Consider the following 144179-nt stretch of genomic DNA (forward strand, 5'->3'; position numbering starts at 1 on the left):
TTTCTTTTTTTTGAGTTGATAATTTGCCCTATTAATAAAACAGGGTCAAATTTAATAAACTATAATGTAAAGATGGGAACAAATTATAGTTTTCCTTATTGTTTTTACTTGAACGTGAATAACTCTTGAGCCTCCATTCTCATAGATGCTAGAAAGACAGTGACATTTGACAAGTAAAGATAATGGTCTTTTTCTCTTTAACGTAGTTCCTTCCAGATACATTGATTCAATTAATAAACTTCAAATTCCCTATCAGGGTCTTTCCTCCCACTCATCCTTCCCACAGTGTCATCTGAATGAAAAGAGAAGTTCATGAATTTCTGGGGAGCTGAGAAGCTCTCTCCTTCCTGGTCACTTTGTACCCTGCACAGGGACCTGCTGAAGTGTGTCAGGCTTGTGTGGCATCCTCCTGGTGCCTTCTGGGGGAATTCTGTCCTCCTGAACTCTGAGATGTCTTTGGGCTGACCCCAGACCTCCTCAGGCCATTGGTACCCTCAGCACTTTGATTTGAGAGTCTGTTGAGGGAAGCAGGGTAGTTAAACAAGCAGTGAGTACACAGCCTAAGAAATGCTATAATGCAGGAAGTACTCAGTGTCAGGAAGCACCATTTCTATGAAAATAAAAACTTTATTTCCAACTTTCAAACTTGCAAACCTAGTTCGCAGCCTAGAGCCTTTCTCCTTGCTGTTTTTTCTACCTGGAATGCCTCCCCGTGAGATGCTTCCTTAGTGAGTTCATTCATATCATCCCCGTCTTAGGCTTTCCCTGACCTCCCCAGGTCATGCAGTTACCACCTCCCCATCAGTCCCATTCACTGTCGTATTTCCAACTTTTATTTTCTTGATAGCATTTATATGTTATTATCAGAAATTATTTTGTTTGCTTAGATGGTTGCAGTGTGCCTCTCTCCAGTGGAACATGAACTGCCTGAAGGCAGAAACCTTGTCTTATTTGCCACTGGACCCTAGAGCTTAGAATTGTGTCTGGCACAGTGTTAGCTAAAAAAAATCTGTTGAATGAAGAACTATATTTGAAACTGAATGTGCCCCTCAAATAACTTATCCTCCTACTCCTTCTGATTCCAGATGATTTTTTTTCTCTAATTCCATTTTCAACCCCTGAAATAAAAAAGTTGAAATCATCTTTATGTCCTCCTTCTCTTTGTACCCCATATCCGATGAAACCCTCAAACCCCATCCTGTTGATTTTTCTTTACTGTGCTTTTTCATCTTCCTTCTTCCCTTCCCTAGTCAGGGGCCTCATCATTAATTTATTTTTCCATCTTTGGTCTTTCTTTTCCTAACAATCTGATGAGTGATGCCAGACTGATGTTTCTAAACACTTGTGTTCAAAATTTTTTTTTTTCTTTTTTTGAGATGGAGTTTCGCTCTTGTTGCCCAGGCTGGAGTGCAATGGCATGATCTCGGCTCACCACAACCTCTGCCTCCCAGGTTCAAGCAATTTTCCTGCCTCAGCCTCCCTAGTATCTGGGATTACAGGCATGTGCCACCACTCCCGGCTAATTTTGTATTTTTAGTAGAGATGGGGTTTCTCCACGTTGGTCAGGCTGGTCTCCAACTCCCGACCTCAGGTGATCATCCGCCCACCTTGGCCTCCGAGAGTGCTGGGATTACAGGCATCAGCCCCTGTGCCCGGTCTTGTTTTCAAATTTTATGCCCAAATAGCATCCAGTCCTTTTAGGAATTGGAAGCATGTGCAAAAATATCACTTGCTACAGCTGATGTAAAGATGCAGCATCAGGATTTGAATGTGATTAGCTATTAGGGTCACAAATCAACTGTGAGGCATTATGTACATATTTTGTGGTTGTAACAAGTATCCTTGAATTTCTTCCAGAAACCACCAATTTAAACTGGAACTAGTAGATGATGTGTCCCTGGTTACCTGGTGGTATTTAATTCTGATACAATGATTGCATGAGATCATATTAAATCTTTACAGAAGAAATTTTGAGGGTGAAACCTGGTTTCATTGTCTGTTGTACTGGAGACTCATTATATCGACTCTTTTTTTTTATACTTTAAGTTTTAGGGTACATGTGCACAATGTGCAGGTTAGTTACATATGTGTACATATGCCATGTTGGTGTGCTGCACCCAGTAACTCATCATTTAACATTAGGTATATCGCCAAATTCTATCCCTCCCCCTACCCCACAACAGGCTCCAGTGTGTGATGTTCCCCTTCCTGTGTCCATGTGTTCTCATTGTTCAATTCCCACCTATGAGTGAGAACATGCGGTGTTTGGTTTTTTGTCCTTGCAATAGTTTGCTGAGAATGATGGTTTCCAGCTTCATCCATGTCCCTGCAAAGGACATGAACTCATCATTTTTTATGGCTGCATAGTATTCCATGGTGTATATCTGCCACATTTTCTTAATCCAGTCTATCATTGTTGGACACTTGGGTTGGTTCCAAGTCTTTGCTATTGTGAATAGTGCCGCTATAAACATACGTGTGCATGTGTCTTTATAGCAACATGATTTATAATCCTTTGGGTATATACCCAGTAATGGGATGGCTGGGTCAAATGGTATTTCTAGTTATAGATCCCTGAGGAATCGCCACACTGACTTAAATTGCCAGTTTCAGTGAGTGAGATGGAAGTTTGATTTTCTAACTTAGGGAATGGTAAAAACGCCCAGCATCACTGGCTTGCTTTAAGTGTCCTTTTGACCACACAGTTTCCTTTTTGCTATGTATTTGCTCTCCAAACAACCTGTAATTTGGTCTTACTGCCCCTCACCCACTGTGAAGATCTGTCACGTGCACACAGATGCTACTGAGTTTTGATCTTGGCATATTTACTTTTACTTTCTTTCCTTTTCTTCTTCTTTTTTTTTTTTGAGACTCTCACTGTGTCGCCCAGGCTGGAGTGCAGTGGCACGATCTCAGCTCACTGCAAGCTCCGCCTCCAGGGTTCACGCCATTCTCCTGCCTCAGCCTCCCAAGTAGCTGGGACTACAGGTGCCCGCCACTATGCCCGGCTGATTTTTTGTATTTTTAGTAGAGTTGGGGTTTCACCGTGGTCTCGATCTCCTGACCTTGTGATCCGCCAGCCTCGGCCTCCCAAAAGTGCTGGGATTACAGACGTGAGCCACGGCGCCCGGCCTTTTTCTTTCTTTTCTTACTTTTCTTTCGTCCCTCCCTCCATCCCTCCATTCCTTTCTTCCCTCCCTCCCTCCCTCCGTTTCCTCCCTCCCTCCCTCCTTTCTTCCTCTCTCCCTCCCTCCTTTCTTCCTCTCTTTTCTTTCTCTTTCTCTCTTCTCTCTTCCTTCTCTTCTCCTTTTCCTTTCTTCTTTCTTCTTATTTCTTTTCTTTTCCTTCCCTTTCCCTTTCCCTTCCCTTTCCCTTTCTTTTCTTCAGAGTGTTGCTGTCGCCCAGACTGTGTCACGATCTTAGCTCACTGCAGCCTCCGCCTCCCAGGTTCAAGCGATTCTCCTACCTCAGCCTCCTGAGTAGCTGGGACTACAGGTGCACACCACCACACCTGGCTAATTTTTGTATTTTTGGTAGAGATGGCGTTTCACCGTGTTGGCCAGGCTGGTCTCAAACTCCTGGCCTCAAGAGATCTGCCTGCCTTGGCCCCCTAAAGTGCTGGAATTACAGGTGTGAGCCAACATGCCCAGCCCAGATTTTGGCATATTTTCTAAGAAAAATCAAGAAATTGATATTATCTTTTACAAATCTGGCTTTTGCAAAGTTGTCTGTGTGAAAGGATCTCCTGAATTAGTTCACAGTCAGGTAAAGAGATAAGTTTGAGATTTTGGATACTGAATCTGTCTTTGGTGCAGACGCTCCCCGAGACAGCCTGTGTGTGACTTTGGCGGCTCCTAATGACCTGTACTCCCTGGTGCTCATGTCCTGGCATCGTCACCTCCCTCACTGACTCTGAGCTTGGCCATGCGTCTAACCTTGGCCAACGGAACATCAGCCAATGTCTAACCTTGGCCAATGGAACATCAGCCATGCGTCCAACCTTGGCCAACGGAACAAGTGAAGGTGCGCTTGGCTGTTATACTTTGGGACTTGTCCTCTTGGATCGCTCCCTTCTAGAATCCAGCTTCTGTGCTGTGGGGAAGTCCATGTGAAGAAGAACTGAGAACCCTGGATGCAACCCCAGCTGAACTCCCAGTCAGCAGCCAGGGCCAGCTGTCAGCTGTGCAAACAAGGCCATCTGGAACTTTCTACCATCAAAGGGACCCAGTCTTGACAAAGACTTCTCCATTCTCAAAATATCATTGATGTTTATACCATAATTTCAATTATAGTATAACCAATAATGATAACAGGCATAATAGCAAACCTGAATACAGCATTTGCTATACCTCAAGCACACAGATAACTTGTTGATTGTGTGATTGAAACTCTGGTGGTAAAAATATTAAGTTGAATTTTTTTTTCTTGATCACTGACTTAAACCATACTTTATCAAATTTCCTTTACCCATCTTTTGACCAGTTCTTCACAGGAGTAATTCATTCAACACATTCTTATTGAATTCTCACTGTGTGTTAAACACGGTTTATACAGTAGTGAACAACACAAGCAAACATCCTTGCTTTCACTAAGTCTACATCCTGGTGGAAAATATAGATAATAAAGAGTGGATGAGTTAGCTTGGAATTAGTTATATACTGGAAATATTCTTCGTGGTGTTTTTTTTGTTGTTGTTGTTTGTTTTTTGAGATGGAGTCTCCCTCTGTCACCCAGGCTGGAATGCAGTGGTGCGATCTCTGCTCACTGCAAACCCTGCCTCCCAGGTTCAAGCGATTCTCCTGCCTCAGGCTCCCAAGCAGTTGGGATTACAGGCACCCGCCATCATGCCTGGCTAATTTATATATATATATATATACACACACACATACATATATATATGTATACACATACATATATACACATACATATATACATATATATATATATATATATATATATATAATTTTTTTTCAGTAGAGTCAGGTTTCACTATGTTGGCCAGGCTGATCTTGAACTCCTGACCTCAAGTGTTCCACCCACCTTGGCATCCCAAAGTGCTGGGGTTACAGGCATGAGTCACTGCACCTGGCCGGAAATATTCTTTGACTTAGAGAATGGTGAAAATACCCAGCATTATAGCTTGCTGTAAATGTCCTTTTGACAATGCAGAGCTTCCTTTTTTCTGATGCTTTCCCCATCAAACAATCGGTAATTTAGTCTCTTATTGAGCCTAACCCACCATGAGGACCGGCCACATGCACATAGATGGTGCAACCTAAATAAAGCAACGAGTTTACACTACGTGGCCTTTGTAGGCTAGCTGCAGCTCTCATCGTATCACCTTCAAGGTCGCGAAGAAAGCCCTCCTTGGGATGTGCTGGTCTGATGGCAGAGGGAAAACAGAGGTGATAAAGCCATAGGATGGCTTTGTAGCTTCCGCTTAGAGGGCAGCATGCATCATTTCCTTTTGCATTTCATTGGCCAAAGCAGGTCATATGAACACTCCTGATTGGACTGAGAAACAGTTAAAAGCATGGATGTATATTCCACCACAGTTAGCAAAACATGCCAGATGTAGATAAGGGTTAAGTAGAGGAAAAAAAAGAAAAGAAAAGAAGAAGGAAATGGAGACCTGGAGAGAAGTTCAATTTTAAATCGCATGGCCAGGGTGGACTTCTTTGGAAGGAGACATTTAAGCAATCTAAAGGAGGTAAAGGGAAGAACCTTGGAATATCTGAATGGAGAGTTTCAATAGATGGGTGTGGTGGTGGGCGCTTGTAATCCCAGCTACTCGGGAGGCAGAGCCATGAGAATCACTTGAACCCAGGAGACAGAGTTTGCAGTAAGCCAATATCTCACCACTGCCCACTAGCCTGGGTGACAGAACAAGACTCTGTCTCAAAAAAAAAAAAAAAGAAAAAAAACTGAAAAGTCTCAAGAAGAGGGAATGTAAGTGCAAAGGCCCTGAGGCAGCATGTGTGGTGAATTGAAGAACAGCAGAGAGGCCAGTTGTAGCTGGAACATATGAATATCTTTGTGGGGTAGTTACTGGAAATGGAATCAGAGAAGAAATGAGGGTGGGTGAAGATCATGTATCAGACAAGCACAGGAAGGTTTTGAACAGGGGAGTGACACAATCTGACTTGCGTGTAATATGATAATTCTGTCTGCTGTGTTATAAATAGACATAGCAGGGCAAGGTGGGAAGCCAGAATGTAAGTGGGGGAGGCTTTGTATAGTCATTCGGGTGATAGCTAAGGTGGCTGTAGCAGAATGGAAGCAGTGTGATGGTGAGAAGCACGTGGATTGTGGATATCCTTTGAAGGTAGAACTGAGAGCCTCTTTTGGTGGTTTGTGGGATGGAGAGAGAGATTAAAGATGATGCTAAGGTTTCCTAACTTTCCACTCACTTAACAGTTATTAAAATCAATTTAATCTAAAGCATCAGTTTCAAATTCAATGTCAACCTCAGCTTCCCCCATATCCCATCCTGCCTGGGTTAGTACCGGCCTGAATGGGGAATTTGGTTGCTTGGATTGAGGGTGAGGGAAGTGCTTGGGGCGGGTCCAGGAAACCACCTCTCACACTCATCGTTGATCTTTCAAGGTGCCGGGACAAGGAGGGAGGAGAGGGAAGGCGATGCACCCTTCTTTCTGGGACCAGAAAGTCTTGTAGTCCTCTCTTGTGGGGTGGCCTCTTCTTTTCTGGCTAACACTGAACCACCATTGGTGTTGTTTGTTCAGTGGGTTCCCAACCAAAATGCTGCTCTCTCAAGTGGGTACTCGGGCAGGTTCTCTTTTTTTTTTTTTTTTTTTTTTTTGAGACGAAGTCTCGCTCTGTCGCCCAGGCCGAACTGCAGTGGCGCTATCTCGGCTCACTGCAAGCTCCGCCTCCCGAGTTCACGCCATTTTCCTGCCTCAGCCTCCCGAGTAGCTGGGACTACAGGCGCCCGACACCGCGCTCGGCTAATTTTTTGTATTTTTGGTAGAGATGAGGTTTCACCATGTTAGCCAGGATGGTCTCGATCTTCTGACCTCGTGATCTGCCTGCCTCGGCCTCCCAAAGTGCTGGGATTACAGGCGTGAGCCACCGCGCCCGGCCCCGGGCAGGTTCTTTAGGATGTGCTGAGGGGCCTCCCTTCTGCACAGGTTTTCGGTAGGTGAAATACTAGATTCCTGGTTGGCTGCTGTCCCAGCTGGACCACCTGGAGATTAGCCAAGCATGGCTCCCTTCCCTGGGGCCCTAGAAAGTAGAAATGCAGGTTGCCCTACTGCCCTGCCATGCCTTCTCCAGTTCTCTTCCTTCCTGTTCAGCAGGGCATACCCCCTTATCTGCCGTCTAAGAAGGTCTCTTATTCTTACAAACACCCACTGTCTCAAAAAGTGTTTCTTCTGATACATCCCTCACTTAGTTTCAGGGAAGGGAGGCAACCCACTGGCTCCCAAACCCAGGATGCGGAAGGAGGTTGTGGTCTGTCACCACGAATATTACACTTGGACAAAGGTGACAACCCAAGAAAGGCCCTCTCTCCTCCCGCTCTTCCCTGTCCCATTTTCTTACACAAAGAAAGCGGGGTAGGACCCTGGGTCGTGAACTAAGTAGAGCTGAATCAGAAAAACCAATTAGGAATTTTTTTTTTTTTTTTTTTTTGAGATAGTCTAGCTCTGTCACCCAGGCTGGAGTGTGCAGTGGCACGATCTTGGCTCACTGCAATCTCCACCTCCCAGGTTCAAGTGATTCGATCTTGGCTCACTGCAATCTCCACCTCCCAGGTTCAAGTGATTCTCCTGCCTCAGCCTCCTGAGTGGCTGGGATTACAGGCATGCACCACCATGCCCAGCTAATTTTTATAGTTTTAGTAGAGATGGGGTTTTACTATATTGCCCAGGTTGGTCTCAAACTCCTGACCTCAAGCCATCTGCCCACCTTGGCCTCCAAAAGTGCTGGGATTCCAGGTGTAAGCCACTGCACCCTGTCCCAATTAGAATATTGCACATACAGGTGGCAGGGAACTCACTGCAGAAGGAAAAGTATAATCTCCTCTGTGCTTTGCCATGAAGACCATGGACTCTCTACTCATTGGTCTCTCCTTGCACTGGGCTCAATGACAAGAAGGTCCAGTGTGCTACTTACTAGTGTGGAACCTGGGGCCTTTACCTCTGGGTTTTACTGTCTCATCTGTGTGGTGAGGATGCAGCATGAGCTCTACCAGGCACTCTCAGCCTCCCTTTCTAGACAGCCCCCTCCTCCCTGCTGTTTGGAAATTCCCCCATCCCCAATTCCACCTCTTTGGGGCTGTCTGGTTTTGGCTCCTAACTACACTTGATCTTGCCTGTCCTGGTTATGATACTGTTTCTTCTTAAAAATATTCAACTAGGTGTTTGCATTTGGCCTTCTCCCTCTTCCTTTCCTGCCAATCCTCACCTCCCTTCCCTGGTGTCCTCCCGAGACATCTGGGTACCAGCTGGGCTCATGCTCACCTCCAGTCCTCCATGGAAGTCGGTCATGGGCCCCGCATCATCCTGCTCCACTGTGATCAAACCCCTCTGCAGCCAAACCAAAGTCTCAAGGTTTGGCTCGCTATTAGGAGAGAGAGACCCTTTCACCTAAAGCAGTCTTTCCTATCTCATTGCCAGAGGTTTTGACCCAATCTTGCGACCAACCCTGAGAATCTCATCAATGAAGATTCATTTCAGTCACCCAATATTGACATTTTTGGATGTATGGGAGCTGGAGTCAGTTGCATCATAGTATGTTACTTTCATTCCATGCCTTCTCCTATCCAGGGTTATTCCAGCTGTGACATTTACCCAGGACAGAAAAACTCATATCCCCAGAGTTCGATAGAAAAATCAGTTCCTGAAAATTTCTTTCTCCAGTGAATGAAGATTGTAATGGATAACAAATGGGTGTTAATATTACATAACCATTCAACACAACACTACTGTGTCCCAATTTTGTTTCATAAAGTGTTACTAGAACTACAGATGTAAAACGATCTGGTTGCTGCATCTGAAAGCCTCCAAACTTATTGCAGTGCTTGTTGACATTGTGAGACCACAGACCCATTTTTAGAAATATGCTGGAAACTATTGCCCTCTTTGCCCCATTCCCTAAAATGTTGGATTGTTGGAGAGCTTGAATGTTTTGGAACTTGTCCAAGGCTGCGTGGCTAGGACCTCTGTCTGTCAGGGATCCACTCTGACCTCAGAGTCGTCCACTATGCTAACTTCTTAGCCCTAGGCTCTTGCAAAGAAATGTTGTATATTTCAATTAGGATTTCAGGACTCTGCCAGCTAGGAAAAGATATTATCAACTTTCTTGAAATTGTAAAAATAAGTGGATTAAAAAGGTGTGACAGTATGTAAATAAGACTATATAGGAAATGCAGTAAATAAAAATAAACACTATTATGTTGTTTTGTTTTTTCCAGAGCAGTGCGATTTTTAATGGGACATATTTCTCTTGTTAAATGTTACCATGAGTATAGATGTATTTATAGACAAAATGTTTTAATTCCACAAGGCAGCTGGAAATCGCTCACATTTGCTTTTTGATTCAAAATATTTGTTTATAATTAGTCAGTTGATTTAATATGTAACATTAGTGTGAACAAGAAATGCAATTGACAGGGAGGAAAAAATTACTGTGTATATAAGTATATAACCAATGTGTTGATAGAATGAGTTGGTGTTCTTCAGTATAGATGTTGAGTATTAACTCTGGTTCAGAACATAGTGAAAAAATATTTGTACTTTTGGTTTTATAATGAGATCAAAATTCCTTCATAGCAGATCTTTTTCATGCTTAGGAAATTAAGTTATATAACCAGACATGATAAGTACTATGTTACATGTCAGTCAGCCATGTATGTATTTTTCTTCTGTTAAATTGATTCTGATTTTCCATAGATTGAGCTGGTGTAAATTTTGTGTGCAGTTGGAAGTGTCTCCTAGGTACACGTGGTAACATCATGTCTTCCCCTTTCCATCTGCTTCATGGGGAAGATACCGGCAGAGAGAACAAACATTTGTTGACCAGCTAATATGAGCTAGAATGATTTATGCTTAATATCTTATTTAGTATGTACAGCCATGTTCAATTCTTGTGAATGAATGAAGATGAATATTATTTTCAACTCCATTCTATTTATGGAAGTGTTCCGTGAATCGCCCAAATTCATACTAGGAAAGAAGTGGTGAGATGTGAGTCTCACCTCTGGTCTGGTCTTCATCGCTTCGTGTCTTGCAAAGTTGCCTGATAGTTGAAAGTATAGGTGATGTTGACTGTCCTCATGGCTTGGCACCACACCATGGTTCACAGGAACTCAGGGGACAGAGTACAGGGGCTGTCCAGGTGGCCTCGCGTCTTAGCACTGCCATGTTCTGATTGTGTGGTTATGGACATTAGTTCATTTTCTGCACTTCAGGTGCCCCACTTACAAAACAGGGACACTCTTGCTATAGGTTTGTGGAAAGGCCATGGAGCAAACCTAGTCACTGACTCAAAGGCACTGTAAGAAATGGTATCTATACTCATAACTTAAAGACTGAGAAAGTAATACTTGACAAACTGGGGGAGCTCATGCAGATGTTTATTACAATGTGACTTTTTTTATTGCCTTTTTTGTTTTTATGTTTCGTGTTTTTCTATTTCTTTGACTGTCTCATCCTCATCAATTTATGCTTCCTGCCCATCAGGCATCTCTTTATCACAATCTGATCTCAGTGATTGTGTAAGGGGACACTTTTAAGAGTTGTCTTCCTGAAACCACCTCTTGACCCCACAATTCTTTTAAATGTGCATATATTTTTTTTTTTTGAGACAGGGTCGTGCTCTGTTGCCCAGGCTGGAGTGCAGTGGTGTAATTGTGGCTCACTGCAGCCATGATTACCCTAAATCCATGCCCTCACTTTTCCTTGCTAAATGGCCACTGAGGTCCCCACTTCACGTGTTCACTAATCAGAAACAGGCACCTCAGTGGCAGTTCAGTGGAAACCCTGATAAGGAATAAATTCAGTGAATGATGTGCAACTTTCTACACTGAAAACTAGAAAGCATTGCTAAGGGACAAAGCAGTAAATAAATGGAGTAATATACCACACTCAGAGATTGGAAGACTCAATATCACAGAGTCAGTTCTGTCCAAATTGAGATTTAAATTCAATGAAATCCTAATTCGAATCTCATTAGAGTTTTTTTTTTTGGTAGATTTGATGATATGATTCTTTAATTTATATAGACAGTGAAAGGGACTGAAAGTAGCCAAGATAATCTTGAAGTAGAAAAACAAATTTGGAGGAAATAATGTGTCAGATTTCAAGATTTTGTATAGCTGCAGTAATTAAATGTGGGGTGTGTACAAGGAGAGATAAACCAGTGGAACAAAATGGTTCAGGAACAGACTCGCAAACACACCTGAGTTTTAACAAAGGCTCCAGTATAATGAAATAGAAGGCTAGTCTTGTTGATGAATATTGTTGATCAGTATTTATTTGAAAATAATGAGCCTTAGACTTGGCTTATTTCATACACAGAAATTTAATTTAAAATGAATAAGAGAGCTAATGTGAAAAGTAAAAGCATAAGCTTCTAAAAATTAGGATAATTTGTGACTTTGCAGTAGTCAAAGATTTCTTTAAAAAGATACATAAAAATACTATTCATAAAAAGATACATAAAAATACTATTCATATGATAAATAGGACCTTATTGAGAATTTGTTCATTAAAATATGACATTAAGAGAGTAAAAAGGCAACACAGAGACCAGAAAAATATATCTCCATTATATATATATGAAACAAAGGGCTTATATTCAGAATATATAAAGAACTCCTACTAATCAAAAAGAAAAAGGCCACCAAATGTAAAAATGGGCAAAATACTCGAATTAGTATTTCACAAAAAAAAGAGATCCATAATGATCTGTAAGCATTGAAATGGCACTTAATTATCCAGCAAGGAAATGCAAATTAAAACTACAATGAGATTTTTTTTTTTTTTTTTTTTGAGACAGAGTCTCACTCTGTTGCCCAGGCTGGAGGCTCACTGCAAGCTCCGCCTCCCGAGTTCATGCCATTCTCCTGCCTCAGCCTCCCAAGTAGTTGGGACTACAGGCGACAGGGTTTCATCGTGTTAGCCAGGATGGTCTCGATCTCCTGACCTCGTGATCCGCCCACCTTGGCTTCCCACAGTGCTGGGATTACAGGCGTGAGCCACCACGCCTGGCCACTACAATGAGATATTACCATACCTTCAGCCAAATCGGCTAAAATTAAAAGGAGTAACAGTACAAAGTGTTGCTGACAATGTGGAAAAACAGGAACTCTCATATTGCTGATGGGAGCATAACTTGATGCAATCTTTTTGGCAAATTTATTTAGCCATATCAGCTGAAGTTGAATACATCTATAGCTCCCTTAGGACTCAACAATTTCACCCCTGAGTTTGTAATCAACAGAAATGAATGCTACATTCACCAAAAGTCATATATTACAAATGTTCAGGGCTATTTTCTTCATAATAATCCCAAACTGGAAATGATAAATATCCATCAACATATCCCAAATAGTACTACAAATTCATACAATGAATAACTACATATTAATAAGAAATAATGCATCTGATGCATGCAAAATGTTGGCGAATTTCACAGATACAATTTTAAGCCAAAAAAAAAAAGAAAAAGAAAAAAACCTCATACAAAAGACTATGTGTGTTATTCTAATTATATGGAAGGCAGGAACAGGCAACATTGACCTATGACGATGGCAATCAGAATAGTGTTACTTTTTCAGGTGGTATTGACGAGGAAAGGGAAGGAAATATTCCCTATATATCGGCAGTGGTTATGTAATATGTAATTGTCCATTGTATGAATTCATATTCCTAGGTATGGGGGTTTTTTGATGCTACTAAAAATGGTTAAATTTTTTTTCTCATTGCGTGTTTCATGTCTATAAAAATAGTTTTTGTATATTGACTTTATATCCAGCAACTGGCTGAATCTACTTATGAATTCAAAGCATTCGTGTATGTATATCTATGAATCATGTTTTCTATGAATGATGACACATTAGCATTTTTCTTTCCAATCGTTTGATATTTTATTTCTTTTAATTGCCTTATTGCACTGGCCAGAACTTCCACAGGACAATGCTGTACAGAAGAGGTGAATGGACATAGTTGTCATAATCCTGAACTTGGGGGAGAAAGCACTTAATATTTCACCATTAAGAATGTGTTTTTTTCTAAACACACCTTATCATATTAAAAAAGCTCCCTTCTAGTCTAAGTTTACTGAGATTTTAAAAAATCGTAAGTTTTATTTATTTATTTTTATTTTTAATTTTATTATTATACTCTGTTTTAGGGTACATGTGCACAATGTGCAGGTTAGTTACATATGTATACATGTGCCATGCTGGTGTGCTGCACCCATTAACTCGTCATTTAGCATTAGGTATATCTCCTCATGCTATCCCTTCCCCCTCCCCCCACCCCACAACAGTCCCCAGAGTGTGATGTTCCCCTTCCTGTGTCCATGTGTTCTCATTGTTCAATTCCCACCTATGAGTGAGAATATGCAGTGTTTGGTTTTTTGTTCTTGTGATAGTTTACTGAGAATGATGATTTCCAATTTCATCCATGTCCCTACAAAGGACATGAACTCATCATTTTTTATGGCTGCATAGTATTCCCTGGTGTATATGTGCCACATTTTCTTAATCCAGTCTATCATTGTTGGACATTTGGGTTGGTTCTAAGTCTTTGCTATTGTGAATAGTGCCACAATAAACATACGTATGCATGTGTCTTTATAGCAGCATGATTTATGGTCCTTTGGGTATTTTAGATCAATATCCTTGATGAACATTGATGCATAAATCCTCAATAAAATACTGGCAAACCGAATCCAGCAGCACATCAAAAAGCTTATCCACCATGATCAAGTGGGCTTCATCCTTGGGATGCAAGGCTGGTTCAATATACGCAAATCAATAAATGTAATCCAGCATATAAACAGAACCAAAGACAAAAACCCACATGATTATCTCAATAGATGCAGAAAAGGCCTTTGACAAAATTCAACAACCCTTCATGCTAAAAACTCTCAATAAATTAGGTATTGATGGGATGTATCTCAAAATAATCAGAGCTATCTATGACAAACCCACAGCCAATATCATACTGAATGGGCAAAAACGGGAAGCATTCCCTTTGAAAACTGGCACAAGACAGGGATGCCCTCTCTCACCACTCCTATTCAACATAGTGTTGGAAGTTCTGGCCAGGGCAATTAGGCAGGAGAAGGAAATAAAGGGTATTCAATTAGGAAAAGAGGAAGTCAAATTGTCCCTGTTTGCAGACGACATGATTGTATATCTAGAAAACCCCATTGTCTCAGCCCAAAATCTCCTTAAGCTGATAAGCAACTTCAGCAAAGTCTCAGGACACAAAATCAATGTACAAAAATCACAAGCATTCTTATACACCAATAACAGACAAACAGAGAGCCAAATCATGAGTGAACTCCCATTCACAATTGCTTTAAAGAGAATAAAATACCTAGGAATCCAACTTACAAGGGATGTGAAGGACCTCTTCAAGGAGAACTACAAACCACTGCTCAATGAAATAAAAGAGGATACAAAAAAATGGAAGAACATTCCATGCTCATGGGTAGGAAGAATCAGTATGGTGAAAATGGCCATACTGCCCAAGGTAATTAATAGATTCAATGCCATCCCCATCAAGCTACAAATGATTTTCTTCACAGAATTGGAAAAAACTGCTTTAAAGTTCATATGGAACCAAAAAAGAGCCCGCATCGCCAAGTCAATCCTAAGCCAAAAGAACAAAGCTGGAGGCATCACGCTACCTGACTTCAAACTATACTACAAGGCTACAGTAACCAAAACAGCATGGTACTGGTACCAAAACAGAGATATAGATCAATGGAACAGAACAGAGCCCTCAGAAATAACGCTGCATATCTACAACTATCTGATCTTTGACAAACCTCAGAAAAATAAGCAATGGGGAAAGGATTCCCTATTTAATAAATGGTGCTGGGAAAACTGGCTAGCCATATGTAGAAAGCTGAAACTGGATCCCTTCCTTACACCTTATACAAAAATTAATTTAAGATGGAGTAAAGACTTAAACATTAGACCTAAAACCGTAAAAACCCTAGAAGAAAACCTAGGCATTACCATTCAGGACATAGGCATGGGCAAGGACTTCATGTCTAAAACACCAAAAGCAATGGCAGCAAAAGCCAAAATTGACAAATGGGATCTAATTAAACTAAAGAGCTTCTGCACAGCAAAAGAAACTACCATCAGAGTGAACAGGCAACCTACAAAATGGGAGAAAATTTTTGCAACCTACTCATCTGATAAAGGGCTAATATCCAGAATCTACAATGAACTCAAACAAATTTATAAGAAAAAAACAAACAACCCCATCAAAAAGTGGGTGAAGGACATGAGCCGACACTTCCCAAAAGAAGACATTTATGCAGCCAAAAAACACATGAAAAAATGCTCTCCATCACTGGCCATCAGAGAAATGAAAATCAAAACCACAATGAGATACCATCTCACACGAGTTAGAATGGCAATCATTAAAAAGTCAGGAAACAACAGGTGCTGGAGAGGATGTGGAGAAATAGGAATACTTTTACACTGTTGGTGGGACTGTAAAGTAGTTCAACCATTGCAGAAGTCAGTGTGGCGATTCCTCAGGGATCTAGAACTAGAAATACCATTTGACCCAGCCATCCCATTACTGGGTAAAAATCATAAGTTTTAAATTATATATCAAATGCTTTTTCTGCCTTGTTGAATCATGACTTTTCTCCTTCTGTTAATGTGAAAAATGCTTATTCTTAATATTAAACCAACTTATTGCTCTGCCAAAATCCCCACTTAGTCACGATGTATTATATACACACACATACATGTATACATACTTTATTGATGTTTCTTATTTGTATAGGATTTTTGTTCCCATTATCATGGGAAATACTTGTCTATAATTTTTCTTTCTTTTAATGTCTTTAAAGTATGATATCAGGGTCACTCTGGATTCATAACAGGAATTATGAAGTTATTCCTTCTATTTCCTGGAAGCATTTAAAATTGCTATTATTTTTTCTTTAAGTGTTTGAAAGCATTTGCTAGTGAAGCCATCCAGGCCAGGGAGTTTTCTTTAAGGAAAGTTTTTGAATTATTGATTAAATTTCTTTAAGACATACAGAATTTCTTGTGTCAGTTCTGCTTCTGCTGTTGTGTTTTTCAAATTGTCTGATCTAAATTTTTAAGTTTAATTTAGCATAAAATAGCTCACAATCTCCTCCAATTATTTTAATATCCAGATAATGTTGTCCCGTTTTGTTCCTGATGCTAATGCTCTCATTTTTTCTTGATCAATCTTGTTAGATGTATCAATTTTATTGATTTTTTCCAGAGGCTTAAATTTTGGATTTGCTGAGTTTTTTCCATTATATATCTATTTTCTATTTCATTGGTTTCCCCATTTATCTTTTATTCTCACAATTAAGTGGTTTTTAATATATTCAGAGTTGTACAACCCTCACTGTAATCTAATTTTAGAACATTGCATCACCCCAAAAAGAAATTCCATACACATTAGCAGTCACTCCTCAATCCTGTTAACCTACTCTGTCCGCCCTCCAGCTCCTGGTGCCTGAAATCCACTATGTTTGCCTATTCTGGACAGTCACATGAATGGAATCAGGCATACAGCCTTTGTGACTGGCTTCTTCCATGTAGCATAATGTTTTCAAGGGTCTTCTACGTTGTAGTCTGTGTCAGTAATTCATCCTTTTAAAATGCCAAATAAGGTTCCATTGTATATATATACGGATGCTCTTTGACTTACTATGGGGTCATGTCCTGATAAATCCATCATTAGTCAAAAATATCGTAAGTCAAAAATGCATTTAATACCCTGATAAACCCATTGTAAGAGTTGAAAAATTGCTAAGTTGAATAATTGTAAGTCAGAGACCATCTATACTATATTTGTTTATCCATCTATTAGCTGATCAACAGGTTGTTTCCACTTTGTGGTTATTATGAAATAATACAGGTATGAACATTCACAAAAAGTTTCATGTGAATATGTTTTCATCATTTCTTTTGGTGATATACCTGGGAGTTGGGATTAGTGAGGCATGTGCCATCTCTGTATTTTTTTGAGCAGCTACAATACTCTTATCTGACGTGTCTTCACCATTTTACATCCTCACCAGCAATGTATGAGGGTTCCAATTTCTCCCCATCTTCACCAACACTTGCTTTTGTAGATCTTTTTTATTTTAGCCATCCTAATGACTATGATGTGATATCTTATGGTTTTCACTGGTATTTTTCTAAGGATCAATTGGTGTTTCTCTAAGGACCAATCTTCTTTGGGGGAAATGTCTCTTCAAATCATTTGTCCATTTAAAAGTTTTTTTTGTTGTTGTTATCAGTTTTTTATATATACTGTATTCAAATTCCTTAATATAATTTGCAAATATTTTCCCCACTCTATGGGTTGTCATGTCAGTTTGAGGGTGTCCTTTGACACACACAAGTTTTTAATTTTAAGTCCAATTTATATTTGTTGTCGTTTGTGTTTTGTATCTTATCTAAGAAACCATTGCCTAACCCAAGATCATGATCAACTCCTTTGTTTTCTTCTAGGGATTTTATAGTTTCAGCTTTTATAATTAGATATATAATCAATCATTTTAAGTTACTTTTTGCAAATGGTGTGAGGTAGGGGTCCAAATTCATTCTTTTGTATATGGATATTCTTTTAGGATTTACTTCCTCTTATTTTGGGTTTGTTATTGAGATAAAAGCTTAGGTTCCCAATTTTCAAATGTTTTACTTTTCTAATATATCATATTTAATGCTATATATTTCCTTCATTTTTGCTATGTCATATTTTCATTAACACTCAGTAGAAAGTATGTTCTAATTCCCATTGCAATTTCTCTTTGACCCTTTGGTAATTCATTAGTGTGTCACTTAATTTCCAATCTTTTGAGATTTTCTAGACTTACTTTATTGCCAGCATATAATCTAGTTTGGTAAGCAGCCCAAGTGCATGTGGAAAGGAAATGTTCCCATGGCTATTTAAATATAGTGTTCTACAGCAATGATATCAAGCTAAGGTCCAGTCACACTTGCCACATGAGTAGAGACAGCTTCAGAAAATTCTAGCCCCTGGCTGCTGACTGAAGCAGAGAAGCCATGCATCCCCACCTTGCCCCGTTTAGATTCCTGAGCAAAGAATTTGTACATTTAATCAAATGGTTGTTTTATGCTATGAAGTTTTGGGATGATTTGTTGTGTAACAATGGTAAGAGGACCATTCTATTTCATAGGCTTGATGTTTATGAGACAATCTACGATTTTGTGTAATCCTTTTGGAATTTGGGATTATTAAACCAGAGTTTTGAGAAACTAATTCTAGCATTATATATTTTATACAGATTTGGAAGTAGCCTAGACCAAAATATTGACATTTGAAAGCTGTAAGTTTAATAAGTAGTATCATACTCCTGAACAGAATGTCACCAAAAGTTATACACAAAATCTCATGCCTTTCCCTATGCTTAATTATTTTGTAATTGTGTGTGTGTACAAAAGAAAACAAAACCCAAACAGAAATTCACACAGGAACTATACTATTGAAGGTAATGTTCAGTTCTGAAATGTGTAAGAGGATACTACATAATTATCTGCTTTACACGTGGAGGAAAAAAAGTATTAATGGCTATGTGATTTTAAATTGCTGGGCCACAAACCTATCAGAATACAGCAAATCTCTCTCTCAAGTAAACGGGCTTCTGCATCTTTGCTCACTGGTCTAGAAAGCTGCCATGTGGGTTCTCATGCTTCTGGCTGGCTGAGTTAGCAGAGCTCTTAGGTTAGCATAAGGCCTGGTCTCTTATTCGAGGTCCTGTATGACTTAGCCATTTGTAGTACTCTGTGCTCTCAGGGTTATTGGGTAGAAACATTTAGAAGTACGTATTTGTTTATTTTGAGCCACCAATGTAAAAAATGCAAGGGTACAGTTAAAGAAAAAGGTGTTTATTTAGGCCATCAACTAGGATCATAATAAATAACGTAATATACTAATGTAATAACAGATGTTCTCATGCATTTATCGTGTTTATAAATATAGAAGAAAGCTGGCTTACAGGGCTGTTGGGACAAATTTGGAAAAGTGTATTTGGCAATTACACAGTAAAAGTTAACAGTGTTGACTATCAGATTCTCTTTTCTGTCAGTTTTTAGAATACATCCCCTATACATCTGTGAATAAATGGTAATGGTCTCTTAGAGTTTCTACTTTTTGTGAACATGCCAGAGTTAAGTAAATTGTCAAAGGATCCAGGTTGACAATGTGTTATTTGTCAGTATTTCTAATGAAAAACAGATCTTAGAAAAATGAACTCTTCTGCATTTCATTGTAGAGGCTGATATATTACAAGCCGGAATCATTCAAACAATAAAAAAAGTGCCTCAATGAAATAAAACCCAAAAGTAGTTTATAAATAGTAACTGTGATACTTAATATACAAATGCTGTAGTATTGCGTTTGTAATTTGGTAAGTAAATGACCAAGTATCTGAATGCAAAAGTGATGAACTTTGATGAAAGCTTAATTTTGCTAGTAAATTTCACACAAAGGGGTAAAATAGGATAATCTTTAACATAAAGCTTTAGGACAAATAATTTAAACATATCATAAACACTGAAAATGTGTTTTTAATTGTTATTTACAGTTAATCAATGATACCAGTGTTTAGCTTAATCCAGCCAATTGCCAGTCTTGACTCCTTCTTTCAACATCTGTTATTAAGATCTTCCTTATAAATACTTAGGTAAATTAATTTAGTGAAGGAGAGCGATCTGTGGTCCAGAGTAACTCAATGTATGGCCATTTGGTTTGCAGACAGCGTTTAATAGGAGTGTCATCTGTCTGTAGCATGGGATCTTCAAAACCCATCACAACTGCAGTCCCTTCTACGTACATGACCTGTTGAACAAAATAAAGCCACCAAGGTCAATCAACAGTCTTAGCAAATTCTTATGTGGAATGAAAACAATTTTTAGAGGCTAGCAAATAAGGTATTACATAGTTTCAGATGAAACTTGACATGTAATTTTATTTTGCTAGAAATGAGAAGGAATATCTGCTTACTGATTAATGTGAAAGTAAATTTGTAAACGATATTTAATTGCTAGCTGGCCAGGTGATTTTTAAAAAATTCAAGATCATGTGAATCCTAAAACACATAGATTGTTTCTAAGAAAAAAAATATTCTTCAACGGATCTATACCATCGGAAAGAAATGCTTAATTATCATATTTACATATAATTTATACAGGTCCTACTGCTTTAATACTGAGGTTCTCAGATGCTCATGCTGCCTAATGAAACGGAGAGCTATAAAAGGAATATAGCTATTATGTTCTGAGGAACATGTGTCTCCTTCTAATTTAAGTATTGAATTTCTAGAGCTGAAACCAATTTGAATGTTTGTCAACAAAATTTGCTATTATGGTATTAAATATTCCTGAAATGCAATTCATGAGTGCATTCTGTACAGCATGAAAAATCATGGAGAAAAAAATTAAAAAGGATGTCAGGACAGAAAGAAAAGTAAAAGAGAGGTGGAAAGATCAAACTAACCAGATACTGTATATGCAGTGGCAGTGATCACAGAAATATATACTGGCAGGTGAATAGCAAGAAAAATTTTATTCTGATTAATTTACAATGAAACATACTTAAAAAGTATTTTGGACATATCAACAAAAACCCTAACTCATTACCAAGGGCTCACTGTGGACATTAAGGCACTCCTTGGTGGTTAATTTCTTTTTTGTACCAAGAGAAATTCTGATGCTGTATAATTTAAAAGAAACAGATATAGATGACTGTCTTCTTCCAAAGTGTATAAAATTATTTTTACACATTCACTGGCTGATACACATGAGTGTAATTATGTTCTTCCAAAATAAAAGCCATAAGCTATTTAAGGAGCCAAAAGAAACAACTTTATTATCCTTAAATGGTAGTTGCCTCTAAAACACATTAAATATAGGAACAGAATATATTACTAGATCAGATAATCTTGTGTCATGAATCTACTCATTCCTAAGAAAGTGCTAAAGATACATTGTAATGTGAAATACATTTTTTGGCATCTTTATTTTAGTTAATATATTAGTTTCCAGTGTTGATGAAATAAATTGACATTGAAACTACAACTCGGGCTTTTCAGTCCCCAAAGCAAAACTGCCTTCTCTGAAAAGTTATACACAAAGAATATAATTCAAGTTATTAAGTTAAATACAATCGGCCCTATTTTTCACAAAGAACTTCATGTACTCATGTCATTAGAGCAGAAGTGCTTGGGCAAGGTGCCATGACCCACCTCCATGGCCTCAATCAGGCTCGGATGCCTGGCGGCTCAGACTCCATCTCACTTTGCCAGCATTCTCCTTTTGTCTGTTTCCTTTCTAACAGGACCTTGCTATGCAGCTTATAATTTTAGCTCCTGATTAACTTCAAAACATATTTCTGTGACTTAATGACATCCATACTTTGCTTTATAGCTGCTGTATATTACTGTCATTTTAACAGTTCATCCTATTTGTTTTCTAATCTTTTTGTTGGTGTGTCAGAAGCTTGTCACAAGCATGATTTGAAAACTTATACTACATACAGGTAGAGTGGCCAAGCAGACCAAGGACAGGACTGGGAATCAGGAACTCAGTTCCAATCCCTGCTCTGCCAATGACTTGCTGTGTGACCCTGGGTGAGTCACTTAATCTCCCCGTCTCAGATGCCTCATCTGTAAAATATGGATAATATTTGACCTATCTTGCAGGGATTGTGTAGGTGAATAATTAGTGATTATAAAGTACCTCCTATTACAAAGCTGTGCAAACATCAAACTCTAGATGAAGCACTCATTCGCACATTAGAAAACAACATCCAAGTTTGCATATATATATACATGCAAAGAATATACATTGTCAAGAAAATTTGGATGCTGTATATATATATCTTTGGACCTGACAAAAACATCTAATTTATATTTTGTTATAAAGATAGCAGTAAATTTTAGTCTTTTAGATTTGGTCTAATTAAAATTATGTACTTAATTTACACTGTTTTCTGTAACCTTCCACAATTTAGATACATGAAGTCAGCATGGGCAGATCAAATTAAAAAGGAATGTTAGACCTTATTCCTTTAATATTAGCTATAACTAGTACATATATATTATATATATATACTATAGTATGTACTGTAACTGATACTTGAATAAATGCAAAGATAATAGACACACAAAAAGGGGAAATCAATGCAGCCGAACTCTAGCTTTACGCCAGGTTGAGTACACCTGGCAGTGAATCACCTATGTGCTTTGTCAATGGTTAGCAAAGGAAAGCTGCAAAGCATCATGGGTAGGAGCATGGTCTCTGAGCTGGACTAAGTTTCACTCCCAGCTCTGTCATTTCCTGGCTGCTTGACCTGTAAAATGGAGATATACAGACAACACTTACTTCATAAGGTGCTGTGAAACTTAAGCAAAGTACTTAATACAATTTCGGGTAAATGCTCAATATATGCTGACTATGAAGGTTATTTATTTAAAAATATTTTTTCCAGTAAAAAATCTCACTGTTACCTCTTTCTTCCTTTAAATGGATAAGTAACAACTTTCACTGGACTAACTACGATGTTGATTTAGAAACACGCTACACTGCCAAGGGTAACGATCTGTATGGGGGTGTATTTAGTCATGGTGAAACTACTGCTCTGAAGTCCAATGTCAATTTCCAATGCAGACTAACATATACTGGTCAAATCCAAAGATGGCTGATTCTAAAATGTGTCCTCATAGTAAAGAGACTCCTGGAATAATCTTAGGTAGCAATTGTACGGGAATCGAATGTTGTTATATACTCACATAATTATTTCATCAACCCAGTTGAACACCGACGACTACGTGAATTATCATACCTTTTCATTATAATTTGACTGCTTCAATCCATTGTAGTGGTAGACAGTAAAAGATTCTGGACCACTGGAGCCCTATTATAAATAAAGGACTATTAAAACTTCAAATTATATTTATATCAGGCAATTTCTAATCAACTGAAAGTAAAATGCATGTTTCTCAAATCCTTATCCTTTGACTGGGGACTCATTTGACAAAAGAAGGAACTTAGGTTTATGGAGTTGTAACTACCAGAAAGCCCTGAAGTTGAAAGTGTTGCCTCTGAAGAAGATGCTGGAAAGTAGGGAAGGTTGATTTCCATTATAAGCTCTTCAGAACTAACTTATTTTTTTTAATTATGCGCATGTATCACTATAACTTTTTTCAAAAGACAAGCTTCTAAAACATTTCCTAAAGTATATCTCCTTTTCTATGTAAATAATTTGTTCCTCTCAATGAACTGAGAAAAGCAGTAGCATCACTTTTACTCAGACTAAATACACTTCCAGTATGTACCAATACTTCCAATTTGGCCCACGATGTTTAATTAGTGGTTTCTTTTCCAAAAAATATCCAATATTTGAATATTGTCAACCATTAATTAGTGAAAAGAGCACTGTGAGAAATGAAAACATACTTATAATGCTTAAGGCGATTTCAGTAATATTCAATAAAGAAAGGATATCCTATATATCACTAACAGAGTAAGCTTGTAGAAAAATGGGTCATGTTATTCCCACTATCTTAACCTTGCTTTTCAATTAGCTAAAGATCACGTTCAACCCTCTTAACCTGGCGTTCAAGGCCATTACAGGCCTGGCTCCCAGTGATTTCCCTCAGGGCCCCTGGCTGAGTCTGCCTGGATAGATCCCCCTTGTCTTCCTGGCCATATCCGATGGATACAAGCAGGCACATGGCCCTCCTTAGAATTTTTTCCAACTGGAATTAAGGGAAGACAGCTGCTGGCAACTGGAGCTTCAGCTCCTACAGGAAGATAGGCTGTGAGAATGTAGCCACTTTAGAGACAGGGGATGGGAGGTGGAGACCTCCCAGTGCTGTTCAAGGACTCCAGGAGCACTTCCCCGGTGCTTGCTTCTTCAATTCACCTGAGCTACTCCTTCCCCTTCATGTATTTTCCCCCTCACTTATGCCAATTTAGGCTGAGGTTCTGTGACCTGCAATCATGAGTCTTAAAATCATACAGGGCTTAATCTACCTTTTTAGTCTTATCTCCAACTACTCACATTTCTGAATTCTGTTTTGGACAAGCATGACTCATTTCATCATGAAAAGATCTTTTGTTGGCCTTTTGCACATTCATGATTTTCTTTTTTTACTCTTCTCTAAAATGCCCTCCTCTCCTTCCTTTTTCCAGACCTGGTTTAAATCTTACTTTTTCTGTAAAGTTTTTCCTGGACACACTAGTTAGTTTTTTACTACACTGGAACTTAACCTTTATCATAACAATTGTCTAAATAATTTGAGAAGGAATCATATAGTACTACTTTGTATCATCTCTTCTATTATTTTGAAAGACTGTTTAATTTTTCATGTCTTACATTCCCAACTAAAGCCTAAAATTGTTTTGTATCCCACTCAAAATGCCTTACAGAAAATAGAAAAATCAATTTGATCGTTTCCTTAATTACAGGAGTCATTGCAATTAGTTACATAATTTGACTCTTGGCTATCAGAGTTAAATTATGTGAACTTAAATAACCATTTTCCTGTAACTGAATATAATTTATATTCCCTATTTCCAGTAATTAACTGGCATAAAATACAGAAATACCAACAAAAGGTAGTGTAGCCCACTGGTAAAGTGCATAGACTCTGTGGTTAGACAGACTATATTGGATTTCTGAATCAGCTACTAAAATACCTAGTGTATGACCTTAAACAATTGTCTTAAGTTCTCTAATCTTCAATTTCCTCATTGTCAAAAGATTCCTGAATCAGCTACTAAGATACCTAGTGTAGACCTTAAACAATCGTCTTAAGTTCTCTAATCCTCAATTTCCTCATTGTCAAAATGGGGAAAATAATAGTATGGTGTTTGGAAGGCACACAGTGCCTGATGGAGAGTATGTGCTTGGGAAAGGGGAGCTGCTTCTGCTATTCTTATTTAAACGAATGGTCTTGAAAAGCTTATAAATATTACCACTTTTTTCTTCCTGCATCAGCCTCTACATCATAGCAAATAAGTGTTCTTCCACAGGACCTACTTGAAGCATTGTAAAGATTACCGAAGTTAAATATTTTCCTGGCTGTCCTTGTCACTCCAGTTTTGCAACTTCATTTATTTGTGGCTGATTAAATGTTTACTGGGCCTCGTGAGGTGGCTCATACCTGTAATCCCAGCACTTTGGAAGGCCAGGACGGGTGGAACACCTGAGGTCAGGAGTTTGAGACCAGCCTGACCAACAAGGTGAAACCCCATCTCTACTAAAGATACAAAAATTAGCCAGGCCACCATGTGTAGTCCCAGCTACACAGGAGGCTGAGGCAGGAGAATTGCTTGGACCAGGGAGGTGGAGGTTACAGTGAGCTGAGATCGTGCCACTGCACTCCAGCCTGGGTAAAGGAGCGAAACTCCATCTTAAATAAATAAATAGTTTACGGAATGATCACTATATTCATCTGTTAGGGACAAGGCAGTATGTGACTAATTGCCAAAAGGAGTGTTGAGTCACTATGCATTTTGTGGCTACAGGGGAAAGGGGACATCAGTGGTATGTAGGGCATGATCGGAAAAGATCTATGACACAGAGGGCGTCTGAGCTGCTATAGGATGGGAACAGATGGGAATAGGTGGGACTGTGACAGGTCTTCCTCTAAAGCAGCTGTTCTCTAACTTGGGCCTCCAGATCACTTGCAGGGCTTGTTAGACCACATTGCTGCACCCACCCTTAAAGTCTCTGCTTCAGGGAGAAACCTGAGAATTTGCATTTCTAACAAGCTCTTGGAGATCATACTGAGAACTCACTGCTCTAAAGGTAACCAAGAGCAGGATCACATGCTCGTGGGAGGGAAACAGCATGAACTATACAGACAATGAGACAAACCAGGCCCAGGTGGAGAGTGTCTTCAGAATAGCAGGCAACAAGTAAACAGTGAGAGAGGAACACAGAGGCAACAAACAGTACAACCAAATGGAAATGTCTGTTACAGGCGAAAGAGAAGGGACTAGAACCCTCTTTTTACCTAAAAAATTACTACAAGTAACTGTCTCACTTTACATTTCTCACTTTTCAAAATCTTCCCCAAATTAAATTAAAAACAGGAATATTCTTTTTATTATAACTAAGAATCAACATTTCTATCAAAAGTTCCGATAGCAGCCTTGAAATATAATTAAAATTAATACTGTCTCAAAGTTTAAGATGGTATAATGTATTATTAATCCAGATATCTAGAACATCAGATTCCAATAAAAAAAAATCTAGCAGTCAGAATGTGAACAAAGAGGATATCACACTGAAGGGTCTAATGTCGGACAATAAAATCTAATTTTTCATGAAGGCTTTAAGACCAAAGTTTTAAAAAGTCCAGTAGTCTACATTGTCTACATTGTGATATCCTGTTACTTTTTGAATCTTACCTCTTTCTTAACAATTTTATCTTGAGTTTAACAATCTTTTTTAACAATTACATCCTGAATTTTAGTAATTATATTTTGAAATTTTCCCTCTTGCTTTTAAATTTTTTCTATTTGTCAATATGTCTCTCTAATAATAGCGGTAAAATAGAAATTGGAATGTCTATTGCAACAATGAACTTCAGTGCAAACTATACTGATATCTGATAAAATGACCATGATATCTGTTATCTAGTTAAGTAATTTGATTTAGTGGGAAAATGCTTCACTTAGAGAACAAAGACAGAAAGATGGGTATTGGATATAGAACTGGCTTGCCAATGATGCAGATACAACTCAAAAACATTCAGGTTGGCCCAGATGCCTCTGCTATTCCAGGTAACTGAGCTCCTATCAAAGCCCAGTGGAAGACATGTCCCAATGGGAAACGGCCCAGACCCACTTAGGTTTTAATTCTCCAGGAGCTTAGCTTCACTAGCTAGGGGCTTCTACTACCCACAGGCACCTTGACCTCTTCTCACAGTATTTAACAGCTTCCTGAGAGAAGAAAAGTGGGGGTGGGAGTGGAGAAAGAGAATCTTTCTCTTTTTACTCCTCAAACTTCCGAACTGTTCTCTCCGTATCATTATGTATATAGACTGGTGTCTGCGTCATCTTCTGCTGCCCTCCCCATCAAGGCACTGCGTTACCGTATTCGAACACACATTCCCTCTGGGAAGGTTTCCATGTAACGGTGTTTTCTCAGTCTCATATCTGCGCATTAGGACATTGTACAGAAAGAGAAAATGCTGCAAACAATCACAGGTAATCATCCCAACAGAATAACAATAAATATATTTCCTCAACTATGTTACCTGATCAGGAAAAAATTCTTGAAGAAATGGGCCCAATAATATGATTCCTAATCCTTCTGGATCTAATTTATTCTTCATGAGATTTATACTACGGGGAGAAAGAAGAAAAACAGTGGATACCAGAGGAAAAAAAAAGCTGCTTTTCTTTCATGATTAAATTACTGGTACTACAACACATTCAGCTGCCAAAAATACTAAGAGCTGTTCTTTTTAGAACCTTAATGACAAATACACAGGAATGACATCTAATTTGCCAAAACTTGGTTATTTTTAAACTAGAGTAATCTGTTACTATTTAAAATTTAAATTGTGACGACTTTGGAATATTGTTCCTTATTAGGTAAAGTAATTTAAAAACCAAGGTTTATAAACTCAAGCTTGTAACTTCCCAAAGGCAAATTCTCTTTGCTTCATAGGTATGCCTGAATTTAACAAATGAGGCATTTAACTAACAAAATGTTTATTTTAAGCCCAAGGAGAAAAAGAAACAGGGTCAAAAGGCAGTGGTACATCAGATAATAGAAAACATCTCCTAAAAAGCTTACTTTTAAAAACTAATTGAGATAGCAGCTTAAAATTCATAGACAATGTAATTTGAAGGTTAAAGAGCTACATTAATTCTCAAAGAGCTAATGCGTCATGAATGACAGTGACTGATATATACTGTATTGGTCCAGCAGCAGCCTAAAGTGCATACCAGCCCTTACAATGCAGGTGTACCAAGGCTGGTGACAGGTGGTGTTATGTGTGACTAGAAAGAAGGCAGAAGAAGGCAGACTGCAGTTTAATGGGTTTAAAAATGAAAATAGTCTTCAGAAAAGTTTTATTTTCCTTGCTATCTCAAACTATAAAGGCCAAGTTAAATCTACCTTACTACACAACATGCAAAGTGTTGTGTTTGGGGATTTCAGGTGGTTCTAGTCAACCACCTTCCTCAGGGGCAACTTCTCTCCTTTCAGTTTGCCTCTTCGGTCTGGGTCAGTTACCAGGTGTGCCTTTCACAAAAGGAGTTAAAGCTATTCTTGTGAGGGTAAGCTATGTTTTAAGGTTTATGAAAGCTGCATCTGCGCTGACATAGCCATCTCTCCCGGAAACACCTGGGTCAGGCTGCCTCACAGACCTCCTACCTGACATGCAGTATTGGCCCTGTGAGATACTTTTGTGGGCCTGTGGCTATCATTCTTGTATAGTATACTGTACAAAGGATATGGCATTTTAATGAGTCTGAGTAAGGCCGGGAAGTTATGATGAAACAAATGAAGGCAGGGTCATTTGTGTTTAATTCATTTAATCCTTAGGATGGCCCAGTTATTTCATGGGCCATTCTGTATTACAGTTGTAAATAGGCCAAAGTAGAGTGAATACTTCAGTCCAATCTTTCAACTACTTCAAGAAAAACAACCTGATTGAATCAATTGTACTAACTTCATGATTCAAGGTACGTTTTCCATCTGATAAAACAAGGAAAATTAGGTAGATGATATATAGCTATGGAAGAATTTGGAAAAAAAAAAACTTTCTTCTTTCTCTTCCTTGTCTTAGGCTGGTCAGTAACAAAAATTACTTGAGTTAATTCTCTTTTGTAAATTAGAGCAGTGTAAACAACATGGTCTCTACTTGGAAATAAAGTTAGAAGAAGTATAGTAATTACTATCATACCATTTGTTGGACTAGTTCAACACTCTGAATTTCTCTTTAAATTGAAAACAATTATTCATTTATTAATATTTCTAACTATTGAGAATGGATGAAATCACAGCTCTAAGTAGTAAGATTGAGATACATTAATTCAGATGTGGCTAGTTTATGTGTATTGCATACTTTCAAAGAAAGTATGACTGAACTCATCTAAAAACGGAACAAGACCAAATTCTAAAAACGGTGTCTACCAATGTTTCCTGTTGCTTTTGCTGAACTCTTTCATTATGTTTGATAAGCTCAAGTTTTTGCATTCTTAGAAAAACTTGCAGAAGGAAAAACTATGCTGAAAAAAGGAGTATAGGTCCTATCTTAACTTTTATTCCCATATTTGATCAATACATGTATCCACTTAAGAGTTATTTTTTCATGGATAATAACTAAAGATCTTAATCTACAGAGGAAGTTGTAGATGTAACAATGCATAAAACATAACAGTGAGAATGAAGACAATGACAGGATCCTAAGAAAATACTGAAAAACGATATGCCATAATATATTGCAGCCATCCCTAAAAGTTTCAGGTCAGTTAATTTAATCATTTAGAAATGTTAGATATCTTTGATCATCTTTATTTAAGAGGGAAAGTCAGAGGCCTGCTGGTTATTTAAGCAGGGCAACTAGCACCATCTACACAGAACCGTCATTACTTTACTGAAGATACTAAAGTCACATAAAATTTTAAGACGTGGGGAAGTGTTTGCAGAGAAAAAACTTTTTAAAGTTTATAGAAAGACACTTTTAGCATTTTTTAAAAAGCAGGACAGTAATTGCTGGGTGGGAAAGGAAACTCAATTTAAGTATGTCAAGTCTGCTATAATATTGGATTAGTTCGATTTCTTTCTAAATCTTTGCTTTACATAGATTGCTATGCTTCATATATGCAGATATAGATTTTTAAAAAGGCAAAAAATGTACAATATGTCTTAAACTTAATCGAATCTTTTTGAGTTGGCTAAATAACACTTCCTATTTAGCTTACTATTCAGGATCTGAAACAAGGTCCAATGCTTTCATCACATCTTCCAGAAGTGAATCGGGTATGAATCCATTATCTAGGGGGGAAAAAATCAGAAACAACTTGAAATAAGAATTTACTTCAAGAAATGCTATTAATGCTGATCAGGTTCCAGGAAAAAAAATCGCATAAAAAATACAAAGAGTTAACATACTATTCCTTAAGTTTATTTTAGGCATAGTGCCTATTGTTATTAGAGACTCTCTTCTATTTGTTTTCTTGGAAACATCGGCAAATACTTAAAAATATTTTTTAACTTGAGAACTCCGACGAAAGCTTAAAGTCAAATTACTTGATCTTTAAACAGTGTTACAGCGTTAAGTGGGTAAAATATTTTTCTACTTAAAATCTTAGGTTTATCTTTCAATAAACAAAGTAAACCTTTACATTCCCATTTAACAATTCAATTAAAGTAATTCTTTACCAACAAATTCCCTTTGTCACAATGTTATTTAGTTTCTTGAAGGAATGTTAGTGATCCACTGATACTTAGACAACTGACAGATTAACAGCAAAGGTATTCTAAAACAGACTTGGTGATTTAAATGAAAGCTGTAGGTTTAAAAAAAAAAAAAAAAAACAGCCCTGAAATGAAGAGTCAAACTAATGCTGATGATGACTACTTTATGGAAAATGGTCCAAACTCTGATGATGCAACAGACCATGACACACACAAAGTCCTTGTGGGGTAGTTTGAAATGAGAGTGGTTTTAAACAAAAGTTGTTTATTCCTTAAATGTACAGTGCCCAATTTCCTCTATCCATTTACTCGTTCCTGAAGATTGTCTCAGCTTTAAATCAGCTTCCAATGTCCTTCAGGGATTAGATGATTAAAAAAAAAAAATCTTGCCATGGAGAACAAGATGTCCAAAAGCCCTGCTCCTATAATCAAACTACAGAATAAAGTGTGCAGTTGCTCCTTCAGGGTGTGGAATTGTACACTATCTCTATCAGAAAGGAATGAAGTTATGATTGTAGAAAGGTCTTTTCTATTCTTAAACCTCTTTTCTATTCTTAAACCTCATAAGGAGCTGTTTACCCATTTGAAGACAGATTGGCCTTGACTAAAAGGTTATGAGTCATCTAGAATAATTAAAAATGTGCAATTTTTTAAGTGAAGGGTTAGAGTAATTCCAGTTTGTTAAGTTACCAATAATTTGAAGTACTGAGAATAAAGATGACCTTAGTTGAAGGCACTTGTGACAACATTCAAGCTCTGTGGGCTTAGCTTTGATGAGTCTGATCACTGATTTTGCTTAAGTTAAGTCATAGCTAAAGGCTCAGCGTCTCCGAATGTGAAACAGGCTGTATGTGGCCACCAACAGACAGGAACAATTAGGTTTCTGTGTTTATAGGCTATATCCATTTGATATTACAGGTGGAGTCTCCCTCATCCAAAATGCCTGGGTCTAGAAATGTTTTAGATTTCAAATTTTTTCTGGTTTATGAATATTTGCAAATATATAATGGCTGAACATCCCTGATCTGGTCCAAAATCTGAAATGCTCCACGGTGTCATATTGGCACTCAAAATTTTGGAGGATCAACCTTTCGGGTGAGGGATGCTCAGTCTGTACAACGTTTTTCAGGAGCACTGACAGCATGTACTTTGTCATGGCTGGCAGCCTTTCCGCAGAAACCATAACCTGCAACTCAGTTCCCACCCCAAGCAAGAGCTAATTGGCAAATGACAACAAAAACAACAATGTGACCTACTTAACAACATGCTTATATATGATTAACCTCAAGCTTAAACATTTTTAAGGTAGCTATGAGATTTACAACTCATAAGCACAGATATTCTGAAGTGTAACCATAACTGTACCCAGTCAGTAACTCTACATTTTGTACATTTAGTATTTTAAAACTAAAGATGTAATAGAATTTTCTCAATAATTCAAAACTTTTAATATACTCAAGATTAGAAGAGATTTCAAAATTATTTTCCTTTGTAGAAGACTTACTTTGACATGTTAACCATACCTACAAAAAATTCCTTAGAAAAAGGCCAGAATCATTAAGTGTAAAAACAGATGAAACCTAGGTCATCTGACATTTCACCAACTGACTCCCTAGAGAATAAGGAAACAGAGGCACAAAGATGAAAAGACAACCTCAAAGTCAACAGCAAAGGAAATCTCAGAGAATACCATTTGATTAGTCAAGCAGATCTATGAAGAACTAAAAGAAAAAAATAGAACTTGCATACACTGGTAAATTAACTACATAGATATCAACACAAAAGAATGGGGACTATGAGGCAGGGCAAGCAAAAGAGGGCAGAGCAGCCAGGATGGGAAACGGCTAGCACGTACATACTGTAATGCTGTTGGATTGTGGCTGAAAGGAGGAAAAAAGCTGTTGGTTTAAAATTTTAAAAGATTTTTACCAGCTGAATATCCAGATTGCTAAAAGTGTCAAGTCCTTAGAGATTGTGGGGAGGAATAATTCAATGCAAAGGAGCGCTGATGAAGGACAGTGAAAGTGAGGCATGTAATTTCCTGGATAAGATAACTATTTCATAACTGGGAGGAAACCTGAGTTGGGCTTTCAAAGGAAATATAAAACAATCAGGATTTCTGTCCTGAAAGATTAAGAAAAAAACAGGAGAGCCTAGCAGGTCTCAATTTTAACAGAGATACTAGCTAAACTGGACACTGCAGGAAGAGAAGCCAAATGTTGGATACTCAAAACTAACAGAGAAGCTGGAAAAAGGTTTCTCAGAGTTGTGCAACAAACAGTTTATAAGGAAACTGTGAAGCCCACTGTACTTGAGACTAACATTTTCCATACACTGTGGGAGAGGGAGACTACAGTTTCTTGGGAATTAAAAAAAAAATAGAATTTAATAAAGCCTTAGTATTTATTAAATTGTAGGTCTATATTCCTACTGAAAAAGCAAGTGACCTTTTCCCCAAGGCCAAGTCACACACCAGAGCTGAGCTTTTCCAGACCTCTTTGGCATTACTTCTGGCTCCCCAGTGGGCAATGAGTTCTGGAGGGCAGGGAGTCCAGATCCCCAGGGCCTAGCACAGTGGTTGACTCATAGCTGCTCGTTAACATTTGTTACTTTTAATGATACAAGCTCATAAATAAGTAGCTCATTTATAGCTTGTACTGCAAATTCACTTTTATTATGGGATGGAAAAGGTACAAAATATGGTGGCACTACACAGAAAACTGTTAGCTGGGGGTGCCTGACAGAAACAGTGCTAACAGTGACAGGAGGCCACAGCAAGGGCACAGGGAGGAGCATTTATTTAAAAGGAACAGAAAAGACAAGGCAATTCTAGAGGATGTCTAGGGAGTGGTGTATATTAAGCTCTACCTACAATAGTCCAATTATTCTTAAAGATTAAAAAAATGCAGTACACTGAAATCAGACAAAATATGGCTGTCAACATATTTTAGCAACTTAACAAAACAAAACAGCTTCAGATTTAAAAGAAATGGTGTTGCTTCCTGACATATAATTGTACAAGGAGGAGGGGATAAAGGAGAAAGAAGAAAACAAAATTCATTATGTATAATGTGAAAACCTGTGATTAGCAGTTCAGACATTACCTATGTAGACCTTGATGTCTTTGGAGGTTATGGAATAAGCTCTGTGCCACACATTTTTTTTTAAAAAACAACACCATGGTTAATGTATTGAGTACTGACTAATCATATAAAGTTACTCTTAAGTCCATTTTACAGATGAAAAACTGAGGTAGGAACTCGTCCAACATCACACAGCTAGTGAGACGTAATGGATGGAGCCATTTTCCTGGTATCCAGAGGCACTAGAGAATTGTTGTTGTCCAGTATCTTTGATCATATTAATATATCTTTATCAATCATTTTACAAAAATTCCTACAAAACATGTACCTGAATACGAAGCACATATCCAAACATTTTCTTCCACAAAAAAGACACACAAAAATAAACACTGTGGACTTTCTCCAAAGCTCATGTGGAACATTTTGAATAGGCCTGATAACTGCTTCTCTTTAAGCTGAATAAGTGTGCTAGTCTCCCCTTTCTGAATCTGAGATTAAACTGAGCCAATTATCTAGAGGTGATACATCAAGGTCCCACAGAAAGTACAATTTTGTTACTATTCAAATGAGAAATTAACAGTTAAAAACTATATTTTTGACCTTGTTTTATAAGTATGCTTGATATCAAAATAAGTACTGGGCTCCTAAGATCCTCAAGATTCTGAAATGGGCAGAAATTGCTCAACTAGAAGCGAGAATATCAAATCCTTACTCCATTAAATTAACAGTTCAAAGTAAACTTAAATTTAGAAAGGTTAAAAAGTACCTTTTTATGACTTTAGCCTTTCAAGAAAGATACCGGTAGTAGAGAGAAGGGGAAAGATTGCTGAAACACTTAAAATCCAGTCTTGGTTCTCACATTTAGGTATGTGGCTCTGGAGAAGTGACTCAAACCATCACAAGGTTGTTCTCCAAAGAACAAAAACAAGGATGATGATCCCTGCCTATCTCCTAGGTTTGTGGCAAGGTTTTAATGAGGTCATGGAGGTAAAGTGCTTCAGAAATCGTAACATTCCACGCAAATGCCACACATCATTCTTAGATAGATCCCCAATTTCATACCAGGTTTATGCTCCAAACTATCAGTACTAAATCACTTGTTTATGCTATGGAAGATGTGGTCTCATAGAGGCAATGCTATAAATGGTGATTGGCCTGTACACGCCTATTTAATTAGGAATATACCCACAGCACAGTGTTAACAGCGTGACTGCAAATCCACCTACCTGTCAGATAGCTGGGTTTATCAACCAGGGGTGGGAGCTAAAAGTGAGATAAAGATATAAAAATACTCCTGGGTACCTTCAGTGTCCTTCTAGGTCAGTTATTCTACAAGCATTCTGAGGACGGTGACACAGGATAACTGTCCCTATACCAGCCTCTGCTAAATGGAAACTGTATGTAAATGCTTGTAAGAACTTTCTGCCTACTAAGTGTTCTGAGAAAGCATGATTTGCTTACATCCTGAAACAAAAGCATATCATCTGGGGAAAGAAAATTAGATTAGCAGATTAGTTTGTAAGTGAAAAGAAAAAAAACTGAAAAATTAATCTACTTTTAATCCTTCTTAGAGCTGACTATACACATAGCTAAACCACGAACAGTGTGATATTTAGATGAAAAGTGGATTTTATCTTCTTCCTAAGTCATATATAGAGGCATACTTTCTAAGCTATCTGAATAAATTTTGCTTGCTTTAATAATTCAGTTTATAGTCATGATAAGCTGTCACATGTAACTCTGTAGATTAAAACCATTTAGTAATTTTCTTTGTCTAAAAGAAATACAACAAATTTTCATATGCATCTCTCACAACTCAATTCTGAAAAATTGCACTGATTATAAATTATGTTTTAGTATTGGTAATATGAGAAATTCTCATTTTCCTTGGTACATTGTAAAAGAAAATAAATAGTACAAGCCTGCTACCTCATTAGTGATTACTAAAAGCAAACAAAGCTACTACTTATGACAACTGTCTCCTACTTTAACAACCTTAATTTCAGTATCTTTGCAGCATTGATGAAATTTTTTCAGCCTTACAATCAGCCTTCTAAAGTTTAGGGTTCCTATGTCTGCTCTGAAGGCATTTTTTCATGCCTTTATTCTTTAATAGTTATTATCTCCTAAGATTTTCTGATCCTTTCCTTTTATGTTTCTTTTTTCAAGAAAGTCATTCACTCCCAGTTTCAACTGTGGTTCCAAAATCTTCACTAGTAAAACAAAACAAAACACAACACAACACAACACATAACGATTACATGAAAGCCATGTGTTTGGTTTTGGAATGTTCATAGTTATACTGGGTTAAGAATATGACTATTACCTTGGACAACTGCTTGTACCACTGGACAAGGTGCTTTCCACATTATTCATTTAATATTCATAATGCCTCTAAGAACTAGTTACAGTTGTTCTAAGACTGATACCTAAGAAAACAGTAGACCTAAAAGTAACTAGCCTAAAGTTATCTGCTAGTAAGTGGTAAGAGAAGATATATTCTTAGAATTTGCATGACATGGATTTTCAGAGAGGAAAAGAGCAGATTACTAAGTGTACAAAGTTTCAAGACAGAAGAAAGTAAAGATAACTGAATCCATTCAGATATCTACAAGGACTTCACTGATACAGCAACTTCCATTTCTACACGGTACTTCGTAAGGGAACTCTGAAGTATGACAACTTAGTTTTGAAGTTATACTTGAAAGGTCAGTGAGTTAGCTATAATAAAGTCTTAACCGTTACCTAAATATGTAAACACAAAAGTGATCAAAACAACCTCAGTGACAATGACTCAGTAGACATTTTAATGATATATATGTGAACTTCTAAAAACTATACTTTGTTAGGTAGAATAGCTAAGCATAGGCTCCAAAGTGAATGATTCAGATCATCTTCCTCTGCTTCTTTATCCTGGGAGGTCAATTATACAGAAATATCCTGGAAGATCTGTTTATTTAATATTCGTTTGGATAAGTAAAGAAGAAAATGATTTACTTTTCAAACAGTTTGTTCAAAAGGTGGTATTTTTCCCTGTTTGGGGTCAAGATTAATCAGAGGGGTCAACTATACCTTCAGTACTCCAAGAAACACAGAAACCCAACTCAACAAGGACTTGTGTGCTATTTCATTTGTTCCCATTTTCACTACTTTCCTTTTAAAATGTTCAAGAAACACAACTTACGTTTCATTAAATAATCTAATATATCTTTTGAATAAAATCAGGTCGCTATCAATGTATTTCAAACATATGAAGACATAAAACACAGAGATGATGTTAAAATCTTTTACCTTCTGGGTCGTAGGTTTGAAAAACTCTTCTGGCTTGTTCTGAAGGAGCTTCAGGGGCAACTAAAGCCATATCCTGAAAAGATAAGAAGCATGTTGTCAACCAGCTACAGTATTATGACGTTAAAAAGAAAACAGATACTAGGGTAGGCAGACATAATGACATTGGAGTCAGAAGACTTTGAGTTACATTTGTATCATAGATGTGTAACGAGATAGGTCATAAACTCTCCAGGCCATTTATTTTACGTCTGAAAAGTGGCAATAAAAGCTTAACCACAGAAAAGTGTTGTGAACAATACATGTGGAGTTTTATATAAATACCTAAAACACTGGGGAAAAACATCTAATACAGGTAGTTACTATAAAAATGTAGCATGAAACAAAAAACAAAACAAACACAAAAACAAAACCCAAACCATTTTTTCCACATTTTTTTGTTCAGGAAAGAAGAAATAAAATGTACTCCAGTTTTCAAATATTCGAAAATAAAATCCAGAGATTTATTATAGCAAATAATGATACAATGAGATAGCAATGCATTAAAAATTTTAATTTAGTAACCTAGTCAAAGCTCAATCAACTTCTACATGTCCAGAATTTTAATTTTTCTGAACTCAAAGGAAACACCCTAGAGGACAGAAATTTCTTTCCCCCATAAAACAAATTCTCTACCATGACTAATTTATCACAGAAAACATTTATCAGGATTCTAAGCACAAAAATTGTGTTCTCTTTGATTCTTTACATTTACCCCACATATCTAAGCCATTATGAAATTCTACTTGACACACATGAATCTAAAATGTAGGCTCCTGTTGTTTACCTCTGGTTAGCTTTTACCTATAATTGTCTTTGCCTATAATGGTGTTTACTCAGACAAACGTCATCAGAGGGTAAGTTTTTAAGTATCCCTTCCTACTACCTTGAATCCTTTTTATGGGGTACAAATGTTAACATCTAAACTGCTGTTCCCCTGTGAACACAATTTTTGCAAGAAATGTACTTCTTAACTATTGTTCTAATATCTCATCTTTACTCTGTTCACAGGTGAAGAAACTAAGAATCAGAGGAGTTTTAACTCAGCCATGAGGACTCGATTCCTGAAAACCTTATTTATAAAAAACAGGAATGGGAACTAAAACAAGGCAACCTGTGCAAGTCCTTACAAGTTTTTCATGTATTACAGTAAAAGGTAAAGCAACTTAAAAACCACTTGACATTTTTTAACATTTGTAAAATTTTGTAATGCACAGTTGTCTCTCATTTACCATCCCTTGCTAGAAACTTCTTAGGCTCACCCTTCACTGCATTTCCAACATTATTTTGCTGATAATGTATATGCCCAAGTGACATGTTTTCATTTGGCTTAACTTTCAATGCCTTTTTGATTTTATGATCTAATCCTTTATTGCTGGACCCTTGAATTGTATCTAGTCTTCTGCTATTACAAAAAATGCTGAATCAAATAAACCTGAACATGTAACATCATAAACGTGCAGTTATATTTGCACAGCAGGTCACCAGAGTGGGATGGCTGGGTCAAAGGTTTATTTAACCTGAACAGTATTTCTTAAAACCCTCTTTCCTTTTTCTGATACATTACCAATACAGCCTTAGCTCTATAATTAACTCTTATGCCAAAGCTAGGACTGCAGTGTTGGCGCTCAGATTTAGGGAGCAATTGCTGACATGTGGGTTATTATTATTCCTCAGTTCCCTTTATCACTCCCAAACCTTAGTTGCAGATTTCTACATTTATTCTAGTATAAGCTTTAGCTCCCTTAACTATTTCTAACACATTTTTCTTTTTCAATTGTCTCCGTTAGACTGTTGAAATTTATAGATGAACACCATAACCTTTGAAATTCTGGCTGAGAAGGTACATGGTTACAGATTCAAATTTTATGCAGAGGGGGAACTTACAGGGGCACAAAATCAGGATACAGTTATTCTTTCTATTCACCATCTGTTCCATTCTCAACCTTTTTTGCGGTCACCAATGAATGAGGAAAAGTTCTGAAATGAGTTTTAAGATACTGCTGGTAATTTCTAAGTATTATTTAAAACTATGATCTAAACAGAAGAAAAGGGAGTATCAGGTTACTTTTTTCTGGGTTAAATCTTTTTGGGGGAAAGGTAGTAGAAATGTAACTGAAGTGTTACTTCAATATTGCTACAAAGTAAAGTTTGGGAAATTATCGCTGTTTACATAGTAGAGGGAAGCAAGTAGAATTCCAGATTTTAGCCATAGAAGGTTTAGATCAGATTCTCTGGCATTAAGGAGCTGACAGTTCAGGAGTGTAAAAAGAATTTAAAGTAAACTACCTGATGCCTTGTCTCTAAGTACCAAGTGTTTTTGTTTTTTTTTTTTTAAATACTCTGCTACTGGTTGGGCACGGTGGGTCACGCCTGTAATCCCAGGACTTTGGGAGACCAAGGTGGGCAGATAACGAGGTCAGGAGTTAGTTAGAGACCAGACTGGCCAACATGGTGAAACCCCGTCTCTACTACAAATACAAAAAATAGCTGGGTGTGGTGGCGGGCTCCTGTTATCCCAGCTACTTGGGAGGCTGAGGCAGGAAAATCATTTGAACCTGTGAGGCGGAGGTTGCAGTGAACCAAGATCATGCCATTGCACTCCAGCCTGGGCAACAGGGCAAGACTCCGTCTCAAAAACAAACAAACAAACAAACAACAAACCACTACGCCAACGCAGAAAGAAATTAAAGTAAACCTTAATGAAAAGTATACCACACATCTCTTTCTTGCCTCTGGTTCTGAACAGGCTATACAAGCTCACCTGCTATAGAAAGAGCATTTGGAACTTAGGCAAAAATCTCGGTGGACTCTAGTTAACATGTGTTCATTTAGAGCAGGGTTTGGCAAGCATTTTTCTGTAATGGGCCATAGAGTAAATTTTTATAGTAAATTTTTATGTTTTGCAGGGCACATGGTCTTAGCAGCAAAACACATGGCCATGGCTATGTTCCAATAAAACTTTACTGAAGCAGGTGGTGACTTTATTTGGCCTGAGGGCCATTTGCTGACCTATGATTTAGATAATATATTACATATTTTTCCCCCAAATGCTCTAACATTTATTTATTTTTTTTAGACGGAGTCTTGCTCTGTTGCCCAGGCTGGAGTGCAGTGGTGTGATCTTGCCTCACTGCAACCTCCACCTCCCAGGTTCAAGCAAATCTCTGCCCCAGCCTCCCGAGTAGCTGGGATTACAGGCATCCACCACCACGCCCGGCTAATTTTTGTATTTTTAGTAGAGACCGGGTTTCACTATCTTGGCCAGGCTGGTCTTGAACTCCTGACCTCATGATCCACCCACCTCGGGTTCCTAAAGTGCTGGGATTACAGGCTTGAGCCACTGCAACCAGCCTTTAACATTTATTAAACATGCCAACTTTTTGATATATGGGGGGAGTAAAGACATCTTAATCACTTTTACAGATTTTACAAAGAATATATTTTGGCTATTAGCAGAAATAGAAAAGAGGGCACAGAATTCTAGCTAGAAGGAACGGAATCAGGAAAGGCAGGGAGATGTGACTTCATAGCACACAGGGAAACTGAAAAAGGTGAACAGGACTGAGAACTGTGACAGAAAAGGAGGACTTAGGAAGGGAAATGAGCTTTGACAGAAGAATGAATTTGATTTTCGAACTTTTAGAGTTTGGAGGTAATGGTTAAACATCCAAGTAGAATACATGGAGTTATCTTAATACTTGGCACACTACGAACACTCACTGTTAGCTAACTGCGAGCTTCTCGTGAGCTATTAGAAATAGAATATTAGTGTTAGACTGAGGTTACGGCTGGGGAACTTGCAAGGGAAAATATTGAAAACTTATGAAAGCAGATTCCTTCAAAGAACTAAGAAGCGAGTACAGTTGATCCTCAAACAACATGGATATGAACTGCATGGGTCCACTTATATATGAATTTTTTCTCAATAAATATATTGGAAATTTTTCTTGGAAATTTGCGACAATTTGAAAAACTCGCAAACTGTGCAGCCTAGAGATATTTTCAAAAGTTAAGAAAAAATTATGCCATGCATGCATAAAATATATGTAGATACTAGTCTATTTTTTTTACTACCATGAAATGCCACAAATCTATTATAAAAAGTTAAAATGTATCAAAACAGGGGCATACAGACTGTACCTGGCACCACTCACAGTCAAGAGATGTAAATGAACGTAAAGATGCAGTATCAGATCACAACAGCATAAAATTAACTTTAGTGCATACTGTACTACTGGAATAATTTCATCACCATCTCCTGATGCTATTGTGGTGAGCTTGTGTTGTATCTGCTCAGAGCACAAGTATGGTGCTAATCATCTCCGCATGTGCAGCCCATCACTCCAGTGAGTTCCACATCACAGTAAAAAGTGATCTTAAGCAGTTCTCACATACTTTTCATCATGTTTAGTGCAATACTGTAAATCTTGAAAAAAACCATGGAACCCATATGAAGTGCCACTAGTGATGCTGGAAGTTCTCCCAAGAAACCAAAGTCAGGAAGTAAGAAAAAGTGGAATTGCTTGATATGCACCATGGATTGAGGTCTGCTGCTGTGGTTGCTCACTATGTCAAGATAAATGAATCCAGCATAAATATCGTAAAGAAAGAAAAGGAAATTCCTGAAGCCATTGCTGCAGCCATACAAACCTTCCACTTTTTGCAAAATACCTCCTTGTACAAAAAATGCAACTTGTATGTAAGTGCAGGGTTGCTATAGGAAAGGCACACCTTTAGATTCTAATATGATTTAAGAAAAAGTGCAGTCATTATACAAGTTAAAGCAAAACAAAAGTGAAGGAGCTAAAGGTGGAGAACTTAATGCCAGCAAAGGATGGTTTGATAATTTTAGAAACTGGTTTGGCTTTAAAAATATCAAGGTAACAGGAGAAGCAGCTTCTGCTAACAAAGAGGCAGCAGTTAAGTTCTCAGAAACCATTAAGAAAATCTTTGAGAAGAAAGAATATCTGCCTGAACAGGTTTTTAATGTGGACAAAGGTGTCCTATTCTGGCATGGGGGGGAAATGCCATAAAGGACATTTATAAGTAAGGAAGAGAAGGAAGCACTAGGATTTAAGACAGAAAGGAAAAGGCTACTGTTTTATGCACATGCAGTCAGGGTGATGACCAGGACTGCCCTTATTTATAAAACTGCTAAACCCAAGCCTTGAAGGGAAAAAGATAACACCAGCTGCCGATCTTTTGGCTGTATAAGAAAGAAGGCCTGGAAGAGAATGCTTTCTCTGGATCAGTTCTATCAATGCTGTGTACCTGAAGTTACCTAGTACCCTGCCAGTAAGAGACCACCTTTTAAAGTTCTTTTGATATTGGACAATGTCCCTGGCCACCCAGAATCCCATGAGCTCACCACCAAAGGCACCAAAATAGTTAACTGCCCTCAAACACAACATCACTAATACAGCCTCTAGATTAGGAGGTCATAAGGACCCTTGAGGCTCATTACACACAGTAGTCTGCAGAAAAGATATGGTTATTGCTATTAAAGAGAACCGCAACAGCAAGAACAACATGGAAGTCTGGTAGGATTACAGTACTGAAGAGGCCATCACTGTTACAGAAAAAGCTAATCCATCTGGCCCAAAACATATTCCTGCTAGAGAACACTGTGTCCAGATATTGTGCATGAGTTCATAGGATTTACAGAGCCAATCAGAGTAAAGGGTTTCAAGATAAAGATCTTGGAGAAATTCAAGAGCTAACAGATACCACATCAGAAGAAATAACAGAAGATGGCTTGATAGAGATGAGTGCTTCTGAACCAGTGCTGGACAATGAGGAAGATGACGTAGAAGAAGCAGGGCCAGAATACAAACTGACATTCATTATAATTTTAACATATTCTTTTCTCCGGCTTATGAGATTACAGTATATAATACATATAAAATACAAAATCTGTGTTAATCTACTGTTGGTTACGGTAAGGCTTCCAGCCAACAACTGGCTACTAGTAGTTAAATTTTTGAGGGAGTCAAAAGTTGTATGTGGATTTTTGACTATGCAGGGGGTTAGCACCCCAACTCCCATGTTGCTTAAGGGTCAATTATGTTTTCAAAAATGAACTGCATTAGTCTGTTTTCACACTGCTATAAAGATACTACCTGAGGTGGGGTAATTTATAAATAAAAGGTTTAACTGACTCATATATCTACATAGCTGGGGAGGCTTCAGGAAACTTATGATCATGCCAGACAGCGAAGGAGAAGCAAGCACCTTCTTCACAAGGCAGCAGGGGAGACAGCATGCAGGGGAAGCATCAGACATATATCAAACAACCAGATCTCCTGAGAACTCACTATCAGAAGAACAGCATGGGGGAAACAGCCCCCATGACTCAATCGCCTCCCACCAGGTCCCTCCTTACTATGCGAGATGAGATCTGGGTAGGGACAAAGCCAAATCATATCAGGAATTAAGGCAACTTATTGGTTGAAGTTAAGTGTAAAACAAGTAACTCAAAACCCTGTATGTGGGGAAATGATAACAAACCCATTTGTTAGCTATTTAAACAGAAACTCTTTCTTTCCTCCCAACATACAACCCAGTGATACTGGTTAGGCTCCAAATAACAAAACCACCAACTATAACTGTCATTACTAATAAACTATGTCTTGAACAATTAAAAAAAAAATCATGTTTTGCTCTTTTGGTCTCAGTCATATACTACTAACAGCTAATTTGGTCAACTCTTTAGGCAATAACTCTTAATCACACCACTTAAAAAAGATGTGTTTACACTAGAGGATGAAAAAAGAGAATGAAAAGAGAAGAAACCCAAGAGATTATTGTAAATTCAAATGGAAACATTCCAGAAGTTTTCTTCCACAAATCAAAACCAGTACATAGTCTTCTAAAGTGATTACTGGCTTGCTTATTTTGACTGTTTACAATGCTTTTTGGATCACCGTAGAAAATGATCTTTTATTTAAACCTTGTTTAAATTTATGTAATGTTTAAATGTTCAGAGATGTAATCAGAAAGTTACAAAACCACCTTCTATTCCCATTAAAGTGTTTCATGTTGCAGTTCTTTTAACTCTGTAATTTTAATTCAAATTAATTATAAACACTAATTTTTGCCAATTTATTTAACTTAAACACTTGTAAACAGGGTTCCTAGTATAAAGATCTGTAGACTAATCCATGTAGCAAACTTAATATTAATATTCAATATACTGCATATTTGCATAGCAAGTTTGAAGAGCAAGTATAGAATTACATTCAATTGAGAGTGTTTTACAATCAAGACAAAACACTTTAGAGGTATAACTGCCGTATTTTTCTTATTGTACATAAAATGGTTTAGTTAGAAGGAATGTAATGACTTTATAAATGTGAAGAGGAGGATTCTACCCTCAGATTTTCCATTTCCAAAATTTAATATAGCAACAGCTTTTAGGTTCCATATGTAGTATATTTTCTCTATCTAACTATACATAAAACTATAATTTCTTAAACATTTGGCAGGCTTAATAGATGGTAGAGAAAAACCCAGTCTGTGCACTTAAGGTCGCAGTCTAATAGAACAGAGAAAAACATGCTACTCTATCTTTACTTCCAAGAATCTTATTAAATTTATCCTAAGAAAATTATCTTCCAAGATGAAGTTCTAACAAATATACACTAATCCTACACTCCCCCACCACACACACAAAAAACCCCATGAATGATAATTAAGTAAAGGGATTCCAAGGTCAGCAAATACACTTGCATTTTCTTTTCTTCATCCCTAGTTGTAATACTTAGGAGAAAATTTCAACATGTACTGCATTTGGAACTCTTTTAGGTACCCTCAGTAGGAAGAGATCCTACACATAAGACTCAACGATTACATACTGTTTTAGTTAGCAATTTAAGCTCTGATTTACCATCAAAATTATTTTTATTGTAAAAGCAGTTCTTTACATTAGTCTGATATAATCACATGATTTTATCAGAGGAATTTATATTCAACCAATTTACTGGTCAACAGGGATTGCAAAACAATATAGCTTTTAAAATTATCTAGCCTCACTCAGCTTAAATGCAGAGGGTTGGCGGGGGGGCGGGGGATGGAGGTAGGTGGACCAAGCTGTTAATGGGATTATCTAATAGCCTACAATCATGAAACAGATATCTCCTTTTCACGTAGCTCTGTATTATCAGTGTAACTATTCACTACTCACCATAAACCTTTTAAAATGTTGTAACATTAGCCATCCTTCTAAACACCTACTGAAATATAAGGCCTGTGTACAGTGGGTTGGCTGGGGATAAGTAATTCATTACTGAAAAGGTCTTTAAAGTTTATCTCATTAAGCCTTTCATCATTATGAAGAGCAATCTGCTGTCACGATTCATCAAAGAACCTCCAAGAGCATCGTCATCTAACTTCAAGAATGATTGCACATATATAAATGACATTTTAGCTTGCAGACAACATATTATAGTGTTTAAAGTCCCTCCAATAAATAAATAAAAGGTAAATGCTGTATAATTTACCTTTAAGCAAAATTTTACTTTATAATGTTTCACCTTTAGTCTTTGCTTACTATCTGTATTTATGAACAAATAATTTGGGAAATAGATTTTAAGTCAATTAAATCATCTCAAAACACAGAACGTCATTAGTGCCAGCAAGATTAACAGAATTCAGTTAATCCCAATACCTGAAAGCAGGAAGGATGGTGGTCTTTTCTCTTATTCTTCCATTATTTTCCAAATAACGTGTAAAGCCCAGGTCACCTCCACAGTAGCCCACTGCTGTGAGGCACCAATCTGTGTAGTATGGGCAGAGAAATCAGGGTAGGAAACACAGCAGACAGCCCTCTGAGGTTCTTCCTCTAGAAACACAGACTCTAAATGCACAAGTGGAAATAACGCAGTGGGAGAAGAAGTTTCCATCAGATGTAATCTACTCTTGTGCCATAATTATTAAAATCATTAATGAGTGAGCTGCTGACTCTCCAAATTATCGTAATCGACCAACTAACTTTAACAAATCCGTCAAGCTTTTCTTGAAGTTAGGCGATGTTCTTGGAGGTTCTTTGATTATTCATGACAGCAGATTGCTCTTCATAATGATGAAAGGCTTAATGAATAAACTTTAAAGACCTTTTCAGTAATGAATTACTTATCCCCAGCCAACTCACTGTACACAGGCCTTATAATTCAGTAGGTGTTTAGAAGGATAGTTAATGTTACATTTTAAAAGGTTTCTGGTGAACAGAGAATAGTTATACTGGTAATACAGATAGAGGTACCTGAAAAAATAAAGTTCCTCTTTATTTCAAAGTTAGGACTCTTTGTATCACTGGAATTAAACTGTTCAATCACCTAGTGATACAAGGTAATCGATGGTGGTAGATAATATTATTGTTCCCAATTAGTTGCCGCTTCCTCCTTCTAAGAGGATTATTTGTCACTGTCTGTTGCTAAGTGACCTGAAGTACTTTTCTCTGAAATGGGCCTACTTCCTTGCCTCATTGACATCAGATTCAGCCAGAGAAATACAACTGGGAGTGACATTATGCTAGCTCCTAGCAGAAACTTTAAGTGCCACTCTCTGGTTTGGCCAGAAGTCTTGTTCTTTTCCCTCTCTTATGAGAACTGCACATTCCAGGCAGAGGCTACTCCTTCAGCCCAGATCTTAAAATAAAAGAAACACGTGGAGCACACCTGCAGCCGACATGTAAGTTATGAGGGCGGTAAGCTTTGGGCTGGGTGTGTTGGGGAGAGAGGTATGGTGGCAGTGGTGTGCTCCAGTACAGCCAAAAAGAGGGTACATTGTTTTTAGAGATGTTAAAACATTCTCAACTTCCTTTTTGCCATCACCACATGCAGGCAAATCTGAACAATGTCAGTAGTCACACACTCCTCCTACCCACAGGATGGGCTGTTCTCATCGCCCCCTTCTTGAGTACCACTGTGTACAGGACTGAAATGTCAGGGTTGTTGGTTACTGCAGCAAGCTGGCAAAGGGGATTAAAACCTAATATTCTGGCTGGGGCTGTATGTTGCTTGTGCCACATGTACTCTATTTGATCTTCCTATTGAGAGCAGCTACATTTTCCTCTTGTGTCTTCCCTCATGCTATCCAGTAACTCTGACCTTAACAATGTAAGCTGCACATGGAGGAATCTCCACATACGCAGACTTCATGTTTCCTATGAAAATTAATGCTTAAGAAGATTACTGAAACTGTGTCCACTCAATACCAATAATTTAATCTTGGGAGGCTTGGATTAGTATGAACAAAAAGTGAGGGCCCCCAACCAATCCTACCTCGTTTTCTACAATTTTAAACAAGGTTTGCATGATTACAAATTAGTCACAGTACTCATATTTATAATTTAAAATTTTATCACAGCTGTGCAGAGAAGCTTTGACTGTTGATTCAGAAGGCTGCTCTACTTCCATGAATTTGCTTTACATTCATGCCACAGATATTCCTGTTTAGCTTTCCATATCAAGACAGACTTTCATATAGTAAGGATGATTTGTAAATAAATCTGATTATTCAAGCTGGTCCTACAGCTGATCGTCAACCTTTGCTTTCATCTTAATATCCTAGCACAACTAGTATGGTTTAGCTATCATCTACCAATTACTATTCCCCAAACACAGTATTAACTTTCCCATTATAACACTACATCTATACAGCTTTCACTTCACATCAGTCTCAAAGTTACCATGTCCTTTCATTCAAGTGTAATCTTTTCTACACCTACTTCTTCCCTCTTCCAGGGCCTACTCTACTCTAGCAGAATGAGTTGTTTTCTTAAGGGAGGGAAGTAGTTAAATGCATAGCTCAGAAGTCAGAAGACTGGAGTTTAAATCCTGCCTTGGTACTCACTAGTATCTAACTTTGGAGATGTCATTTTTCTCATTGGCCCCAGACTGTAACATGCAGATGAAAACGGCACGCAGCTCACAGGGTTGGTTTGAGGATTAAATGAGGAATGCTCCTGAGATGATTAATTAGCATACTGCCTAACATACAGACAACATTCAGTAAACATTCACAGTAAACTATTACCATGTATTATTAATCCTTACGTTCCAACAGTACTTACCACAATACTGAATGTGTGTGACAGTAGGTAGTGTGGGAAATCAGTTAGTGCCACAAGAAGGAAGGAAGTTGGAAGAAAGAACAGGAGCAACAAGAGAGTAGGAGAATCAGCGGACACAATACGAATGGTGGAAGGTTGGACCAGGAATGCTGAGCAAGATTTTGATAAGCGTATTCTGGGCAGAGGATAACATAAGCAAAGCGTGTGCAAACACACACAATAATCCCCCAAATTAAACTTAGTAAGACTTAGTGGCGGTCATCTATTAACCATACAAGACCTTTTTTTGTACTCTGCTATCAACTCTACTGGCTATGATTTTTTTCTATCAATTCTGAACAGATAGCTAGGGGTGTGGGCTTAATGATACTGACTCTTAATTAAAACTCATAGGCTTCATTCCTAACAGAATACTTCTAGGCCCTTCCATCAGTATTTTATCTTTAGACAATTATTTGGATACTATTGTAAGAGAAAAAGAAAAATTCAGTGGAAAAGAGAGACTTCTTCCAGGAAGGCTAGCATCACTGATGACTGAGAAGTAATAACTAAAAGAAAAAGAAAATTCAGGGAAATCACAAAAACCAGAATATACAAATGCAGCTGCATAAGGCAAAGAGTACATAAGGGTAACTGATGTTCACTTGGCTTAAGGAGGCAAGAACATTTATATTTTGAAAGATTTCTGGTCAAAATAATTAAAAATAAAAAGCTTTAGTATTATGGTGGTACAAGTCATTGGCATAATCCTAGATGGCTGATGGGGGACAGCCCCAAATTGTGCTAAGCAGGTAGGAAAGAGTTTGTGATTAAAAATTTACATGCTTGTAATAATTCAAATCATTGAGAATAATTAAGATGTCCAGATGTCTACCCAGACTTTCCAAGTAGTTCAGATAAGAGATTAACTTCAGGATCCTTTAAGTTGTTATTTTAAGGTGTTAAAAGTCACAGAAGTTATGATTAAACTACAAGAACAAATAATTAGCATTTTCCCTATTTCCTTTCTGTATTAGATGAGGCATGAAATCTCAATATATGCACAAACTCCAGAATTTACTTAAGATAAAAGGATGAGGTAACTAAACTGCAATAAAACACAAAATGCCAACGGTGAATTTTCTTGGAAGAGTAAACGTATAAAGCATCACTTTACAGCTTTTCCTTAACACCGTTTTATTACATGCAGAGAAATGTCGATGTAGAACTGTCCAGTTTTTAAATACCTAAGAGAGAAAGGCTCTAACAGTTCACCACAGTGTTTTTCCTGTTACACCAAGGAGTAATAAAAGCAGCTTGTGCTGTAGAAATAATTCTCCCTACATTCCCAGTAACAGATCCCACTGGAAGAACAATGTCAGCTCACACAGCAACAGTTAAATAATTTTTTCCTCCTTAGCATTAAATTCAGTTTCTTTATATGAACAGTTCTGTCATGGATATTCACGTGTTCATGCCTGACAAGAAAACTGCTTTTATCAAAGGAAAGGTCAAAGGTGAGGTTCCGCACACACATAGAGCCCCTTTATAACCATAAAAGAGAACAAAAAAGTGATGTAAAACTCATCTCCCCAACTTCAATGAAGAGTTTAAATGGAGTACCAAGCAAATTAGCCACTGATCTTCTGAAGATGAAACTAGATGCTATAGGCAGGGTCCAACTATTTTTATATTGGATCAACAGCTGTCACTCCACATTGAGATTCAAATGCACAATAAAAACAAAAAAGGCATTTATTATGTCTTCCATTTTATACATCTTAAATTCTAGTAATATTTAAAGTAGATTTTCAGATTTAAAGTGCCCATTTTGAATTTGCATTGAAAATTAATTTCCTAATTAGTTCCCAATTCAAGGGAAATTAAGAAAGTGACCCAAATAAATTATTCTTAAAACCCAAGTATAAAAATAAAAGATGAAGAATCAATGAGGAAAACGATGGTTAGGGAGAAAATAGAGGACAAATGCCCTAATGTTTGAACACTTAAATAATTATGTATTATTATGAAAGACCTGACTCCTAACATATTTGACATATTACAAAACAAATGTTACACAGCCTTCATCTAATAAGAGCTAGTTTTTTCTTCTGAAATTAAGGAAAAACAATTCAAAAAGTTTAAGTTCTGTATTCCTTAAGCATCTACTTTTCAAAATACATTTCTTTTTACCTGTGCAGTAGGTTCACATGTTTTCAAGTAACCTCACTGAAAGTGCCATGATACGATTTCTGAAGACCCATGCCCACAGGGCACATTCTGTCTCCATGTACAGACCTTTGTTCTGCCACAGCTCAGATGACCTGCTTGGAAAGTTCTCCATCGTACTTAATAGGAATTAAGTTTCCCTCTTTGAAGAGGTCCATTTACGTACTGCATTTCACCTCACCCGTATCCTCTTATTAGAAGTTCTGTGGGAACCCTGCTGCTTGATGACTCTGCAGTTCCTATAAGGTTCCTGAAGTTAGATTCTGTGATATTCTCCCTCAGTAGTAACTACAAAAATCTCATTTACATAGGGTGGCTTAGATGCATTTCTCACAACCAGACTCCTTAGGATACTATGTCAAGGAGTACAATAACAGTTTTGTTGTTTGACAGAGACAGAGGGTTAGTAAGAAAAGATGCCTCTTTCTATATCAGACAGAAAATATGATTTATAAAACATGGCGGTTTAAATTTAAAACCTTAAAATTATATTTCTTCATGAAAGAAATGTTATAAATGATCAACCTGAACATTTTTACAACCTGTTCATAAAATTATTTATTTTTAATGATGATTTTCAAGTAAAACTGACTTGTGAAAAATCTCTTTTAATCCTACAAAATGTGTTGGATGATTATAGGTCAGGAAGAGGGCACCAGTACAATTAAAAAGGTAAATTCTGGGTCACTGGATATATCAAATATAAAGTGATAAGTTCATTAAGTAAATACTTTGGCACTGAAAATTAAAATCATGAACCTATACTAGTGCCCTTTAAAAAAATTATATTTAATTACTTTAAGTCCTAAAAGTAAATTGTTCACTTCAAAAACAAAAACAGATAGTTAAGAGGTTATTTCACTGGACAGAAGCAATTTTCTTAACCATCCTCAAATCATGAAAGTAAATTTTGAACATGTTACAGCATATAGGTAGTTTCACAAAGCTTATTTGTAAATACTCATGACAGCTGTTTCTATTTAATAATATGGGCGGTTTGAATTGGTCAGGTAGGATAGCAAAAGCTAGTTTTTCTATTTGCCCTCCATGTAAGATAGAGATCTATTGAATTCTGATGATCCAAGACTATTCAGCAATCTTAAGCGCACCTCCCGACCCCCAACTTATCAAGTAATAACATGGTTATCTCACAATTTTTTTAAGATGGATCTACAGTGTGTTCTATAATGTATTTGTTCAACAAAAAGTCACTGAGCACCTACACTATGCCTGGCACTGCTCTAGGACCTGGCAAACAGTAGGTGACAAAACACAAAAATCCTGCCATCACAGAGCTTACTACAGAGAGAGACAGATAATATAGAAAACAAGTAAATACACAGGATGAATCTAGTACCCAGAATATATTAAAAAACTCTTATAACTCAATAACAAAAAGACAAACAACCCAATTAAAAAACAGGCGAAGGACCTGAACAGACGTTTATCCAAAGAACGTCTAGAAGTGGACAACAATCACATAAAAAGATGCTCATTAGTCATTAGGGAAATGCAAATCAAAATTACAATTACCACTTAACACCCACTAGGATGATTATAATAATAATTTTAATGATCCAGTATTGGCAAAGATGTGGAAAAATTCGGTTTTCAAACTCTGCCAATTATTTTGATAATGCAAATGAACACGGGCCACAAGCTTCGACTTCTAAAGGAAAGTAGGTTAGGAATAAGGGTAGAGAAGAAAAGAAAAAACAACTCAATGAGAAAATCAAGTCAAATTTAAATAAACATAATTCACAATAAAACCAAAGTTGAAATGTCAAAGATTTTTTTTTCTGAGAAAGAAAAATGCTATAATTTTAAAACTTAGCCAATATACTACACTACTTTCATCATATTTAATTGCTGAGACCTTAGTTCATCCTGTATATAAATATACCAAAATATATTTTTTGAAAAATTTACTTACAAAATTTAGAAAAAGGAGCCAAAGCCATCAACCACTTGACATCACAATATTTTCAGTGCTAGTCATGAGACTATGCATAGATTAATATTTCTGAAAATTTTGGAAGTGATATTCACTTCTAACACAACACAAACACAAATTATTCCAAAACTGCAATGTATTTAAAGCAGTGGTATATGTATTTGAATGTCACTGATTAACAATACTTTTAAATCATGAAAAATGAATAGAACTCAAAACTGCTACTATTTAAGAAAATGTCAATTTGTGCTTCATCTTACCTATAATATAGTTAACATTACTCATAATTTTTGCCCAAAGCCATTAATTTGCTTCAGGAAAAAAAATAACGTGCACTTTCTCCTTATTACTAGGGTCTAATACACGAAGCTTTCATTCCTACAAAAATTTAATTACATGTGTATAGAACATATAAAACTAGTACTTATAACCTAAAACTTCAGAATAAAACTTTCTAATTAGATGCTTAATTCAGTTTTCCATGTACATTTGCAATAATGCTTAATTTTTCATTTTTTAAATTTTTTTATTATTTTTATTTTTTTTGAGATGGAGTCTTGCTCCTTCGCCCAGGTTGGAGTGAAGTGGCACAATCTCAGCTCACTGCAACCTCCGTCCCCTGGGTTCAAGTGACCGTCCTGCCTCAGCCTCCTGAGTAGCTGGGATTACAGGTGCCCACCACCACGCCCAGCTAATTTTTGTATTCTTAGTAGAGATGGCTTTTGCCATGTTGGCCAGGCTGGTCTTGAACTCCTGACCTCACGTGATTCACCTGCCTCGGCCTCCCAAAGTGTTAGGATTACAGGCATGAGCCCCTGCGCCTGGCCAATTCTTGATTAATTCTATAAATTTCAATGTTCTGTAATTTCTGGGAAATAGTGCTAATTATCCCTTCTCAATTAGTCATGTGTTAAATATTACTCACAACATCTTTTGCTTTATTAATTCACTTAACACATTATCTTTTTACCCCATACAGAAGGTTAAATTCAATACAGCTTCTGATATTTTACTCTATCTTAGCTATCACATTTCTACCTTCCTACCCATGCAGTATTAGAAAAGTTTTTAATTCCTCTATGGACTGGTTCCTTTGGCATAAAGAATAGATGTGGGTCAAAGGATTCTGACAGCTCTCACTAGTGCTAAATTTAAATTTAAAAACTAAGCAGTTTCTACGTGGTGCATCAGTCTACATAATAGATTGTCTCCCATCACTGCTCTTTGGAGGGAAATACAAGAAGAAAGTGATGTCACAGAAGCTACAGCACAGCTCTCCACATGCCTGAGAGGTACCTCTTATTTCCCCAATCCCACTTATTAAGTGATGTGCATATAGTGAACAAATTGCTTTAATAACAAGCAGTTACATTCAACAACAGCAAAGCTGCTAAGTACACATTTTCTAAAGCTCTAAGATCTAATCATTAGCCACACCTATCTTATTAGACATTTCTACCCCTCCGTTGCCAATCCAATCCATCACCCAGTCCTGTCATTCTACCTCAGGAGTAAATCTCTGAAATCCATGCACTTTATTCCTCTCTACCTCACTACTCTGGACCAAATTGTACTCTTTGCTTACCTGAAATAGAACTAGAGAAGTCTTTTTTTACCTATTCCCTGGGTTATCCTTCAATATATCCATTCTCCACAATTAGTCAGAGTTATCTTTTACAAATGTGAATTTAATCCTGTTCCCTTCCTTCCTACCTCCCCCAAAACTACTCCCAACTACCAATTTTTAACAAGTCTAGTTGTCCTAACTCTTAGTATCAAAGAGTAACATGGCCTGCTATTCTTCCAGCCTCATCTTACACCTTGTCCCCCTAATTCTCAGTGCTCCCTCCAGCCCTTGTCTTTCAGTTTGTTCTCACCCCAGTTCATCTGTCTGTCTGTCCTTCTTTCTTCAGGCATGAATTTGCTCTATTTGTCATGTAGAGAATGCTCTTTCCCCTCTCTTCCTCTGGTTTAATCTGATACCTCAGGTTCTCATTTTAGGCATCAATTTTTTAAGTAAACATCCCAATTTTCCAAAACTACAATAAATTCTTACAGCATTATGGACCTGTGCTTTGTCAGCACTCATCACACTTGTAAATTTATGTGATTATTTATATATCCTTGAGTAACTCAAGGAGAATGTCCGCCTCCATTAAGAACAGACCCGTATCTATTTTTGTTCACCACTGTATTCACAACATCTGGCATAATGCCAGGCACATACTGTAATCCAGTAAAAAGCTCATAAATGAGTATATGAATGAATGAAGACACCTGCAACTATTTCCACCTTCACCGCATAAGGCACACAAAGAATTCCACTGTTCTTCACAGGCATTTCACAACGCCAAATTACAGACTGCCTTAAAAATTATGCAAATAAAATATACTTTTTTAATTAATTCTAACCAGAACAAAGAAGTCAGCACATGAAATACACCAACAAACATATCAGTTTTATAAAAAAAGACATAAATATTTACAAGGAACTGCTGGGGAAAAATTAAAACAATGTTGTTTCAGGCCACTGAATGTATAATAAAGCAAACTCACCAAAACTCAAAAAAAAAAAAAGAAAAGAAAGAAAAAAGAAAAACCCACAGCCAAAACTGCTTGCTCAAATGCAGAAATGTTAAAGAAGGAATGGCCGAATAATGGTTCTTGTTATAATTTTAAGAAGAGTGAAATTTCCAGTATTTTTTATGTGGTGAAGACTATATGAACATCAGTTTATATTTAACAAATCTAAAACAGGACTCAATAAATGTGATCAAGTATTATTGTTCTTATTTACCATTTAGGTGAACTTCCAGCTTTGTTTTACTTTTATTTCAAGGGGAAAAAACAACTCTTCACTGGTAACTCCTCTTAAAGGTAACATCTCAAACAATCCAAATTCGACTACTCTAAGAAAGTATCTATAGATACTACACAATGAAGCATCACAATGAGTCGTGTAAAATATTCTTAGGGGATATAAATGTCATTGGAACCCAAATGTGGGAAATTTGTACAAAAGTTTTATTCATTCAACTAATAATTCCCCCCACCCCTAGTGTGCCAGACTATATACCAGATCCTGAGACTACACAGGTAAGTCTCAAAACAGTAACAATTAGTATAAAATTCAAGAGTTCTACACCCACATGGCAGGAGTTTTTGTGTTTTTCTCTTAACTCCATGTCTCTAATTCAACACGTTATTGCACACGACAGGGATCTATGAATAAAAAGGTGGGCCAGAGACAGCCCCTGCCCTAGACAAAGTTCACTGGCTGCCATGGGACATGCAGAAAACAGTATGGGAATTAGAAACTGTGTGCTGTTTGACACATGCAACAGCACAATGGGCGAGTGCTACAGGAACCACAAAAGTATCAGGACAGGTAGGAAGAGTGTACGTCATAAAAAGAAGGGCCTATTTCACTCTTGGGAACTCCCTCAACATCACTAACTTTTTCAGATAATGTCCTCAGACTCACAGCTCATTCAACACTGTTCCTTGTATTATGCCTTCTGTGAAATCTCTCCTACTGTTCTGACAACAAAATCATTTCTTAAATATCAATTATAAAATTTAAGATTTAAAATATTGTCATCTTTTATATTCAACACTTTTAGTTTCATATAATTAGTTTTCCTTAAAGAATAAGGTTGCAGACAAACATGATTAAAAATTGGTTTGAAAATACATTTTTGTGTGTAAGTCACAATTAATTTTCTTTTATGGTAATTTATAAAATGAAATCCTCACTCGGGAATTAGTAATTGTCAGTTTTTGTAGTTCACACTGTGCTTTTTAACTTCCTCTCTCTACTTCAGGAAGGAAATAAATAGCAAAAGCTTTCAAACTAAATGCAATGTATCAGTAACTCTATACTTTTAGCATTTAATTTTAAAGCTTTCCGTGCTTGAGAAAAGGCAATTAATGTATCTTGCTCTATAACCCCTACCTGGACTTTTGCTGACACAATAAAAGTAAATACAGTAATACATAATTACATTCCCGAAACTTAGCATTGTCAATTCAGACTAGAGTATAATTTATACCACTTGTACTTTCTACAGAAACAAATAATAAACTTACATTGACTATATATGCTCAAAAAGCTCAAGGAGTAATCAGGAAAGCACATCACAATGAAGAAACCTCAAAAATACAATTCTGTATCTTCCTACGAACATTCAGCAACCTATCAAGTTACCTATGATCCCAGAGATGTTTAATGTATGTTTCTTGAATACTAAAAATGATGATGATGATGATGATGACGATGACCACAGCTAAAATTTACTCAGCATTTAACTTGTACTAGGCACTGCTAAATACTTTGTATTTAAGCCTGACAACAATTCTAAAAGCTAGGTACTATTATGAATCCCTATTTTAAAGACACAGGAAAGGGGGCTGAGAGATGTTAAGAAGTGGCAAGGCTGGGATTAAAACCAAAGTCGTCCGAGGCCAAAGCTCTTAACGACTCAATTGTGGAAAAACATGATATACAGATTATAGTTGAGATTTAGAAACAGCTTTAAGAATTTTGAAATAGAAATATTCAGATATGGCGGGGCACAGTGGCTCACGCCTGTAATCCCAACACTTTGGGAGGCCGAGGTGGGCAGATCACTTGAGGTCAGGAGTTTGAGACCAGCCTGGCCAACATGGCGAAACTGTCTCTACTAAAAACACAATTAGCTGGGTGTGGTGGCATGCATCTGTAGTCCCAGCTACTCGGGAGGCTGAAGTGGGAGAATCGCTTGAACCCAGGAGACGTAGGCTGCAGTGAGCCGAGATTGTGACATTACACTCTAGCCTGGGCAACACAGTGAGACTCCATCGCAAAAAAAAAGCAAAAGAAGAAAAATAAAAAAGACAAGAAAAGAAATATTCAGATATATTTCAGCTATTTCAATATTGTAATCAGGTATATATTAAAATTGTGGGAAGTATTCCATCTTAAAAGAGCATTTGACTTTAATACCATTGAATTATTAATAGATTTTAAAATTTTTTCAAAGGAGATGCTGTAATTAAAACATTTTAGATCATGTATCATCTAAGTTAAATAAATATTTTATCCTACTTATGAAAAAAGCAATCTAAAACTTTAAAATTCAATTGTTTTCTCCATAACACAAGTGATTTCTGAAAAAAATCAAAAGCTAAAGCTCTAAAGAAAGAAGAAGAAATTATAACTAAATCATGACAGATTTTGATTAAAAGATTCCAGATTTAGAGCACGAAAACAGTATGTTCTTCAGTATTAGTTTTTGAGATTTTTGAACAATTCATTTGTTGTGGGAATAGACTGAAGTTTGCACAAAGATCCAAACCAAATATGAACTTATAATACTTGTTTGCCTGATGTCATAACTTAAAAAAAAATCCTGCTATAAGCATACCTTGGCAAAAAATACGGTGAGGTGAGTCTCACTGCCAACAATCCAAATAGGGAATTTTGGAGATTTCAAGTAAGAACCAACCTAGAACAAATGTAGCAAAATAAAACAAATAAACAAATTAAAAATTTATACTGCCTCTTATTTGCCCATAAACATCTGAAGCATAAAGTGTCCAATTTGTATTTAATTGAAATAATGTATTGTGCCCGAGCACTTCACCCATAGAGATCAAATGCTGAATGTAAAAATGAGTGTTAGAAGACTGTCAGTACTGAGCTTATATTGTGCTTTGACATTAAAACAACAACAATATAGATTTAACACAGCTGGAGATAACTATTTAGCCCTAAGAGTCATTCTCAGGTTTTGCTAAAGTTCCTAGATAAAATGACCACTTCCTAGAATTTCAGCATGAAACCTCAAACCCTAAAACTATAAACTTGATGATAATAACTTTATAAGGAAAATAATTATAGTTTATCAAATGAGTAGATTTATGAATAATCAAAGGGAAAGAACATCTTTGCTCCCAAATAATCAAGAAAAATTACAATTTAAACCATTTAAGTATCTAAGTGTCCTGTTATTTGACTCTTCATGATAGAAGGTAAGTTCAAAGTTTCACAATATGAACAGTCTCTTTAAAATGTATAAAAAGCCGTATTTGTACTCTGCTCTCAAGGTTACATAATCTGTGAACATTACTATACCAAAAACTTGAGAACACGATTGTGTGTGTGTGACTGAGAAAAAAAAAAGTTTAATACTAAACAAACAGAATAGACTTATGAAACCCAACACGTTCACACCACTCAATTCCACTCTCATATGAAGACAGAAACTTTAACTTAAAAATGACGAATCTTACCAATACAATTTGCTGCATTTTCCTTTGTCTTACAGACTGCCTATAATTGGGGAATTCCAAGTAGCTGTTTGTGGCAGTCAGGCCAAAAATTCTGTCCTAATCAGCCAGCAGCCCCTGCTTCAACCACCACCCTGGCCCTGTGGAATTTATTCTTATCACTAGGAGGGAAGTGGAAAATAGGTACTCTCTTGTATCCATGGACAGAGAAACTAGTATTTTTGTCCTATGATGGGAGGGATGAGTTAGATGTGCTAATGTGGCAATGTTGAGCCAGTAAAGTAGGAAGGATGGTTTGGGAACAGCAGAGAAGAATAAAAGAAAAGGAACAAAGAAAGAGGGAAAGATAAAATCACAGTTCCAGAGTGGACGAGGATTTTAGAGGTGAGCTGTGCAAGTCCTTCAATTTATGCATAAGGAACCAGAGAAATACACAGGATCTGTGCCTGGTCTCATCTCAAGCAACTAAATAGTACAGAGCTAGAATTAGGACTTAAGTTTTCTGACTTCTATCTACTCTGATGGATTTCCATCACATCACATGGTGCCTCGTGTGGTGAAGAGATTAGATATAAACCTTTCTTTCAGAAAAAGTGTGTATTTAAATTAAGTAAAAAAAAAAAAAAAACAAAGGATAAGATCAAAGAATAAATGAATGCTAAACTCATGAAATGTTTTATAATAGTAAAAATATATTGAATGCCTAAATAAGTGTCATCACTTTAAACAACAGTTCGACACTTCCTCAGAAAGTTAAAAATAGAATTACTGTATGACCAGTAATTTCACTCCTGGGTATATACCAAAGAGAAATAAAAACATGTTCACAAAAAATTTGTACATCAATGTTTACAGCAGCCCTAGTCATAACAGCTAAAGTAGAAACAACCCAACTGATGAACAGATAAAATTGGTTTAACATACAAAAGAATATTATTTGGTCATAAAAAGGAATGAAATACTAACACATGTAAAAAACAGAGATGAACAATGAAAACACCATGCTAAGTGAAAGGAGCCAGAAACGAAAGGCTATATACTACATGATTCCATTGGTATGAAATGTACAAAAGAGGTAAATCCACAGAGGCAGAAACAGAGTAGTGGTTTCCAGGGGCTGAGTGGGAGGAGCATGCGACTGCTAATGGGTTTAGAGCTCCTTTTGTGGGTAAGGAAAACATTTTGGAATTAGATTGGGGTAATGGTTGCATTGCATCGTGAATATATTAAAAAGCCCTGAATTGTATGCTTTAAAATGGTGAATCTCCTGGTATGTGAGTTATAAATCTATCTTTTTTAAAAAAGTAGAGTCAAAAGTAGCCATAGCCACCTTATTCTTTGTTGGGTTTGTACGTGTGTGTTGAAAGGGAGAGTGCAGGAGGGAGAAAGAGATTATTTCATCACCTTAATTGTATTAATGCATGTATAATCAAAATGATATTGCAAAATGTTCATTTCATCTTTAAAGGGAAATCTGCTACACTTATCAAAGCACGGGGAAATGTTCAGACTTACAAAATTAACACAAGCTCAATGACTTCCTTAATGCCATTCCTCCAAGCATCTGATAGAAAGTAAATGTAAAATATACACAGAATTTGAGAAGTTAGAGAGAGATGAACACTGTAGCGTAATATAGTTTTTCAAAAAATGCTGTCTTGACTCACTTTTGAGGCCCTGGCTAGAGGTCAGTCATTCCCTCGCAAAAGATAGCTAATTAAGTTCTTACTCCAGCCACTACCATTATAGGTCTCCCACACTCCAGGGATCACCCTAATCACCCTGGAGTCAGGTACCAGACAGACTACCAGGGATAACCCAAGAGCCCCCCAGAGTTATGCAAATTAGCCAATCCACAGGGGAGCTCAGGCAATCTAGCTGACCCCATCCTACTTCAGGTACATAAGCTGCTCCTATGGCTCCAGCTTGCTGTACCCCAGTCCCCAGATGCAATCCTGCATGTGGCCCTGCCTGGCTTCCCTCCCTCATTTGCAGTTGGAAGGAACAGAGTTTTGCCTTTCACCTATCCAAGTGTTAGTGTGTTTTGTTGTGCCATTAGCAGAAGCCTTAAATCTCATTTAAAACCATAGTTAACTGCTAAAACACTACAGCAATACGTAAACAGAAGAATATACAGCAGCGATTGACTTCCCACTAAGATCTTGAGGGGAAAAACGTTCTTCTGTTCTACCTAAAAATTAAAGCAAAGTAAAGCCTACATCTAGAAAACCGTACAATTCTGGTGAATATGTCCATTCATTCATTCAACAAATATTTCTGAGCACCTGGCACTTAATATGTACCTAGCAATGTCCCAGTTTCCAGCGTCTATATTCCATTAGGGAAGACAATAGAAAAGCAAACTCAAGATTTCAAAAGATAAGTAAACAAAAAGTGTCATTAATTATTCCTATTAAATATTGTGGAAAAGAATAACTGAGGGAGTGGTCAAGAAAAAAGTCTCTGAGGTACGATCTGCAGTCCAGCCTGAAGGGGACAGTGAGCCATCCATCTCAAGAGCTGGACAACTCCAGGCAGAAAGGACAGCAAGCACTGGAGAGGGCTCGGCATGTCTGGGAAAGTGAGAGGACCAGTGTGGCTGGAGCACAGCAGTAGAGAAAGCAACGCAACTGCAAAGACCATCAGGGTCTTAAGGGATACACAGGAAATATTTCCAAATATAAAATCTCCACCCCCTAGCCTCATACAAGACGCAGGCATGCGTGCACATCCCACCTGCCCCACCCCCGCCTCCATGCTTAACTTTCTTTAGGATCTACGAATGTGTGTGTATATGTGATAGGGGGAAGAGGACACACTTTGATTCTCTAGTTGCCAGGCTGTTTCAGAATAGCTTTAGTTTATACAATTAAAGTCACCGAAGATAAAAGTCACTGAAAATACTGTTTAACCATATGATCACTACTAAAGGAGTAAGGGCAGGACAAATCCAATTTGATTATCATATGCATATCACCCAGTGTTCAAGTGAAACATGAAAAAGGAACGCTGTCTGACAAAAAAGAAAGAGGATCAACCATGATTATTGTTATTACATATAATTATCACCATCTGAACCCCTGCTATGGAACCCTGTTCTAAAATAGAAAAGGAAGGTCAGCTGCCTTAGGCTCATGCCTGTAATCCCAGCACTTAGGGATGGAAGCCAAGGTAGGAGAATAACTTGAGGTCAAGAGTTTGAGACCAGCCTGGGCAACATAGCAAGACCCTGTCTCTATTTAAAAATTTTTTTTTAATGAAAAAGAAAACTAGATCTACTTCTTTCTCCCAAATCATGACATCTTACGAAGTGCAAGTCAATAATGGTTTAAATTCCATTTAAAACTATTTACAATACCCATTTCAGGTTGTTTCAGGTTGCGTAGGAGGAGAATGAAATAAACAGCAGTAAATGAGAGTTCCATGGCAGTTCCTAACCCTAGTGCATGTGTCAAAGAGTTTAATGTTGTAAAATGCTTGAAATTTTTTTCAGTGTGAAATCATTTTTCAGATGGAATAGATAAAAGTCAGAATTTCAGGCATCTGGCAATTCTTTCTCTTTGCCTAATAAAGTATTACCAGTTGTTTTAGTGAAGCATATTCTTCGTTAGGTAATAAAGAAACAGTGCTTTCTTCATCCTCATTTTGCCAAAAATAAATTCATATTCAATAATAGATGTCTGTGGCTTTTTTGAATTATTTTGTACTGGGTTCTGCCCCTCCTCCTACAAAAAATAACAACAGACCTAGCATAGGAAACTCAGCATAATCAGCCGGCTTAACCACACTTAATAACCCTGCTGGTTTAGGGTGGGGGATAGGAAGGAAGAAGAGAGCGGTACTGAACAATAGTGCTGTGCTCAAATGTGCTGTCAGAGGAACAAAACAGTATCCACAATAGTGGACATCTAAACAAAAAACATTCAAAGTACCTTAAAAATCAATTTACCTTACAGTATCTTAAAGCTTCCATTAGTGTTAAAAATCCTACAGCTGCTTGTTCATGTATACCAAGAAGTTCTGCAAAAAACAACAACAACAACAAAAAACGAAAACTTAGCATTGTAGTAGTGTGTATAAATTTGAAACGTACTTATATGTATATATATTTATACTACACCAAAACTTTTAACTTTTACCCAAAACTATACTTTAAAACTTAGCATGTATTTATTAGGAGATAATGTCAACTAATCATTACAGTACTGCTCATTATGAAATACCATTAGATCAGGTTTGTGGTGGGTAAATGTGATGCTTTAGATGTATATTAAATGTATTTATAAAACTTGATATTCAATGTTAACTTTTTAAATGAGAGAATTTACTCCCTGAAATCCATGCCATTGTTGACAAAAATACAAGAAGAAAAAGAGACTCAATACCTATGTAAAAGGGCTAACTTGAATTGACTTTGATTTTGAAAAACAAATGGATATGCTAATCACTGGTAAAATTTATCATTAGGTAGCAGTGACTCCACTTGCCTAATACTTAAAACATGGACATTTAATGCCATCCCTCTTTCCTATAAACACAGGCTGTGTGCTTCAGACTGGGAAAATAAAGATGAATAGAAAATGATCTCCGCCTTAGAAAGGATACGACTTTACCAAAGACGACAGATGAAAAAAACATATGTGGTCTCTCTGTACACACACACACGGAGTGGTATGAGAGTATCTGCCTACAGTGTTAGGGAAGGCTTATAAAATTAATAACAGGGAGTTGAATCTTGAAGCTTATTACAGTTCTCCAGGCCAAAAAGAGGATGACAAGAAAATTCAAAGCAGAAGAAACAACAAACAGGTATGAAAAATCGATGCATTTAAGGAATGAAGAATTTGGCAAAGTTTCCTTAAATGTTTCTGGCCTGGGGGGACATGATAAATAGTGATTAACACAAAGAATTAAGAAGTAAGTTCTGGACTCGTGTGAAGAGGTAACATGAGTTTGGTTTTAGCTAAGCTGGGATTGAGGTACCTTTACGTGCTCTAGCTAGAGAGGGATAAATAGCCGGAAGTAAGGCTCAGGAATACAGGAGAGAAACGTCAGGGCTGGAGATAAAGATTTGGGAATCATCAGCATAGAGATGAGAGTTAAAGTTATGGATGTGGGTAAGTCAGAACAGACACAACGCAGGGAATAAAAATGTGATGATAATAAAGTCTTTTCATAAACGATACCCTTCAGCTAACATACATTAATATAATAATATATTTGGGTCCATAATATATCTAAAAAGCATCTCTTTCTGGGTAAAAATTATGTTCACTGTAAACATAACGCATATATAATTTTGCATCCTTTTTACCATCTGGTCATGTTCTGTCCATTTTTTCCATTAGGATATATTTTCTTAACAATGAATGTAGTAAGAATATTAACTCTTTCATTTTTGTGGCCAACATTTTACTATGTAGCCTTAATTACAACATCTAGATGGTTTAAGGCAAGAGCTGACAGTTTAACTTTCTGGATTGGTAAATCCAAAATTAATAGAAGGTGCATATACATACAGTTTATACTTTGTCACTAGCTTCTTACAGGCACAGATCAGGTAGAGCAATGGTTCTTCAACTGTGGTTTAGGATTCCTCAGGGACCACAAGACCCTCTTAGAGACTACGTGAGATCAACGTGATTTTCATAATATGATGTTAATTACCTTTTTACACTTACTCTCTCATAAGAACAGAGTTTTACAGAGGTTGATCTGTTATATTGTATCAGACTAAATTTATAAGCATATATGAAGATCCGGCTGTCTACTAATAAGCCAAGCATTAAAGGGATTTGCAAAAATTTAAAACAACATCACTCTGCTTAATTTTTGTTAAGTTTATCAAAAATGTTATTTATGTTAATATTAATGAGTATATTTTGTTTTTTTCTAAATTATGTTTTATTTCTACAAATTTAGGACGTAAATGTGAAATTTCTTTAAACACATATACTACATAATGATCAAGCCAGAGTATGAAGAGTGTCCATTGCTCAAGTACAGTGCAATTTTCTTAAGCATAGTGATCTTACTCTGCTATCAAATACTGAATTTACTCCATCTCACAGTATGTTTGTACTCTAACCCACTCCCCTCATGCTTCCCCCACCGCCTGCCACTGACCCTTCCCAGTCTCTGTTATCTATCATTCCACTCTCTACCTCCATGTGATCAAATTTGTTTAGATCTCACATATAAGTAAGAGCGTGTGATTTTGTCTTTTTGTTCCTGGCTTATTTCACTTAAGATTATGACCTCCAGTTCTATTCACGTATACTGCAAATAACAGGATTTCATTCTTTGTTATTGTTTATAGAATTCCAGTTTCTTTATCCATTGACCTGTTGATGGACACTTACGTTGATTCCCTATCTTTGCTATTGTGAATGGTGCTGCAATTAGCATGCACATGCAGGTATCCCTTTGATATACTGATTTCATTGTCTTTGGGTAGATACTGAGTAGTGGGATTGCTGGATCTGGTAATCCTATTTTTAGTTTTTTGAGAAATCTCCATACTGTTTTCCATAGTGGCTGTACAAGTTTATATTCCCACCAATAGCATATAGGAGTTCTCTTTTCTCTATCTTCGCCACACTTTTGTTGTTTTTTTAACAGCCATTCTGACTGGGGTAAGATGACATCTCATTGTGGTTTTGATTTGTAGTTGTCTCATGATCAGTGATGTTGAACATTTTTTCATATACCTGTTATTTTAAAGTGAATTAATACGTATTTAAAAATTTCTCAATCTTTAACATGAAAAACACTGATTATTTGCTTTGGGATCATCCGTAAGAGTGTAAAGGGCATGAGATTAAAAGGTTTTAGAATCTTCAGGTTAAAGCAAAACAAGGGAGAGGAGAAGAACAGCCCAAATAGGTATAAATGGATACTTCATATCTTCGCAAACTTTTCTCTCCCTTTCCTTCTTAAATGTAAGCAACACTAAATGTTTTCATGTAAAAAGAATACATACATTGGGAAACAGTTTCACAATTTAATTTCTAAAATCAGTTACCACCACCTAGTGTTACAATTAGATACTACATCATCTATTTCCCTGGACTTTTAAACAAATGTCTAATAATAATATCATGTTACTAAATACAGCAAACTAGTTGTTCATAATTCTTGGGTAATGAACTATTTAGATTTGATCAGTAAACACATGCTTAGACGTCTAGTCTGGATGGTAATATTTTAAAAATGTATTATGCCTGTTTTCTTAAACAGAATATATACTTAACATTTTTACCTTCTTACGATAGTTTCAAGAACATCACACTAGGAAAATTTACTTTTATGCCAAGTTGTAATACAGTGAGGATTTAATATTCTCACATGTTACGATTTATAGAATTTATTTGTATGAGACTTTCTCAATAAGCCTTGAAAGTGTCTATTTTCAAGTATCCCTAATCTGAAAATCTGAAATCCAAAATGCTCCAAGATCTGAAGCATTCTGAGAGCCAACATGACTCTCAAAGGAAATGTTCATTACAGCATTTTGGATTTCAGATTTTCAGATCAGGGATGCTAAACTGGTGAGGAAAAATGCAAATATTTCCAAATCTGAAAAAAATCAGAAATCTTAAATGCTTCTGGTCCCAAGCATGTACTCTACATTTGCAAAAAATTCAAATTACTTTGTGATTATATTCTTGTTTTCTTTGCCAGAATTAATTTACTATCTTTTATTATCAGAGACGGTGTTTTGCCATCTTGCCCAGGTTGGTTTCAAACTCCTGGCCTTAAGTGATCCTCCTGCTTTGGCCTCCCAAACTGCTGAGATTAAAGGCACAAGCCAATACGCCCAGCCTAACTGATTATCTTATAAAAGAGAATGAAACAAACCATCAAAACTCATTCAGTTTCTGACTGCATTTTTAGGAGTTCCACATATTAAGTGGAATATAACCAGACAAGGACCAGAGAAACATGACTATTTTTTGGCCTAACTATAATATCCGTTTCTGTTTATTTTTTAATTGACAAATTAAAGTTGTATATATTTACGGTGTACAACATGTTTTGAAATATGTATACACTGTAGAATGGCTAAAGTGAGCTAATTAACATATGCATTATTCTGTGTATGAGTCCATCATCTTTCAATTAGCTATGCATTTGACTGGCTGTAATACTGATTTCTTTTTATAAAAACAAAACAAAAACCCACAAAAAACCAAGAAACTTCTGGGTTTCTGAATTACAAGAGTTGACTCTTCTATCCCTATGCCATAAAGAAAATTATAAAATAAAAATAATCATCAAATAAGCATACAAAAATAAATAAACAAAATGGACAAAAATAATGTACAAATACTGAAGAATTCCTTTAAGATAAAAAGAGACCATGACAAAATTAATCTACAGAAAATCAAAATCAAAGAAAACTTTGGCTCAACACACATGGAATAGTACGAAATGAAGATGGATGGCAGGGAGAGAGGAGACAGACCACAAAAGGATCTGAGAACCTTAGAAGGAGTTTGGATTTTATTTTAAGTGCATAGGGAAGCCAGCCATCGAATGGTTTTAAGGGAGAGAGAAACATGATCTCACTGAGTTTGAAAAATATCACACTAGCCACTGTGAAAGAGTGGGCAAGAATGCATTTAATTTGATTAGTTCTACTGCAGCTTATTTCTGTTCTATTGGAGAAGCAAAAGATGGTTTCAAAAGCTGGGGTAGAATGAAGTATATGGATTCAGGACCATATAATCTATATAAAACACTCAATATTTTTTACTAAAGAATGTACAAAACAATCTAGTTGGGAGGATAATATGTAAAGATATAATTTCCTCAAAATAACCTACAAATATAATGTAATCAATTCAAATCTTCAAAGATTTCTTAAAACTGGAACTTGAAGAGCTGGGAGGAAAGTTCAACTGGAATAGATAATGTAGAAAAGACTATGACAATTTTGTAAAAGTATAACATCAGGAAACATGCTAATGAATATCAAAGTATATTATAAAACTATGTAATTGTGAAGTTTTGCATAAGAAGTCACAAATAGATCGGTGGAATAGAATAAAAACATGTAAATATGGAAAAATGCATTCAACAAAAAACGTATTTCCTATCTGTGGAGAACTGACTGGAATTAGGACATTAGATAATTCCTCGAGAAAAAGTCAAAAGGCAGATCCCAAACTCATACCATTCATAAATACATAATCCAGATAGACTAAAGAGCCAAACATTAAAAAACAAAAAGCCCACAAAAGCATTTTTGGAAAATACTAGAGAATATTATCTTGGGGTGGAGCCAGGCATGATGGTGCACGTCTGTAGTCTCAGCTACTTGAGAGACTGAGGCAAGAGGACCACTGGAGCCCATTTCGAGGCTGCAGTGAGCTATGACTGCACCACTGCACTATGGCCTGGGTGACAGAGCGAGACCCCGTCTCTAAAAAATGAAAATAAAAAATCTGGGGGTGGGAGACACATAAAATTGATATAATGGGAGTAAAAAAAAAAAAAGCCCAAATAGAAGCCATCTAAAAAAAAGACCAAATGATTTAACCTCATAAATATGAAAGCCAGCCAGGCGCGGTAGCTCACGCCTGTAATCTCAGCACTTTGGAAGGCCGAGGTCGACGGATCACCTGAGGTCGGGAGTTCGAGACCAGCCTGGCTAACATGGTAAAATCCCGTCTCTACTAAAGATACAAAATTAGCTGGGCATGGTGGCGTATACCTATAATCCCAGCTACTCGGGAGGCTGAGGCAGGAGAATTGCTTGAACCCGGGTTAGGCAGAGGTTGCAGTGAGCCAGGATCATGCCACTGCACTCCAGCCTGGGTGACAGAGTGAGACTCCGTCTCAATAAATAAATAAATAAATAAATAAATAAATAAAAGCCTTGGATATAAGAAAATATATCATTAACAAAGTTAACAAGAAAGAGAAGGCTGGGTGACAATATTTGCAACAAAGGTCAAACAGAGAAAGAACTAAGAGAATTTATAAAGAGCTCCTAGAAACTGAACAAAAGAAAATAACTCCTCCTCCCCAAAAGCCAAAAAGATGGGAAGAGGTAATTCACAGAAGAAGAATACTCAAAACTTACAAACACATGAAGAGATGATCAAGCTCAGGCTCAATGAGCACCAGAGAAATGTGAATTAAAACAGGCTATCACTTGTCAACAAACTGACAAAATGTTAAAGATGGACAATTCTAAGTGTCAGGCAGGATGCAGAAAAATACGAACTCTCCTACACACTTGAAAGAATAAGTTTATACTTTTACCAGTTGATAAAGCAAATTTTAGAAGGACATTTGGCATTATCTATCAAAATTTAACAGATGTTCCTCAAGAAGTTAAACCTTATGAGTTACTGTATGACCCAGGATTTCAACTCCTTGGTCTATGGCAAAGAAACACTAAAATATACATCTCATAAAAACTTGTACATGTTCCTCAAAGCATTAATCATAATGGCCAAGTGGAAACACTCCACATGTTGGCGAACAAATGAATGTGGTACATTTGTGCAACGGTATGTTATTCATCAATAAAGAGGAGTGAAGTACTGGTACATGCTAAAACATGGTCACCTTGAAAATATTATACTAAGTGAAATCAATCAGTCACCAAAGACCAGATAGCGTATGATTCTATTTCTATGAAACACCTCGAACAGGCAAATCTATAGAGCAGAAAGTAGATGAGCGGATGCCAGGGCTGGCGTGGAAGGAAGTATAAGGAGGACAGGCTTTCTTTTTAAGATGGTAAAATTTTTAAAAATTGATTGTGGTGATGGCTAAACAACTCTGAGAAAATATTTAAAATACTGAATTGTCCATTTTAAATGGGTGACATGCATACGTATCTCAATAAAGCTGTAAGTAAAAAAAAAAATTAAAAGATGCCTAAAATTTTAATACACTTTCTACTTTTAGAAATCTAACCTGTAGGTATACTTAAATATGTAAGGAAAGACGTATATACAAAACATGTTTACTACAGCAGTTTCTTATAGCTAAAAATGGAAACAATCTAACTGTTTACCATAAGGAAACTCAAGGCAAAAAACAGACTAGGAAAAAAATACATTTACTAACATGAGATACACATTCATTCAGCATTTACTGGACTTATTTCCTGCTCTGACAACATAGTAGGAGGCAGGCAATATAGAAAGAAAAATTACAATTAAATAGTTACTCGTTGAAAATCCTTAGGCAAGCTGCTTTACCTCTCTAGGCTTCAGTTTCCTTCTTCGTAACATATGGAGTAATACTTTCCTTGAAGGGTTGTTGTAAAGATTAAGATCCTATTTCCAAAATGCCTACACTGGCCCACAGAAAAAATTCAGTTTCCCTCAAAAGCCTAGGCACCTCGTTTACAGAAGCAAGAACATGTACACAAAGAACTATGATGCGAGGTGTAACAGAATGAAGCCGACTGAGGTAAAGCACCATAGATGATCAGAGGGAGGAGAAAACTTTTCCTGCTGTCGGGGTTAAGTGGAGAGACATTAAATGGGAGTTAACATTTTAATGGGGCCAGATGGAATGAGCAGGATGACATTTTGGGGAAAGTACCATTGTTTTTAACGACCGGGAGGCAGAGCCGTCTGAATAGAACAGTGGTTCTTAACCCTGACTACACAGTATCACTTGCTTAAAAATATATGAATGCCCAGATTCCAGCTGACAACAATTCCATTACAACCTCTAGGTGGTGTGGCCTTGGCATATGATTTTAAATTTCTCCTAGTTAATCGTGATGTGCAGCCAAGTTTGAGAACCAGTGGATTAAGGCACTGGATTTGTGAAGGAGACTAGTAAAAGATTATAAACATGGGGTTAAGTACGAACACAGAGGCTCTTGAATGCTAAGAAGCTGAAACTTTAGTTGGCAAGCATTAGCAAGAGAGTCATTGAAGGCACTGAGCAGAGAAATAACCTAACAGGACGTGTAAAATAAAATCATTAACTTGTCAGTTTGCAGAATATACTGGAGTGGAATGACAGACAGAAAGCTATAGCATGATAGTCTAGACAGGTGAGAGTAATGAGACCACAACAGACTTGGCAAAGGAAGAAAAAAGAGAGCAGCTAGCATTTCTGTGCTTGTGCTAGGCAGCATATATGAATATGTGTATTTTTAACCTCAATGCACAGGTAAGAAAACCGAGGCTCAGATAATTTAGCAGTTTGCCCACCGTCAAACAGCAGAGGCATAAACTAACTGGTGCCATCGCCACACCCGAGGCCTCTGCTTGTTCCACCATGGCACAGTGTCCTGCGGTACCACTTGGCCTCTGTGAGACAAAGTTCGAGAATGGAGAATCTCGAAGACTCAGCAACTCATTAGATACATGACAGTAAGGTACAAATAACTAGCAGGTTTTCAAATAAAGCTTGTTGAATAAATTAACATCAGAAAACATTATGGCAAGCTGCATAACCAATCTTTGCCCTCAAGTGTTTCAATTTTCTATAAAGGGCAGTTACAACTACTGATGATTTTAAATTTCTCCCACTTAATTGTGATGTGCACACAAGTTTGAGAACCAGTTGTTGGTAAGAGTGCTCATTATGCAGCAGTGGCAAACATGTATTGAACAGTGCTCAAGGACTTGATGAATATCTCTTTTTTGCCATTTTCTCACCTCATTCTAACTATCCTGTGATAATCATTCCCGTTGGAGGATGAGAAAGAGGCACTGAGTGAAGCATCTTAATTCCACAGTTTAATAAATGGTGCAACTGAGATTCCAACCACAGTAGTCTAATTCCACAAAGCTAACATACTTAATGATACACTGCCTCTTACACTACGTGTTAGTCTTGAGTGCTATAACACATATGTAAGATGGCACGGGAGTTCATCTTCTTTAAATTCCACAGTACACCTGAGAGGCAGATATCTGCCCCATTCATAGAGAAGAAGCTGTGATTGAGATTTTAATCCAAAGATTTCTGTCCGCGGTACAGAGTTAGTAAATGAGCCATGCAGTGTGCCACCTTCAGGGAGAATGAGGGGTAGGAAAAAGGCTACGATTTTCACAGGTAGTGAGGTCTTTGCTTTAGAAGAACAAATGACACAGATTTCAGATCATAGAGAGTAAATATTTTAGCGATGCGGGCAAGGAAATTCTGCTGGTGAAAGGATGGAGAGAAAGAGGTTTGTTGCCTGGTCGTTACACATCACGATTTTTGTTTTAGGCAGTAGAAGCCACCTAAATTTTGTGTAGACCAGGGAAGAGAATCACATTTAATAGCAGAGACCGTAAATGGAATCAACAGTAACTCTGGAAAGATATATAGTTCTTCTAAAACAGGAAAAAAGAATATGCTGAAAAAAGACAACTTGAGATTCTAAAGTCAGCTGAGAGTGAGTGGGCAGAGGTAAAGTTAGAGACAGATAAAGAGGAGAAGGGATTTGAATTCACTGCCTCAAGCAGTGGTAGATAAAGGAGTTATGAGGAGTAGAAAAAAGGGTTACAATGTGCAGTCAGCAGTAAGAGTTTAAATGAGTTTAAGTAGGATTAATTTAGAGTACGCCCAACCAATGAAACTTGTTATGAGGTTTCTTTTCTAGCAATAATCAGCCTGGCAGTGGGAGGGAAAATGTGTACTATGTGTTATCCAGGAAAAACCAAGAAGGTTCAGTGAAATATAAATGGGGTATTTTTCTCATTTTTAAGTTTGATGACTGAACATTCGCTTCAAACAAACATTCCAAAATGCAAGAAATATACCCAATTTTCTTTTCCAAGTTAGCTATTTCAAAGTTATTGCTTAGTTTTGGCTTTTAAACTATACAGAAAAAAGGTCCACAGCAAGATGACAGCCTTGAAAAGCACTATTTCAAGGAACAAAAACGACATATGTGTACATCTCAAGAACCGAAACTGATAATTGACTAATATATTCTGTAAAGGAAGTAACGACTTCATGGCAAGAGCTGCCTAAGGAGCCTCCTTTTCTTTTTTTTTTTTTTTGAGATGGAGTCTCGCTCTATTGCTCAGGCTGGAGTGCAGTGGCATGATCTCAGCTCACTGCAACCTCCGCCTCCCGGGTTCAAGCAATTCTCCTGCCTCAGCTTCCTGAGTAGCTGGGACTACAGGCATGCATCACCACATCTGGTTAATTTTTGTATTTCTAGTAGAGACGGGGTTTCACTGTGTTGGCCAGGCTGGTCTCGAACTCCTTACCTCAGGTGATCCATCCGCCTCGGCCTCCCAAAGTGCTGGGACTACAGGCATGAGCCACCGTGCCCGGACATGGAGCCTCCTATTCTTGAAACCTCATTCTGACTGTTAGGCCTGCCAATGAAAGTTATCTCATCTCAGTCTACGAGAGGTTGGGTGAGGAAGATCCTAGGGAGGCAGAAGAGTATTCTGGTTTGGGGACTAGGATAAGCTATCGAGAATCCGGAGAACGCGTAGAAGGATGAACCACACTGATGAGTACCAAGTGTGAGAGAGAGTGATGCGCTAAAGACAGTGTGGGAAGGGTCAGGCCAGAGCACACAGTAAGAAGTATCAAGGACAGAGGGCCAAGTGAGATGAGGCACCTCAACCCAAGTTCAGCAAGAACCTATTGCTTCCCTAATCATATGAGATAAGATACCTGGGGGTCCAGAAACAACTGGAAGAAGAAGAAAGACGGGAGTGTACAGAAGCCATCACAGGTGACAGAGAAACAGAGAGACCAAAAAACCCTGTATATTACCCAAGAGACACTGAAATGAGATTTTTTTTTCATTGACAGGATTAAATGCTTTCAGCTATGAATCAGATTAAGGGTTGAAGAATAGGATGAGCTCAATTAAAGAGAGCTGAGCAAGATAATTTGTAGTTTTTTGTTCACGAATTTCACTGTTTAAACTCTGACCTTTACTAGAAATCAGCAAAACTTGGCTCTCATTCTAACCTCACCACTAAGTAAATAATTTTGCATATGAATTAAATAAGAAGTGAACTTAGTTCTTAAATTTTTTAAACAGTAAAACGGGTTGTACTGTGGTGCTTTTTAATTCTGAAGTTTTAATTTTACTGGTTTTTTCCTTAATATTATACCCTTTCATGTTTCTGTTAATTAACTACACATTTCTGAATTTGAGAAAAATTCAAATGGAAGATCATGAATCACTTCAATGGGAGCAAAAAGTGGTAACTATTATTTTCTCAATTATATTTGCTCTGTTTGACTGTGAGCTCTGGGAACCCTGGAGCTTCGTGTCCTATACTACATACTTCAGAGAGGCACACTGTGGTTACTTAATGTAAGTTAAATGAATAAATAAATGAATTCAGACTGACCCAGTAATAAAGTGAAGGGAATTTTATTCAGTTATGTATCAGCTCTCCTTAACGGAATGGATTGGCCAAAATGGGATCCATTTCAATGTGCCTGACAACATATGAAGCCACAGGAAAGAAATAATTGAGACCAGAAACGGAAGTGGTAGTGGAAGAGTTGGTAATTTAAAAGTCTCAGTATTAAATTTGCTCAAGTGTTTTAAAGTACGCACATTAAAAGTAATATAGGCAAAAACCCAAAGTAAGTATTTCACACCACCAGGCTTTGTAATGCTCCATTTTAAGCAAAGAGTGCAGTAATATCTCTGAATAAATATGCACTGTGTTTATACATATTAAGAGTCATAAATCCCAGTTTTATACCACAGAAAATGAAAGGCCTGAGAAGTAACTTGACTAAAGTCATACATTTGGGATTTGAACCCAAGATCGCCTGGCTCCAAGATTAATGGTCTTAACATTATGGTGCCTTGAAAACTGTAAAGGATTCTTCTATTAGAAAACACTTAACCTCTAGGTAATGTAGAGCCATTAAATAGACGAATAATAATCAGCTGTATTCCAATGAAATATTATTCATCAAAGAGAGCAACATAACAAGGAATATACTTACTCATTCCTGAGCACTCTCTATCACCATCCCATACATTAGAAACAGCATGTCCCGTCAGCAGGAGATTAATTAAACTTTGGCTATTAATAAATATTAAAAAGCAATTAAATATGAATATAGTTGCCAAATCAAATAATTCCTACAGCAAAGTATAAAGTAATGACTTTTCACATTAAATTATGTAAGAATTTACAAAGTTAGAGAAAACCTTACATTTTCCATTTTATATATTCGGCCTTGCTAAATGTATCACCAAATATATCAGCACAGTGGTATTTATTGTTCTACATATTCACATACATTTAACAACTTTATCTAAGATATATTTAAATGGATAAAAAATGACAGACTAATAAGTTACTTAATATGTACAATCTTTAAAAATGAATATATAATTATTAATATTTTGTCTTTGATGAAAGATACATGAACTTTCATCTTTCAGGCAGAAAGGTCTAAAAAGAAGGACTCACGTATTAGAGTAGGTTAACTATCACTGTTTCACTGAGTTTTGGTAAAAATAGCCATAAAAAGCTTGAGGAGGGTGGTCCGAGAGGAAAATGGGGAATGTTTTTCTCCCAAGCAGAGAAGCACTTACAAAGATATACTTATTTCTAAGTCAAAATGAATAAATTTTCTCATTTAAAAAAATCACAAATGGATTTGTTAAAATACCTCCCCACTGTTATCTTAAAACAAAACATTTGCCCCAATAAATGCATACATAAAATGAAATTAACATTTCATACATCAAGCAAACAACGCATAATACAAAGAAGTGCTCAAATCCATACATGTTGTACTGTCAACACTACTGACAAACAAAATTACTTGACTCAGTCATGTTTTATCTGAAGTCAAGTTTCTAAAAACTGGAGTTCACATGAGGAGACAAGAGATTTTAGTTAATTACCTGCCATGTCCATATACAGGATCTATCAAGGGTTCACTTGCATCTTCAATTTCGTTTTTTATGTTTTCAATGCCCTAAAGAAACAGAATTCATTGACTTATTTTAAAAAACTAAAATGAAAATTATGACTGTTTAAAAACTGACTAGTTTACACTATAAACTAATACAATTATTTAAGTAACTTTTCTACCACAAGTAACTCAGATTTGAAATGGGGGTGCATTTGAGATAACTTTAAAAAATAGTTCCTCAAATATCTTTTATTTTCTTTCATGGGCTCTATATAAACAACACTCATGGGTGAAATATGTACTGTTGGTTAAAAGGGCAAGGAGAGAGAATTAACTTTTAATAGGAGAAAGGAGAAATTATTTAATAGTTAAATGAATTATTTAAAAGTTAAATGAATATGAGCCTGTTAAGGCAACTGATTTTTTTTAGATCATGTAAAAACTTATTGCAGTAAATACATACACACATGAATATCGATAGAGATATAACATTAAATAATTTGCGTTTTAATTATTTAACTGGTACATAAAATGGAAGGTCTACTTCTGATTGTACTTTCTCACAAATGTGGGTCATTCAAATGTATACTGACAAAATGCAAATTAGGAGGGCAGGAAGTGCCTTCTTTTCTTAAAAACCAATTTCCTGATACTTTTTAAACCTTCAGAAGGGCACTCAACTCCCAAAAGTTCTAGATACTGGATAAGTACAAGAAGACCTACTTATTGTAACCTCATCAATTCCAGAAGGACAAAGATAAACTGCTATTCATTGTTCTATTCACTTAACTTTAGCCATTGTTTCTATCATATTAGAGGTCATTTCTGAGAATTAAATAGATGATTAATTAACAACCAAGATTTTTAAAGAATGACTAAATCCCGCAGGGGGAAACAAAGAAGTATGAGCTCTTGCATATGCCATCCTCCTAAACAATACAAATCAGGCTATGACAATGTCAAGATGAATACTATCAACAAGTGACACAATCACTACTGAGGAAGGGGATACCATTTTAAAGACCAGGTCAAGGAAGGACAACTTGCATGATAATTTATTGGCTGTAAAGAAGAAGAAACAGAGGAGGTATCAAACGTTTTGAGCATAAGAAAGTTGGAGAATACTGAAAAGTCAAGAAGAGCTTATAAGAAACCAGTCATCTTAGATACCACCATCACAGCTACTCCGAACATCTACACAACTAAGCACTTTGGGTTCTCTTATTTATTTACATTTAATATTCCAAATAGGTATTTATTTACATTTCTAAATATACTCCTTTTGTTTTCCATTCCATGACCTGTCCTAGTTTAGGCTGCTCTTATTTCAATACCCAATTTTCTAGTTTTCCTGACTCTAGTCTTATATTACAAACACCAACTCCATCCATCACAACTCGTATCCCAATTTAAGATATCTTTTATCAACAAAAAGATCTTGTCACTCCCTTGTTCAAACTTTTTACTGTGTTCCAATTCTGAGCAGATGAAACCTACTCTTTGTACAGTGTACATAGAAAGGTCTTCATATTCTAAGTCTTTTCTTACATATGTGCCCAGTCTCATCTTCCACAGTTGCCTCTCTGGTGTCTTATGCTACAGTAAGGCTCAACTACTTAGAGCTCCCCAAACCTGCATTATACCCTCAATCCCTTACACTTTTATACTTGCAGTGCCCACTGCTGGAAAAAATTTCCTCCAGCTTTCCCATATAGAAGACTTGCCCTCATGCATCAAGGTCCTATCTCTGTCAGATGGTCCCTACTAGAAACAGTATGCCCTTGATTCCATCTAATAGGTTCAGACAGAAGACCAAACGCCAAAACACACTGCCATAATGGAATTATTAATGTGCCATTTTTTTACAATGCTAAATAGATACCATTAAAAATGCATCCCATATTATTAATACAGACATAGTCCCTAGCATAGAGTCAATCAACGCTCAAAAAACATTTGTCAAATAAAAGAAGTTTGATTTCAGACATGATAGATCTAATAGCATAGTCAACTGAGACTAACACGTTACTAGAGCTATGAGACTGGCATTTGGGGAAAAAGAGTAGGACTAGAAGGGGACATATTGGAACTATTAAATAGCTATATAAAGGTAACCTGAGCAAATGAAATATCCATAAAAGGCATACTGGATCCAGGGAAGAAAATTCCTGGACTATAAAAATTTAGAGGAGGAGAGAAAAGAGCAGGAGGTAACAGATAAAGAAGGAAACAAAGCTATCAAAGAAAACAAAACAAAATAAGAATCGTGAGACATTATAGAAAGAAAACTCACACAGTGATTTTTCAAAAAAAAAATCAAGAAATGGAATCAAGGTCAAAAACAGCTTCCAGAAGGGGTTAAGGGGTCAAGTGCTACACGGAAGGATCAAAGGAAACACAATTTGGAAGAAAGGACAGCATTTCACAACCAGAACATTATTGATAATCTCTGTAGTCCAAAAGAGCAGAGGTGAAACTGCTTAAGCAACGAGTGAGTGCTGAGGAAACAGAAATTAACTCATTTTCAACGTAAAAGATTTTTATTCTAAGAATTTAAAAACACGATCAGGAATAAAATTACTCATCACTGCAGGTAAAACAGCACTGAACAACGTTAATCAAAGGCAGAAAAATCATCTTCTTGAACACACCTTTGTCAGTAATACAGAATACAGAAAAAGCAATACTCCAAATTTATTTCCCCATATTGAATACTGGTCCAAGACAGCATCTTTTAATTCTGGTAAACTTCTGAACAATCTTTTTCTGGGGGGAAAAAAAGAATTAAGTATTGGTATCATGATGAGATTAACTACATTCATAAAAGGGAAAATTTTTAAATTTTCTTATACATTAAAACATATACATACAAACAGGAAAGTTTTGGGACATTTCTAAATTTTTCAGTACAAATTTAGCCACTAAAACCAAAAGCTATTTCTGACAACTATCACTATATATGATATTTATCATTAAGAAAGAACACCTACTTGGCAGGGAACCTCCATCTCTTAGGTGAACTGTCTGGCATCAGTAAATTCTTCAATAATATACAGTTATTTAAAGAATAGAGTGGCCTTCTTGTAAGAGGGGGTAAACACAAAGAAAACTTCACTTTTTAAATCCTAGAAATTACTTAACAAATATCTTAATGCCAAAGATAACTTACACATTTGCGGCTTCTTTTAAAAGAAATTAATGTTACATTTTAAACCAAATGCCACCCATAATTCTATCAACAGCCATCTTTACCTTTTACTTTGTAATAAAAAGTTTAAATGCTCTAACAAAAATATCGGCATTCTTAATGAAAGGTATAGAAAACAGATACTGGCAAATAAATAATTCTAATATTTATCCTACTAGAAATCTTCATATTTGTTTAGGACACAGAAACATGAAGCTAAAATGATTTTTTTTCATTGTAATGATGAAAAAGCTTTTTAATGTTTTTAAAAAGCGTATCTGGATAGTTAATTAAGGACTCATAGTTTATACATTTACAAACTATTTTAATTTAAAGGCAAATTAATCCTGAAGCAATGGATTTAAAATTTATGTTTAAGTAGCGCATTTCTATGTAAAACTAAGAACCTTTCCACAGTATGAACAGACTTAAAGTGGCAATGTGTCCACAGAGTAAGTATTTTAAATGTTCCAATGTTACTTACTGAATTAATGCATGAAATCGCTCAAAGCCAAGCTCTTCGACAGCCAAGGCAGCTATACATAAAAGACACTTTTCAGCACTACACATGGCAAATAAATGACACAAGATACACACAGCAGGCTGTAAATACTTTCAAGCAATCAAAACTTTCCCTATTTCCTTACTCCTTTAAAATTCTCAGTTTATTTTCAACTTTATTATAACATGAATTTATATTTCAACATCTTTATTATGAATATAACTAAAATCGATATAATACTGAGAATATAGAAGGGTGATTAAATAACATTTCAATTCAGCTATGCTACGGCAGTTATAAAGTATGAAAAATTACTGATAATCAGTGCCTCACATATCATAATGTGTCCTGCACTTTTAAATAATCTTTCAGATTATATAAATCCAAGTAATATCATCAGAGCTAACCTTCCTTTTTATAATATAAAATCTTTAGGTTTAAGGCTTAATTATTAAACAAACATGTATAAAAAGGCATAACACTTTCAAACTACACAGGTTCAATGACAGCTTTAAGTTTGTTTCCTCATTTATTTGTATAACTGTTAAAAAGTTTTCAGTAACTTATTTAGATTATGTTTATTAATCAAAGGAAATAGAAGAAAGCATTTTAATCAGAGGTAATGTTTATTGAGCACTTTACTAAGTGCCAGGCCCTTTTCTAAATGCCCTACATGTCTTACCTCATTTAATCCTCATATAAACCCTCTTAGCTCCATTTTACAGAAGAGGGACCTGAGGCACACAGAAAAATCCTCTCAAGAGTACATAGGATTAAACAGCAGAGATGAGACTTGAGCCTAGATAGTCTTGGCTCCAGGGAGTTATTTATCACAATGAATAACTTCACATATATTTTATAAAGCAAATCTTACTACTATCAAATATAAATTCTCACTGGTGAGTTAAGAAAATTGATTCATTATGAAGTCAAAATTTTAGATTTTTATTTACAATTTAAAATGTCACATCATGCTAGCTTTCCAAAGCCTAGTTGTGAGTGTTTCATATTTCGTTTTAAAATCTTTAGCAGTCCAAATGTATTAAGTTATTTCTTGGTTTATGTGGGAAACAAACTGAAATTGAACCTGAGTATTCACTACTGCGAACAACTGTGCATTACCAACAAGCCAAAACTATACACACCACATAAGCCAATGAAATTAATGTTTGTAGAGAAAGTAATATTAACAAGAGGGGAAAACACTTTACATTAAAACTTTCAGAAAATGAAAATTCTACCTAATCTTTTCCAAATTATACTGCTTGTTCTGCAACATTAGATTATCTAAATAGTTTTACTGGGTATATTACAAGAGTAGACATAAAGATAATAATTTAGAGAAAAGAGGCAAGCAAAATAAAAAGCTTAGCAGGCAGGGATGGTGAAAAAATATAAAACACAAGAAAAAGAACAAAGCTGGGAATAAAGGAAAGAACAGGTAAAATAGATTGTTACATGGAATAAAAATTGTAATATAAATACAGTTCATTTGTCACTAAGGTAAATTCTCAAATTTTCAGTTAACAAAGTATTTCAAATGTATACATTATTAAAAAAATTTAAAATATGGTTTACTTCATGGCAACTTCTAAAATGAGATACAAAGTAAACTGGAAAAATTACTAAAATGTTTTCTGGAGGGTAATTCAATATAATATGCCCATCTAAATTAGTTACTGAAGTACCAAAGGGAATGCATTGTAAGGCCCTTTAACCTATAGCAACGTGACCTATCACTACAGAACTGCATAGCATATTTCATAGTATGCACTCAGTATACTATTAAGATACTAATGGAAAATGTTATATAAAAAGATCTTACTATTTTCTCACATCAATAAAGACTGGCTTTAAGCACAAAATCTTTAAAATACCTTTTCAAAAGATCAACAATTCCTCTTGCAAAATTTTAATATCCTAAATGAACCTATTAAGTGTGCTAACACCCACACAGTAAAACCTGGAGAATACGTTAAAACCAATCTTAGTGACACTTTGGACTAGCATCCTTGTGACTGTTTTCCACTTGTTGTCTTCAAATGTCATTATAAACTCTAAAATATGTTAAGTTCTTTTTGAAAGGCCATGTTTCAAAGGCTTCAAAAGGAAGCATCATTCAGCTGTTTAAATGTTCAAAATTATTCCTTGCAAATGTACTACTATTAGAATTTGCCAGGCTTAAGGCATTTTAACTGCAGAGGTAGGAGAAAAAAGACACTGACAACACAGAAGTATTTTAGTCCAGGGAGGCAACAGCACCTTATAGATAATACTATATGGAAAGCAAAATGTGTATCCCATACAATTGAAATGTACTTTCAGGTACGTAATCTCTTTGCAAAAACTTTCCACAAAGATGATAGTTAATGTGATGCTCTGTGGGTAGAATAAGTCACTTATTTAACATAAGCACTTGGGACTACCAATTATCAAAAACCATCAACTAGCAACATTATTCCTGAAAAGCAAATCAGAAAAGCAACTCTTAACTAGCTTCCGTACCACTAGCTGTCTCCATTTCACACTGGCAGCTTTCGGGTCAATTACATAACAATTTTCAAAAGTTAAAAACCACAGAATATATAATTTTTATGAATAATGAGAATAGCTATTATTTAACGTAAACAGCTATTATTTAACTTATCTTCAATCAAGGTATGAAAAACTTAAGGTGTAATTAAAATTGCCTTAAAATAATCTATATGTATAAAAATATCCAAATAATTCAGAAGGAAAAGAAACAGCTTGCAATGAGGAGAAATGTCCCCATCTTTGCTCTGGGAAGCAAGTAAAGATAACTTTATGAAATCTTCTGATGTCCAAAAAAATCTGTTTTTGCAATACCAAAGCAAAACATTAAGGCATCTGAAACTGAAGCGTATCATTATTTCTAAATAAGAGTTCTAAAGCTCAAAAGAGATTATTATCAAGCAGAAGTTAACCAGAACATTTTTAAAAGTTTAAGAGATGCATTTTTTTTTGCAAAAATGTAGTATCTTCTAAGTAGTTAAAATAAATGAAATGGAAATAAAAAATAGTGAGGCTCAGTAATTAAGCTTAAGCTGGAAAAGAATACATGTTATGAAAATTTAAAGTAATTTTTTCTTCAAAATATTCAATAGATTCATTAAAACAAAGGAACAAGAAAAAAACTTCAGGAAATAAAAATATATCTTACAAGAATGTTCCACTTGGCAACTAGACTCTGCAGGACTCCCAGAAATACTAGCAGTTTCCTCAGTTGTCTTTCCTCTTAACCATGAAACCAAGCAGTATGATCCAGAGTGGTCACAACAAGCACTTTCTAAAATATCACACAAGGTATGACAAAGGAGTTCCTTCTGCTCTTCCTCTAAAAATAACCAAAGCATAAGTTATAATGGTTTCCTCTGGAAAAAAAAATTCTGTCATGAATAACAATAGTAAGAATGGGTTAATGATGAAAATCAAGCATTTTAAAAACGGGGGAAAAATCTCTAAATAGATTTTAAATTATGTCTTAGAAAAACAATGTGTTTGTGGATTAAAATATCACCACTTTAAATAAAGCCATCCAAATAACACCACCAAGTAGAAAAAGAATACTGAAAAATGCAGAATTAAACATTATGAAAGATCATAATGTGACACTGATCATCACTTTCTTAAAACTTTAGCAACTGCAGCATTTAAGCCAAGAGGTTTCCTCTACTGAAGAACTGAGCACAATGTAAAGGCCTGTTGAAACCTCTATTTTTTTCCCCTCACATCTGAATTAGTCTAACGTCTATGATCACCCCGTCCCAAAGGGATAAGAATAATGAGATGAGAGACCGTCAGCACATATGTTACCAAAGTCCATTACATCAGCAGAAGCCGGTGGTTAGAATACAGATTTGAGCATTAGAATTTTATAGAAAATGGCGCAAATGCTCAGACCATCTCTTTATGAACCTTAGCCACACTCTTTTCAAGCAGTATTACTCTCAAGAAGTAGTATTACTTTCTGAAACTTTCAAAAATTTTATGATACAAGGAGGTTTCTGTCTCTCCTAATGGATTAACAGTTCTTTAACTGCAGGAACTATGCTGTTCACTTTCTAATCACCACAGTATTTATGACACTTATGACAATGCTTTACAAATGTTTTATCAAAGTGAATATAGTGAATATAGTATAAGAAATAGTATAAATTTTATTAAAAGTTCATTTCAAAAATAGTATCTCAAATAGTTTCTTCTCTACTAAAATTTGTTTTGTATTTCACCTATTAATTTAAAACTTATGGAAGTGATCCCTTAACTCTTAAATTCAAAATCATTAGTAGATTCTATAGTCATGGTTTGGAATGTAAGCTGTTACATCCTTAGATACAAAACTGGGATTGTAATGTGTCCTAACTTCTTCCAGAATTTACTGTGAGGTTCACAGGAAATTGTGTAAGTGAAGGAAAGATCTTTGTAAACTGTCACGTGGAATGCAAATTCTTGTTATTATAAGGTGGCACCATATATCTCTCTGGGTACAGAAGCTCATGTTACAGAAGCTATGACAGCTTCATTTGCAATTTCATCCAAAATTATTTGCAGTATTTGCATTGTGTAAGGCATTATACTAAAACATGCAGGAATATAATGATAATTCTGAGGTCTTGCCCACAGCTAAATAAGACTACAAAAAAAAAAAAAAAAAAAGACTGTTCTTTATTGCATGCTGCCACCTAACAGTTCTAGGAAATGCACCGTGTTTTACCAAGAGGCCAAACGTTTTTCCCTTAGTTATACCATCATGTCTTATAACCCCTGGTTAGAAAGCCAAATTTGGAAATATGGAGTCACTGTTCATGAAACTTTCTAAAACATTTTAAAAGGAAACCTCAGGAAAAAAAATTCCCACTGATACTTGACTTTCTCAGATAATTTTAGATCATCTCTATTAAAACAGAGGAGGAAGCAAAAGTTTTAAAAGACAGCTATCATACCTGAACAATCCCGCCAAGAAGACTTCTCCGAAGAAAACAGGAGCTTCTTCAAAAGAAATGCCTTTACACAATTAAAGCAATAATTAGTGAAATGCATTATAACCATACATCATATCATTCTTCAATTTTAAAGTGGGAAAAAATAATGTGTACTCCCTTTCAAATCTTTTGACTAGTTCTGTAAAGATGTCAAATGGGTTCCCCTCACATTTGACAGGAACTGTGCAGAGTTATTTATTCAGAGTATACTGCTATAAACTTGATTCTAGATTCATAAAATTCTTCTTCTTCCACAATACATATTTTCTGACAAGTAGAAGAACTAACTCACATAACAGAATAACTGAAAAGCACACAAACTTACTGCTCTATTCACAAAGTGAAAGCCCTGCAGAACAGGAACAAGTCTACATTTCATTTAGATTCCTTCAGGTAAAAGAAATCTAAATATAAAAGTGGTTCTGTTCCCTTAGTCTTCATCTGTGACACAAGATTAACACTATTAGAGTCATCACTTTATTATCAGGAGCTCAAGTTTAACTCAAAAAGGTACAAGATTCAGAAGAAAAGACAAACGGATTTCTAAACTTCCCCTGAAGCGAGTCAACGATGTTACATTGGTTATTTGATAAAAAGCTGCACAGTGAAGTGTCTCCTTCTCAAGGTGTAGTTCAACGGTAGCTATATCCCAGTCACCTGACTTGTTTAAATTGCAGTTTCTTGGGCTCCACCTATTCTCTCTGAATCTCTAGAGGGCAGGTCCAAGAAAAAACAGGTTACAATGATGACTTTTCCTCACCTGTGTTTGAAAGTATTAGTGTACAGATTAGGAAGACTGCTTTTTATCAGGCAAACTTAGGTTTGAATCCTGGCTCCACTATTACTAACTAAAAATAACTGTACAAACTTTAAAAGTTTGCAGCAAAGATTATATGAGAAAATCTATGTAATGCACTTAGCACAGTACCTGGCACCAATAAACAATTCAAGGTGTTACAACAAAAAACTAAGTCATATTCCATTTACATAGGCATAAAGTCTACAAATATGCTAATCAAGCACTTCTGATTTTTCCCCAAAAGGGCAACAACCATCAAGTAGAAGAGTATAACTACATCACAACATTTGAGAAGTGAGATGGGGATATTCATTATTTCACAGCCAATATAACTACTGTTAGCATTTTGACATGCTTCCTTCCCATCTTTTTTAATATCTAGTTTTAATTTTATTACAAGTGAAAAATCATAATGGGTATATGAATGTATTTTCTGTTTTTCTACAGAATTCGTAAGCATAATTCTTAATCACTACTTGTCTATCAAGCTATTTATCAAAGTTTACTTATTATTTAAATTACATTATTGTGCATTAGGTTGCTTGCAATTTTTTTGCTACTTTAACATATAAGCTCCTTCTTAAATACAACTTTTTCCATATTAAATATTTCTTTAGAAAAGATTCACAGAAACACAACTATTACATCAGAATCTGCACTGTCATGGCTCCAATTATAATTTAAAATTCCTACCCACAAATTTGTACTATATAGCAGTATATGAGTGTGCCAGCATCGTCCCACCCTTACATGCACTGGCAATTGTAATTTTATTTTTAAAGATGACAAAAAGTAAGAAATAGAACCTAGTTACAGTTTTATTTTTACTTTCCTGGCTTCCTAGTGAGGGTGAGCATCCTGATTATTTGGCTGTAAAGCATCATTCCACCTGTTATGACTGCACATCTATGCCCATTTCACCCCTGAATCTTAGTGTTTTTCTAATTAACTTCTCCAAGTTATTTATATAAGAAAGACAATATCCCTTTATTGCTAATATTTACTGCAAATATTTCTTAGTTTGGAAGTCTCTGTTTCTCTTAGAGTGTTGATGATACATTAAGTTTCTTATTGTTAAATATTATTCCAAGAATACATTTGATATATGGTACAAAATGATCTAAACTTATCTTCCCTTCAAAGTGCTAACAAGTCATACTGATGGGATTTATGGAAGTTTATTTTATTTCACCACTGATCTTAGTTCCTTCTTTATTCCTGGTGTGACAAATTCCTGGTAAATTGTTACAGGTAATGAGGTCTATGATTGTATTATGTATTTGGTTCCATTATTTTGCCTATTCTTCTTACACAGTATCATGCTCTAATTTTTATACTCTAAAAAAGTTTTAATATATGTACTTGCTCACTTCTGGTCTCCTTAATAACTTAGTTTTGACTCTTACACTGAAATATTAATACAAACAAAATTCTTTACAAAGTTTACGTGACTCTTTTTTTTCCTTTTTAGAAACAGGGTCTCCCTCTATTGCCCAGGTTGGAGGGCAGTGGCATGATCATAGCTCACTGCAGCCCTGAACTCCTGAGCTCCAAAGACCCTCCCCTTCTAGCCTCCCGAGTAGCTAGGACTACAGGTGTGCACTACCATGCCCAGCTAATTTTTTCAATTTTTTTTTTTTTAGAGCAGGGGTCTCACTATGTTGCCCAGCCTGGTTTTGAACTCGTGGCCTTAGGCAATCCTCTTCCCTCAGCCTCCCAAAGTGCTGGGACTACAGGTGTGAGCCACTGTGCCTGGCCTATGTGATTTTTTTTTTTTTTTTTTTGAGACAGAGTTTCACTCTTTCACCCAAGCTAGAGTGCAGTGGCGTGATCTCAGCTCACTGCAACCTCCACCTTCTGGTTTCAAGTGATTCTCCTGCATCAGTTTCCCGAGTAGCTGGGATTACAGGCGCCTGCCACTACACCCAGCTAATTTTTGTATTTTTAGTAGAGACGAGGTTTCACCACATTGGCCAGGCTGGTCTCCAACACCTGACCTCAGGTGATCTACCTGCCTCGGCCTCCCAAAGTGCTGGGATTACAGGCATGAGCCACCGCGCCTGGACGTGATTCTTAAACTTAATTACTACCTCAAAGGTATAGAAAAGTAGGTTCAGGATTTTGAATATAACCATCATTGCATAGCACCCACTTGCAAAAATAACTACCACTACCGAAATATACTGTACTTTATAAAACAGGAAACTCCTGTGATATACCCTCCGTTTAACTATATTCATGCACTTGCAACAAAAACCTTGCTATTACTGACCAAGAGGGGCAGTATTTATATAATCTAATTTACATATGGACATAACAAGGAATCTTCAAATTCAGGTAACATTCCTACTAGCAACCAAAAGCTGTTTCAGTTACTCAGTACAACAGCTATAATTACTAATTTGTAGTTAAAATTTCATTCTTCACATTCCATAATTCCAAGGCAAGATTCAGACATTCATATTTTTCCTCATTTTAAAAAAATTCTCCCAATGCAAAAAAAAGTCAACTTAAAAAAAATAAATGATCTATAAAAGATATTTTGGAATCAACCATAATTTTTCTTCCTCTACAGAAATATATTTTTAATAATGTAAGTATTATTATGCTCTATATAGAGCATAAGTTCTGAGAAACAAATTTACTTTGTAGCCAACAGTTTAGGAATGCATTTTTTTTTTTTTTTTTTGAGACAAAGTCTCGCTCTGTCGCCCAGGCTGGAGTGCAGTGGTGCAATCTCGGCTCACTGCAACATCCACCTCCCAGGTTGACGCCATTCTCCTGTCTCAGCCTCCCAAGTAGTTGGGACTACAGGCACCCACCACCACGCCCGGCTAGTTTTTTGTATTTTTAGTAGAGACGGGGTTTCACCATGTTAGCCAGGATGGCCTCCATCTCCTGACCATGTGATCCACCCACCTTGGCCTCCCAAAGTGGTAGGATTACAGGTGCGAGCCACCGCGCCTGGCCAGAATGCATTCTTAATACCCAATGAATAATAAATGCCACATTAAATATATATATTTTCAAAACACGATGGTTAAAACATAAACAATAAATTAGCTGTAATTTTTATAACAGTTCTTTTATAACACTTCCAAAGTAACATTGTCATTCACAGACATCATCAGTATTACAGTAAACTGAGAATTCAATTCTTGGTTTTAACAATTTAACAGTTTATAGCGAATCAGCCTTTGAAATTCAAACAATGTAACATACCAAGATTCCAAATCAAATAAAGACATTCCGATAAATCCTATGTTTTGTGCAAAGAAAAAACATTTTTGGTTTTTGAAATTGTTTGAAATCAGTTGTTATGAATTTTATTCAGAAAAGCCAAAGCTATAGCATAAAATAGTATAAGCTGCCAACTTTTTTCAAATTTGAAAAAGTTATAAGCCAGAAAAATATGAAATCACCTTCAGCTTTAGGAAAGTAACTTTTACAGACTGAAATAATGAAAATAGTACAATTACAGTGATTGTACCTATCTAGTGTATAACATGTTATTACTTAATAGGATTTCTGTGTTAAAGAAGTCAAGAAACTTCCTAATTTTCTGAAAGTCAGGGAACGCCTATTATTTTTCCTTGAAAATAAAGATTGTCAAAAGGCTACTATTGCACAACTCATCGATATGGTGAATTCATTTTTATTTTGTTTATTGTAATTTACATGAGCAAAAGTTAAGAGTTAATTGATCATGTCTCATAATTACTATATGGAGTACAGACATTAGAAAACGACAAGTATGAAACGTTTTAACATGTCCCTCTAAGGAGTTGGTAAAGGAGTCTATGTTACCTGAACAGGTGCAATAACAGCACAGGGGCCACCTTCAAACTGTTCTAATGCAGATCCCTCTGATTCACTAAACACAAACCCTAAAAATGAAAGCAAGTAGGAAAGATTAAAAATATAATTCAAGTAGCAGCTAAAAGAATCTTTCATGTACTTTGCTTTGAGAATGATCACTTATCACAACAGCAAAATATCTTCAAATCATGAGGTGTGGATCAAGGAACCTTTTGAAAAAATATGTATAGAACCTATCCACCCCCACTCCCAAATGCACGTAAGAGTACATATACTCACACAATTTTGCACCCAGGAACTCCTCTAGCAGGATAAAGTATGGACTTTAGTAAAATGACACTGAATCTGACTTTTCATCTAAGGAGGACTAGATAGTCTACTAAATTCAAACAATTTTTAGAACTCTTTAAATACCATATCATTCTATCATTTCAAACTTTCTGTCACATTCTATAAGCTAATGATTACATGGCATTGGCCGGGCACAGTGGCTCACGCCTGTAATCCCAGCACTTTGGGAGGTAGAGGCGGGCGGATCACGAGGTCAGGAGATCGAGACCATCCTGGCTAACACGATGAAACCCCGTCTCTACTAAAAATACAAAAAATTAGCCAGGTGTGGTGGTGGGCAACTGTAGTCCCAGCTACTCGGGAGGCTGAGGCCGAAGAATGGCGTGAACCTGGCAGGCGGAGCTTGCACTGAGCCGAGATTGCGCCACTGCACTCCAGCTTGGGCCACAGAGCTAGACTTCATCTCAAAAAAAAAAAAAAAAAAAAATTAAATGGCATTGTAGACAGTACATGTGTTTATATTGGCTTTACCTTAATTTAAATATTACCCAACCAGCATTGACTGATAGCAGCTAGCGGAAGTTCTTCAGAGGGCCCTGGGTCAGAAGTTAGGAGAACCCAGTGACCATCTGGATAACCCTGTGAAGATCATTTCACCTGCTTGGGCCTCAGTGTTCTCATTAAAATAATCAATCCCAATTCCAAAATGCTAAGAACCTATAAATTCCATTAATTGTTACTATTCAGACATTCAGCCAAACCAGTTCAGGTTAATGAACATCTGACATTATGCCAATCATCTAGGATATATGCCTGGATGACACAGTCTCTGGTCTGGAGGAGCCACTAGTTCAGGTGAAGAGAGACATACAAACAGTACTAAAATAAAGGAATAAACTAATGTTATAAGAGAAGAATGCAGAGTATTGTGGATACAGAAAGGCATGCTCTATACTATCACAACAGATAACTTCCAGGCTCATCTTGAACAGGAATTTGCCAGAGAGGCAAAGGTGAATGAATGGAATTCAGCTAAAGAAAATACCTTAATTAAAGCAAAAAGGTTTTCCAAGAGGACAGAATGTTTATAAATCAGAGAAAATTTAACACAGCTAAAGGGTAGTACGGGGGTAGGATGGAGGTGCCAGCAAATGGGCGGCAGGAAAGATGACAAGTGGTTAATATTGCAAAGGGCCAAAGAACCAGGACTTAACCAGCAGAGATCTTTCAGTAAAACAGTAATATCATCTTACTGGGGTTTTTTTTTCTTTTTCCTTTTTTAAAGGAAGAGAAGCAGGAAGAAGTTGTTTCAACATCCCTATAGAGATGATGCTGACGTAATGAAAGCAACATTACCGTGGAGAAGAGAAACTACATTCAAATAATATTTCTGAGGTAAAAATAAGATTTATTTACAATGTGTTAAGTGGGGCAAAGGCTTGGTACAAAAGAAATTAGAGCTGTTTCTGAAGTTTCTAGTTTGAGACACCAGGTGAGAGCAATGGAGAGGGTGCCAGAGAGGGTGCCATTCCATCCCATCTCCTCTCTTTATCTTCAATCTCTTCCAGGAAGCATATAAACATTTATCTAACATATTAAAATAAAACAAAACAAAACCTTAAGATTCCACCAAAAACTCCAATCAGCACTCCATCACTCTTGTCCTCCCAAAGTCCAGCTAGTCATCTATATATGCCCTATTTCAATTTTCTTACCACACAATTTACTTAACCCTCACTAATCTGGTTTTCAACCCATGAGCAAATGTTGCGGGAAGTTAGGAACCCTGAATGGAGGGACCTGCTGAAGCTGTGACAGAAGAACATAAATCGTGAAGATTTCATGGACATTTATCAGTTCCCCAAATTAATACTTTTATAATTTCTTATGCCTGTCTTTACTGCAATCTCTGAACATAAACTGTGAAGATTTCATGGACATTTATCACTTCCCCAATCAATACTCTTATAATTTCCTATGCCTGTCTTTAATCTCTTAATCCCATCATCTTCGTAAGCTGAGCATGTATGTCGCCTCAGGATCCTGTGATGATTGTGTTATCTGCATAAATTGCTTGTAGAGCATGTGTGTTTGAACAATATGAAATTTGGGCACCCAAAAGCAACAGGATGGCTGCAATGTTAGGGAACAAGGGAGATAATCATTAGGTCTGACTGCCTGGGAGCTGGGCAGAACACAGTCATATTTCTCTTCTTGCAAAAGCGAATAGGAGAAATATTGCTGAATTCTTTTTCTCAGCAAGGAACAGCCCTGAGAAAGAGAATGCATTCTCAGGGGGAGGTCTCTAAAATGGCTGCTCGGGGAGTGTCTAAGAAATAAGCCCTGGTCTCCTGTAGCACCCCCAGGCTTATTAGGATTAGGAAATTCCTGCCTAGTAAATTTTAGTCAGACCGGTTGTCTGCTCTCAAACCCTGTCTCCTGATAAGATGTTATCAATGACAATGCCTGCCCAGTACAACATGAAACTTCATCAGCAATTCTAATTTTGCCCTGGTCCTGTGATCTCACTCTGCCCCCATTTGCCTTGTGATATTTTATTGCCCTTAAAGCATGTGATCTCTGTGACCCACACCCTATTCGTACACCCCCATCCCCTTTGAAAACCGCTAATAAAAACTTGCTGGTTTTGCGGCTCAGGGGGCATCATGGAACCTGCTGACATGTGATGTCTCCCCCCGACACCCAGCTTTAAAACTTCTCTCTTTTGTACTCTGTCCCTTTATTTCTCAGACCAGCCAACACTTAGGGAAAATAGAAAAGAACCTACGTTGAAATACTGGGGGCTGGTTCCCCCGATAAGTGAACCAAACTCATTCTCACCCAAGTTCATCAGTCATCAGTACAGGCTAGTTCCCAAATCTTATCTTATTTAACCTTCCAAAGAATCAATCTGAAATGCTGACCACAAACCTGCGAAACTTTTGTCCCTTGGCTTTTTGTTCCAAGTTTTGCTTTTCTAGTTCTTCTGCCTCCATGATCACTGCTTTTAAGTGCTAATGTTCCCCAGGTCTTGGTTTTAGGATCTATGCTCCTTTCATTCTATGTATTTTTCCTGAGTAATCTCATCTACTCCCAGACAGTCCATTCCTTGTTATAACCATGTAATTCCCAAATATAGCCCAGATTAGGACTCCAGACATAGACAGAGTCTAAGTCCCTTAACATGGTTCTGTATTATCTGGCTTCTGCCTGCATCTCCCTCTTCACCCTTTGCCATTCTCCCTTTTAGACTCTGGGCACATTTTCTTTCATGTCCTGAGATATTTCATTTTCTCTATGTCTCTTACCCCTTGTAAATGTTTCTTCTGCTTGATACACCTGCTAACCATTTCTCTGGAAAACTCAAACTTACCTATAGGTTTCACCCTAAGATAAGGCCTGCCTGCTTCAAGGCTTCAAAACATATCTTTAACGTGTCCATTTCCATCCCATCTCCAGTCCACCTTACAGTTCAAGCTGCTATAATCTTTGACCTTAAATACTGTCGAGTTTCCAATCACATCTCCCTATTCCTTCCTCCCTCCTGTCCAGTCCCCAACTATTCACCACACAGTTGCCAGAAGAATATTTTAGAAATGGAAATCAGATTTTGACACAGCCTGCTTAAAACATTTCAATGGCTTCTCATTGCAATTAAAATAAAACCCAAACTCCTTTCTGTGGTCTAGAAGACACTGTATGATCTATCAATCCAGCTGACTCTGTTTACACTTACAATCATTATCTACTGTGACCTTAGGTCCTCAGAACATCCCAGAGACTTTACCTGTAGCCTCAATGCTCACTGTTCTCTCTACATAAAAATGCTCTTTCCGCTACTCTCCATATAGATAAATCCTTATTTTTCAGGTCTCAGTTTAGGTGTTAATTCCTCATAGGGATATTTCCTTACAAACCTATCTAAGTAGTCTCTCCTGTCATCCCCCAGCACAACCAGTACTAACCATAATCTGTAGTTATTGTTTGTTTACTTCTTAATCATCTGCCTTGCCTGACCGGTGTTGTATCTGTGTTACTGGTCATTGTTTTCCCACAGTATGTTTACAACATACTGTGGCTATTGCTCAATTAATGCTTGTTGATGTTTTGGCATGGAAGATAATGGCAGTGTTTGTTTCTAGGAATACCAAGTTCAGTCTCAAAAATGTGAGATAACTATTTGGCAACTTTTAGAAATCGGAGAAGAGAAAAGCACATTAACTGAGCTCCTAGAAAGGAAAAATCAGAAGCAAAGAGTAGTCAACTATTACAAATGCTGCTGAATAAAGATATAAATTAAAATACTAGATTAATCATGTCATTGGGAATACTAAAAATATAAATTTACAGCACTGGGTAGAGTAGCCAAATTTTAAAAGGTTGAAGTGTAATTCGGATTAGAAAGAGAAATAGTAAAAGCAAACTACAGTTGGCCGTTCATATCCATAGGTTTGGCGACCACAGATTCAACCAAACACAAATGGAAAATATTTGAGGGTGGGAAAAAAACGATGGTTGGGTCTGTACTAAACATGTACAGACTTTCTTTTTCATATCATTCCCTAAACAATACAATGTAACAACTATTTGCATAGCATTTACAGTGTATTAGGTATTGTAAGTAATCTAGAGATTATTTAAAGTGTAGGGGAAGTCGTGTGTAGGTTATATGCAAATACTGCAGAGCGTCTATGGATTTTGGTATCTGCAGGGGGATCCTTGAACCCACTACCCCTCGAACACCAACAGACAACTAAATTTAAGTTTGGCAGAAGGGAAAAAAGAATGATAGTTTGAAGGGTAGTTGGATCAAGAATTATTAATTTTGTAGACTGAAGGGCGTGAATTAGAAAAGGGAAAGAGTGATTATATGGAAAAGAGGAAGTTTAAGGTCTCCAAGTCCTGAAAAAGAGCTGAGAGAGACTTTTAAAGGTGGTCCACAGATAACCCTGGAAATCCTAGAGATCTTTCAGGGGGTCCACTGGAAGTTACAATTATTTACATGATAAAACTAAGATATGATTTGCCCCTTTCGCTGTGTTGACATTCACAGTGATGGTACAAAAGCTATGGTGTAATACATTGCTGGTTCCTTAGCACACATCGAGACAGTAACATCAAGCTGTCCTAGTGGTCACTGTCCTAAAAAATACCCCCATACCCTCACACAACTACAGAGCCAATTTAAGAACATACTTACTGCTGCAGTCAAAATTACTAATTTTATTGTATCTTGATCTTGAATACAATGTCTTTTTAAAAATATATTCTGCAGAACAAAATGGAAGCTACCCATAAAGCACTTATGCTACATACTGGGTATGATGGTCAAAAGTTATCTCAAGGAAAAGTATATGTGTAATTTTTTTTAACTGCAAGCTGAACCAGCTACTTTTTTTTTTAATGGAGTGCTGCTTTTACCTAGTATAACTACCAATAAGCTACAGTTATTCAGACTTGAGTATCTGGCTGACATTTTCTCAAAAATAAGCGAGCTTGACATTTCAAGGAAAATAGTCAGTGATAAAATTTCGAGCATTCAAGCAGTAACTTGGAACACTTGTGTCCACTACTGTCACTCTGACAGCTTCTCAATGCTTACAGATTGTTCTGATGACATCACTGGTAACAGAAACAAACGTGACTTCTGGTATGGTATAATGACATACATTAACATTTGGAAGATTGTCATAAACCAATAGACTGATAATCTCCAAATCACTGATGTATACTGTTATAAATTAATGCAGAGGTAAGAGATCTATTAAAACTGCAAGACAGACCAATGGATTTCAATTTAACAGAGGATGAGAAGTTACATGATTTGGTTTTAGATTTCGTATTGCAACTAATCTCTACAATACTCTGATGTGTCAAGTTTTGGTGTGGTATTAAAGAAGATTATGTGTAATTATCTGAAAAGGCTACTACCATACTTCTCATGCCTTTTCCAACTGCATATGTGAGGCCAGATTTTCTGCATCCACTTCAACCAAAATAATATATTGCCACAGACTGGAGAAGCCAATGTAGGAATCCAGCTGTCTTCTAATATGATAAACATTAAAGAGATTAGCAAAAATGTAAAACAATGCCAAGAGTCTCACTAAGTTTTAAATTTTTTGAGTTGAAGTCCTCAATCATTTTTAACACTGTAATGGGGACCTGAGCTCCAAAAACTTGAGAGCCACTGGCCTAGGAGAAGAAGTAAATTTTAGAAGGCTTTTAAGTTAAACATATGAGGAAAAATGAAAAAGTGAACAGGTGTTATATTGAGAGTGAGAGGAATGAGAAGGGTACAGAATTGAGGAAAGTGTTAATTCCGAAAAACATAAGGAAAGAACTAAGAGAAGCACTGAGGGCTCAGCTAAGATTTAACTACATTTGTATTGGTGCTGGACACAATTTTCTCCAGCAATACACAGCAGCCTGGGAGATCAAAAATAGGACAAATGGAGAACTGGAATAGAGAAGATACATGTAACAAATTTAATAAGAAAGTGACAACTAAGGTTTCTGGTTATGTTAAAACAACCAAATTTAAGGTCCAACCTAGGAACAAGAGATGAAATCTTCACTGTTTGGCCAGCTCTTCTACTGAGAATAAGGAAAGGGACCCTAGTGTTGTACCCAAGTGCAGAGGCGAAATTAAGATCTGCTAAACTTTTCGTGTATGAAATTAAAGTGTGAATTAGTAATGGATCTTGCCTTCCTTAAAAATTTAAATCATGTAACTCAATTATCCACAGGTGGGGCTTTCAGTTGGAAATGCGTTACAGTGAGTTGCTTTTGTACTTTGAATATTAAAAGCCCATGGAGTGAATTCTAAGCAGTTATGCTTCATGCCAAATTCTGTTTAATTCCAGTATACATGTTTGAGTGTGTTAACTGATAACGGACAAAGGCTAGTAGAGCCAAAATGAAATAAAGTCAGCTAAATGAAAATTAAGTATTCTATCCTAAAACAGGACTATGCTGAGTAGACTTCTCTTTTCATAATAAGGTTTTACTTAAGTTTGAATTTCTCAGGACACAGCATTACTTTTCTTGTCAAGAGTTCTCATACTCAAATATTTCCTAGTTTTAAAAGGACTTAACTTACCATAAATGGCCGTTTTTCCTGATTACGTCTGAAATTACCCATCTTAAAACACCTAATCCTACGTAGACAATTTTGTATCACATTACACAGTACTACAGATCACAGAAAAGTCTTTCTCATTTTCACATTTTATAGCTCAGAACCAGGGTAAACCTGAGCCATGAACCTCATCGCAATTTTTCAATCTCTTGTTTTCATATTACTTACTACACATATACACATTTTGCACACCATTCTGACAACTATACCTTCTACAATTCTAGCCTTCCATGTAAACAAGGCTATAGAAAGACTTAGTTTGACATCCTGGCTGAGTCAAATATCTCAATTGGACTTCACATCTAAAAAAATGAGGATAACTACATTTGTTCTTTCCTATCTTTCAGGGTTGTTGCAAAGATTAGGTAAGATTTTCATAAGCTGTAAAATGTAGTACAAATATAAGATATTATCACAGATACTTTCAAGTATTTGAATAATAAAACAAATTATATATTCAAAGTACCAAGGGATTAATTTTGTCATATATGCTTACCAATTACGAATTAAGAAATATTGGTTGTTAGGCAAATTATAATTTAGGTATGTTGAAGAAAGGAAAAATATATATAAGAGAATGTTAAAAACTTCCAAAAACAACAAAAAATCTTTGAAACGATGTGATCCACAGTATTAGATTCACTTTGGAAGAAAAATTAATGATGTTGGTGTGTCATTTTATTACTTTGATAAAATAGTAAATCACATTAAAATAAATACCCAAACACGCCTTTAAACCTTAAATTAACCCAACTGTATTAACTCCTAATATATTTTATATTTATATTTTAATGGATCCCTCAATTTTCCTAAGTTATTTGTTAAATATCTTTTTTTCATATTACGTAACAAAAATTGTGCTACACTGAAAGCCCAAAGCTCTAATTTCAATCAACTACACCTACACGCCCCTCTTCCCCTGGGGAAAAAGAAAAAAAAAACCCCACCCACTGTACTGCTACAAATAGCAAAAATAAATCTCTCTCTGACTAGTCTTTAGGAGAAACAATAAAATAACTGGAAGAAGGAAAATAATTGGAAGAAGGAAAAATGGCTATAAGAGTTTACACTCTCCCTCAGGCGTCAGCAAACTACAACCCTCATCTGCTTTCATGTTGTAGAATGCAGCCACACCCATACTAACCATGGCTGCTTTTGCTGCAATACCATTAATGAGCTGAGAGGCAATAAAAAGGCCACTCACCCTTTAAAGAAGTTTGCCAAACACTGAGCTAAGCAATCAATATTGAAAAGAAAAGAAATTCCAAATAAGTCAAAATGTTTTTATTTATACAAGAAATACTACTTCTGTTAGGTCTAGCTGATTCTTATTTTGGTTCTGTTTGGTTGTGGTCACTCTGTCCGCTTCTTACCATCTCCACTACCACTACTCTGGTCCAAGATAGCATCTTTTCTCCCCTGGACTGCTGCCATTGTCTCTTATCTGATCTTGTCGTCCCAATCCACTACAGTCTATCCTCAAACACAGCAGGCAGATCAGTCCTTTAAAAACTTGTCAAGTAGTATCTCTCCTTTGCTTCAAACCTTCGAAGGACCCCTACTTCATGTATAAGATGAGTGAAAGTCCTTCTAATGGCCTAGAAAGCTTTATATGATTTGGGCCATTTCATTTCTTATATCATCTTTTATTACTCTCCTTTTCCTTGATTCCTCCTCCTGCCACACTAACTTCCTTCTTGTTCCTTAAACAGACCAAGTGTATTTTCTGTGAAGTTTTTTATAACTACCATTTGTTCTGCCTGGAGCACTCTTTCTTCCGACTTCTGCATGACTAGCTGAGTGACTCCAAGTGTTTGCTCAAATCTCATCTTAAAATGAGGCCTGACCAGGACACCCCACCCAGAACTCCGTATTTCCTCATCTTCAAACTATTTATTGTACATGTGTAATTTATGCTACGTTATGTTTACTGTTTGTCTTCCCTCCCACCCTACTGATTCTCAACTGTAAGAGCTTGGAATACTGGTGTAGTTTGTGGGAAGGGGGGAGGATAAATAGAGTTAATGAGCTAAGGAAGTGAAAATTATATGCTATTCTTTAAAAAGTACTATAGGCAATTGAGCAGGAGGAAAGCAGAGAGAAGAATAAATTTTCACGTTAAAATAAAACCCTGCCAACTTTAAGCCCTTAAATTACATGGCTTATTGCCTTTAAAATTAAAACTGCCCAAAAAAAGAAGAAGAAAAAAAAACCCCACTTTTTTTAAAACGAACAGGGATTTGTAGAAGAGAATTATCTAAAAATGTCAAGCCAATTAAAAACAACTATGTGCCACTCCTGCAGCTTATTGTTTTAACAACCATATCAAAAGAATTTAACTTGATCAATCAATATAATTTTATAGATGAAATATCTCTAGACATAATTGTATAAATATTCATGCCAAACATCTTACACCTGTATCTTGCTTCCAGAAAACTAATGAGACTGCAGTTGTCAACTGAAGACACGATCACAGACTATGAAATAAAGCCAGAGTTGATGTCACATTAGTAATGCAGCAAAGCAGTGTCTTGTGCCTGTTCCCACAATCCCAAAGGACTGCCACAGCAATATTTAGCAATGGCCTCAAAGAACAAACAAATGAATACAACAGTTAACATATCAAAACCAGTAACAGGACCCCTCTGATTCAGAGGTGGTAACTTCAAAAATATATGTTTGGTTGCCTTAAAATCTTAATCAGTGTAAGGCCTTGAAGAGCTACATATCCAAAATATAACTAACTGCACCCTGTAAACGAAAAAAAGAAAGAAAGAAATCCTTTATTTTGAAAGGGTACTGACGGAACTAATCCTGTTAAAGAATTTCTGCATGATTAAAGGTGGCAGAGCATTCTAATAAGTCATTATAAAGTTCTATTTAGAATAATGATTAGCCATCAAATAAACAACTTATTGTAATTGTCAGGAAAAAGCCAAAGAGTGAATTTGGCATAGTCTACAATTAAACACTTTTTAAAATAATATAAAAACAGCTACCATATACTGAGTGTTCACCATATGTCAGATAGTGTGCTAAGCGCCTAAATTATTTACATGGCCTCTAATCCTCACAATAACTCTGTAAGGTCTATTATCTGTACTTTACACAGAAGGAAACTGAGGCTTAAATAAGCTAAACCACATGAACCTGAACCAAGTACATCTATTCCAGACTGTGCTCTTAACCATTACTAGAACTGCCACCCTGAATCTTCCTTGTATTTGCATTACAGTATAAATATAAACAGGGCTGAATATTATCTTATTCTACTTTGTAAAATGTTTAATAAATGTTAACTGATTACAATGGAAGTAAATTTTTTCTTAGTCTTTCACAGTATTTTAGAGCTGCTTACTATTAGAATAAGTAAGTCAAAGTGGGAAGTGTTAAAATAAAATCTCCCTCTAAGAAGCCCAAGATTAGGTAACTGACATAATTGAATGTGAAAAAAAGAGCCCAAGTCATTACATGTAGAGTTTGGGAACTCAAAGGAAGATAATGAAAACAGAGGTATATTAGGAATCGAGAGACCTGGAATCCACTCCCAGTTCTATCGATTTGTGCAACTTTGGCCCAGTCATTTACCTTTACAACTAACTTTTTTCGCCTGCAAAGCAACAGTGAGGGACTAAATATCCCAACTTAACAATACATCGTAATTGTAATTTTACCAGCTCTTAAAACAAACATGTGGGAGGGAGGGAGAGATTACGTAAATCCTGAATTTTTGTTACAAAATACACGTTTTGAAATAGGGGTTTATATTTACTATGCCAAAATTCCGCCCAATCTATTTCGGGAACAGGTGTTCCCTAAATAGATGTTTTAATAATAATAGTGTTTTGCATACATAAATTATTGATCCTTCTGACTCAAGGTTATGTTTTAACCTCATGATCATCTTTCCTAAGTCACCTTTAGGAATGTGTCAGTTGTTTGCCTATCCAAACTTAAGAATTAGGGATAGTTACTGGTATAAAGCGCCCAGCCTGTTACAGCGCAAGAATTCAATAAATGCTTATTTTATTTCATTATTATTTGTACTAAGACTCTTTATGTAAGTAAAAATCCTGTCTCGGTTACAAGCATACCGGCCGAGGAAGTACTATGATCCATATTCCTTTTTTAACCGTGACAGATAATAAACCATATCAAAAACGGGGATACTTTGGGCCAAGAGTACACTTTTTAGCAAATAACAGTGTTTATACACAGACTACCACGCCTAACCACATAATGACAATACAAACAAAAAACTGCTTTTTGGAATTAGCCACTTGGACTTTCCCTTGGACGTCCCTCCTTCTCACCAAAAATAGACCAACCACCACCAATAGAGAGCTCTGTTAGGGGGTAAAGATGCGGAAGGCCACAGCACCCCTTGAGAAAGTGACACCGGGGCACGGGGCGCATCTGCCGTGTCACGCCCTGCAACCCAGCAAGGGGCCACCCTCTCCTCCTCCCCAGCCGAAGGGCAGCCCGGAGGATGGAAAGAGCGCTGCGGGTATTTAGTGGCAGCTGTAACCATTCTCCTACTCAAACTCTCCCCACCAAGGCAAGGCAGGGCGTGTCTAGAAAGTCCAGCTTCAGCGCTGAGCACGGCGACTGGGGCAGAGAGCGGGGCACACGAGGGGCTGGAGCGAGAGGCGTCACAGGCGGACTCTCGCAGGGCAAAAGAAGCAGCGGCTGCAAGTGTGAGAGCCCCGCCAGGGTACCTTGCGTCCAGCGGCAGAAAATGGTGTCCGAGAGACCGGGACTGCTCTTGGTGCCCCACACCAGCTCCATCAGCTCTTTAGTCAGTTCGGACATGATGGGGAACCGGCGGGCGGATCTTCGCTTTGCGGACTCCTGCCCCGGAACATGGGGAAGGGGCAACTCCGGAAACAGCAGCTGCGGGACGGCGGCGGCAAACGAATTGGAAGGTGAGGCAGGAAAGAAGAAGGGGCTGAGAGCCACTTGCAGAGACCAAGCCTGTCAAGCCAGGTTGGGGCAGCAGCGAGTTTTCCGTACCGGAAGTGCTGGTGCCACTTCCGACTCCTCTTTAACTCCCGCCCCTTAAGGCTGAGGGCCCGGAAGTCCCCTCCCCGGAAGTGAAATTGGAGGCGGAAACAGCCACGGAAAGCGGTGGAAGTAGCTTCTGACCTTTCTGTACTGTCTGGGACCCTTTGGTGGGGTGGTAGTTTTGGTATTGGGAAGGGGCGTCGGCGTGTTTCTAAACTCCAGGAATACCTTCTTCCTCTACGCACTGCTCTGGGCTAAGCTGGAGGCTCTGAGGCCCAGGCACTAGGAATTAGAACATATGCCCATTGTTTGTATTTTACAATATTAATTTTGCAAAACTAGAACTATAAGGCAATGGTTGAGTCACAGTGCTGTAACATCCGTGCCTTTGTAGGGCGCTTCTCATAAGCTGGAGGCTGTCCGCCTCTGTACTTCAATAAATCAAAGTCAGACCAACTATTACCTAAAAACATGGCAAAGAATGTGGCATAATGTGCATTAGAAATGCTTCCACCAGCTGCAACGCAGAATTACAAGGTATTTGTAGGGAAACAAATTCAGAGCAACCTGTTTGTAAATGTTACAGCATTTTCATCTCCAGTTTTTGACACTGCAGAGTGTGTGGGCAACACCTGGACTAAAGTTTAGGTTTTACTCATTAACTAGCAGTTAAATTGAGTTCATGTGAAAACTTTTGTTTGTGCTGCTTAAAAAAAGAGGGCTTGTATTGCTCAAGCTTTGAATTTAAAACGAAAGGGCAAAATCTGATTTAAAAAAAATACATGCTTTTATTTTGGTTCTGTAAGGTTTCGGTACTCTTGGAAACCATATTACTTTGGGATGCAGTAATGCAATAGTTAAGAGGCCAAGCTGTGGGTCATACTGGCCCATATTCCTACCTTTTGCACTTACTAGCAAGTTACCTACTATCTACCTAGGCTTTTTTCTTTCTAAAAGGGAGATTGCATACATTTCATATATCGTAAGGAATAAATGGAAAAAGTAACACATGCAAAGGATTTGGTGTACTTCCTAGCACATAGAAGGCATTTAAGCAACAGTGGGTATTTTTTTTACCTCAAGAAGCCGTTTTGTGGGAATTTGATGCAACAGTAGTTCTGACTTTTTTCCTCATAAATTCTAGCCAATTGTATTTTAGTATAATACGTTATGTTCTCTAATTTCAAAAACATGCAGTTTCATTGTAGAATACCCTTGCATTTGGCTAATTAAAATTAACCCTTAATTTAAAATCTTTTAGATTGCAAATAAGGTTTTGTTAATTTATGCTTTATTACTAGCTATTTTTTCCTATTTATACGTTATTTCTAATTTTATTTTAATTAATTTAATTTCTTCAGTACCCTTTACTGTAATTAGAGGGACTTGCCCAAAGTGCCTGTAGTAGAGCCATAGCATTCCTTTTGATCTTTATTCCCTTTAGAATATCCCTTGCCTTGTTTTTGCAAATCAAATCTTACCTATCCTTCATGTCAGAGTGTGCATGCCAAGCTTTCTCCAGTCATTACAATTGAAAGTAATAATTATAATTTCTGAGGCTTCATAGTACCTTATGTGTAACTTGCTTATGACAATTCCTATCATCATTGTATTTGCAAAGAATTATTTGCTTTTCTCTTGGGATATAAATTTATGGAAGCAAAGAGCTGCCTATTCATAATCCTAGCATGGGGCCTTGAACATCACTGGATCTCAATAATTACGATTCCAAGGAACAAAACTTGCCTTTACTGGAAATAAAGAATTCATTATCTCTCAGCAAGTGAGAGATCGGGGAAGTAGTACTGACTGCTCCAGTTAAATATCTAATATTTGCATGCTGATTACAATTTACGTAATTCTTCCACTTCCTGAAAGACACAGAAGGCTCTATGTACATAGAGCTCATAACTGGCAGACTTCTAAGTTCAGAGGTGTTTCCACATTTGACTTTCTCCATTAATGTATGGAAATATTAATGGTGTAGTGTATATAACACTACATTTGTTTCCTTTACATTAATATACAGATAGTAGTTATAAGTTTGATTACTTTGTTATGAAAAAAGAAAAAATTGTACTTTCAAACTGTATTTTTTTAAACGAGAAATTTTTTGATCTATGATTTTTCTTAGTTTCCAGCTACAGTGATGCTGGCAAAATCCTGGATAGACATTTATATGAATGTCCTTTCCACTTCCACATTATAATTTTTTTTTTTTTTTTTTTTTTGAGATGGAGTTTCGCTCTTTTGCCCAGGCTGGAGTGCAGTGTCACCATCTCAGCTCACTGCAACCTCCGCCTTCCGGTTTCAAGTGATTCTCCTGCCTCAGCCTCCTGAGTAGCTGGGATTACAGGCACCCGCCACCATGCCCGGCTAATTTTTGTATTTTTAGTGAGATGGGGTTTCACCATGTTGGCCAAGCTGGTCTTAGACTCCTGACCTCAGGTGATCCACCCACCTCAGCCTCCCAAAGTGCTGGGATTACAGGCGTGAGCCACCACACCTGGCCCACATTATAATTTTTATGTGTAATCTTTTAAATTTTTTAATTAGCAGGACATATCTTTAACAAGGAATATTTTACTGTTAAATTATTGGCTTAATTATTCATTAGGTATAACATTTAAATAGAAATTAATATTCATCAAAATTGTTCTTATTCAGTAATTATCTATAAAATAAATATTTAAATGAATCACGTTTTGCATCTATACCTGGTGCTGGATGAAAATGCCTTTCTCTTGTTATAATGACTTGGAAAATTATGTAAATGTTCTTTCATGTATTTATAACACTTCATATTTTAGCATATTGTTTTTCTCAGGACTGTCTATGGTTTCGATTAAACTTGTATCACTGAGGTGTATATAGGTTGCATTAATAATCTTTCACTTCCTATTTATATGTAAGTTTTATTAATAATACTTCTGTTTCTTTCAAATTCAAGTCAGGGTGCTTCCATAAAACTGGGCTGAGATTTCCATTATAATAATTCTTTTTATCCATCTTTACTACTTCAGGCAACAAAATTAATTACTCAGCATTAAACTCTAACTCTGTTTAATTATTTTCCTGTCTTTCCTCAAACTTTTTTGCCAAATAAAAGCACAACAACTTTATTGCCTAGTTCCTAGCAACTAACATGAAAAGTACAATTCTCCACTTGGAAACCCTGGACTCCTAATTTAGTGTATTTACATTACTCCTTACCTAGAAGAAATCAAATATTTCAAAAACTCACCCTGTCATAAGATTAATAACATTTAGGTGGGTCATTAAAACAACCCCATACTCATTTATTACTAAAACTTTTTCATTTGTATGTCCTCTGCCTTCCAATAGCAGCATAAATCTACCAAAGCAAATGAAACTACTTCCTTCTGCATCATCCTAACCTTATCTCAGCAGGATAATACTTGTCCAGCTGAGCAAACAAGTCCCTTTCAAACTCACCAACATCATATTCAAGGGTGGCATAGTGCAGCACTCCCCATTGCATCTCCTACTGACATTAATACATGGTGGCAAAGGGGATCTTTCATTAAATGCTGGGTTAAATAAATTTAAACAAGTCATTCACTGCAACTCTCCAGGAGTGGGGATTGTGTTTAATGTTAAAAGGCACATTTGAATCATTTCATTCACTGAACTTCTTATATCATTTATGTTCTGCAAAATACTGTTAGGGAATCAGGGGTCTAATGAAATCGTCTCTTGGAATGGAATTAGAAAATCTGAATGTTAGTCCCCATATGGGCAGTAAGTGTGATGTTGGGTGAATCATTTAACTAGCCGTACTTTGCTTTCTTCATCTGTAAAATAAGAGAACTAAATATAGGTTACTTCTTAAAGTCATATTCACTGCAGGTCCTGTACACTTCTATGATTCTAAAAAGTGGCTGTCTTTAACTTGAAATGTATGGGGATAATGGGGAGAAAAAGAATATCAGAAACGTGTATGGAATAGAGAAATAATTATGGCATTATTCTTTAAGACATAGAATAAAAGAGGTCATTTGCCATTTTAGCACTTGTGCTAACATTATGAAATGAGAAGATAAAATTCCAACTTGTACATTAACACAAGACTAGCTATATAAAGTAACCATATAATATTTACACACTTGAATGTGTCATAGGCACCTCAAACTTAATATGTGCCAAATTAAACATGACTCTTCCCACAAACCCTGCTTTACTCTCAATGTTTCATATATCAGTGAATGGTGCCATGATCTACAAAAAGCTCATTCCTTAATGTTCTTGATTGTGATAGAATGAATAAATACCCTCTTTCAGGCTCAGTTACCACATTCATAAAATGATCTTATTAATAATTGTATCATACAACGATTGTGATATTTAATAGGGAACATTAGGCACGAAAGAATTACAAGCATTGAAAAATACTATTCTTATGTTAGTTTTATTAATGATTTAGGCAAAACATTATAAAGGAGCAAAGATGGCGTATGAATTATTTCTGCATTGAACTGGGGAAAACCAGAGAAGTTTGACCTGGATAAAATCTTGACTAGAGAAAAAAGGGAGGATGTGCATTTTATGCTTGAAATACTCTCGTGGCAGAATCTTAGCATTTGTGTTAGTAAAGAGAGATGAGTCAGGAATATCGGGTTATGGAGGGTGTAATGGACAGAATTCTGTCCCTCCAAAATCCATATATTGAAGCCCTAACCCCTGATTAAACTGGGTTTGGAGATAGAGCCTTTAAGAAGGTAGTTAAGATGAAATGAAGGCCTAAGAGTGGATTCTAATCCAATAGGACTGATTTCCTTCAAAGAGAGGAGAAAGAGACACCAGTGCATGATGTCTCCCTCTATACCAAAAAGGCCATGTAATGACACAGTGAGAAGGTCGCCCTCTACAAGCCTGGAAGGGAGGCCTCGCAAGAAACCAAACCTCTCAACACCTTGATTTTGGACCTCTAGACTCTAGAACTGTGAGAAAATAAATTTACGCTGTTTAAGCCACCCAGTCTGTGCTATTTTGTTATGGCAGCGCAAGCAAACTAATACAGTCTCTTAAAAATATTAAATGTTAAATACAGGCATGCCTCAGAGATATTGCCGATTGAGTTTCAGATCATCATAATAAAGTGAATATTGCAATAAAACCAGTCACACAAATGTTGTGGTTTCCTAGTGCATATAAAAGTTATATTTACACTATACCATAGTCTATTAAATGTGCAATAGCATTATGTCTAATAAAGACAATGGACATATATACTGTAATTTAAAAAATACTCAACTGCTAAAAAATGCTGATGACCATTTGAGCCTTCAGCAAGTTGCAATCTTTTTACTTGTGGAGGGTCTTGCCTCCATGTTGGTGGCTGCTGATTGATCAGGTTGGTGGATGCTGAAGATTGGGGTCGTTGTGAAAATTTCTTAAAATAAGACAGTTTGTTGTATTGATTGACTTTTCCTTTTACAAAAGATCTCTGTGGCATGAGATAATATTTTATCCACAGTAGAACTTCTTACAAAGTTGGAGTCAATCCTCTCCAATCCAGCTGCTGCTTTATCAACTAAGTTTATGGAATATTCTAAATCCTCTATTGTCATTTTCAACAGTGTTCATAGCATCTTCACCAGGAGTAGATTCCATCTTAAGAAACCACTTTCTTTGCTCATCCATAAGAAGCAACTCCTTATCCATTAAAATTTGATTGTGACATTATAGCAATTCAGTCATACCTTCAGCCTCCACTTCTAATTCCCATTTTCTTGCTATTGCCACCACATCTGCAGTTACTTTCTCCACTGAAGTCTTGATCCCTTCAAAGTCATCTATGAAAGTTAGAATCAATTTCTTCCAAACTCCTGTTCCTGTTGATACGTTGATATCCTTCCATGAATCACAAATGTTCTTAATGCTAGCCTTCAAGGTGGCAACCAGTGACCATGCCTCTTGATGGGCATGTCCTTGGGTAGTTCCTTTCCACATTGAAAAGACCCCAACTGCCTGACCAACTGGATATTGTGAAAGTAATGGGATGTGATTTTCAAAGGCATTGCAATTTCTGCCTGGTCTCGTGGCTCTGTTTCTTTGGGAGAAGCCAGCTGCCATGTTGTGAGGGTACTCAAGTTGTCTATGGACAGGCACACATAAAGAGAAATTGAGGCTAGATGTTCCCATCCCCAGTCTCTAAGATCCCACTTGGTTATTATTAGGACCTTCACCAAGACAAAGAAAATTCAGCTTTTTCTGAAATTCTCCTACTCTCAAAAAATAAATTCTGCCTTGGCCTTCAGCTTTGTTTGTTTCTGCCACTGCAGGAAGTAAGTTTTGTTTGGTTTTGCGTGTTTGTTTTAAATGCTGCCAGGGACCATTTTTGACTCTCATATTTCATCTTAGGTTGCTGATTAATAAATACAACCCTGTCATTTTCTTTCCTTATCATTTCAATGGCACTTAAAAAGCAGACAGTCTTTGCAATTCAATATCAGTCAGTGATTAGCCACGGATTGTCCCTGTGGCTCTAGTTTGGTCAAGGATAATTACTCCTTGTAGAAAGAGACAGTTAAAAACTTTGAACTGCCAAGAATTTACAGCAGCTGGGGGATGGATATACCGACTGGTTCAATGAAAGGAATCTAGGTGGAATCTACGCATACCAAAAATCAAAAAGTCTGTAGCAACAACATACTTAATGAAGAAAAATTTCTGTTTTAGAATGGCAACAATATAAGACATCCTACAACCATCACTTCTATTCAATATAATAAAGGAAGGCAAAAAGAATACATAAAAAGACTAATAGAAATAAAGCTTCATGATTCATAGCCTGTCTCAGGTTCAATTCTGTACTTAGCATTTTTCTGGACTTCTATAGCACACCCTGCCCTTAATCCTTAAGACCTTTCTCTCGTACTGTTACTTTTGTGCATGTTTGTGACTCCCTCACAGCACTGATCAAATCCCCTCTGGATGAATTGAGACTCCAATAAAAACATATCAAATCCAGCAGTTTAACTTTTGCCAATATGGCAAAAATTCATGAGGGATACGTTCCAAAACCCCCAGTGGATGCCTGAAACTGCAGACAGTACTTCATCCTAATAATACTAAGATTTTTCATACACATACATACATATGATAAACCTTAACTTATAAATCAGGTATAGTAAGAGAAGAACAAAAATAACTAATAATAAAATAGAACAATTATAACGATCTACTGTAGTAAAAGTTATGTAAATGTGGTCACTTTCTTTCTCTCTCCCAAAATATCTTATTGTATTATACGCAAACTTCTTGACCATGGGTAACAAATATGGAAAGAGAGACTGTGGCTAAGGCAGGGGATTATGGTACAATATTGAACTCTTCTTCCATAGTCTGGAAGAAGAATGACAATTTCTTTTGGGGAAAGCTCAGAAACTGAATGGATTTGGATGACCAGAAAAGAACGTCTGGCAGTTTTGAACTAAGTCAGTGATAGTAAAACAAAATTGATTCTATGAGTTGAAACTGCTTTTAATTTTATCCCAGTCTCTCTCCCAATTTTCTTGGTTCTCTTAGAAGCTGTCCAGATTTGCTTGGCTAAAAACCGATATTGGAATGTTGCACAGAAAACCCAGGGGGGAAAAGGCATATGATCATTAACAAACTCCCTGGTTCAATTCATGTCATGATCACCAGCATGGCGTCTGTCCAGGCAGAAGGTCATGCTTGTTGAAGAATGAATGACCTCTGCCCCTGGGCGTTGTGTTGCACATTCTGCGGCTTTGGGAAGCAGCCTTAGGCGGGATTGGAGCCTAGATGGACAGACAGAGGTCTTTTGCACCTTCAAAAGCAAACAACAGTAGAGCCCCCAAGGCTGCTTCTACATTCTTTGGTTTTTATTTTTGAAATGTGTTATTAAAAATGTCAAACATATGAAAAAATGGAGAGAAAGGTATAATAAACACCTGTCACACCTAGATTTAATAATTAAATCATTTGTTTCATCTATTTTTGGTAAATTTTAAAATAACTGATTACAGATGTGATAACAATTTTTCCCTAGTTATTCCAGAATGCGTCTCTGAAAATTAAAACATTCCCACATAACCACATTATCACATCCAAGAAAATTAATAATTTCCTAAAGTAATTTATTATCACTCTTTATCTGCATGTCTCCATTAAGTTTTACAACGCCTTTTAGAGCTAGTTTTGACAGGTCACGATTTGATCAATGACAACATATGGCATTTCTCTAAAGAATATTTTAACGTAGAACATTCCTCTTCCCCTGTTTTTTCATGACATTAATTTGTTGAAGAGATGGTATCAATTTTCCTTTAGAACGTTTGATTCTGATTGTTTCCTTGTCTGATTGTTTCCTTGTAGGAATGTTTGATTTGTACCTTGCTTAGGTTTTGGAGTTTCGCGTAAATCGGAAGTTTAGATGGAAAGACTTGATTCGATTTAATTTGAGTACATTAATTAGATGGCAAAACACTTCTTTGCAAGAATATCTTAAGAATAATGTTATGTTTTTTCTTACTGCATCACACCAAAAGCTGGTCATCTAATTACTGGTGTTGCTAACATTGATTATTCATGTAAGGTGTCCCCCTGCAAGTAACCTGTGGGCTCTACCTTAGCTCTGTGTCATTTCAATTCTCTGTTAGCCTTTTATTTAATGGTTTAGCAGCCACTAAAAATTCTTGCTTGAATCAATTATTCCATTGAGAGTTGCAAAATAATCACCTTCTGTTTTTTGGTGGTTGTTTTTCTCACTCCTTGAGTTGGATGATTGGTTCATTATTTTTCAACCTTCCTACTGCATTCTAATATAACATTTAGTGCTATAAAATTACAATCTAAGTCTCATACACATTTTGATATATACTACTTTTATAATTACCATTCATTTCAAATGTTTTATGATTCCCATTTTTTTCCTTAACCCATTTGTTATTTACAAGTAGATTTTAAACCTTCAGACGTCTCTTAGAGTTATCTGTTTATTATTGTTTTAATTTAATTATGTTTTGTTCAGAGGACAATTGTTTTTATAATCCTGATACTTTGGTATTTGGTGAAAGTTACTTTTAGGCTTAGTTTATGGTCAACTTTTAAAAAAATTTCATGCATAATTGAGAAGAATTATCAGCTCTCTGATTTTTTGGTAGAGGATTTTATGTATTACTAACAGTTTAAGAAGGTAGTTAATTGTTTTATCCATTCACAGCCTTAAAAAATGTTTAAATCTAGTTAATCACTTAGGAGATTGTTAAATCTCCCACTGTTGAGGTGGATTTGTCAATACTTTTCTTGCTGTTGTATCGAGCACTGCTTTAGATATTGCTATATTATATATCTGATATTCACACATTTAGAGTTGTTATATCTATCTAACAAATAATTCATTTAATCTGTAAGATCATATTAGAAGAAAGGCAGTGTCCAGTATTTACTTCCCCTTTGTGTAATCTCTATAATTAGTCTTCATATGTGTTATGTTTTTATAGTCAAGGTTTGTTCAGGTTTACTGTCCTAGTTGTCACTTTCTTTGCTTACCTTTCTTTCTTTATGGATTTTTTTCCCATTTCATAAAGCATATAGTTTTTGAATTCTTGTAATGATAAATGTTATTGTCATTAAACATTGATTTGATTTGTAAAGAAGGTGCTTATTTTTGTCATTCTTTTTTTTTTTTTTTTTTTTTGGAGACAGTGACTCACTCTGTAGCCCAGGCTGGAGTGCAGTGGCACCACCTTGGCTAACAGGAGCCTTGTACTCCCAGGCTCAAGTGATCCTCCCACCTCAACCTCCAGTGTAGCTGGAACTACAGGCACATACCACCATGCCTGGCTAATTTTTTGGAGGTCTGGGATTACAGGCGTGTACCCCCACACCTGACCTGTTTTGTCATTATTCTTATGTGATAATTTAGGTGGGATAAAATTCCAAGGTCTAAATTCTTACTAGACATGTGACTTTGAGAATGTTGCTTTACCTAACTCTTCCTCAGTTTTTTCACCAGTGAAATGAAAATTAAGGGTATGCTCACCACTGGGCTTGCGCCTGTGGTCCTAGCTACTCAGGAGGCAAAGGTGGAGGGTGGATTTTATGTATTTTATTTTTATTTAACAAACATTTGCATGGCATTTACTATGAGCCAGCCCTGTTTAAGAGTTACAAATGTTAACTCATTTAACTGACATAAGGTAGGTACAGTTTTTTTTATTTTTAGGGATGAGACTTTGTCTCTATTATGATTATTAAATTGAAAATAAAATAAACTGTTTTTGGAAATATGCTGGTCTAGATAAATAACCAGTAAACACATTTAAAATTACTTGTATAACATGGCAAACATACTCTCAAAAACTTATACTTGCAAGAAAGTAACAGATATCCCCATAGGCAAAATCTGAAGAAGAACCCAGAAAATCAGAGAAATAAACCAAAGAACTCACTATTTCTCAGCTGTCCGGGAGGAAAGTGTATATGTTTTGTGGGGTGGGAGTTGGTTTCAAAGTTGTTTGGTTTTAAGGGCTAAAGCCAGAAGATAGTGACTTGAACTTGATTAGTGATTTCACTAATTGAAACTGAGCCAGTCGAATTGCTGTACCATTAGTGAAAGTGTGGAATAGGAAAAAATAATCCTCATCTCTAATAAATTAAAAATAAAATACATGAAATAAATGAATATATTGTGAGTTGCTTTCTTGCATGCCTTAAAGATAGCATTCTACAGTTGTCTGCCATTTATTGTTACTTTTGAAAGGTCGGTGGTTTATCTAATTGTCATTCCTTTTTAGGAAACCTGTCTTGTTTCTCTGTTTGCATTTGGGATTGCTTCCTTATCTTTAAGTTTCTGCTGTTCCACTGGATTATCTAGGTATTTCACTTCTATTTATCCTGCTTGGGAGTGTTATACATTGTCAATTGGGGAATTTGTGTCTTTCATCAGTTTGCAGAACATTTCAACCATTTCATTTTTAATATTTTATCTCCATCATTTCATTTCTTGTTCATCTATGGAAATCTGAATAGACATACATTGGGCTTAGTTCTTCCATCTTCCATGGCTCAATTTCTCTTTCCCATTTTCCATTTCTTTCTCTCTGGAGCATTATATATCTGCAATAAAGTCTTCCATGTATTAATTCTCTGCTTAGCTCTGTCTTATCTGTTTTGTCCAACCTATTGGGTTTTTAATTTCAATAACATATTTTTATTTATACAAGTTCCATTTCATTGTTTCCCAGATTTGTCTGAACTTTTATGATAGTATTTACTAATTCACTTATAATAAAATATTTTCATGTTAGTTTTCTGATTTATGAGTTATGAACTCATGTTCAATGGAGGTTTTTTTGTTTTTGTTTTTGTTTTTTTTTTGCAAGAATCCTATCTGGTTATATGGTCTAAAGAGAGTACGTGTACCCTAAAGGGTTTTGAATGTGGTTCATCCAGGTACTTCCAGTGATATTATGCATGATGCAACCACAGGCCAATTTTATGTTGCTTTCTCAGCTGAAACATTCCTGGACCACATAGAAAATGGACTGAAGAACTTGAGCCCATGCCAGGAACTCCATTATCAAAAATTCTCAGAACTGACATTTTACTTATCCATCTAGATCCCAGGTCAAGATTACAAGCATCCATGTTTTTTTCCTGGGCTGGCAGATATTTCTTTTTTCTATTCCACACTTGCACTAATGGTACAGCCATTTGAATGGCTCAGTTTCAACTGGTGACATCACTAGTCAAGTTCAAGTTATTATATTTTGTCTTGAGCCCTTCAAACCAAACAACTTTGAAACCAGTTGCCACCACTCAAAATACATATTCTTTCCTCCCGGACAGCTGAAAAATATTAAGTTCGTTGGTTTGTTGCTCTTATTTTCTGGGTTCTTCTTCTGGTTTTTCCTATGGGGTATCCCCTACTTTCTTGCAAGTATAAGGTGGGTTTTTTTGTTTTTGCATGAGTGTTTTTTATTTTATTTTTTATAATTTTTATTATATTTTAAGTTCTAGGGTACATGGGCACAACATGCAGGTTTGTTACATAGGTATACATACATGTGCCATGTTGGTTTGCTGCACCTATCAACTCGTCATTTACATCAGGTATTTCTCCTAATGCTATCCCTACCCCAGCACCCCACCCCCCGACAGGCCCGACAGGCCCAACAGGCCCTGGTGTGTGATGTTCCCTGCCCTGTGTCCATGTGTTCTCATTCATTGTTCAACTCCCAATTATGAGTGAGAACATGCAGTGTTTGGTTTTCTGTCCTTGTGATAGTTTGCTGAGAATGATGGTTTCCAGCTTCATCCATATCCCTGCAAAGGACATGAACTTTTGCATCCTTTTTTATGGCTGCATAGTATTCCATGGTGTATATGTGCTAAATTTTCTTAATCCAGTCTATCATTGGTGGACATTTGGGTTGGTTCCAAGTCTTTGCTATTGTTAATAGTGCCGCAATAGACATATGTGTGCAAGTGTCTTTATGGTAGCATGATATATAATGCTTTGGGTATATGCCCAGTAATGGGATGGCTGGGTCAAATGGTATTTCTAGTTCTAGTTCCTTAAGGAATTGCCACACTGTCTTCCATGATGGTTGAACTAATTTACACTCCCACCAACAGTGTAAAAGCGTTCCTATTTCTCCACATCCTCTCCAGCATCTCTTGTTTCCTGACTTTTTCATGATCGTCATTCTAACTGGCATGAGATAGTATCTCATTATGATTTTGATTTGCATTTCTCCGATGATCATTGATGATGAACATGTTTTCATAAGTCTGTTGGCTGCGTAAATGTCTTCTTTTGAGAAGTTTCTGTTCATATCCTTTGCCCACTTTTTAATGGGGTTGTTTGTTTTTTTTCTTGTAAATTTGTTTAAGTTCTTTGTAGATTCTGGATATTAGCCCTTTGTCAGTGGGGTAGATTGCAAAAATTTTCTCCCATTCTGTAGGTTTCCTGTTCACTCTGATGATAGTTTCTTTTGCTGGGCAGAAGCTCTAGTTTAATTAGATCCCATTTGTCTATTTTGGCTTTTGTTGCCATTGCTTTTGGTGTTTCAGTCATGAAGTCTTTGCCCATGCCTGTGTCCTGAATGGTATTGCCTAGGTTTTCTTCTAGGATTTTTATGGTTTTCGGTCTTCAATTTAAGTCTTTAATCCATCTAGAGTAATTTCTGTGTAAGGTGTAAGGAAGGGATCCAGTTTTAGCTTTCTACATATGGCTAGCCAGTTTTTCCAGCACTATTTATTAAATAGGGAATCCTTTCCCCATTGCTTGTTTTTGTCGGGTTTGTCAAAAATCAGATGGTGGTAGATGTGTGATGTTACTTCTGAGGTCTCTGTTCTGTTCCATTGGTCTATATCTCTGTTTTGGCACCAGTACCATGCTGTTTTGGTTACTGTAGCCTTGTAGCATAGTTTGAAGTGAGGTAGCACGATTCCTCCAGCTTTGTTCTTTTTGCTTAGGATTGTCTTGGCTATGCGGGCTCTTTTTTGGTTCCATATGAACTTTAAAGTAGTTTTTTCAATTCTGTGAAGAAAGTCAGTGGTAGCTTGATGGGGATGGCACTGAATCTATAAATTACCTTGGGCAGTATGGCCATTTTCATGATATTGATTCTTCCTATCCATGAGCATGGAATGTTCTTCCATTTGTTTGTGTCCTCTTTTATTTCGATGAGCAGTGGTTTGTAGTTCTCCTTGAAGAGGTCCTTCACATCCCTTGTAAATTGGATTCCTAGGTATTTTATTCTCTTTGTAGTAATTGTGAATGGGAGTTCACTCATGATTTGGCTCTCTGTTATTGGTGTATAGGAATGCTTGTGATTTTTGCACATTGATTTTTGTATCCTGAGGCTTTCCTGAAGTTGCTTATCAGCTTAAGGAGATTGTGGGCTAAGACGATGGGGTTTTCTAATTATACAATCATGTTATCTGCAAACAGAGACAATTTAACTTCCTCTTTTCCTAATTGAATATCCTTTATTTCTTTCTCTTGGCTGACTACCCTGGCCAGAACTTCCAACACTATGTTGAATAGGAGTGGTGAGAGAGGGCATCCCTGTCTTGTGCCAGTTTTCAAAGGGAATGCTTCCTGTTTTTGCCCATTCAGTATGATATTGGCTGTCGGTTTGTCATAATTAGCTCTTATTATTTTGAGATACATTCCATCAATATGTAGTTTATTGAGAGTTTTTAGCATGAAGAGCTGTTGAATTGTGTCAAAGGCCTTTTCTGCATCTATCGAGATAATCATGTGGTTTTTGTGATTGGTTCTGTTTATGTGATGGATTACATTTATTGATTTGCATATGTTGAACCAGCCTTGCATCCCAGTGATGAAGCCCACTTGATCATGGTGGATAAGGTTTTTGATGTGCTGCTGGATTTGGTTTGCCAGTATTTTATTGAGGATTTTTGCATCAATGTTCATCAGAGATATTGCCCTAAAATTCTCTCTTTTTTTGTTGTGTCACTGCCAGGCTTTGGTATCGGGATGATGCTGGCCTCATAAAATGAGTTAGGGAGGATTCCCTCTTTTTCTATTGATTGGAATAGTTGCAGAAAGAATGGTACCAGCTCCTCTTTGTACCTCTGGTAGATTTCGGCTGTGAATCCATCTGGTCCTGGACTTTTTTAGGTTGGTAGGCTATTATTGCCTCCATTTCAGAATCTGTTACTGGTCTATTCATAGATTCAAATTCTTCCTGGTTTAGTCTTGGGAGGGTGTATGTGTCCAGGAGCTTATCTATTTCTTCTAGATTTTCTAGTTTATTTGTGTAGAGGTGTTTATACTATTCTCTGAAGGTAGTTTGTATTTCTGTGGGATCAGTGGTGATATCCCTTTTATCATTTTTTATTGCATCTATTTGATTCTTCTCTCATTTCTTCTTTATTAGTCTTGCTACCAATCTGTCTATTTTGTAGATCTTTTCAAAAAACCAGCTGCTGGATTCATTGATTTTTTGAAGGGTTTTTTATGTCTCTATCTCCTTCAGTTCTGCTCTGATCTTAGTTATTTCTTGCCTTCTGCTAGCTTTTGAATTTGTTTGCTCTTGCTTCTCTAGTTCTTTTAATTGTGATGTTAGAGTGTCAATTTTAGATCTTTCCTGCTTTCTCTTGTGGGCATTTAGTGCTATAAATTTCCCTCTACACACTGCTTTAAATGTATCCCAGAGATTCTGGTACATTGTGTCTTTGTTCTCATTGGTTTCAAAGACCATCTTTATTTCTGCCTTCATTTCGTTATGTACCCAGTAGTCATTCAGGAGCAGGTTATTCAGTTTCCACGTAGCTGTACGGTTTTGAGTGACTTTCTTAATCCTGACTTCTAATTTGATTGCACTGTGGTCTGAGAGATAGTTTGTTGTGATTTCTGTTCTTTTGCATTTGCTGGGGAGTGTTTTACTTCCAATTATGTGGTTAATTTTAGAATAAGTGTGATGTGGTGCTGAGCAGAATGTATATTCTGTTGATTTGGGGTGGAGAGTTCTGTAGATGTCTATTAGGTCTGCTTGGTCCAGAGCTGAGTTCAAGTCCTGGATATCCTTGTTAACCTTCTGTCTTGTTAATCTGTCTAATATTGACAGTGGAGTGTTAAAGTCTCCCACTATTATTGTGTGGGAGTCTAAGTCTCTTTGTAGGTCTCTAAGGTCTCTTTTTATGAATCTGGGTGCTCCTATATTGGGTGCATATAGATTTAGGATAGTTAGCTCTTCTTGTTGAATTGATCCCTTTACTATCACATAATGGCCTTCTTTGTCTCTTTTGATCCTTGTTGGTTTAAAGTCTGTTTTATCAGAGACTAGGATTGCAACCCCTGCTTTTTTCACTTTCCATTTTCTTGATAGATCTTCCTCCATCCCTTTATTTGGAGCCTACATGTGTATTTGCACATGAGATGGGTCTCCTGAATACAGCACACTGATGGTTCTTGACTCTTTATCCGATTTGCCAGTCTGTGTCTTTTAATTGGGGCATTTAGCCCATTTACATTTAAGATTAATATTGTTATGTGTGAATTTGATCCTGTCATTATGATCTTAGAAGGTTATTTTGCCCATTAATTGATGCAGTTTCTTCATTGTGTCGATGGTCTTTACAATTTGGCATGTTTTTGCAGTGGCTGATACTGGTTGTTCCTTTTCACGTTTAGTGCTTCCTTCAGGAGCTCTTGTAAGGCAGGCCTGGTGGTGACAAAATCTCTCCTCATTTGCTTGTCTGTAAAGGATTTTATTTCTCCTTCACTTATGAAGCTTAATTTGGCTGGATATGAAATTCTGTGTTGAAAATTCTTTTCTTTAAGAATGTTGAATATTGACCCCCACTCTCTTCTGCCTTGTAGGGTTTCTGCTGAGAGATCTGCTGTTAGTCTGATGGGCTTCCCTTTGTGGGTAACCTGACCTTTTTCTCTGGCTGCCCTTAACATTTTTTCCTTCATTTCAACCTTGGTGAATCTGACAATTGTGTCTTGGGGTGGCTCTTCTCAAGGAGTATCTTTGTGGGGTTCTCTGTGTTTCCTGAATTTGTATATTGGCCTGCTTTGCTAATTTGGGGAAGTTTTCCTGGATAATATCCTTTAGAGTGTTTTCTAACTTGGATCCATTCTCCCCATCACTTGCAGGAACACCAGTCAAATGTAGATTTGGTCTTTTCACATAGTCCCATGTTTCTTGGAGGCTTTGTTTGTTTCTTTTCACTCTTTTTTCTCTAATCTTGTCTTCTCACTTTACTTCATTAATTTGATCTTCCTTCAGTGATATCCTTTCTTCCACTTGATCAAATCAGCTACTGAAGCTTTTGCATATGTCACGAAGTTCTCATGCCGTGGTTTTCAGCTCCATCAGGTCATTTAAGGTCTTCTCTACACTGTTTATTCTAGTTAGCCATTCATCTAACCTTTTTTCAAGGTTTTTAGCTTCTTTGCGATGGCTTAGAACATGCTTCTTTAGCTCAGAGGAGTTTGTTATTACCAACCTTCTGAAGCCTACTTCTGTCAACTCGTTAAACTCATTCTCTGTCCAGTTTTGTTCCTTTGATGGTGAGGAGCTGCAATCCTTTGGAGGAGGCACTCTGGTTTTTGGAATTTTCAGCTTTTCTGCTCTGCTTTCTCCCCATCTTGGTGGTTTTATCTACCTTTGGTCTTTGATGTTGGTGACCTACAGATGGGGTTTTGGTGTGGATGTGGTTTTTATTGATGATGATACTATTCCTTTCTGTTTGTTAGTTTTCCTTCTAACAGTCGCGCCCCTCAGCTGCAGGTCTGTTGGAGTTTGCTGGAGGTCCACTCCAGACCCTGTTTGCCTGGGTATCACCAGCGGAGGCTGCAGAACAGCAAATGTTGCTGCCTGATCTTTCCTCTAGAAGCTTCGTCCCAGAGGGGCACCCTCCTGTATGAGGTGTCTGTCAGCCCCTACTGGGAGGTGTCTCCCAGTCAGGCTACATGGGGGGTCAGGGACCCACTTGAGGAGCCAGTCTGTCCGTTCTCAGAGCTCAAACACCGTGCTGGGAGAACCACTGCTGTCTTCAGAGCTGTCAGACAGGGACATTTAGGTCTGCCAAAGCTGTCTGCTGCCTTTTGTTCTGATATGCCCTGCCCACAGAGGTGGAATCTACAGCAAGGTAGTAGGCCTTGAAGAGCTGCGGTGGGCTCCACGCAGTTCGAGCTTCCTGGCCTCCTTGTTTACACTGTGAGCACAAAACCGCCTACTCAAGCCTCAGCAATGGCGGATGCCCCTCCCCCCACCAAGCTGCAGCGTTGCAGGTCGATCTCAGACTGCTGCGCTAGCAGTGAACCAGACTCTGTGGCCCTGGGACCTGCTGAGCCATGCACGGGAGGGAATTTCCTGGTCTGCCAGTTGCAAAGACTGTGGGAAAAGCATAGTATTTGGGCAGGAGTGTACCATTCCTCCAGGTACAGACTGTTACAGCTTCCCTTGTCTAGGAAAGGGAAATCCCCTGACCCCTTGAACTTCCTGGGTGAGGTAACACCCCGCCCTGCTTCAGCTCCCCCTCCATGGGCTGCACCCACTGTCCAACCTGTCCCTGTGAGATGAACCAAGTACCTCAGTTGGAAATGCAGAAATCACCTATCTTCTGCATCGATCTTGCTGGGAACTGCAGACCGGAGCTGTTCCTATTCGGCCGTCTTGGAAGCCTCTGACACAGTTTTTTTTTTTTTTTTTTTTTTTTTTTTTTTTTTTTTTTTTTTTTTTTTTTGAGAGTATGTTTGCTATGTTATAAGAGTAACTTTTAAATGTGTTTACTGGTTATTTATCCAGTCCAGCATGTTTCCAAAAAATGAGTTTAGTTTTCCCAAAATGTGTTCTGCAGAACACTCATATTCAATCCAGTGTAACTATGTGTTGGAAGAAAAAACTTAATGTTAGAAAAACTTTTTCTCTAAAACTTACATTTAAATATATGTAAGGAAACTAATCTTAATTATACATTTTCTTATGCTCATGCAATGATTAGCACTTAAGGAAATGCTGTGCCATTCTACAGAATGCCAGAATGTCAAAGTAGCAATTGATATAACCACATCAAATGTGAGTTAGCCATCTCACTGATATATTATCTGTTCAATGGTCAATGACCTATGTTCTATCCCTTGATTTAAAATTCCAGTAAACATTTGATATTGTGTTGCAGTCTTAGGATTCAATTCTGCCATTCCATCAACAGGTGGTGCCATTGTATTATAATTTGAATGTTGTGAAAGAAAAATATTTTGTCGTTACTTGCACTGATAAGCATCTCAGCTTTTTTAGAGCTTCTTTTGCACCCTGAGAAACTTTGACTTCAGGGTTTTAAAAAATGTTATATGGTTAAAGTTATATTGCAGAGCAAAACTGCCTGGATTCTTCTCGTGTATATTAAGTCTAGAAATTGCACACTATATGTCTGCTATTTTGTCTACAAAGTCATGAAAAACCGAAAATAATATTCATAATAGGTAGTTATATATTCTGATATATAAAGAATATCTGCTTTAATATTTTTGTTCCTGAAAATTCTCATCTTATTTTCATTTTATAAATTTAAAAAACTACTGGGTATTAGTAAAAAAAAAATTCACGTTTTTTGCAATACCAAGGAAAGCAAGTCAAGATTTGTGTTTTTTTCTTTACATATACCATTAAATATAACATGGGACATGGGTCACAGCTCTGCCAAAAGATCTCTTTGTAGCTATGTGTTGCCAGAAACAACACTGTGGAGATCCCTTTCGAGTTGTGGCAAGTCATGTGGACAGCTTGAGATGGGTAACCTCATATGCCCTGTCATAAAGAGAAGAAAGAAAGGATGACATCAGACTCTACCCCATTCTTTGTTCTGCCTGCAATTCACTGTTGTAAACTGGCAAAGCTATTTCCTCAAGGGTAGTTGTCAAAGTCACAGCATGATCACAGGAGGTGGTAATAGGAAGTTGGCATGAGCCACTGACAGAGAAATTAGTTTGAGACTTCTTGTGATTCTCCTCAGGGATTTCAGCAACAGCCAGCTCTTCTAAGCTAATTAGTCCTACATTGTTGTAATGGATGATCAGAAAAAACAGTAATTGAAAATGATACAGTTCTTTAGTAATGCTAAAACTGTAAACAACAGAAATATCAAGAAATGAAACAAACATTTAGAACCATTTGGATAAATTGGATGAATAGGTTAGCAGATGAAAAATTCAGTTTCAAAGTAGACAAAATAAGATTTATTTGGGAGAAGACATCCAAGTTAGGGGCTATATATTAAATGATGCAATTATCAATACACTGAACATATTCTTTCTTTTATTAATAGACTGGGAAATATTCTTAAAATCATTTTCCTTTGGTTTAAGTTTGAATGTGTAGTTTTCATTTACACAGCATATATCTGTGGTTCACAGACACATTCTGAAATTTATTCTTGAGTTTATTCTCATTCATTCTTATTATGCAACTCTGTCACAATCCCCATTTCACAATTAAGATACATTTTCAAAAGTTACTCTGAAAGTAAGAGTTGGAGCCCAGACTAAAAGCTGGATCTCTCTAAATTATGTTCTCTTTTTTATTCCACAATGGAGACTGAACAGATGAAATTTTAACTCTAACTATAGTTGCTCTGTTGTAGAGTAAGTGAATAAGTTTAGAGGACAAATACAGTGTATAGAATAGTACAAATGTTAATTTTATTTGTTTACTCCTTTTAGACATGGGAGTCTTTCTAGGTTGCCCACGCTGAAGTGCAGTGGCTATCCACAGGCGTGATCATGCCGCACTACAGCCTTGAATTGCTGGGCTCATGATCCTCATGCTTCAGCCTCCTGAGAAGCTGGGACTATAGGCACATGCCATTGCATCTGGCTACAAATATATGTATTTGTATTTGTACATATATATTTGTAAAATATATATATTTATATTTGTACAAATATATATGTTTGCATATATATTTTAATATATATAATAAAAATAAATATATATTTTGAGACAGAGTCTCGCTCTGTCTCCAGGCTGCAATGCAGTGGCACGATCTCAGCTCACTGCAACCTCTACCTCCCAGATTCAAGTGATTCTCCTGCCTCAGCCTCCCAAGTAGCTAGGACTACAGGCACGCACCACTATGCCCAGCTAATTTTTGTATTTTTAGTAGAGACGGGGTTTCACCATGTTGGCCAGGATGGTCTTGATCTCTTGACCTCGTTATCCGCCTACCTCAGGCTCCCAAAGTGCTGGGATTACAGGCGTGAGCCACCGCCCCCAGCCAAGTGTTGTTTTTATTAAATTGTGATAATAGATATTTTCCCCCTATCCTTTCCATGAATTGTGTTGCCATATGGTTCTATCTTCAATAAGGTTTAAATTGTGCATGCAGGACCTCTTTGACTTTCAGATCTGGCATTTTTTTTTTTTTTCTAATTGGGGTAGTAAGTGAAGAGCGGAAAATATACTTCTGCCTGGCACAAAAGAGAATGAGGGCAGATCCAAGACTTATTTTGTTATTATTCAATTCCCATCTGCCATTACATTCTCTTAAAGTTTGTTTGCAGTTTCTTATCCATTCTGTGAGAGATAACAGAGTACACTTTTGCCCTTTTTCCTTTATGTCAGGGAAGTGAACAGTGATTTTTTTAATGAGGATGAACTTTTAATTTTGAGACTTTATATTTCTTGATAGCGGTAAGCATGCTTTTTATTCGTTAAAAATTATAGCTCTTAGTTGTTTTTACAGAAATTTTATGCAAAGTGGTCATATATTATATTACATCATATTATTTAACTTAGAACTGATAAAAATGAGAGTTTGATTTATCCTTGTTGAAGTTCGTAGAAAACAGATTTGGAGCTGCAAGAACACAACACACTTCCCCTGGAAAATACTCCAAGAAGTAAATCTCTGGACATTGTTTACAGCCCTAGTAGGATACAAGAAGAAATGTTCCTTATTTAGAAAAAGAATCATAAAGCTAGGAAATATTAGCTAAAATGTCAATAAGTAGGGAAGAAAAGAGAGAGGGATGGTAGAAAAATGCAGATCTCCATAAATGTGGCTGTGATAGCTTGGGTTGCCATGGAAAATATCACTGAAGGAGTGGCTTAAACAACAGACCTTCATTTTCTCACAGTTATAGAAGCTGGAAGTCCAAGGTTAAGGTGTAATCACGGTTGGTTTTTGTGAGGCCTCTCTTCTTGGCTAATAGGCAGCTGCTTTCTCTCTGTGTGGTCACACAGCCTTTCCTCTGTGCAAGCTTGGAGAGCACACTCGCTCTCCCTTCTTCTTCTTGGAATGTCACCAGTTCTATGGGAGGTCCCATTCTTATGACTACTTAACCTTCATTACCCCCTTAAAGGCACTATCTGTAAATATAGTCACACTGGGGAGTTAGAGCCTCATCATATGCATTTGGGGGGTGACACAGTTCAGCCCACGACAATGACCTTAACACTAGGATAGTTGTTTTGCAGAATGTCACTCGATCTGAGTTTGTTTCATGTTTCCTCATGAGATCTAGGTTATGGATTCTGGGTGGGAGTCTCTCACAGGGGATATTGTGCTCTCACTGCATTCTCTCATGTGATTTTAATTTGTCCAATGGTGTTTACTTTGATCACCTGAGTGACCAAAGTGGTGACTCTCAAGACTTCTCTATTATAAAGTTTCTTGATGTGTTGCTAAATAACAGTTAGTAAGCATGGTTTTAGCTTGGAAAAACTGATACACCTCTTAACAGAAGTAGAGATGCCAGAAAATCCATGAGAGATTGTGGAGAAAGGGGTGTTCAAGGACTTGAAAATGCTATAATGAGTCTACTGTACCTAACCAGAAAACCCACCAGCTGACTGTCCTCAGGAGGGTCTAGAAAATACTACATTTGCCCAATTGATAAGAAATGCCCTGGTGAGGGGAAGGGGCACCAGCATTTTGAGAACCTCAGGAAAGTCTGTCTTCTGTAGGTTGAGGCTGAAGGTAGCTGATGGTGTTGCAGAACCGAGCATTTTAGTAGCAACGAGGGTACTAGATCCCAGGAAAGCAGAGGCCAGGAGGCAGCCTTTAAGAATCAGAAGAAAGATGAACATAATTACTATAACAGGTAGCAAGACTGGAATTTCATTCAGGGGAAACTGATCTGCAGGGAACTTGGGAGATGACATGGTTCTCCTAAGGGCAAGAGTGCTGAGCCGCTGTCACAGGTTGGGTTTTCTAGAAAGAGGCTGGTGTTTAGGAAGCAGGTTGTTCACTCAGGTATGTCCTTGGGATTGAAACTCGTGAAACTGAGGGAAAGAAAGTGGCATTAAGCAGAGGGAAATGAACTTCATACAAGCCTGGCTGACCCGCAGGGTAAGCTGTGAAACTCACATAGTTTTTTAGCAGTGTTCCAAGTTGGGTTGGGATGGCCAGGTCTTATTGTCCCACACTGATCAATGAATAGATGTTGGCCACCTTGGGAAGGGGCAGGTATTAGTCAGGATTCTGCAGAGGAACAGAACCAATGGGACAGACATCTGAATCTCCATCTCTCTCCAGAGATTTATTATAAGGTATAGGCTCATATGACTGTAGAGGCTTATGGAGGCTGATTCTGGAGGCGGATGTGATTCTACCACCTGCAAGCTGGAGATCCAGGAAAGCTGGTTCTCTAGATTCCACTCCAAGACTGAAGGCCTGAGAAGCAGGAGTGCTGAGTGCAGGGGAATATCAATGTCCAGGCTCCAGCAATCAGATAAGGAGGGAATTCAAACTTTCTTCCCTTTTTTTGTTTTATTTAGGTCCTCAATGGATTGGATGATGCCCATCCACATTGGGGAGGGCATCTTTTTTACTCAGTCTACTTTGTCAAATGCTAATCCCTTTTGGAAACATCCTCCTAGACATACACCTAGAAAGGATGTGTCACCAGATATCTGGGCATCTCCTGGCCCAGGCAGGTTGAACCATAAAATGAACCATCATGGGGTATAATGTTGGGTAAGGCAGCTCTCTGCCACTGACAAATCCCAAAAGATTCGTCAACTGAAGCATATCTGACAATAACATCCCTAAAAACTGGAGCCATGAGCCCTTTATTGACTGGGGACCTGGGTGATGTATTAGAGTGTTCAGTACAGTCTACCTCTTGTGTCTACTTTGTCACACGCTTTCTAGGAACTGCTCTTCCAGCTGGTGTGTCTGTGGGATACCAGGAAGAGGAAGGTTAGTGGGACCAACTACAGAGTTCACTGTTGAATATATATTTCTAGTGTGCACAGGCTAAGTCTTGCAGCTCCTTTTGAAGTATAGTTTCCTTTCTTTCCTTATCAGGCCCAGCACATTCTTGACTGGCTTAAGTTAGGACTTCACCTGGCTTATAGGCTTAGAGAGGCCAGGAAAGGACTTAAAAGCAGATCTCAGGTGGGGCACATTTCGACTTGCAAGGGAAAGATTTCTAGCATTGTCTTCAGGCAAGGTGGAGCATGCTAGCTTTTAACACAAAGAATGGGCATTTGTGCAGGCTCGAAGGAGTCAAAGACATCTAGGAATTCAAGATTTGGGGAGAGTATCAAACCAGATACCCCCTTCCTGTGTGTCAGGACTCCCTCTCTCTCTCTCCCTCTCTGTCTCTCTCTCCTTTTTTCTTTCCCTTCCCTTCCTTTTCTTTTTTCTTTTCTTTTTTTTCTTTCCCTCTCTCTCTCTCCCTTTCTCCCTTTCTTCCTTTCCTCCCCTCCCTCCCTTCTTCTCGTCCTCCCTCCCTCCCTTCCTCCATTCCTCCCTCCCTCCCTCCCTTCCTCCATTCCTCCCTCCCTCCCTCCCTTCCTCCATTCCTTCCTCCCTTCCTCCCTTCCTCCCTTCCTCCCTTCCTCTCTTCCTCCCTTCCATTTTTTTGTTTTTTTTTGAGACGGAGTCTGGCTCTTGTCACTGAGGCTGTAGTGCAGTGGCACGATCCCGGCTCACTGCAACCTCCACTTCCCGGGTTCAAGCGATTCTCCTGCTTCAGCCACCTGAGTAGCTGGGATTACAGGCATGGGCCATCATATCCAGCTAATTTTTGTATTTTTGGTAGGAAAACGGTTTCCCCATATTGGCCTGGCTGGTCTCAAACTCCTGGGCTCAAGTGATCTGCCTGCCTCAGCCTCCCAAAGTGCTGGGATTACAGGCATGAGCCACTGTGCCTGGCCAGGATCTATTCTTTCTAAACCAAACCCTGACCTCAGAATAGTGGATCTGTCTTTGATTTTAGTTTAACTCTCCCTGGAGCTCAGTCACCTCCACAATTCATACCTCAGTTCTCACTGCCCTCCCAATGAGAGGTATATGACAAAGAACACCATCTGGCTTTCAGACATAGTTTTCCATTAATAAGTCTCAGATTTTTGTTACTTATTTCCAGAGTTTAACACAGTTGAACCCTACTCATCCAATTTTCTTGACCTTGTAGCTGTGATTCCCTCCATCTTTCTCAAATCTCTGATATACCAGCTAGTGCACCCCTGTACTACTGATCTGCCATCCCGGTTTACCACCAGCGAAAGTTTCTGGGAGCACCTGTGTTCTGCCTACCCCTACGGATGTGGTCCTTACTGCAGCCAGTGGCAGGTGCTATCTTCAAAACCCCATCTTATCTCCTGCTTTCACAGAATACTTCTGGGATCAACTGTCGCAGGCTCTAGGGCAGAATTTAGGGTGCACTTGGAGTCAATACCTGTGGAAGGCAGGTTATGGAAGCAGGATTGGGCAGAGGGAAATCTAGCTCTGTGGCAGACCCAACACCAGTCTTGGCTGACTGCAGGGGAGCCCTGGAGCTGAAATGGCCCTTTAGTATTGTCTTGAGTTGAGTGGGGATGCTAGCCCTTTATATTCCTGCACCAAGCAGTCACTGGATGTAGGCCATTCTGAGAAGGAGCATGACCTTAGCTGACAGTGTCTCTACAGCTGGATGATACGTAAGGATGCTGGCAGTTCAAAGGTGTCTTCAGAGAGCATCCCAGCATCTGGGACCTCAAGCCTTTCATAGAAGGGGCATCTGAGTGGTGCATCACAGTGTCCAAAGAAGCTGTCAATAAAGGCCTTGCTTGCTGTATGCAGTCAAAAGACATAAACAGTGGATGAACAGGCCGGGTGCAGTGGCTCACGCCTGTAATCCCAGCACTTTGAGAGGCTGAGGTGGGTGGATCATTAGGTCAAGAGATCGAGACCATCCTGGCCAACATGGTGAAACCCCATCTGTACTAAAAATAAAAAATGAGCTGGGCATGGTGGCATGCACCTGGAATCCCAGCTACTTGGGAGGCTGAGGCAGGAGAATCACTGGAACCCAGAAAGTGGAGGTTGCAGTGAGCCGAGATCATGCCACTGCACTCCAGCAGGGGCGACAGAGTGAGACTCCATCTCAAAAAAAAAAAAAAAAAAAAGCATGGATGAGCAGAGGCTGAGGTGGGTGCTCCAATAGAAAATGATGAGATCCTCTGGTAGTTTGTAAGTGTGATGATTGAGTATTCACATGCATGCATGTGTGAGATGTGTCACTCCCAAACCTTATTGCAACATGGGCACATTACCCATATCACATGGAAGAAGCAAACAGGTCAGGTACAGTGGCTCATGTGTGTAAACCCAGCACTTTGGGAAACCAAGGCACGAGGATTGCTTGAGGCCAGGAGTTCGAGCCCACCCTAGGAAACACAGTGATACCCTGTCTCTACTAAAAACAAAAAAAATTAGCTAGGCATGGTGGTAAATGTCTGTAGCCCCAGCTACTCGGGAGTCTGAGGCAGGAGGATTGCTTGTGTCCAGGAGTTCAAGGCTGCAGTGAGCTATGATGGCACCACTGCACTCCAGCCTGGGTGACAGAGAAAGATCCTGTATCAAAAAAAAAAAAAAAATTAGCCCTTGTCCAGTACCTAGGCTTGAGCTTTCTCACTCTGAACTCATCGACTGAAGAAGAGAGCTAGAGTCTTCACAGAAAAGAACTCTGCAACTCCACAGCACGTGTATGAAATAGTGATTGTCTTAATCCTTCAACAAAGACACCTAGAGCCATTTATTTGGATAAATGTACACTGGAGAAAGGACAAGACCCAGCTATCTTGCAAGCTGTTGGATACAGATCCAAGATGGAACTGATATCCAAAGACCCTAAGTGGTATCATTCCCCCACAGAGCCCCCATCCCATGCCCCAGACACGTGTATACAGGGGAAAGGAAATCGATGAAGTCCTGGCCCAGGTCTGTTTCACTCTGAGTCCACTGGGTTCACTTAAATTACAGTCAATGTATTTATCAAGTTGCTGTGCTTTAAATCTTTAACTCTTGCTATTTGTTTCCTGTTAGTCCTATATTTGTTTTTTCCCTCCCTCTTTTTCCTGCCTTCTTTTGGAACAAATGAGTATTTTTCAGAATTCCATTTTATCTCCTTTGTTGACTTTATCTTTCAGTGGCTGTTCTAGGTTTGCTATGTATCTATTTTATTTTATTTTCTTTTAGATGGAATCTCACTCTGTTGCGCAGGCTGGAGTGCAGTGGCCCAATTTTGGCTCACTGCAACCTCTGCCTCCCAGGTTCAAGAGATTGTCCTGCCTCAGGCTCCCGAGTAACTGGGATTACAGGCACCCGCCACCACGCCCAGCTAAATTTTATATTTTTAGTAGAGATGGGGTTTTGTCATGTTGGCCAGGCTGGTTTCGAACTCCTGACCTCAGGTGATCCACCCACCTCAGCCTCCCAAAGTGCTGGGATTACAGGCATGCGCCACTACGCCTGGCCGGTTTACTATATGTCTTTAATAAATTACCATCTACTTTCACCACTTCATACAGAGTATACAAATCTCACAATGTTGTACTTATATTTCATCTTTGTTGTTCTTTGGGCTATTATTGCCAGCCCTTTTACTTTTACGTATGTGATAAACCCTGCAACCTTTAATAAGCGTGGGTGGTGGGCGCCTCGGTCCCAGTTCCATTAAGTAGGTGCAAGGCCTTGTTTCCTGCTCCCTAGAAGTTTCACAAAACACATGATCCATAAATTTCAGCTTCAACTACCACTCAGGTTTCAGCTTTCTAAACACCTTATTTTTTTTCCTAAGAATTTTTCTTATTCTTGGATGCTTGGCTCTTCATTTAAAGAGGCTTGTTTTATCTATCTATCTACCTTTCTTTCTTTCTTTCTCTCTCTGTCTCTCTCTCTCTTTCTTTTTCTTTCTTTTTTTTTTTTTTTGATGGAGTTTCGCTCTTGTTGCCCAGCCTGGATTGCAATGGCGCAATCTAGGCTTACAGCAATCTCTGCCTCCCGGGTTCAAGGGATTCTCCTGCCTCAGCCTCCTGAGCAGCTGGGATTACAGGCATATGCCACCACACCTGGCCAATTATTATTATTATTATTATTATTTTTAGTAGAGATGGGGTTTCTGCATGTTGGTCAGGCTGGTCTGAAACTCCCGACCTCAGGTGATCCACCCACCTAGGCTTCCCAAAGTGCTGGGATTACAGGTGTATTTCATTCCTGGGTAGTTTGGGAGAATTTTTCAGGATATATGGTCCTCTGTATTTCTGGAAATACACTGTGACTAATATAACAACAAAAAATGTTGATTTTACAGTTACATACATACATGTTGCTATGGTTTGGATGTTTCATCCTTCTAAACCTCATGTTGAAATTTACCCCGAATGTTGGAGGTGGGGGTGATGGGAGGAGTTTGGGTCATGAGGGAGGATCCCTCGTGAATAGATTAGTGGCCTTCCTTTGCAGTTAGTGAGTGCTCACTTTATTAGCTCCCGAGAGAGCTGGTTGTTAAAAAGCTCCTGGCACTTCCCCACTTTCCCTTTTGCTGCTTCTGTTGCCGTGTGATCTCTGCACATACCAGCTCCCATCACCTTCTGCCATGAGTGGAGTCAGCCTGAGGCCCTCACCAGATGCAGAAGTCCAATCCTGGACTTTCCAACCATCAGAACCATGAGCCAAATAAATCTTTTTTTCTTTTTAAATTACCCAGTCTCAAATATTCCGTTATAGCAACACAAAGCAGATTAGGACACATGTATAAATATTATAAACTTTGCATTTTATATTGAGGATGTACATTCTTTTAAGCAGTGCCTTCGAACATTTCTCATAATCAATGGTGTATTCGGCCACAAATATATTTCTCAGTAAATGTGTGAAGTGTGCAGAACACATTCTTTAATCACAAAGGCATCATATTGAAATTAATAACAAAAGATCAATAATAAAAATTAACTACTTAGAAACATGTAAAATATTTTCCTGTATAACTTCTCTGGGCCAAAGTAAAACTATTAACTTCATAAAATATGAGAAATTCATGGCCTCATTGTTTATTATTAAGCAACAACTCATAGATATAAGTTAACTAAAGTACCGTTCAATAAAACCTAATAAAGGAATATTAAAATATACCAAAGAGCTATAGGAGAAAGGTATAGGAGAAATAGAGAAAAAAGGAGAAAATAATAAACCAAAAGCAGTGAAGAGAAAAGTTTATTTTGAAACAACACATAAAGCATATGAGAGGAACTCTGATTAATAATCATAGAAGAAATGCGAAGATTACGTTAGAGGAGTGGTCCCTCAAACATATTAGACTCAGGAATCTATGAGCAAGGCCTGTGAAATGTTCTAGAGACACCAACTGTGCAATCTTCCTTAGTTAAGATGTTTTGCTTGAAGTAAAAAACCAACCAAAAACTTCTAAGCTTAAAGAACTAAGGCACTTCATTGGTTCATTTCACTGCATCCTTTAAAGATATATCATGAAGAATTTACTGTGAAATCACACGATGCCAAGCATTAAATTTTTAAAACATGAGGGGGAATAAATGAAAAAAATTGAGGAGGGACCTCCTCTTTTGGCTTTGGAGCCCTCTCTGCCGCCGTGTCTCTGTACAGGGGAGCTTCTTCCTTCTGCCTTCTCTTGTCTTTCTTGCCTATTAAACTCTCTGCTCCTTAAAATCACACACACACAAAAATTGTGAAGAATATGGTCATTTTTGAAGCTGGGACCAAATGATGGATTCATTGTATTTCAGTTTACTGTATTCCCCTATTTTTGTATTCAGTTTACTTGTATTCCCCTACTTTTCCATATGTTTGAAAATTTCCATAATAAAAAAAGTTTTAAAAACCCCCACAAAACCACACGGTTAAGAATAGAGAGAGGGGTAGTTACTATCACCAGAGAAAGGGTGAATAATAGAACAGACCTCCTCTGCACAGTTAACTGTTATTAGACAGTAATAGGAAATTACATTTTGAATTCTTTTTCTATAGCTAGTGTATTCATACTATACTTGAAAAAGATATAGAAAAATAAAAATGATAAACAGTTATACTTAAGAATATAAATCTTAAGGTTTTCAAAGAGGAATTAAAACATATAATGCCATCATAATAAATTAAATTTTTTCTAGGATTTTAAGGATGGTGCAATATCAGAAAATCTATTAATATAATTTATCTCATCAATAGGTCAAAGGAGAAAAAATTAGCTCTAGAGATGCTGAAGCGGCATTTGAGCAAAGTCAGCTTCCAATCTGCACAGAACCTCCCAGGAAGCTGTGAACAGCAAGTTACTTTGGTAGCATAAACAGTGTGCTTCAGAATCCAATTGCCGAACATCGACTTAACAGAAAAACACTACATGTTTTTTCCACTGAAATTTGGAATAAGACATAGGATGCCTACGATCTATGTTGCTTTTTTCTTTTTTACTATTGTTTTGGAAATTCTAGTCAATGTAATGAGACAAAGAAAAAGGACGAAGGAAGAAGAAAGGAAAAACAGTTTTAAATAATAGAACAGAGATGATCATATGATTCCCTTCCTGGAAAAACTAAGAGAACCAATTGACTGGTTATGTAATCTCGGAATGCAAGAGGAATTTCTAAGTGTATTCTTAGAGGCAGAAATGTAGAAGGTTAAGATTGCCATATGATAAATTAAGAAAAATTTAAAACAAAATGGTCATAAATCCACCAGACAGAAAAATGAAAGTTAAATAACAAACTAGGGAAATATATGTGTAGCACATATGCTAAAAAAGGACTAAGATTTATATTTAAAATATCTTTTAATATATTTAAAATATTAAAAAGTTGTCAGTATTCTTCATCTTTCATCTCCTCTCTAATTCCATGATCCCGGTCTATCTCAGAACTCCTTACTTTTAATATATTTAAAAGATCTCTTACAAATCAAGGACACAAAACCATATACCTTTATAAAAATGAGTTAAGATTGGGAGGCCGAGGCAGGCTGATTATAAGGTCAGGAGTTTGAGACCAGCCTGGCCAACATGGTGAAACCCAGTCTGTACGAAAGATACAAAAAATTAGCTGGGTGTGGTGGCGTGTACCTGTAATTCCAGCTACTTGGGAGGCTGAGTCAGGAGAATCTCTTAAACTCGGAAGGTGGAGGTTGCAGTGACCCGAGATTGCACCACTGCACTCCAGCCTGGGTGACAGGGTGAGACTCCATCTAAAAAAAAAAAAAGAAAAAAAAGAATTAAGAATAGAATGTAAAAGTATAATTAACAAAGAAAGAAAATGACCTACATGTGAATAAATATCGTACTGCTCTAGTGATCAAAGGGATGTACCTTAAAACAGGATGTGTGTCTCACCTCCTATTGAACTAGTAAATACTTACAGCTATTTTTGATGAATTGTTACATATTTTTAAGATAATTTGTCAACACGTCTCAAAAGTCTTAAAAGAAATATTCACTCTTTGATCCAGTACGTATGCTACTATAAATTTGTCCTAAGGAAATTATCAATTAAGTATGCAGATGTATGTGTAAAGATTGTTAATTAAAGCAAAACATGCACAAAATAGGGATTAGTTAAATAAGTTATGGGGCATTTTTCAATGGAAAATTATGCAGTAATTGATGTAGAAGAGGTAAATCTATATTTATTAATATGAAAAAGGTTCTTGCGATATTACTGAATGAGAAAAGACAGGTTACCAAACATCTGTGTGTGTGTTTGTGTGTGTGTGTGTGTGTGTGTGTGTGTGTGTGGTTGCAAAAAAAAAAAAAAGATGCTAACCTGAATAGTCAAAACAAAGAAAAAAAGGAATTTATTTTAACAAAACAAAGAGATCTCAAGGATCCCAAGGCTACTTCTTATGAGAAATGTCCCAAGAAAAGTCTCACCCACGTATTAAAAAGTTGTCAGTATTCTTCATCTTTCATCTCTCTCTCTGTTTAATTCCATGATCCATGTGGTGGGTTATGTCTATCCCAGAACTCCCAACTTTATGTATTACAGTCCAGCTATATCTAGACACTGCTTGGCATTCTGTAAATTCCAGCTTCAAATTCCTAGAGAGACTTGGACCAAGAATATACACATATATGATGTCTATCCTTAGTGTATGAAATATGGCCAAGGAAATAGATTATGTCATTTCAAGTGCTGCTGCCAGGAATAGGTTTGGGGATTTGATGCTGTTACTGGAAAAAAAGGGAATGCATAGAGCTGGGCACAAATCCAACAGGTGTCATGAAAATATGGAAATATATTCATTTCAGTTGAATCACCTATGGGTCTTCATTCAATAATTAGAAGTATGACATCTTCCCAAAATTTGAAAAGCAATTTAAATGTAAATGGCATACATTTCTTAAACTTTCTTCTGTTCTCTCATTCTCTGTCTGCCTCTCTCTCTGTCACCTCTACTCAAAGCGTTATTGGGTCTTTCCAGATCACCTAAAGTGTCACACCACAGTCTTTACTGGACTGGTCTTTTCTCTTTTCCTTCCACATTCCAGATCTATTTTGTTATGCTATGTTCTTTTCTCTGTAGCTTATTCAAGCCAACCTTGCTTCCTCTTGTATCTCCCCATCCCCTACAACCTCATTCTGGACAGTAAACAACCAAGGCACTCTGCTGTCAGCCATGGGATTCCCAGCCAGCACAGAACTGACGATGCTGTTTTTTTTTCCTTATCACATATTCACTTACATGTATGGAAAAAAGGCTGAAAGATATAAAGTCTTAATATCATTTATTACCAGAAGGTGAAATTATGGATGATTTTTAAAGGTATTATATTTTCTCATTTTTTATTCGTTGTAAATAAAGAAGTAAAGATGCATGATATGGAAAATAAACATATAGTTACTTATCTTGTGCCAAAGATTCTCATTGATATTGCTAACATATTTTTATCTTAGCACTTTCATCCCAAGCATATTAAAGCCTCCAAGTGAAATACTTCATTTTCTATAATGCCCTAGCAAAACACTTTACATATAGTACTAATACCTTTTTTAAATGAACAACTAAATACACAAAGTAAAATTAATTTTGTAGTTTTAAGAACAATCAAAACAGAGAAATCTATAAAATCATGTAACCAAGGCTAATATTTTTTCAAATCACAAAAAGACCTAGTGTAGCCATTATACCAAATTGCCTCCTACCAAGAAGTAACTGCATCATTTTGCAACATGTTGACAAAAATTAATATCCTTTGCTCAGCAGGAGTTGAATAAATATTTAACAAAATTCATTAAGTTATTATATAATGATCTATTCTATACTTTGCACTACATATGTACACTATGTATATATGCACACTATAATAGTATACACTGATATACTATATGTAGATACTGTATTTGCATATATAGTTAGTATATATAGTATATGTGTATACTACTTATAGTATATATGTATATAGTATATGTGTATACTATTTATAGTATATATGTATATACTGTAGTACTGTACATACTATAGTACATGTATATTATATATACATATATGTGTATACTACAGAGATAGTATATACGATACATATATACTATATGTATATGTATGTATACTACATATAGTGTATATAGATAGTATACATATATGTGTATATTCTATATTATATATGGCATATGTATATATGTATGCTATAGTACTATATAGTGCTATATGTGTATATGTGTATAGTACCCTATGTATGTGTACTATATATAATACATATACATATACATATACGGTACACATAGAGTACATATACATATATAGTATATATGTACTATAGTATGTACAGTACTATAGTGATGTAATGTCCTGAGCTAGAAGGTATCTACTTACAGTGGAGTTTTGTTCTTACTTATTGCTAAGAGCCAACTTTCTTATTTTGTTTTAGCCTTTACTTTCAATCAACTTAATCTTGTGAGAAACCCTGCAGGACTTGAGACTTGAGAATTTCCCACTGTGGGAACATATACACCATGGAATACCATGCAGCCAGAAAAACAATAAAATCATGTCCTTTGCAGCATCATGGATGCAGCATTATCCTAAGTGAATTAATGCAGGAGTGGAAAACCTAGTAACACATATTTTCACTTACAAGTGGGAGCCAGACATTGAGTACATATGAACCTAAAAATGGGAATAATAGACACTGGGGACTCTAAGAGTGGGGAGAGGGAGAAGCAAGGTTTGAATAACTACCTGGCTGGGGGCAGTGGCTCACGCCTGTATTCCCAGTACTTCGGGAGGCCGAGGTGGGCGGATCACCTGAGGTCAGGAGTTCGAGACCAACCTGGCCAACATAGTGAAATCCCTTCTCCACTAAAAATACAAAGATTAGTTGGGCATGGTGGCGGGTGCCTGTATTCCTAGCTACTCTGGAGGCTAAGGCAGGAGAATTGCTTGAACTCAGGAGGCGGAGGTTGTAGTGAGCTGAGACCGCATCACTGCACCCAAGCCTGGGCAACAGAGTGAGACTCTGTCTCAAAAAAAAAAAAAAAAAAAAAAAAGGAAAGAAAGAAAACCTATCTATTAGGTATTAGGTACTATGCTTACTTCCTGGGTGATGGGATAATTCATACCTCAAACCTCAGCATCACACAATATGCCCATGTAACAAATTTGCACATGTACCCCCTGAATCTAAACTAAAAGTTGAAAAAAAAAAAGAGAATTACCCACTGTGGTATTTGCATGTCATTGTCCCTGGCAGCTGTCCTTCCCCACCTTGCCTTCGCTTGAATTTATCCAACGACTATTTCTCTTCACTTCTCTTGATGAAACCAAGCTGCCCAAGTAATGACTGCTAAGATGCAAGAATAATTTGTGCTAGCTGACTTTGGTGATGCTCTCTTGCCAGAATCTTATGAAACATTCCACTCTCCTCTCCAAGAAGGAGCACTTCTTGGGAAACTTCTCCTACCAGACATTGATGAATAGAGGATTAGGCTGATAGTGCTGTGGTAGATTTTTCTTCCAAAATATGAATAATGATTAATAATATTAGGGGAATAAAGTTAAAACAGAACATTGTTACAAAGTTTGTCAATGCAGCAAGGATGCTGATTTCAGGGGGTGAGTGTTAGAATAGTAGAGTATGGTTCAGTGTGGCAATTATATTGTTATTTTCAATATGTCTATACCTCATGCAAAATGTAAGGCTACATACTTACCAGCAAAAAATCACTCATAACCTGTCTCCCACAGCTGTTGGTACCAACCATGGCACCTATCTACCAATCAGCAGAACTCTAGTCAAAAGACAGGTGTTCTAGTCTGCCCCGAACGTTCATGCATTTGGACCCTGTTAATAGACTAAATGAATTGAATATTATTTTCAAAGCCTATTATTTAATTTTCCAAAGGTACAGACAGCATCTATTTGTTAATTATCCAAAATATCCATATCTTAAGTGATATTGAAATGAAGACTTAAGTATCCTTATATATATTGAGAAAAATGATCTAATTACTGTGTTTTTGTAAGATAAGGAGAGGTTGACTTTTCCACCTGTGAAATTTCACAAGGCTCTTTTCCTATAGAATTTTGCCTGCCCTGCTTTGTAGATGCCAACCGACTGGGAATTATTCTTGAAATTGTACAAGACATCCCTTAAATTATAGAAAATTTATTGTCTACTATTATATCAGAGAATAACATATTCTTAGTACTATTCAATGGAATTTAGGTTTTTAGGAAATTTTGCTAACCCTGAGAATGGCAAAATAATAGATTCTTCTGTAACTCTACAAGGCCACAGGAATAGGTGCTGTGACTATGACCTCACATCATACAACTGGACTCTTCATTGAGTCAGAGTTATAGAAAATGAAAGGTAATTAACTGAAATATTTCAATTTGTCTAATATTTTCTTAACGTTTCTGCTTTGAGGGCTACAGAAGAAATGGAAAGTCTTTGTCTCGGAGGATTTGTAGTTCATAAAGGGATGTGTTGGAGGAGTTAGAATATGGTGAACTGTGTTGTTTTGATAATGGTGATTAAAAGGACAATTGAATAAATAACTTGAATATGAAGAAGAATGGGCTAAAGGCTCTAAATACGGTTGATTCCTTACAGGAAGAAGTTATAACATCCGGTTGTGTTGCAGGACAGGTGAGCCCCCAAAATGGGGCTTAGCTCAAGTTTTTGGCCTTGCTCAGGAAGGAATTCAAGAGTGAGCCGGTGGTAGAAGAAAACAGCTTTATTGAGGCATCAGTGGTGTTCCAGTTCCGTGACTGCCCCTGTGGAGCAGGGCTGCCCCATAGGCAGCGTGCAGAGAGTAGCAGCTTAGGGGCAGTTTGGCAGTCATGTTAATACCCACTTCATGCTAATGAAAAGGTGTGTTGTTCAGGAAATAGCTAGAAAATAGGCAGTAACTTTTGGGTGTTGCCATGGTGATGGTAAACTGTCATGGCGCTGGTAGGTGTGTCTTATGGAAAGGTGTTTTTTGTGCCTCTTCCAGGTTTTGGCCAGTCTTCAATCTGTTCCAGAGTCAAGCCCCACCTACCTTCTACCTCAGCTGGGAAGATCAGTAAAGCTTCCATGGTTGCAATGCATGGGTGGGGGGTTGATATTTGAAGGTTTCCCAGGATATAAACTCCCCACACCCTATGGTTAAAATAGAATTTGACAAGGCGCTTCATTCGACATTGTATTTCCCATGCAGAGTATCCTGCCTGAACATGGTAGGTGTTAAGAAGCATTTTTTTTTAATTGAATAAAAATTCTTTTTGAGGAATTTAGATATTTCAGAAGTTAATTTATAGAAGCCCTAAAACTTCCCATTACCTTATCGTGGTATGGATTTTTAAAATATTTAGGGGAGATGACATTATGTTCCTTTAAATATTACTATTTTGATTTTTGAGACTTCCTGTTTAAAAATGTTGATCTGTCTTCTTGGTAGTCAGGAATCTTGAAAGCTCAGGCTTCTCCATTTCATTACCTCATAGATTTTGCCAGAAAATGCTACTCTAGGAGGAAAGTAGCGGAGCTGAAACTTCAAATAGAATCTCATGAGTCATACACATGTCTGCTAACAGGAGGGAGAACAGGATGGACTCACGAGTAGGGACAGTCATGCAAAGGGAGTTACTTGATTTTTTTTCTTCTCCTCTTAATCAGGAAATAGTCGTTCCTCCTCCGCATTTATTATTTTTTTAAACAATATATTCCTCTGACAAGAAGTTAATGATGAGTCACTTCTAGGAGGCAGAAATTTGATTTTCTAAATACTTAGTTCTTTGTAGTTAGCAGAGATCCAACAGTGACATTTAAAAATTATTCTGTTTCTGTAACTTGGACACTCTTTAAACTAAGAGGACTATGTATGTGGAATGGTGTACACCTACGTGATAATTCATGTCAACTATGCACTTACTACAAAATCTCAAATGCTTCCCTACATAAATCAGTTCTGAGACCCAAGAAGCCAACTCATTAAAATTTACTTGAGATTCCTGTAACCTTTTCTCAGGAAGCAACAGCAGGTAAAAAATGTGCAGCTTTTTAAAAAACAAATGTGTGCAAAACTTCAATTCTAGTCTATAAAAAAATCGTTTTTTTTTTTTTTTTTTTGTGGGTAGTTGAAAAGCCTGGCAGAGGGTGGGTGGGAAAGTCATGAAAGTTTGGAAGGATGACATAGTAGATTATGGTGAATTAGAAATTTGTCACAGAATATCGATGGAAGAGATGCCGGGTTGAGTCAGATTTTCTCAGTGCCGAGATGATGGTTGAGTTAACAAATTAAGTTCCTTTGAAAATTGCACTAATATTTTTGGCCACTAGGTCATTAGAATTTGCTTCTCCCCAAACAGTAAGGATAATAGTGAGTCAGTCTGCATATGTTGAAGCTGGTATTATACTATTTATTGCTAGTGACATTGTCAATGTCTGGATGGCTGCTGTTTGCAGGAATCTTATGCCATTCCCTTGCTTGATAACTACCAAGGGCTCTGTATCAACTACAGAATACAACCAAATCCCTTAGCATGATGTGCAAGGCCCTCTACCATCTGATATGCTGCTTAGATTTTAGTATCTCGTGCTAGTGCCCATCTGGGTCCCATGTCAAGTTTCAGACCCATCTCTTATATCTTCAAGAGTTCTCCATTCTTGCACTCACCACAGTAAAGACAATAAGTCAATTTATAAGTCAATCTCCTTGGGGGCAGGGACTATGGTTTATTAATCTTTGTAGTAATAGCATCTGGTACATGGAGTGCTATAGATGTTTGTTAAATTAATAAGTATATGTTCTATCTTCTTCTCTTTTTTTTTTTTTTTTTTTTTTGAGACGAAGTTTCACTCTTGTTGCCCAGGCTGGAGTGCAATGGTATGATCCCGGCTCACCACAACTTCTGCCTCCCAGGTTCAAGCAATTCTTCTGCCTCAACCTCCCAAGTAGCTGGGACTACAGGCATGTGCCACCACGCCCGGCTAATGTATGTATTTTTGGTAGAGACGTGGTTTCTCCATGTTGGTCAGGCTGGTCTCGAACTCCTGATCTCAGGTGATCCGCCCGCCTCAGCCTCCAAAAGTGCTGGGATTACAGGTGTGAGCCACTGCACCTGGCCATGTTCTATCTTCTTTTAATATATGGCATAACTACCAACTAAGTAACACACTTGGCATGCAGTAGGCAGAATTCTATAGAAGACCCCAATAGCCCCTACCTTTGTGGAATTCTATTCCATTTGAGTGCAGTGGAAAATATGCATATGATGAGATACCACTCCCATGATTATAAACTCTATTATATTATATGGCAAAAAGGGAGAAAATCTAATTACATGAACCCCTTTAAAAGCCAAGTTTTAATGGACTGGTGAAACGAATCAGGGATCCAAAGCTTGGAAAGGGATTTGATGCATCTTTGCTGGTTTCAGAGATGGATGGGACCACTCCCAGCTCCTAGAGGCCAAGGAATGCAGGTGGCCTCTAGGAGCTGAGAGTGGCTTCCAGCTGACAGCCAGCAAGGAAACGGGGACCTCCACTTCTGCCAACAATCTGGATGAGTTTAGACGTGGATTCTTCCATATACTCCAAATAATAGACCAACCGGCTGATACCGTAGTTTCAGTACTGGGAGACCCTATGAAAAGAATCCAGCCATGAATGAGTCAGGTCATCCTAGAGTTCTTACTTACCTACCTGGCTGTGATATAACAAATTAATATTGCTTAAAGCCACAATGTTTGTAGCAATTTGCTTTGTAGCAATGAACAACTGGTATACCTAGTGTGCAACTTCATCAGATAAATTGTGTGTGTGTGATGTGTGTGTGTGTATATATATATTCTGCTGTTTTTGTTTAATTAATACACAATAGGTGCTCTCAAATCAAATTGATGCTTAATTCTGATAATTAAATCAGAATACTTAGTCTAAGGTGGTTTGTTCATTTCAAACAATGTAGCGAACTGTTATTGGGTATCTGCCATGTCTCATGTACTATGCTGTGTCCTGGCTGAAATCCAATCCTGAATATAATATACACAAAATAGCTTGATGTTCTGGATCACAATGGCTGAGACATAATTGCAGACACAAACCTTATGTCAAAGAAGTGAATATAATAGTCTTAGAGTTTGAATATTTAGGGGTTTTCTGCTATAACAAATAAATTTATTTTCTAATAAATATTCCAATTTTATGTTTGGTTCTTTGTCAAATATACCTGACATTTTTGGATAATATCCTTTTTCTCTTATGTATTTTTAAGTACTTTGCCCCAGAAGAATGTTTGCTAACTTGTATTTAGCTTTTCTAGTGCTTTAGTGTCGGTGTCGTCAGGTTAATTTGTCAGTCATATGGCTAGAAATTAAATTCTTTAGGTTGTTTGGAATTGCTAAAGTAACTATATGGTATGTAAGGCATTCTTCTATTGAAGTAATACATATACCTTAAAGAATTGTACTTTTGCAGCCTAAAAACATAAACAAATTCAAAATGCTGATGTAAAACCTCCTTAATGCCCTTAAACCAGAGATGGTAGACAGCAGTAAAATGATGATTGTCCATGATTATGGTCAATTTTTCAAGTATTTATCCAGAGTTTTACATATGAAACAAAAGCTCAACATCTCTGATCATTAGAGAAATGCAAATCAAACCACAGTGAAATACCATCTCATGCCAGTCAGAATTCCTATTATTAAAAAGTCAAAACTAACAGATGCAGGTGAGGTTGTAGAGAAACAGGAACACTTTTACACTGTTGGTGGGAGTGCAAATTAGTTCAACCATTATGGAAGACAGTGTGACAATTCCTCAAAGACCTGGAGGTAGAAATATCATTTGACCCAGGAATCCCATTACTGGGTATATAATACCCTAAGCAATATAAATCATTCTATTATGAAGATACATGCCCATGCATGTTCACTGCGGCACTATTCACAATAGCAAAGACATGGAATCAACCTAAATACCCATCAATGATAGACTGGATAAAGAAAATATGGTACATATACATCATGGAATACTATGCAGCCATAAAAAGGAATGAGATCATGTCCTTTGCAGAGACATGGATGGAGCTAGAAGCCATTATCCTCAGCAAACTAATGTAGGGATAGAAAAACAAACACCACATATTCTCACTGATAAGTGGGAGTTGAACCATGAGAACACATGGACATATGGCAGGGAACAACACACACTGGGGCCTGCTGCAGTGTGGAGGGGGGAAGAGCATTAGGAAGAATAGCTAACGGATGCTGGACTTAATACCTAGGTGATGGGATAATCTATGCAGCAAACCACCATGGCACATGTTTACCTATGTAACAAACCTGCACATCATGCACATGTAACCCCGAACTCAAAAGGTGAAGAAAAAAAGAAGAAAAACAGTTTTAGTGTATGCTGAATTATGACAGATCCCATTGCACATACAGAAGACTAAAATAAAGTATCTAAACATGGTAGCTGAGAAGCCAAGCACTACTTTAATATATACAGAGCTGGCCACAGAGTAGGCTAGCCAGGCAACTGCTGTGTCTCAGTCTGGAGGGCATGCCAAATATCAGTAGAAAAATAACAAGACCGAGAAGATCCTATAAACAAATCATTTCTGAGGGTATGCACTATGTGTGTCTGGAATGAATGTTTTCAAGTAGCTTCTTGAGGGTGAGGAAGAGGGTGGTGAGACCCTTAGAGATACGCCATACTGTAGGGCTTGTGTTTTAGGGAGTGAAGTAGGAAGGTCTTGGAAACAGTAGGGTAGTGACTGTGCTCTGTGGTCCCTGCCCTATGTGCTTCCTCATACCCCGTGAATCTCTTCTGGATTAACATGTAACTAACATGAATTAGAAAGATACCAAATTATTAACCTTCCAGGGGGTCCTACACATGTATTGGCTCAGAAATTGACAAGAAAACAGTGAATACAACATGACATAGAGGAGCAAGTCTAAAACATAATGAATATGAAGGATTTAGAGAGTTAAGACATGGTAGGTGGTAGCTGCACAGTACAGTAGATGTGGAGACTTGAGGTAGACCCTGAAAAGAGAGGAGAAGTTACATTTTCCTGTAGGGGTGATTTTTTTTTTTTCAGGGAGACCCATGGCAGAGCGGGGACCAATGAGGAGGAACCCTCGCTGGAATCCAGGCTTTGGACAGGAATGTGAGCAGGTGAGTCAAGACCAGCTGGCGGAGAGATTAAATTCCTGCCAGAGAGAGATTTCAGAGTTGATCTAACAGACAATAGGGAGTGATTTGCTTTTGTTAAACAGGTGGTGCTGATTAATTGAGGGTACCCAGGAGTCAATCAGCAAGTTAGCAGCTGAAGAAGTTTAGTGTACTGAAGAGTATTTCCTTTGGAGAAATGCTCCCAAAGTGGTCCAATAAGAACCACTCGGGGCCAATTGTTTCAACTGAAGATTGCTAAGCCGCTCTTGCAGTGCTCATTTCCATGGGTTTGGGATGAAAGCAGTATTTCTACAGGCTCACAGAGTAAGTCTTATTTACACATAGTTCTTTTATAGGTAGTTAGAAAATGTATTTTATAACAGACTTAGTGTTTGCCATCTGGGGACTTTTGGTCAGATTAGACAGAAAAAAACCCCTAATCTTGGTGAGGAAAGCAAGAACTTGAGTGAGCTTCATTTGAACAATCTAACATTTTCCATTTAATGGCTTTAAAGGAATCCCCCAACTTTTGGAGTGTTTTGTATTATTAATTCGTTTCTGAATTGCAGTATTTATAAAAAGACTTGTGCAGCTTCAAATAAGACATTCCACAAAACTGCCAATATTACTAAATGGTTTATAATGAAATATCCAGTCTGTCCAACCACTGTATTTTGGTATCAACGGAGGATTTTTCTCCTTTTGACCAGTAGAGGGGGCTATAACTCCTGATATAAATAGCTGTTTTTTCTAGACAGAAATTACATCACCGAGCTGTACTGTTGAACTATTGTACCCTTGAATTTATAATTAATATACTAGAACTATAATGTGGTGCATATTTTTCATACTTTATCACTTTAGACTTACCTACATTATTTATGGTACCGCTTGTTTTATATCTCCCGGTATAAACTTCTTTGCCAGCCCAAATGGACCACAATTATGAGGATAAATGTGGCTCTTTTCTTGAGTCCACTACCTTCCCCCTTTTCTGGAACTCCAGTGCTTACCATTTGTCTGAATATAACTTGCTTGCTTGAAACCCAGTTCAGAAACAACTCTTTAATAAATCCTTCTCTTTTCTTCCACTTCTCAATTTGCATAGCATGATTAAACTACTATTTTATTGATGATGATTGATTGATTGATTGATTGAAAGGGAGTCTCACTCTGTCACCCAGGATGGAGTGCAGTAGCGCAATCTCGGCTCACTGCAACCTCCGCCTCCCGGGTTCAAGCAATTCTCCTGCCTCAGCCTCCAGAGTAGTTGGGATTACAGGCATGAGCCACCACGCCCAGCTAATTTTTGTATTTTTAGTAGAGATAGGGTTTCACCATGTTGGCCAGGCTGGTCTCGAACTCCTGACTTCAAGTAATCTGCTCACCTGGGCCTCGCAAAGTGCTGGGATTACAGGTGTGAGCCACCACGCCTAGCTTAAGCTCCTATTTTCTAGTGCTCAGTACAACTGTTTATTTTATGTTTATTAAATACATCATGATTTTTATTATTCTTCTATTAGATCATAACTAAATTTCCAGAAAAAATACAAAATGCCCTGTTAAGTTTGAATTTCAGATGAACTAAATTTTTTGTTGTTGTTGTTGTTTGTT

The 144179-nt window shown here is 37.2% G+C and overlaps 1 protein-coding gene and 1 non-coding gene across 4 annotated transcripts; one reads left to right on the forward strand and one right to left on the reverse strand.

The window, feature by feature from the left end:
* Positions 1-19096: 19096 nt before the first annotated feature.
* MINDY3 (MINDY lysine 48 deubiquitinase 3) lies at positions 19097-101254 on the reverse strand. Of its 3 annotated transcripts, XM_003831183.7 has the most exons (15): positions 100896-101254; positions 88731-88810; positions 84086-84146; positions 82303-82476; positions 79104-79155; positions 78084-78198; positions 75422-75495; positions 74509-74588; positions 62543-62613; positions 57729-57809; positions 37052-37124; positions 30182-30254; positions 27502-27589; positions 23073-23144; positions 19097-20069 (listed from the first exon to the last, which is right to left on the reverse strand). In XM_003831183.7, exons 1-15 carry the CDS (start codon positions 100987-100989, stop codon positions 19920-19922), a joined length of 1338 nt encoding a protein of 445 aa, XP_003831231.2. In that variant the 5' UTR covers positions 100990-101254; the 3' UTR covers positions 19097-19919. The 3 variants fall into 3 exon arrangements, 2 of the variants coding, with proteins under 2 accessions (XP_003831231.2, XP_008954829.2); XM_008956581.6 differs by lacking the exon at positions 57729-57809; XR_004664531.3 differs by lacking the exon at positions 27502-27589 and having other exon boundaries at positions 20002-20069.
* A 25853-nt stretch (positions 101255-127107) lies between these two features.
* Positions 127108-127215, forward strand: LOC112441102 (small nucleolar RNA U13). The gene has a single exon (XR_003029078.2). It is a non-coding gene; the product is annotated as a small nucleolar RNA U13 (small nucleolar RNA).
* The last annotated feature ends 16964 nt before the right edge of the window (positions 127216-144179 follow it).

This window comes from Pan paniscus, chromosome 8 (genome assembly GCF_029289425.2).
Source record: "Pan paniscus chromosome 8, NHGRI_mPanPan1-v2.0_pri, whole genome shotgun sequence".
In the NCBI taxonomy this organism is placed as follows: domain Eukaryota; kingdom Metazoa; phylum Chordata; class Mammalia; order Primates; family Hominidae; genus Pan; species Pan paniscus.

Bases quoted from the DNA above. Each gene is read 5' to 3' on its own strand.
- MINDY3 (XM_003831183.7), bottom strand. From the start codon at position 100,989: ATGTCCGAACTGACTAAAGAGCTGATGGAGCTGGTGTGGGGCACCAAG. The intron at 78,199-79,103 runs GTAAGTAACATT...TTTTCCCCCCAG, and splicing joins CGATTTCATGCATTAATTCA to AAAAAGATTGTTCAGAAGTT. The intron at 57,810-62,542 runs GTAAATTGATTT...CATTTGTTCTAG, and splicing joins AAGCTTTAAGATACTGTAAG to GTTGGTTCTTACTTGAAATC.